At 43.1% G+C, this 144,179-nt stretch overlaps 2 protein-coding genes and 2 long non-coding RNA genes across 7 annotated transcripts; 2 read left to right on the plus strand and 2 right to left on the minus strand.

Annotated features, from left to right (window-relative positions):
* The first annotated feature begins 16,049 nt into the window (after positions 1-16,049).
* LOC121580599 (nuclear receptor-binding protein 2-like) lies at positions 16,050-68,960 on the plus strand. 2 transcript variants are annotated; one of them, XM_041895568.2, is made up of 18 exons: positions 16,050-16,498; positions 44,267-44,389; positions 44,809-44,910; positions 46,909-46,998; positions 47,869-47,909; positions 48,681-48,775; positions 49,199-49,222; positions 49,565-49,648; positions 53,177-53,232; positions 54,943-55,038; positions 56,118-56,250; positions 62,281-62,383; positions 62,496-62,546; positions 64,679-64,808; positions 65,245-65,298; positions 66,453-66,516; positions 67,488-67,543; positions 67,909-68,960. In XM_041895568.2, exons 1-18 carry the CDS (start codon positions 16,382-16,384, stop codon positions 67,996-67,998), a joined length of 1,509 nt encoding a protein of 502 aa, XP_041751502.2. In that variant the 5' UTR covers positions 16,050-16,381; the 3' UTR covers positions 67,999-68,960. The 2 variants fall into 2 exon arrangements, with proteins under 2 accessions (XP_041751502.2, XP_041751504.2); XM_041895570.2 differs by lacking the exon at positions 49,199-49,222.
* LOC121580600 lies at positions 57,841-62,224 on the minus strand. The gene is made up of 3 exons (XR_006003103.2): positions 61,520-62,224; positions 58,313-58,363; positions 57,841-58,194 (listed from the first exon to the last, which is right to left on the minus strand). It is a non-coding gene; the product is annotated as an uncharacterized LOC121580600 (long non-coding RNA).
* A 5,693-nt stretch (positions 68,961-74,653) lies between the features above and the next one.
* On the minus strand, positions 74,654-111,301 carry LOC121580601 (tetratricopeptide repeat protein 19, mitochondrial). Of its 3 annotated transcripts, none has more exons than XM_041895572.2 (10): positions 110,906-111,301; positions 82,927-83,002; positions 82,538-82,648; positions 82,120-82,158; positions 81,329-81,385; positions 80,897-80,958; positions 80,394-80,488; positions 77,500-77,654; positions 76,314-76,476; positions 74,654-75,571 (listed from the first exon to the last, which is right to left on the minus strand). In XM_041895572.2, exons 1-10 carry the CDS (start codon positions 111,043-111,045, stop codon positions 75,405-75,407), a joined length of 1,065 nt encoding a protein of 354 aa, XP_041751506.1. In that variant the 5' UTR covers positions 111,046-111,301; the 3' UTR covers positions 74,654-75,404. The 3 variants fall into 3 exon arrangements, with proteins under 3 accessions (XP_041751506.1, XP_041751505.1, XP_041751507.1); XM_041895571.2 differs by lacking the exon at positions 110,906-111,301 and adding an exon at positions 83,263-83,631 and having other exon boundaries at positions 82,927-83,018; XM_041895573.2 differs by lacking the exon at positions 110,906-111,301 and adding an exon at positions 83,263-83,555.
* Positions 83,959-84,836, plus strand: LOC121580602. Its single transcript, XR_006003104.1, has 2 exons — positions 83,959-84,050; positions 84,410-84,836. It is a non-coding gene; the product is annotated as an uncharacterized LOC121580602 (long non-coding RNA).
* Positions 111,302-144,179: the final 32,878 nt, after the last annotated feature.

Raw genomic sequence — 144,179 nt, forward strand, 5'->3', positions numbered from 1 at the left:
TGCTCCCCGCACCAAGCCTATGGTGCGCGTCGCCAGCCCGGCCCGGCCCGCTCCTGCTCCCCGCACCAAGCCTATGGTGCACGTCGCCAGCCCGGCCCAGCCTGTTCCTGCTCCCCGCACCAAGCCAGTGGTGTGCGTCGCCAGCCCGGTCCAGCCCGTTCCTGCTCCCCGCACCAAGCCAATGGTGCGCGTCGCCAGCCCGGCCCGGCCTGTTCCTGCTCCCCGCACCAAGCCAGTGGTGTGCGTCGTCAGTCCGGCACAGCCCGTGCCTGTTCCACCGGTGCCTGGTCCGGCACCGGTCAGCTGCTCCACGCCGGAGATAGAGCAATCCGCTCCACCAGTGTTCAGTCCAGCTCCGGCCAGCAGGGCCAGACCGGACCAGGGGTACTGTGGGGGGTTAGAGAGGGAGTGGGGATCATGCCCGGAGCCGGATCCGCCGCCAAGGCAGAGTGCCCACCCGGTCCCTCCCCTGTGGTGTTCTGTTGGCGCGGTCGGAGTCCACGCCTTTGGGGGGGGGGTACTGTCACGCCCTGGCCAGGGTGTGAGTGTTCTTTGTGTTGTTCTAGTTTTGTGTTTCTAGGGTGTAGTTCTAGTTATTGTGTTTCTATGTTGGCCAGAGTGGTTCTCAATCAGAGGCAACGAGTGTCAGCTGTTGCTGGTTGTCTCTGATTGGGAACCATATTTAAACAGTCTGTTTTTCCACAGTGTTTGTGGGATCTTGTTCCTGTGTAGGTTTGTGTTTTGCACTAAGGACGTCACGTATCGATTTGTTATTTTGTTCGTGTGATTACTCTAATAAATATAAGTATGTTCACTTTCCACGCTGCGCCTTGGTCCTCTGTATCCGACGAGCGTGACAAAGGGCAAGCCGTGCTGCCCTGTTCTGTGCCAATTGCAATTTTCCTAAGTCCTTTTATTGTGGCACCTGACCACACGACTGAACAGTAGTCCAGGTGCGACAAAACTAGAGCCTGTAGGACATGCCTTGTTGATAGTGCTGTTAAGAAGGTAGAGCAGCGATTCATGAGTGCTGAGATCAGAAGAAAACAACGGGTCCACCTATCTGCTCAATACTGTCCAGGACTCCCAGTGTGTCCTTTCTTTAATACTTCTCATTCAGACCAGACAATTGTACTCCAAATTTCTAAACAAAAAAAATGCTCATTAAGTCTGTCTCTGTGCTAGTTACCACCCTAGGTTAGATTCCAACACTGCTGTGCTACTGTATGAGTTCTAAAGTGTGGTTGTGCTAGACTCTTTCCGTATAGGATAGTGATATAGGCATTCAATACAATACACAATGTTGGTGGTCTTCAGTTGAAAACCCTGCCATACTGAAGCCCTGAATCTGACAATTTGTTCTGAATATACTTAACCTGTCTAAAATGTGAGCCACTCTGTACTGGCTTATCCTTGAATCCAGAGTACCAGTATATTTTTTTAAGTTCCGCCGATATGCTGATATTACTCATCATTGTTGTAGAACCTCATTATCCTTTACTATAGTTAAACTTTATAGAAGACAGTAAGTGGTGACAAATGGGATGATATTTACATCATTAGTGGTCCCCTCATGCACAGGTTCTGTTCCAAACATACTGTCCACCTCTGTTCTTATGGTACGGAGAAAAACTGTTTGGAATAGCCTCTGGACCTAACAGCCTAAAGAAATTATTCCTGTAACTTCCCTCACATGTTTTTCCTGTGTACAAATCCTGTGAAATCTATCCTCTGTATGTGTGTTTTGGATGAAAGCTAGATTTGTTTAACCCTCCCGTTGTCCTAGGGTCAAAATGACCCGCCACTGTGTTGAACCAACTTTATTTAATTTTTATATTTTTTGGATCATTTGTGAGAGGGAGGCAGTGATACTTTCTTTAAAGTCTCACTGCCTCCTTCTCACAAATGATCCCCAAAATTTAAAAATTAAATAAAGTTGGTTCAACACAGTGGCGGGTCATTTTGACCCTAGGACAACGTTAAGAGGGCATAAGTCTCCGTAGGTTTGAAATGAATCTTTGTTGCCAGTTGCTTCATGCACTTCTACAAAAAAATACCTAGTGTCCCAAAATTATATTTGTTCCGTCTGAACATTGTTTAATCGTGATTGACGGACGGCGTGTGTATTCAGAATCTGCCCAAATTCCATAAATTCTGAGAGGGGATGTAGATAAAGATGTGTGTCAAAAACAGATTTCTTTATTCCAGACCACCACACAGGCAAGGCTAATAAGGTTTCAAGGGTTTTTAATAAAACAATCTCGGGTTCACACCACTCAGACACATAACAAACCACCCTATGCTCAGTCCCAGAGATGGTCCATGCTGCTGGAGGGTCGTTAAGATGGCCACCGCCACTACCCGTCGGTCGTTCATCTGCCGTTTGGTTTGTTCCTTTAGTTCATCGGTAGTCATTTGTCAGTCGTACCTCGTCGTCCTTTGTCATCAAGCGTCTGTGGCACCCAGCCCATGGTCCGGTCCGGTGACAGAGGGGGGAGGAAAAAGTTAAGCAGGGAGCCTGAACAGATTCGACCCGTTTGGTCCCCCTAGAATTTAGCATAACAAGGAATGACTTTGAATTAAACTCTTAAGCATTTTCTCCAAATTCATGGCACAGCTATGGGTAAGACATTTCCCCCGGTATATGCCAACATTTATGTGGTCCAATGGGAACAATCAGTCTTCCCCAAATGTATATGTCACGTGTTGCCCTCCTTTATATTTTCCCCAAATTGGATACCAGCCCTTTTTGTATTTTGAGTTTGTGTGTGCGAGTAAATGGTGTAACTAACATTTATTTTAATGAAGTCAACTAAACTTGACCTTAAAATGTGTTTTTATTGCAGACTCCTCCCACTTGGCTCGTCTTCAGGTCTGACACACCTAGGCCTGATCAACTAATGAGCTACCTCTGTAGCTCAACTGGTAGAGCACGGCGCTTGTAACGCCAAGGTAGTGGGTTCGATCCCCGGGACCACCCATACACAAAAATGTATGCACGCATGACTGTAAGTCGCTTTGGATAAAAGCGTCTGCTAAATGGCATATTATATTATTATATTATACCTACAGTGAGGGAAAAAAGTATTTGATCCCCTGCTGATTTTGTACGTTTGCCCACTGACAAAGAAATGATCAGTCTATAATTTTAATGGTAGGTTTATTTAACAGTGAGAGACATAATAACAACAACAAAAAACTGAAAAACGCATGTCAAAAATGTTATAAATTGATTTGCATTTCAATGAGGGAAATAAGTATTTGACCTGCTCTCAATCAGAAAGATTTCTGGCTTCCAGGTGTCTTTTATACAGGTAACGAGCTGAGATTAGGAGCACGCTCTTAAAGGGAGTGCTCCTAATCTCAGCTTGTTACCTGTATAAAAGACACCTGTCCACAGAAGCAATCAATCAATCAGATTCCAAACTCTCCACCATGGCCAAGACCAAAGAGCTCTCCAAGGATGTCAGGGACAAGATTGTAGACCTACACAAGGCTGGAATGCTGGAATGGGCTACAAGACCATCGCCAAGCAGCTTGGTGAGAAGGTGACAACAGTTGGTATGATTATTCACAAATGGAAGAAACACAAAAGAACTGTCAATCTCCCTTGGCCTGGGGCTCCATGCAAGATCTCACCTCGTGGAGTTGCAATGATCATGAGAACGGTGAGGAATCAGCCCAGAACTACACGGGAGGATCTTGCCAATGATCTCAAGGCAGCTGGGACCATAGTCACCAAGAAAACAATTGGTAACACACTACACCGTGAAGGACTGAAATCCTGCAGCGCCCGCAAGGTCCCCCTGCTCAAGAAAGCACATATACAGGGCCGTCTGAAGTTTGCCATTGAACATCTGAATGATTCAGAGGAGAACTAGGTGAAGGTGTTGTGGTCAGATTAAACCAAAATGGAGCTCTTTGGCATCAACTCAACTCGCCGTGTTTGGAGGAGGAGGAATGCTGCCTCTGACCCCAAGAACACCATCCCCACCGTCAAACATGGAGGTGGAAACATTATGCTTTGGGGGTGTTTTTCTGCTAAGGGGACAGGACAACTTCACTGCAGCAAAGGGACGATGGACGGGGCCATGTACCGTCAAATCTTAACAATGACCCAAAACACATGGCCAAGGCAACAAAGGAGTGGCTCAAGAAGAAGCACATTAAGGTCCTGGAGTGGCCTAGCCAGTCTCCAGACCTTAATCCCGTAGAAAATCTGTGGAGGGAGCTGAAGGTTCGAGTTGCCAAACGTCAGCCTCGAAACCTTAATGACTTGGAGAAGATCTGCAAAGAGGAGTGGGACAAAATCCCTCCTGAGATGTGTGCAAACCTGGTGGCCAACTACAAGAAACGTCTGACCTCTGTGATTGCCAACAAGGGTTTTGCCACCAAGTACTAAGTAATGTTTTGCAGAGGGGTCAAATACTTATTTCCCTCATTAAAATGCAAATCAATTTATAACATTTTTGACATGCGTTTTTCTGGATTTTTTTGTTGTTATTCTGTCTCTCACTGTTCAAATAAACCTACCATTTAAAATTATAGACTGATCATTTCTTTGTCAGTGGGCAAACGTACAAAATAAGCAGGGGATCAAATACATTTTTCCCTCACTGTAAGCTCCTTAAAATTGCAGTACGTCACCAAAATATGAGGAGATAGGTGCGTAGGTAGGGGAAAAGAAAATGTAATTTGTCACATGCGCTGAACACAACATGTGGTTTCCACTAGATAGCACTAAAAATCACGGGAAGGGTTAGGCATAAGGTTAGGCAGAGTGGTTAAGGTTAGGTTTTAAATCACATTTACCATCACACTACCACTTGGTATGAGGTTCTTACTGTGGAATGCATTGTTCGGTTTTCGCCAGACATGTCGGGACCCATGTCGTCCACAAAGTAGACTCAAGTTTGCTATATCCAGCAACTTCGCACAGCCATTGAAGAGGAGTGGGACAACATTCCACAGGCCACAATCAACAGCCTGATCTGCATGAGGCAACTGGTGATCACACTAGATACTGACTGGTTTTCTGATCCATGCCCCTACCTTTTAAAAAAAAAAGTATCTGTGTGACCAACATATGCTTATCTGTATTCCCAGTCATGTGAAATCCATAGATTAGGGCCTAATTTATTTATTTCAATTGACTGATTTCCGTATATGAACTATAACTCAGTAACATCTTTGACGTTTTTGCATGTTGCGTTTATTTTTGTTCAGTGTATGTGTGTATATACAGCACCAGTCAAAAGTTTGGACACACCTACTCATTCAAGGGTTTTTCTTTATTTTTACATTGTAGAATAATAGTGAAGAGATCAAAACTATGAAATAACACATATGGAATCATGTAGTAACCAAAAAAGTGTTAAACAAATCAAAATATATTTTATATTTGAGATTCTTCAAATAGCCACCCTTTGCCTTGATGACAGCTTTGCACACTCTTGGCATTCTCTCAACCAGCTTCATGAGGTTGTCACCTGGAAGCATTTCAATTAACAGGTGTGCCTTCTTAAAAGTTAATTTGTGGAATTTCTTTCCTTCTGTAATTTAAAGGTTAACAATGTGTTCGTAAATGTGTATTTAGATTTTGATAAGGTCCTTACATTAATTACTGAATATTGAAAAATACAAACATTCTCATTTAAACACTCCTTCGGGTTTAATAGTTAATGTAGTCCTATTGTTTGACAATATGAGCCTACTCCAGTTCCAGAGATGGATATCTGATTGTTTTTTAAGTTTGGGACCCATTTTATACTGAGAAATTGGCATTTTAGGCAATGAGTACATTTACATGCACACCAATATCCAGTAATTATTCGGGATACTCAAGTATTGTGTTTTTGAGTTGATGCATATAAACATCATATCCTGTTTTACAACAACCCCAAAAAGCTTGTATCCCAGTTATGGGAAACCCAGATAAGATGCCTAGGATATACTAATCTAAGATGGAGTACTATGGCATGGAAACATCTTATCCCGTTTACTGTTGTGTTTTAGGTTTGCGCAGGCTGTATCACATATCATGGATGATGTTTTTCATCCGATTTGGCTCAGGTATTTGAACCAGCGACCTTTCGGTTACTGGCCCACAATCTAACCGCTAGGCTACCTGCCGACCAATTACACCAATTCCTGATTTGTAGCATCTACAGAATAAGACCACAATATCGCATGTCTCACAGCTAGAGTTGAGCGGGGATGAACGGATTCAGCTGAGTCAGTCGTCCTCCGGTCATGGCTAGAAGGGATCCAGCTTTTGTCATGGCTAGAAGGATCCAGCTTTTGTCAAATTAACATCAAAAGCTTTAGATTGCATTTTAGCTAACCCTTTTCCTAACTTGAACCTAATTCTCCTTACCTGCTGCGTAAGTAAAATCTGACGTTATTTGACAAAAGCCTTTAGGCATGACCTCGTCCTCCCCAGCTAGCTAGTTAATGTGCTTGTGGTTAGAAACTTCAGCGAGAATGTGAAACTTGTCTGCTATTCTACTCTAAATATAATCAAGGTGGATAGAGCAAATAGGCTACGTTAGCTCCCACCAGCAACATGTAATACAGCTGCCTGGTGGGAAACAACAGTGGGAAGCACTGGTCATTCACACCTGCTTGTCGTTGTTAGCTAATTGGCATGTCATGGTGACATCCAGATTCCAGATGGTGACCAATACTACAAGTTATTTCTCCCTCGCCCATCAAAATAAACATCACTTTAAGTTTTAACTAACGTCTTGCTGCTGTTGTTGCTGGGTAGGACTTATTAGGACAACTGACTGAACCGAATCCATTCGTCTCCACTCGGGGTTGCCATGTCTGCGATTTTCTCACCAAATTGGGCTACGACTGACTGAACCGAAAATACACACCTACCCACCATTCTTATGTTATGGCCAACAGAATTTGTGTAGCGTTATTTAAAAATAGGGGTAGGGTTGTAGAGAATCGAAGGACCATGAATATAATAAGAAACCTTAGGTGCTGGCTTAAGGCCGGTAACAACCACTACTGAATGTCCGGTCAGAACAAGGATGAAGTGGATGTCCAGGTTAAGGGGAGTTTCATGGAAGATGTCCACACTCACACACACACATCAAACACACATCTAAGGGTTAACACACTTGAAAGTCCTACTCTCGTCGGCTACAGAGATCGGGAGCCCGCAGGCCTCGTGAGCAGCAGGGCTCACGACGGCGGCTCTGTGTTGTTTTCCTCGAAGCGGGCGAAGAAGGTGTTTAGCTTGTCTGGGAGTGAGGCGTCGGTGTCCGCGATGTGGCTGGTTTTCCCTTTATAATTATAAGTCCCTGCCACATGTGTCTCGTGTCTGAGCCATCGACACCATGGTGTCGGCTTGAGGGGGGATATAAACGGCCATGCCAAGAACCGATGAGAATTCTCTTGGGTGGTAATGGTGTCTGCATTTGATGGCGAGGTAGTCCAGATCGAGAGAGCAAAAGGTATTCCGTTTTTGCACGTTACCACGGTCACACCATGAGTTATTAATGAAACACCCCATCCACCTTTACTTTTCTTGGAGAGTTATTTCGTCCTGTCCGCTCAATGAACCCAGCAGACTCTATGGACGGAGACTGTGTAATTTGGTAGAGTCATGTCTCAGTAAGACTTTTTTTTTTATTTTTTTTTTTACAATCTCTCGTGTCCCTTTTGGAAGGAGATCCTCGCCCTGAGCTCGTCATAATGTCCAGAGACTGTACATTAGCAAGTAATGTAGTCAGAAGCGGTGGGTGGTTTGCCCTCCTTCGGAGTCTGACTAGAACGCCAGCTTTCCTATGGCGTCTTTTTGGTAGAGCACACGGGATGAATGGAGCTGCTTTGGGTAGTCCAAACAGAGGTTTTGGGAAGTCATTTGTGGGGCTCTAATTTCCAGAAGTTCTTGTCGGTTATAGGACATTATACCATAAACGTTTTGAGCAAATAAAGTAAGAATTAACACCCCCCCAAATTGCATTTTATATTTTTGTTCAATGTATAAATATAGCGTGTGACCCGAACGGAATGACCCTGCTCGCTGAACGACGACAGTGAACCTCTGCTCTCTAGTCTGCCTAAAAGGGGAGATTGACGTCAATCTGATCTGTTTTGAGTGCATACTTTTCTTTAAAAGTTTTCTTTTACTTTTTAGGGTTTCCTTTGATTTACGTTACTGATGAAACTTTTTCCTCCATTTCCAGTGGTGGAAAAAGTACTCATTTGTCATACTTAAGTAAAAGGAAAGATACCTTAATAGAAAATTACTCAAGTAAAAGTCTAAAAGTATCTGGTTTTAAATGTACTTAAGTACAGTGGTGGAAAAAGTACCCAATTTGTCACACTTGAGTAAAAGTTAAAAATAAATGCTATACATCAAATTGCTTATATTACGCAAACAAGACAACCATTTTTTTATTTTATTTTTACGGACAGACAGGCAATAATTTACAAACGCAGTATTTTGTGTTTAGTGAGTCCACCAGATCAGTGGCAGAAGGGATGACAACGCGTTATATTGATAGTTGCATGAATTGGACCATAATTCCGTCCTGCCTGAGCATTAATGAATAATTTTTGGTGTTAGGGAAAATGCATGGGAGTAAAAAGTACATTATTTTGTATACAGTTGAAGTCGGAAGTTTACATACGCCTTAGCCAAATACATTTAAACTCAGTTTTTCACAATTCCTGACATTTAATCCCAGTAAAAATTCCCTGATTTAGGTCAGTTAGGATAACCACTTTATTTTAAGAATGTGAAATGTCAGAATAATAGTAGAGAGAATGATTTATTTCAGCTTTTATTTCTTTCATCACATTCCCAGTGGGTCAGAAGTTTACATACACTCAATTAGTATTTGGTAGCATTGCCTTGAAATTGTTTAACTTGGGTCAAACATTTAGGGTAGCCTTCCACAAGCTTCCCACAATAAGTTGGGTGAATTTTGGCCCATTTCTCCTGACAGAGCTGGTGTAACTGAGTCAGATTTGTAGGCCTCCTTGCTCGCACATGCTTTTTCACTTCTGCCCACACATTTTCTATAGGATTGAGGTCAGGGCTTTGTGATGGCCACTCCAATACCTTGACTTTGTTGTCTTTAAGCCATTTTGCCACAACTTTGGAAGTATGCTTAGGGTCATTGTCCATTTGGAAGACCCATTTGCGACCAAGCTTTAACTTCCTGACTGATGTCTTGATGTTGCTTCAATATATCCACATAATTTTCCTTCCTCATGATGCCATCTATTTTGTGAAGTGCACCAGTCCCTCCTGCAGAAAAGCACCCCCACAGCATGATGCTGCCACCCCAGTGCTTCACGGTTGGGATGGTGTTCTTCGGCTTGCAAGTAACCCCCTTTTTCCTCCAAACATAACGATGGTCATTATGGCCAAACAATTCTATTTTTGTTTCATCAGACCAGAGGACATTTCTCCAAAAAGTACAATCTTTGTCCCCATGTGCAGTTGCAAACCGTAGTCTTGCTTTTTTATGGCGGTTTTGGAGCAGTGGCTTCTTCCTTGCTGAGCGGCCTTTCAGGTTACGTCGATATAGGACTTGTTTTACTGTGGATATAGATACTTTTGTACTTGTTTCCTCCAGCATCTTTCACAAGTTCCTTTGCTGTTGTTCTGGGATTGATTTGTACTTTTCGCACCAAAGTACGTTCATCTCTAGGAGACAGAATGCGTCTCCTTCCTGAGCGGTATGACGGCTGCGTGGTCCCATGGTGTTTATACTTGCGTACTATTGTTTGTACAGATTGAAATTGCTCCCAAGGATGAACCAAACCTGTGGAGGTCTAACCATTTTTTTCTGAGGTCTTGGCTGATTTCTTTTGATTTTCCCATGATGTCAAGCAAAGAGGCACTGAGTTTGAAGGTAGGCCTTGAAATACATCCACAGGTACACCTCCAATTGACTCAAATGATGTCAATTAGCCTATCAGAAGATTCTAAAGCCATGACATCATTTTCTGGAATTTTCCAAGCTGTTTAAAGGCACAGTCAACTTGGTGTATGTAAGCTTCTGACCCACTGGAATTGTGATACAGTGAATTATAAGTGAAATAATCTGTCTGGAAACAATTGTTGGAAAAATGACTTGTTTCATGCACAAAGTAGATGTCCTAACAGACTTGCCAAAACTATAGTTTGTTAAGAAGACATTTGTGGAGTGGTTGAAAAACGAGTTTTAATGACTCCAACCTAAGTGTATGTAAAATTCCGACTTCAACTGTATATAGTGTATGTGGACACACCTTCAAATTAGTGGATTCGGCTATTTCAGCCACACCCGTTGCTGACAGGTGTATAAAATCGAGCACACTGCCATGCAATCTCCATAGACAAACATTGGCAGTAGAATGGCCTTACTGAAGAGCTCAGTGACTTTCAACGTGGCACCGTCATAGGAGGCCACCTTTCCAACAAGTCAGTTTGTCAAATTTCTGCCCTGCTAGAGCTGCCCCAGTCAACTGTAAGTGCTGTTATTGTGAAGTGGAAACGTCTAGGAGCAACAAGTAGCGCGTAAAAATCGTCTGTACTCGGTTGTAACATTCACTACCAAGTTCCAAACTGACTCTGGAAGCAACGTCAGCACAAGAACTGTTCGTCCGGAGCTTCATGAAATGGGTTTCCATGGCCGAGCAGTCACACACAAGCCTAAGATCACAGTGCGCAATGCCAAGCGTCGGCTGGAGTGGTGTAAAGCTCGCCGCCATTGGACTCTGGAGCAAAGGAAACGCCTTCTCTGGAGTGATGAATCACGCTTCACCATCTGGCAGTCCGTCGGACGAATCTGGTTTGGCGGATGCCAGGAGAACGCTACCTGCCCGAATGCATAGTGCCAACTGTAAAGTTTGGTGGAGGAGGAATAATGGTCTGGGGCTGTTTTTCATGGTTCGGGCTAGGCCCCTTAGTTCAAGTGAAGGGAAATCTTAATGCTACAGCATACAATGACATTCTAGACTATTCTGTGCTTCCAACTTTGTGGCAACAGTTTGGGGAAGGCCCTTTCCTGTTTCATTATGACAATACCCCCGTGCACAAAGCGAGGGCCATACAGAAATGGTTTGTCGAGATTGGTGTGGAAGAACCTGACTGGCCTGCACAGAGCCCTGACCTCAACCCCATCGAACACCTTTAGGATTAATTGGAACGCCGACTGCAAGCCAGGCCTAATCGCCCAACATCAGTGCCCGACCTCACTAATGCTCGTGGTTGAATGGAAGCAAGTCGCCGCAGCAATGTTCCAACATCTAGTGGAAAGCCTTCCCAGAAGAGTGGAGGCTGGTATAGCAGCAAATGGGGGACCAACTCCATATTAACACCCATGATTTTGGAATGAGATGTTCGACGAGCAGGTGTCCACATACCTTTGGTTATGTAGTGTATTTTCTTTAGGAATGTAGTGGATTAAAAGTTGTCAAAAATATAAATAGTAAAGCAAAGTATACAGTGAGGGAAGAAAGTATGTATTTGATCCCCTGCTGATTTTGTACGTTTGCCAACTGACAAAGAAATGATCAGTCTATAATTTTAATGGTAGGTTTATTTGAACAGTGAGAGACAGAATAACAACAAAAAAATCCAGAAAAACGCATGTCAAAAATGTTATAAATTGATTTGCATTTTAATGAGGGAAATATGTATTTGACCCCCTCTCAATCAGAAAGATTTCTGGCTCCCAGGTGTCTTTTATACAGGTAACGAGCTGAGATTAGGAGCACACTCTTAAAGGGAGTGCTACTAATCTCAGCTTGCTTCTGTGGACAGGTGTCTTTTATACAGGTAACAATCAATCGATCAGATTTCAAACTCTCCACCATGGCCAAGACCAAAGAGCTCTCCAAGGATGTCAGGGACAAGATTGTAGACCTACACAAGGCTGGAATGGGCTACAAGACCATCGCCAAGCAGCTTGGTGAGAAGGTGACAACAGTTGGTATGATTATTCACAAATGGAAGAAACACAAAATAACTGTCAATCTCCCTCGGCCTGGGGCTCCATGCAAGATCTCACCTTGTGGAGTTGCAATGATCATGAGAACGGTGAGGAATCAGCCCAGAACTACACGGGAGGATCTTGTCAATGATCTCAAGGCAGCTGGGACCATAGTCACCAAAAAAACAATTGGTAACACACTACGCCGTGAAGGACTGAAATCCTGCAGCGCCCGCAAGGTCCCCCTGCTAAAGAAAGCACATATACAGGCCCCTCTGAAGTTTGCCAATGAACACCTTAATGATTCAGAGGAGAACTGGGTGAAGGTGTTGTGGTCAGATGAGACAAAAATCGAGCTCTTTGGCATCAACTCAACTCGCCGTGTTTGGAGGAGGAGGAATGCTGCCTATGACCCCAAGAACACCATCCCCACCGTCAAACATGGAGGTGGAAACATTATGCTTTGGGGGTGTTTTTCTGCTAAGGGGACAGGACAACTTCACCGCATCAAAGGGACGATGGACGGGGCCATGTACCATCAAATCTTGGGTGAGAACCTCCTTCCCTCAGCCAGGGCATTGAAAATGGGTCGTGGATGGGTATTCCAGCATGACAATGACCCAAAACACACGGCCAAGGCAACAAAGGAGTGGCTCAAGAAGAAGCACATTAAGGTCCTGGAGTAGCCTAGCCAGTCTCCAGACCTTAACCCATAGAAAATCTGTGGAGGGAACTGAATGTTCGAGTTGCCAAACGTCAGCCTCAAAACCTTAATGACTTGGAGAAGATCTGCAAAGAGGAGTGGGACAAAATCCCTCCTGAGATGTGTGTAAACCTGGTGGCCAAGTACAAGAAACGTCTGACCTCTGTGATTGCCAACAAGGGATTTGCCACCAAGTACTAAGTCATGTTTTGCAGAGGGGTCAAATACTTATTTCCCTCATTAAAATGCAAATCAATTTATAACATTTTTGACATGAGTTTTTCTGGATTTTGTTGTTGTTATTCTGTCTCTCATTGTTCAAATAAACCTACCATTAAAATTATAGACTGATCATGTCTTTGTCAGTGGGCAAAATGTACAAAATCAGCAGGGGATCAAATACTTTCCCCCCCCCCCCACTGTAGATACCCTAAAAAAACGACTTAAGTAGTACTTTAAATTATTTTTACCAATGTCCTTTTCCAGACGTGGCCTGCCGAGACGACACCGCCAAGGCCATGACTACCTGGTCGGAACCCCGTGATGCCACCGCAGAATTGACGAACGGTAAATTACTAGAACCATGGGCTGTAGCGTGCATTTGGTGTGGACGGGCCTGTCAATGTCTCTGTGTTGGATCATTCTTGAATTAAGGTGGGATTTGGGCAACATAATTTTCCTATATTTGTTTTTATCTCAATTTATTTGGGTACATCTTCCCATTCTAAATCAACTAATATGGTTGCTTAATAAGTATGTATCATTTTTACCATTTATGATAACATTAGTTATAATTACCACCAGTAGGAGAAGCAGGGCTTGAAACTAACTTTTTCATCCACCACCCACTGTGGCAGCACTAAGATTTTTTTTACCAGCCAATGGTGGAATGGATGAGCATGACTTGAGTCTTTTAACCAAAATATCACAGATTAGACAAAAAATGGGTCATGGCTAAAAGCTTTTGTCAGAATTGACTTTTCGTGGCAGGTTTAGGAAAAATGCATTTATTTTACCTTCATTTTATCAGGGAGTCATACTAAGACCAAGGTCTATTTTACAGATGAACCTTGAATTACATAAATTACAGAAAATACACACATCAAAATATAAATGCAAGCAGAAAGAAAAACACTGTCATAAAAAACAAACACATTCATCAGTAATAAGGTCCACAATCAGCTTTCTGAATTGCCCTAGAGGCAACAGAACATCAAATTTAAGAACATTTTGAAGATTGTTCCACAAATAAGCTGCAAGAAAACTAAAAGCTGATTAGCTAACTCAGTACAGACCAAAGGAATTTCCAGAGTTAGCCATCCCTGAGACCTGGTGTGGTAACTCATATATTTTTCTGTTCCCAAAAATAAAATCTGTTAACGAACCCAGTGCACTAAGTTTTATAGACTTTATGTTTTGCCAAAGTTTTTAAAAAATTGCGTTGTTTAGAAGGAGTGCAAGGTCGAATTGAGTTTGAGCACACATGCACTTCACAGAGTCCCTAACAGAAATATGCAAATACATGCTACAACAGGCCAATAGGATCTCGCTAGCTCGTGCTTGGCTTTGCCCGCCTCCTTGCTTGTTCTGCTCACTATGCTTCATTTGCTCCCACTGTAAACAACACAGATTAATTATCTTGGTTTAGTTATAAATATCTTTGATATCTGACTAGTACCCTCAAACATTGAAAAACCAACCTAGCTTGTGAACAAAACAATGCGAATAATCAAGAAACACAAGGACAAAGTCTCCCTTTAGTAGACGTTCGGCAAATTATACCAACTTTTATGTCTGTGTTACAAAGCCTCTAAAAACGACTCTTCAGCACTTCAGTCACAGTGCGCACAGATCCCCAGCCAGGCAGTGTTACTGCGTGTCATTATAGGATTCGTAGCTACTGCAGGATTTATTTCACTGTAAATGTGCTCATACTTGACTGCTAACTATTTGTATTCTCAAATGCGAGCGAAATGCTTGCACTGTGGAGCCCTGACCACCCGCCATCTGTCCGCAGATGCCAAAATGTGGCTAGGCCCTGAGGAATAGTAACACCAATGATGGTATCACCAATGAGACATTTTTTTGGGTAAATTAGGATTTTCTGAAATGGAGGCCACAAATGCTCAAATCTAAGGTTGTCATTCCTTTAAAAAAAAAAATTGTACTAAAGTGATATGATTAATCATTTTGCTCACAATTGTTATTTCCCTTCATTTAAATGCAGTAACACCAAGTGACACTGGATTTAGACACACCTGTATTAAAGAATATTAGCCAATCACACCCTTTTAGTAAGTCATAAACGTGAGAACCCTATAGCTGTTTGCCACTGGAGAGAATGCTCAAGTTCCTTATATCATTAATGAGTGATTTTCGGGGCGGTAACACCAATGACAAAACTGAGGGACACACATAATATTAGTTTAAAAAAATAGGTCTTGAAATAGCGTTTGTTTTTATTGATTTATACAATATATTAAATACTTGTGTTCACTTTCTAGCATTCAAATACATTTGAGATGTCTAAATCCCAAAAACATGACACTTCAACTCCACACTAAGCAAACCAATTTGCTTACCCTAAGTGCTTTAAACAATGCATAGACAAAGTATTCCAGTATAAAATGACTTGCATTATGTTTTATCATTGATAAACAGTTCAATATAAACAAAAAAACATTTATGATTTGTAACTATTAGTAATTTTATCATGGTTGCAAAAGCAAGGGACGCAAATGCCACCGCAATTCAAGAACGGCCCTGTTGTTTGGATTTGTTGTTATTTGCCTGTAACCAGTTCAAGAGAAAAGAAAAACGGTAATCTCTGACTGTCTGCCCCCGGCCTGTGTTTGTGGTTTTGGGATCCTAAAGAACCATGGGTATTGACAAATACGCATTAGACCTAATGTGAACACATTATGGAATGTAATCTCTCCTGTACAACCCAAAGGAAATTGCGAATCATTGCAATAGCCTATTAAACATAAATAGACTATGAAAGACAATGTAAAATAAAAAAAGAGGGAACTACATGAGAGGTAGCTATGCTAGGAGGTGGGTAAAAAAAAGACTGCACCTCCTTTAAATTGGTGTGCGCTTTCGTTTCAGTCTTTACGGTAGTATTTACATTAGAAGAAACTCAGGAAGAGGCCAAAGATCGCAGAAAATAGTCCGATGGAAAGGAAATAATGGAAAGATCTCAATTGGACCCTCCTTGCGTCCTCTCTCCTCGTATCCTTCTCAAAACCAATTGGATGAAAAAGTCAGAGGTCCCGCCCCTCTGACATTCTCCTCCAATGGATTTTGAGAAGGAGACGAGGAGAGAGGGCACAAGAAGAATACGATTGAGATCTTCTCATTGATCCTTTTTTTTACAAAAGCCGCAGAGGCCGCTACAGAAAGACTATAGTGTGGCATACCACCCGCTCTTACTTCAAGCACAGTTCAGCGGCGGCTGTGCGTGTTTCAGCACGTGCTGGAAGATCCACCCTTGGCTCTTTCTTGGGGAATGCGCTTCTTTTGACAACTTGTTTGATATGGTTTGAGAGGACGACACGGACTGCAGGTTAAACCGTAGCATTCGTAGCAGTTTCTACTATATTCTAAAGAAGGGGACACACATTTTGCAACCTATGCAAATCGGATGAATCTTGGTAGGCTAAACACAGGAATTGAGTTTATGCGCGCGCGTTCCTAAAAAAAAAAAAGGGGGACTGACTGGATTGAAATGACCATGTCCGAGGAGAAGAGTTCGGGGTCCGGGGGGAAAGAGGAAGAGAGCGAGGATGAGAGTGAAATCTTGGAAGAAAGCCCCTGCGGCCGCTGGCAGAAGCGAAAGGAGCAGGTACTGTATTGCTCAGATAATTGTTAAATTCATGGATGACATGCCCAAAGTACAGCTTGTTTTAGTTAGCCATTGAATGCCGAAGTCTTCAGTTGCGCAATAAGGGTCACGTTCAGGTGGGTGCAATGTTGCAGATTGAATCATTATGTCAGCTCTATGCATTTCTCTGTTCCACTAGCCTTACATGACAGAGAAATATGTCCGCTCAACTCAATGTCTTTTTATATTTGAATGTTCTGAATTGTTGTAGTTAGCTTACAACAAAAATGCTAAAAATTCTTAACATTCTTACAAATATGTTTTGTCATATTTTGTTTTGTCATTGCATCATTTATTATGAAAATATGTCTAGAACGCCTTACAAACACTCCAGTCCAACTCATTTCATTAAGATCTCCCTTCTTAAGACATTGTTTGGGATGCACAGAATATAGGATTATTATATCAAATTGATAGGTAAAATGGTTCTTTGGGCATTTGAAGATCTGTTGATCTATGCAGAACAGGTGTACCTCAAACACACAATGCCTTTAAAGGGGAAATCTGCAGTTAAAACAAAGCGACACCCCACCTCTGTTTTGGTAAATAGCTAAAGGATGGGGCTGGAAAATTGTAACCAATCTCAAATTAATTGACAGCGCTATGGATGCAAAGACTGACCATCCATGAGATCATAATTATAGTTTTAACCCTGTTTTGAGGCTATACGGTGTTTGTTTATAATTAAATTGTTTACAAACGTTGGCGCAAAACATGCTTATATTTTGGGTTCTGATGGGGTAGGACAGTTTTACTAAACTCATTAGGCATTTATAAGTTTTATTCTTCAATAATCAATGCAATAATCAGCAATCTTAGGTTGCCCTTTATCCACTTTAATTTTGTTCTGATGCTTGGAAACATCCAAGTAGGATCCCATGGGCAAATAGCAGAACACACTATGTCTACAAAGTATATACATAGGCAAGATTATGGACAACAACAATTGTGTGAAAACGGTTCCATGTCAAAATGGTAGTAGCGCATTCTCGACAGTTGAAATTAGGCGTTGAAGTGACAATTGAACAGCAGTAAATATTACAGATTGCACCTTTTTAGGCTTCAGAGATGTGAGCCTCATGAGCTACTGTCCTTTTCTCTTGTGCAGCTGATGTAGCAGTGCTGTTCTGCAGTGACGGGGAATCATTTAGGCCTGGCTGTGTACATTTACATTTTACATTTACGTCATTTAGCAGACGCTCTTATCCAGAGCGACTTACATTATTATTATTTTTTTATACCCCCGTGGGAAACGAACCCACAACCCTGGCGTTGCAAACGCCATGCTCTACCAACTGAGCTACATCCCTGCCGGCCATTCCCTCCCCTACCCTAGACAACGCTGGGCCAATTGTGCGCCGCCCCATTGGTCTCCCGGTCACGGCCGGCTACGACAGAGCCTGGATTCGAACCAGGATCTCTAGTGGCACAGCTAGCACTGCGATGCAGTGCCTTAGACCACTGCGCCACTCGGGAGACTCAAGAGATGGGGCGGCAGGTAGATGGGGTCGGCAGGTAGCCTAGCGTTTAAGAATGTTGGGCCAGTAAGGTTGCTGGTTCGAATCCCTGAGCCGGCAAAGGGGGGATAATCTGCTGTTCTGCCCTTGATCAAGGCAGTTAACCCCCCAACAACACCCGCTCCTCGGTCGCCGATGACATGGACGTCGATTTAAGGCAGCCCCCCGCACCTCTCTGAATGCATTCAGTTGTGCAACTGACTAGAAATCCTGCCCCCTGACAGACTATGACAGCATAGGGATTGGGTGTGTAACTGCGGCTGGGGTAATAATGTACCTGTGAATGGGTGCTGAAGTGTGGTATGTACGTAGACACACTTCCCTGTGAAATCCAATAACTATGATTGAAGTACTATGAGGGGCCCAAGCATACCACGTGTAGGTGGCACGCTGTCATCAACATTTGGGCGAAGGGGGCATAGCCATAGTAGGCCTCTGTTGCAAAAATTGTCCAACTTTAGAGAGATGATGATCTGCAGGTTTTCGTTCCTCCCTTCCATGTTTTCTCACATCTTTTACATTCAGCAGTGGTCCTGCGGGCTTACTCGGTGCTCTGACAACTGGGCAAAGTCATGGTCATACCAATATGGGCCAATGAGCGTCCAGTCAATCAAATCAGCATGTTATGAGTAACTTTTACACAACAATGCCAGCTACACAGGGCTGCTGAGTTTGTGTTCGCCCATTGCATTCTCTAGATAAAAGTGTGTATATATATATAGTGTGTGTGTGTGTGTGTGTGTGTGTGTGTGTGTGTATGTATACAAACGTATCATGTTTAAACAAATGTGGCCGATAATAGGGGTTGTCTGACCCAGTCACCCCCTAACTCGGCACCTATGATACCATACCTCTCTGTCCCCCTCCCATAAAGTCTGTGTGAAGGCAGAGTGATGTCACTGTTTTCCCCTCATACTTGTATGTGTGTTAGTTTGTCAAGGGGCTTGAGGGCAGGGTGTGTCGTGTTAGAACGAGCCACTCATACAAAGGCTGAAAGCCAGGTTTGTTTGCAGTGATTTTTTGCTCAGGATGTTTAGCGCCGTCGCTCTGAGGAATGCCTGTTAGGTTTTACGAGGAGGCTTGAAAGGCAGCACCTCTGTGTTTCTAGGAAACCGCAAGTATGAGTAAAGGGCAATGAATGAGTCCTGGTGAAAACAGATCTCAGAAATTGCCAACATTAGCCTCTTGTCTTTTGCTTTCATGGGCAGTGTGTTTCCTTCTTCGTCCAGGCATGAAACCCCAGTTTGTATATTTCATAAAATGTATTTTCCGGTCTGTTCTCTACGTAGGTATACCTTTACAGTGCTGGTTAGATTATTGTTCTCCTGCTAGGACCCAGTATGATTAAGACTTTACATAGAAAAGGCCTAATAATTGTAAACTTCACATACTAGAGTTTTGAAGTATACCTAGCTAGCCCTTGGCAGTACACCTAGCTAGCCCTTGGCAGTACACCTAGCTAGCCCTTGGCAGTACACCTAGCTAGCCCTTGGCAGTACACCTAGCTAGCCCTTGGCAGTACACCTAGCTAGCCCTTGGCAGTACACCTAGCTAGCCCTTGGCAGTATACCTAGCTAGCCCTTGGCAGTATACCTAGCTAGCCCTTGGCAGTATACCTAGCTAGCCCTTGGCAGTATACCTAGCTAGCCCTTGGCAGTATACCTAGCTATCCCTTGGCAGTACACCTAGCTAGCCCTTGGCAGTACACCTAGCTAGCCCTTGGCAGTACACCTAGCTAGCCCTTGGCAGTACACCTACCTAACCCTAACCCTTGGGGGCATCAGCACTCCTTTTGTCAACCTTGACGAGGGATCAGCATTGTTCAGATTTGAATGACAAATCCAACACAAAAGACTGCAATTATGTTATTTATTATAATAAATGACTGCAGTTATCTGTTAGCCGATTCTCTTTTCCACATATTTGACATACTGTTGCCAGAGACTTTGCGCTACAGAGGGGTCGGCAGATTACCATAGCAATGAGAATTGTTTTATTTTACCTTTTTTAGCTATTTACAAAGCCGACAATTTAGACAACCTGTCAGTGTACCCTGCAATTAAATGAGCGAGTGTTGTAAACTGGGACTACTGGAAGGTACTGACTGACACTACATAACAGGAAACACCACATTCCTCTGCCAATGTGTAGCTGTCTATAAGACCGTCTTCTACAGAACAGGCAGCCTATATACACATTTCTAGGTTTTTAGATCTGAGTCATCCAGAGTTTGCACATTGGATGATTCATATACAAACTGCATACATCATTCATTTAGCACACAGCTGATACATAGAAAATGTTATTTTTGCTGATGTTTCCAAATGCATTCAATAATTCAGGCAGACGCTATCGTCGTTAGCATCTGAGACCACAGAAAGCACCATAGTAGCACAATAGAAATCCTTGTTCGTCGAATGACAGCAAACACGCACCATCACAAGACTACCATTAGCTGGCGGATCTGATCTCGGACCGGATGGAGGGATGCCTGGCTGGGCCAGGGGAATTAAATGAGAGTAGATTCAATCTTTCGAAAATCCAGCTGTCATCATTCTCCAGGACATTAGCTTTGATCGGGCCACCTCTGTTCACATTTGACAAGGCGTTCCAAGTAAACTCATACAACTTTTTCAAATGGTTAGTGTACACAAGCCTTTGCAACTGAGACTTTTTTAAAAACGTAATCCTCTCATGTGGGCACTATTGAAATTAAGCGACATATAGACTGACCCAGACTCTTAAACTTGCACGGACACTCGCTCTCTTAGTCTAACCTTCCCTTTTGGCAGCCGATCAGCAGAGTGAGCCCCATTGCAGAGTCATAGCTGTGAAAATATGACAAAAGCATGAGCTATGGCTGGAGATCACCTCCAACTTTCCATCAGGAAAGCCCTCATGCTTGTGCGCTGATCTTTTGTAGTGGACTCAAGGTTTACTGATTTTGAGGAAGACCGGAATAAACGCAGTACATCATCATTCTATCATCTGCAGGTTCTACCGTATAGGGGGATAAACATTTATGGGGAGCGTTTTAATTTATTTGGGGAAAAACAGGATTTTGTTCAAAAAGCTTTACTTGTCTGCGAAAAGAACATCAATACTTGGGGAATAAAATGGGACCTTTTAGAGATATTAACATGTCGGGAATGGAGGTCATTTTGGAACACTGAAATGTCAGGTAAATTCACTTAAACCGCATCAAACATTTTTATTGAAAATATTAATTGCGTATTTACCAACAAGCTCTGTCTTACTGCAGAATTAGACATTCATCCACGTTCTCCAAATGTCACGTTTCAAAGTGATTGGTTAAGTTTAGGCAGTCATTCCAAATGGTTAAGGTTTGGGATAGGGTTAAAATACAAATAAATGTCCGTGACTGGGATCAAACGCTCAACCTTCTGATCCAGAGTCACGGGATTACGCTCATCCACCACCCCTGGCCACAACACCCTAGCAAAACCCAAGCCTACTTGATGGTTATGACACTCACCGTTTCTCCTAGTGGCCGGTTTTGAAGGCATTTCCCGACGTCCTCAGGACATGGATAGTCGTCCAATTTCGACGTCAATCTTGAACGACCTAGCTGGTATTTACATGGGTATTCTAACCATTTAGCCAATTATTGTATCCGATGTAATTTGAGCAATGTTTACGATTGTCTGTAGCCTCCAGAATATTTTTTTTCTCTCCATTTTTAATGTTCCTGTTTGCATATTACCTGTTGGGTTGACCCAGCAGTACATAACTCTTGAGGTTAGAATCTTTGAGGTTCTACTCTACTGTAATGGCATTGGCTAATGTTGCAATTGGCTTTAAGAAGAGGTATTTACTCAAGGAGGCACTTGTTGACATTCTCCTCCCGGTAATGGATTTTATTTGGGTCCTTTTTTGATGAATGACCAGTCGAACAAACTGCTGTTGTATTGTTGTGCAGCCAGACTATCTTGAAGTCCGACACTTTGCAGCCTCCATGAATTTGGCCCTTTTTTGTATTTACTGTAGTACAGTCAACATCCCAAAATTGGGCAATATTGCCAAAAATCTGGATAGCAGCCTAATGAGGTTTGTGTACGGCTTTATTTTTTTAAACCTTTTATTTAACTAGGCAAGTCAATTTAAGAACAAAATTCTTATTTACAATGACGGCCTTCACCGCCGAACTGTGCGCCACCCTATGGGACTCCCAATCACGTTTCGGTTGTGATACAGCCTGGATTCGAACCAGGGGGTCTGTAGTGATGCCTCAAGCACTGAGATGCAGTGCCTTAGACCGCTGCACCACTCGGGAGCGCAGCCGCACATAAACCACATTAACCAGCCTGTATAACAATACCCAATCCACATTAACCAGCCTGTATAACAATACCCAATCCACATTAACCAGCCTGTATAACAATACCCAATCCACATAAACCAGCCTGTATAACAATACCCAATCCACATTAACCAGCCTGTATAACAATACCCAATCCACATAAACCAGCCTGTATAACAATACCCAATCCACATAAACCAGCCTGTATAACAATACCCAATCCACATTAACCAGCCTGTATAACAATACCCAATCCACATTAACCAGCCTGTATAACAATACCCAATCCACATAAACCAGCCTGTATAACAATACCCAATCCACATAAACCAGCCTGTATAACAATACCCAATCCACATAAACCAGCCTGTATAACAATACCCAATCCACATAAACCAGCCTGTATAACAATACCCAATCCACATAAACCAGCCTGTATAACAATACCCAATCCACATAAACCAGCCTGTATAACAATACCCAATCCACATAAACCAGCCTGTATAACAATACCCAATCCACATTAACCAGCCTGTATAACAATACCCAATCCACAGAAACCAGCCTGTATAACAATACCCAATCCACATTAACCAGCCTGTATAACAATACCCAATCCACATAAACCAGCCTGTATAACAATACCCAATCCACATTAACCAGCCTGTATAACAATACCCAATCCACATAAACCAGCCTGTATAACAATACCCAATCCACATAAACCAGCCTGTATAACAATACCCAATCCACATTAACCAGCCTGTATAACAATACCCAATCCACATTAACCAGCCTGTATAACAATACCCAATCCACATAAACCAGCCTGTATAACAATACCCAATCCACATAAACCAGCCTGTATAACAATACCCAATCCACATAAACCAGCCTGTATAACAATACCCAATCCACATAAACCAGCCTGAAGACAAAGATTAACTTCAAGTGCTCATAGGCAAGGACATGACTGAGGAGCCGAAATCTACATTGATGTCTCCAACCCCACACTCACTCTCTCTCTCACACTCTGCTCTCTGGCCAAATTCAATTATAGAAAAGTTATTTTTCGGGAACCGTAAACTGTTCCATAATGTCTGGCAAAAATGTTTTCCTGGCCTGCTTGTATTAAACAAGCATGAATTATATCCATTATAGTTGTAGTTAGTAAGGTTGGCAATTGAACCCTTGCAACTAAGAACCTAAATCTATGTTTTGGGAAATGTTGGGGATATGACATTTCTAGTTTTATAGATATGAATAACTGGATGATTCATATTGAGTATACAACTAGAAATGTCATATCACTCAAGTTTTCCCGAACAGATGCATGTATGGTTCTTTTTGTTGCAAGGGTTCAATTGATGGCTTAAGTTAGCGTCACAGCAAAAAAATCCCATGGGTTTTCAACCCATATCCCAAGATAACGATAATGTGTCATCACAAAGTAACATCATCAGGTAATTTTATTAGATGTTTAAATGACATGTTTTGACACCCAGAGTGAGTTAATCCAATGTTTGAGCTGTAGCTTGAGTTATCCTATGTAGTCCAGTAGATACAACATCCACGATAATCCATTGTTTTTACTTTTGCTAATATCAGGGAAGTGTTAACTAATCGGTTGTGGACACAGTTTACAGCAGGTGTAAAAGGTGCAGCGAAATGCTTGTGTACTAGTTCCCTCAACATTGCACTACAAAAATCAACAATAGGGAGTATAGTCAAATAACAAAGAACCAGTAATACACGAGGTAATACCCTGATATGTACACAATAGGATATACAGAGTAGATCATGAACGTACTATGTCGAGTAGCAGGTAGCCTAGCGGTTTAGAGCGTTGGGTCAGTAACTGAAAGGTCGCTGGTTCTAATCCCTGAGCCGATTTAGGTGAACAATCTGTCTGTGTCCTTGGGCAAGGCACTGAACTCTAATTGCTCCTGTAAGTCGCTCTGGATAAGAGCGTCTGCTAAATGACTCAAATGTAAGTATGACTGTATTTACAATATAAAATGGGTAAAAGTAAATAAAGGATTATTGTGGATGCTGTCACAACTCAACGTAAAATTTAATTTCACCCAAACATGTAGATTGGATGAACCATCCATTAAGTGGTACAGCAGGATAGGAAGAATTTTAATGTCCCTGAGGGGAAAACTGTCTTAGACGCACAGTACTGCTGTGTATAAAATAGACACTGTACATTACACACTCAACATTTAAAAAAAATCCATGTCACATACAACATTTTACATTTGAGTCATTTAGCAGACGCTCTTTTTTTTATTTATTTTTTCATACTGGTCCCCCGTGGGAAACGAACCCACATCCCTGGCGTTGCAAATGCCATGCTCTACCAACTGAGCTACTCGGGACTACAACCACATGCATATTGCGCGCTTCCCTGGCACAACTGCCCTGACACATTTAGTCAGTGACTCCAGTATCACTGCTCAGCTTAACTTATTGCTGTTTAGGTATTTGATGGACGCGAAGGAGTGCTTATACCTGTTCAGTTTACACGTAGGGACCCTATAGGGTCTGCCTGAGGGGACGAGCTGATACTCAAGAGAGAATTACATGGCAGTATCGAACTGTCTGTTCAACAGTAGTATGCTGGGAAGGCTACTGCCTCACACCATGACCTTCATGGCAGTTTGTGGGCAATTTGAGAGAGGCCTATATAGGGGACCTCTTCACCCGGGCAATTAGGCACATTTTCTGTAAATGTACATCGTTTTCCATGACTGCTTTGCCTCTGGACGATATGACTCTAGCCATGATTAGGGCTGTGGCAGTCACCATTTCGTCAGCTGGTGATTGTAAAGCAAATAACTGTCGGTCTCACGGTAATTGACTGTTCATTTAACAAACACATTTAGCATCTCCTGGCTTCCAAGCCACTGATGCAGATATTTGGAACGCCTACATTTTAAATCCATGTAATGTAAATCCATGTAATAAAGCCTACACCTTCACAATAAATCCATTTTAAAGAAACATGATATGAAGAAAATGTAGTCTATTTCAGAAGGACAGAATAGCGTACTCTGAGTTGTCCTTATGTTAGGCCCTGATCTGGCTATGCCATATGGCTGTGGGCTACACTAGTTCTTTTAGCAGACAAGATTTGCTTAGAATTCCTTGGCATTATTTTATAGGATGAAGAATACAATTGAACATAGCTGAATAAAATAGGATATTTTCTCCAAACGATTTGAGGGGGTGGCGCAGTGGTTTAAGGCACTGCATCTCAGCGCTTGAAGCGTCACTACAGACCCCCTGGTTTGATTCCAGGCTGTATCACAACCGGCCGTGATTGGGAGTCCCATAGGGCGGCGCACAATTGGCCCAGCGTCATCCGGGTTTGGCCGGTGTAGGCCGTCATTGTAAATAAGTATTTGTTCTTAACTGACTTGCCTAGTTAAATAAATAAATACAATTCTGTGTTGAGCGGTTAACAAAGAAATAGTTATTCCTATATGCTTAATTTAGAGTTATTAATGTAACTTTAGTTGTTCTACAAACATTGGGCTATATGTTTTGATTTTTTATACATTGAAAGGCTGCATGATGCGTCTCTAATGATGATTTGAAAAAAGTTGATTGAAAGGCATGAGCTCTGCTTTGTTGTTTGCTGTACACACTTCATCAGTCTGTCATTCACAATTTGAGAAGCACTTGATAATTCCTCGAATTTCCCGGCGGCATCCCCTTTGTGTGGTCATAATGCACCCCCAAAAAATCCATGCCTTTTGCTGCCTGCTCTGAAGCACCTCTCATCTCACTCACACTGCTCTCCATCACGTGAAGACAGACACAACGGGGATGAAACTGCACGGGTTCTTATCCAATGCATAGGTGCATATGGAAGAACTGTCCACATTTACTTTAAGTCAGCCAACAAGAGGAGTAGGTCTAATGAACAGCAAAAGCACTAGCCTATGTCAATCTACTATCCCCCATAGTACAAAAGTTGACCTATTTTGTGCGAGAAATAAATATTCCAAACATAGTCTGGGACAGTTGTGGGATGCGATAGATCCCAAATTAATACAACCACTAGCATCAAAAACATTTTAAAAGCAATGAGTCTGATGCAACAGATCAGAACGTTTAATGTTGATAAACTATTAGGCTATTTCTTCACATTATAAGCGCAGCAATGCGCACATGGTAGTAGGCTATAAGCGCAAATGTTCCATTAGCGGAAAACACCATTATCAAAAGACCGCAAATGTGATTATGCATGTAATGCTTTTATAAAGGTTATAATTATAAAGGTGCATTTTTATGGTGATAATTATCTTCCCCAAGCTTGAAACTCACGTGCTGCTTATATATGCCAGTTAGGCTCTACACCGGTTGTAAAGCGGATTAATGTGCTTCATTTTAAGGAGTTATTAGTCCACTTTAGTTGTGACGCAAACCTTATTAAAACATATAGGCCTGTGGGCTAGGCTACATGAGGTGTGCAACTATGATTCGAAAAAGGCATTGTTTCTTGCCTTAAACTGGCCATAATATATCATTCACAAGTGATAGGCTAATAGTCACCCATCAGACTATTCTTGATTTAATCTTGTCTTTACATATACTAAATAATATACGTGTGAAATTCGTTTTGATTTAGAATGGACCATTATCATGCACCTGTCTCGAAACAGGGGGCAAGGGAAGAAATACATGTAATCTCTGCACTTAAATAGCGAATGGAGGATGCTTTTCCCTGTGGTTCATTTTCATGCCAGCCAGGTAGGCTATACTCCTGTTGTAAAGACGAGCAATGTGCTTAATATTAATAAAGGTAGTAGGCCTAGCCTATAGAAAAGCTGATGGGATCCGCCTCTGACTGCCTTCATGACTCTTGGCTACCGGTGTGGCGGTAATACGGTCACCGCAACAGCCCTAGTCATGAGCGTATCCCGAGGAGGAGTTCCTCAGATTTGTAATCAGATTTTGTCAGGAACCCACATCAACATGATAACATTCCTATTATGTTTTTCTAGAACCCGCAATGTTTTGAGGACAACCAGCTAGTTTGAACCTGAACAGCCCCCCCCCCCTTTTAGGAAAGCAAAGCAAGTCCGACGTGGGTTTTCTCTCCTTCGTCACCCTCTTGGCTCACTGCCAGCGAAAAAAGTACAACCAGAAAGACATCTGTGTTGCATCATGGGGCTCTGTAGATGGCCTTGTTCCTGTTGTGTTTTTCTACTCCCCGGGTTTCTTGGAAAGGCAACGAAATGTGGGCGTTTTTTACTCATGTCTCTAAACCCAGGGCCTTGCTTTGCACCCATCGGAATATACACAGCAAACATGTCACTCACTCATGTTCATGGCTTGGTATGTATGTATGTATGTGCAGTTTCTCCAGACAAAATTATTGGATGGATTTTCTGTGGATTCAAATCCTCTGGTTAGCAGGTCCATAGCCTCTCGCAAAGGCACTTTCTCACAGATCTTGTTTTTCACCAAGGAGAGATGCTGTTAACCCTGTGTTCTCTCTATTTCTAGCAAGATGGATAAAACAAGTTAGTCTTTATTGTGCCAGAGGGAAATTAACCATACAATACACACATCCAGACACGTCAAGTAACATTCACCAATATATACGGCACTGTCATCTGTTTGTGTTGGTTACACTAATCAGCCCCACTTCCCTCTTACATACAGTGTTATCAATGTATAGAGTCTTAGGAAACCAAATGTTAATTTTTTATTTATTTTTTACTTCACTGGACCTCCTTCAACTTTAAAAGAACTGTTTGTCTGCGACTAACAGCAACCTTATGTTATGTGCTACAGTTCGCTGTAATGCTGTCGTCGTCCTTAGCACCATGCAAAGAATCCCAGATGTGCAATATCCATACCAGAGAGTATCCTCAATGTCTTGAGGGAACATTCAGTGTTTTCACCCTCGGTGCTATTAATATAGTACAGCTATTATTCTTGTCTAAGCAAGAGTTAAAGGGACAGTTCACCCAAATAAGTAAAATCAATAGGCCTAATTTGGATGAACTATCCCTTTAATTTATAATGTAGTTTACTTCATAGAACTACAGTTATGAAAGTCGAGAATTATAAGCAATGTGAAAATAAGGAGGAGGAGGAGGAGGAGGAGGAGGAGGAAGTAAAGAGTGATTGTCCTGGGGTGTATTCATTAGTTGGATTCCGTCGCAAAACATATGGTCTGTTGCAAAAACGTTTTGCAACAGAAACCGTTTACGCCAAACGGAAAATGTTTCGCAACGAAAACGAGAGTTTCTATTGGTAAAATTCAGGTAGGTACCTCTCTGTTCCCGTTTGCTCTGTTTGCTGCCGGTTGGTTCCTAGAGTAAACTGTAAACAGTTTCCGTTGCAAAACGTTTCGCAACAGACTAACCGTTTTTCCAACGGAATCTGTCTAATGAATACACCACTGTACTTATTGGTCCACTTGTCTGATTGGCCAGGCCTGCTCTCACTTCAGAGACTTTAGAGGAGCATGTCACCCCTCTCCTGTGCTGCATTCCATTCCCAAAAAAATCCTTCCCCCAAAATGCTCCCTTTCCATCACATTGGGGGGGAAATGCCCAAGCTAAGAAGCGGGGGGATGTAAGCAAATTGAGGGAGAAGTCACATTACCTCAGTCCCTCTTTTCTTTTCTTTTTTTCTTTTTTTTTTTTGCGCCAGTTTGAAAGTAGAATTTTGAAATTGAAGACCTTTTCAACAAAATATTTGTTCAGATCTGTCATTACTGTAGCCGAGAAACTTTTCACCCCCAGGAGTGTATATATATATTTGTTTTTCTGCCTTCAGATGTCACAGCCAGGTTCTGGCCCAGCTAAACACACGTGATGCATGAGTCATCGCTCAAAGTTTGTAGCGGGTTGCTTCCAGATGACTGCCTTGACACCAAGGTCGGCGGGGCAATCAATAATGTGGCCCGTCTTTGAGATTGAACGTCAATATTATCCTTTTTACCGCACCTGAACCTCTCCCCAAATACATTCTTTACAGTCAATAGTGGTAGGTCCTGTGAGATAATGACACGTGACGTATGTCTACAAAACAGTGCACAGTGAGTTGCCAAGAATGACCGTAACGTTTTGAAAATACGGAATGGCGCTTAATAATCCCCACCTTCTCAAGGACATCATCAAAAGATACTATTTGATTGAGACATGATGACAGCAATCCTTTTAAGATGGACAATACCATATTACACAAGAGGCTAGCTACACTACTGGAATATCGCCATGCATGATATTATATGGTTGCTATGGGGAATAACTTGGCAATTCTTTTTCTGTTGTAACCCTCAAGATGTTTTTGAAGTCTGTACACAGTTATTAAATATTTTCTATGATCCATTCTTTGAAAAATATTGGGTACAAGAGAGACCTGTATCAAGAAGGGAGCAAAATGCCTCTCCGAAACACTAGGTTGGGTTTTCGTACAAGCCAACAGGATCTAAACTCAGTAACTCGCCACTCTATGTATGAGCCGGGCGCTTCAGGATCAAGAGGACCGTATGAGCTGGAGTCATATGTTGAGGGAGGGAGTATCTCATCTTTTATCTCAAGGCTTATTGAAGGGAAATTTGATTTTCTACAATGTTGAAGGAACTAGGCCAGGGTCTTCATCTGGGCATGCCGTCCAATGTGCTAAATGTGTCCAAGTCGGAGTGTTACTCTACAGGCTCCGCAGATGCTGCTTCAAGACATGACTCCAAAGACACAATTATATTAATAAATGAATCTAATTAATGCCAACGAAGGGAGTAAATGTCTATCAGGGGATGAAAGAGTGTTTGAAAGGACAATGTTTGAAAATGTATACATATTGATGCAAACAGCACTCAAGATGACCAAGGGGTTCCTGTATTCATTTGAATGACGTTGTGGCTTCCACTGTAATGTTCACATGACTTGTAATTATATTGAACAAAAATATAAACGCGACATGTTTCATGAGCTGAAATAAAAGATCCCAGAAATGTTCCATACGCACAAATTGCTTATTTCTCTCATTTTGTGCACAAATGTGTTTACATCACTGTTAGTGAGCATTTCTCTTTTGCCAAGATAAATCCATCCACCTGACAGGTGTGGCATATCAAGAAGCTGATTAAACAGCATGATCGTTACACAGGTGCTGGGGACAAAAAAAAAGCAACTCTAAAATGTTCCGTTTTGTCATAAAACACAATGCCACAGATGTCTCTAAGTTTTGAGGGAGCGTGCAATCGGCATGCTGACTGCAGGAATGTCCACCAGAGCTGTTGCTATAGAATTGAATGTTAATTTCTCTACCATAAGCAGCCTCCAATGTCGTTTTAGAGAATTTGCCAGTACGTCCAACCGGCCTCAACCGCAGATCACGTGTATCCACGCCAGCCCAGGACCTCCACATCCGGCGTCTTCACCTGCGGGATCGTCTGAGACCAGACACCCGGACAGCTGATGAAACTGTGGGTTTGCACAACCAAATAATTTCTGCACAAACTGTCAGAAACCGTCTCAGGGAAGCTCATCTGCGTGCTCGTCGTCCTCACCAGGGTCTTGACCTGACTGCAGTTCGGTGTCGTAACTGACTTAAGTGGGCAAATACTCACCTTCGATGGTCACTGGCACGCTGGAGAAATGTGCTCTTCACGGATTAATCCCAGTTTCAACTGTACCGGGCAGATGGCAGTCGGCGTGTATGGCGTTGTGTGGGCGAGCGGTTTGCTGATGTCAATTTGAATGCACAGCGATACCGTGATGAGAACCAGGGGTCCATTGTCATGCCATTCATCCGCCACCAACTCATGTTTCAGCATGATAATGCACAGCCCCATGTCGCTTAGATCTGTACACAATTCCTGGTAGCTGAAAATGTCCCAGTTCTTCCATGGCCTGCATACTCACCGGACAGGTCACCACCCATTGAGCATGTTTGGAAAGCTCTGGATCGACATGTACGACAGCGTTTTGCAACTTAGCACAGTCATTGAAGAGGAGTGGGACAACATTCCACTGGCCACAATCAACAGCTTGATCAACTCTATGCAAAGGAGATGTGTCGCGCTGCATGAGGCAAATGGTGGTCACACAAGATACTGACTGATTCTCTGATCCAAGCCCCAACCTTTTTTTTTTTTTTAAGGTACACTATATATTCAAAAGTATATGGACACCCATTCAAATTAATGGATTCAGCTATTTCAGCCAAACGTATTGCTGACAGGTATAAAATCAAGCACACAGCCATGGAATCTCCATAGACATTGGCAGTAGAATGGCCTTACTGAAGAGCTCAGTGACTTTCAATGTGTTACCGTCATAATAATGATAATATGCCATTTAGCAGACGCTTTTATCCAAAGCGACTTACAGTCATGTGTGCATACATTTTTACGTATGGGTGGTCCCGGGGATCGAACCCACTACCCTGGCGTTACAAGTGCCATGCTCTACCAATTGAGCTACAGAGGATGCCACCTTTCCAACAAGTCAGTTCGTCAAAGTGCTGCCCCGGTCAACTGTAAGTGCTGTTATTATGAAGTGGAAACATCTAGGCAGTGTTGCCAACTAATTTTCAGGGGAAGTTGCTAGAGGCAGGTCGATTTTGTTGTTAAAAGTTGCTAAATGAAGTTGTGATGTCATTGCGTGATGACGTCATTACGTAATAACGTAAAACTGCGTCATTACGTAGAATACACAATAACGTTACTCAAATTGACTGGCGTCTCAGTGACAAATATGATTTGACATTTGTTAGTTTAGCTTTGTTTATCACATTATTTTTATTTGTAAAAGTAATATAAACATAACACATTTTATATGATCAGATATTTTTAAATACAACACATTGAATTATTTAACAATTACATGTTATTTATTTTCTTATTAACTAGTAAACCTACACATTCTGAACAATTAGTTTTAAGCAGTGTATTGGTAGTTAGTTTAACATGCTACCTAACTGATCAACAATTATAGGTACAAGCTAATAACAAGGTGTGTGTATATATATATATATATATATATATATACATATTTTAGCGTTTTAGTCACTTTTCAAAAGTTGCTAAAAGTTCAAAAAAAATGTTTTAAAGTAGCTACATTTGTTGCTAGGTGCTGTTTGAAAAAAGAGTTGCCAGGGTAGTCTGAAAAGTTGCTAAATCTAGCAACAAAATTGCTAAGTTGGCATCACTGCGTCTAGGAGCAACAATGGCTCAACCGCGAAGTGGTAGGCCACACAAGCTCACAGAACGGGACCGCAGAATGCTGAAGCGCATAGTGCGTAAAAATCATCTGTCCAACACTCACTACTGAGTTACAAACTGCCTCTGGAAGTAACATCCGCACAAGAACTGTTCGTCAGGTGTTTCATGAAATGAGTTTCCATGGCCGAGCAGCCGCACACAAGCCTAAGATCACCATGCGCAATGCCAAGCGTCGGCTGGAGTGGTGTAAAGCTCACCGCCATTAGACTCTGGAGCAGTGGAAATGCGTTCTCTGGAGTGATGAATCACGCTTCACCATCTGGCAGTCCGACGGACAAATCTGGGTTTGGCGGATGCCAGGAGAACGCTACCTGCCCCAATGCGAAGTGCCAAATGTAAAGTTTGGTGGAGGAGAAATTATATCTGGGGCAGTTTTTCATGGTTCGGGCCCCTAACTTAGTTCCAGGGAAATCTGAACGCTACAGCACAATTACATTCTAGAACATTCTGTGCTTCCAACTTTGTGGCAACAGTTTGGGGAAGGCCCTTTCCTGTTTCAGCATGACAATGCCCCCGTGCACAAAGCGAGGTCCATACAGAAATGGTTTGTCGAGATCGGTTACTCGCCTGCACAGAGCCCTGACCTCAATCCCATCGAACATCTTTGGGATGAATCGGAACACCGACTGCAAGCCAGGCCTAATCGCCTAACATCAGTGCCCGACCTCACTAAAGCTCTTGTGGCTGAATGGAAGCAAGTCCCCGCAGCAATGTTCCAACATCTAGTGGAAAGCCTTCCCAGAAGAGTGGAGGCTGTTATAGCAGCGAAGGGGGGACCAACTCCATATTAATGCCCATGATTTTGGAATAAGATGTTCGACGAGCAGGTGTCCACATACTTTTGGTCATGTAGTGTATCTGTGACAAACAGCTGCATATCTGTATTCCCAGTCATGTGAAATTCATAGATAAGGGCCTAATGAATTTTATTTCAATTTACTGATTTCCTTATATGAACTGTAACTCAGTAAAATCCTTAATTGTTGCATGTTGTGTTTTATATTTTTGTTCAGTGTAGTTATTTTTATACAGTAGTAGGCCTTTATGCTTGCAGACAGTCTGATACTGAGTCAGAAGGGGGGCTGGCCGATGGGCCGCGTGAGAAACTCGCGTTATGACGTATTCCATGGGTTTGTTTACAAATGTTTCATTAACAAATGGCTTTAATATTAACAGACTTGAAATGGAATTGACCCAACCCTGTTAAAGTGAGCTGAAAGTTTTTCATTTACTGCTTGAGTTCTCTGGCACAATGCATTCCTTGGCAAAGGAAAAACTAGGAAGCGTGGTGACTGTGATAGCCTGCCTGAGATAATTAGCCAGTGACTTACTGTGGCAAATTGATATTTGTTGACATGCGGGTCACATCATGCGTACATGAACTCACATGCTTTGTGTGCTTGATATGCTGCATTATTCAACCAGTATGAAGGTTACGGCCAAAAAGTGGGCATGAAATAACAATTTGAAGGGCACTTTAACATTCCATAAGCTTTCAGCCAAAGTGGATCAATGTGACACACCAAAGGAATTACATTTTGTAAATGGGTCATGTAAAATAAGGCAATATTGGGGTTTCTCAGAATCAAAATGGGAAATTAGGGAGAGAGAAGAATGGATGAACTTTTTCATTGCCGGTTAAGGATACTATAGTTATCACATTTCACATTGGATTTATGAACTACAAAAAGGTACTCTTTTTATTTGTTATTCTGGTGCCGCTCTGCAAACACAAGCTTGTTAGCTAGCTCTGGTCCAACGTTAAGCCAACTCTCTGGAGTTCAAAGACATTCAAAGTTCCTTCATAGAAGCTGCTCCTCCGTAGGTATAATTCTGTCATAAGATGCCAAGCCTCCTCCTCCACTCTCTCTTGCTCTCTCCACACCCTCAACATTTCAGTCGCATCCAACGCCCTACACTTGTCTGTCCAGTGCATGTAAACAACTATAGCTTGCCCGCTGCTCTAGCCACACTGATTGGTGAAGTAATTTTAATGTTGCGCTAAATGTAAAAAATTAATACATTGCTCAAAAAAATAAAGGGAACACTTAAACAACACAATGTAACTCCAAGTCAATCACACTTCTGTGAAATCAAACTGTCCACTTAGGAAGCAACACTGATTGACAATAAATTTCACATGCTGTTGTGCAAATGGAATAGACAACAGGTGGAAATTATAGGCAATTAGCAAGACACCCCCCAATAAAGGACTGGTTTTGCAGGTGGCGACCACAGACCACTTCTCAGTTCCTATGCTTCCTGGCTGATGTTTTGGTCACTATTGAATGCTGGCGGTGCTTTCACTCTAGTGGTAGCATGAGACGGAGTCTACAACCTACACAAGTGGCTCAGGTAGTGCAGCTCATCTAGGATGGCACATCAACGCGAGCTGTGGCAAGAAGGTTTGCTGTGTCTGTCAGCGTAGTGTCCAGAGCATGGAGGCGCTACCAGGAAACAGGCCAGTACATCAGGAGACGTGGAGGAGGCCGTAGGAGGGCAACAACCCAGCAGCAGGACCGCTACCTCCGCCTTTGTGCAAGGAGGTCTAGCATTATCTTGCATTAGGTACCGAGATGAGATCCTCAGACCCCTTGTGAGACCATATGCTGGTGCGGTTGGCCCTGGGTTCCTCCTAATGCAAGACAATGCTAGACCTCATGTGGCTGGAGTGTGTCAGCAGTTCCTGCAAGAGGAAGGCATTGATGCTATGGACTGGCCCGCCGTTCCCAGACCTGAATCCAATTGAGCACATCTGGGACATCATGTCTCGCTCCATCCACCAACGCCACGTTGCACCACAGACTGTCCAGGAGTTGGCGGATGCTTTAGTCCAGGTCTGGGAGGAGATCCCTCAGGAGACCATCCGCCACCTCATCAGGAGCATGCCCAGGCGTTGTAGGGAGGTCATACAGGCACGTGGAGGCCACACACACACTACTGAGCCTCATTTTGACTTGTTTTAAGGACATTACATCAAAGTTGGATCAGACTGTAGTGTGGTTTTCCACTTTAATTTTGAGGGTGACTCCAAATTCAGACCTCCATGGGTTGATATTTGATTTCCATTGATCATTTTTGTGTGATTTTGTTGTCAGCACATTCAACTATGTAAAGAAAAAAGTATTTAATAAGATTATTTCTTTCATTCAGATCTAGAATGTGTTATTTTAGTGTTCCCTTAATTTTTTTGAGCAGTGTATATATTGTACAGTACCAGTCAACAGTTTGGACACCTAATCATTCAAGGATTTTTCTTTATTTTTACTATTTTCTACATTGTAGAATAGTAGTGACATCAAAACTATGATATAACACATATGGAATCATGTAGTAACCAATAAAGTGTTAAACAAATCAAAATCTATTTTATATTTGAGATTCTTCAAATAGCCACCCTTTGCCTTGATGACAGCTTTGCACACTCTTGGCATTCTCTCAACCAGCTTCACCTGGAATGCTTTTCCAACAGTCTTGAAGGAGTTCCCACATATGCTGAGCACTTGTTGGCTGCTTTTCCCTTCACTCTGCGGTCTGACTCATCCCAAACCATCTCAATTGGGTTGAGGTCGGGGGATTGTGGAGGCCAGGTCATCTGATGCAGAACTACATCACTTTCCTTCTTGGTAAAATAGCCCTTACACAGCCTGGAGGTGTGTTGGGTCATTGTCCTGTTGAAAAACAAATGATAGTCCCACTAAGCCCAAACCAGATGGGATGGCGTATTGCTGCAGAATGCTGTGGTAGCCATGCTGGTTAAGTGTGCCTTGAATTCTACATTCCATGCTTCACAGTGGGAACCACACATGCGGAGAACATCCGTTCACCCACACGCGTCTCACAAAGCCACAGCGGTTGGATCTCCAATTTGGACTCTAGACCAAAGGACACTTTTCCACCGGTCTAATGTCCATTGCTCGTGTTTCTTGGCCCAAGCAAGTCTCTTCTTATTGGTGTCCTTTTAGTAGTGGGTTCTTTGTAGCAATTTGACCATGAATGCCTGATTCACACAGTCCCCTCTGAACAGTTGATGTTGAGATGTGTCTGTTACTTGAACTCTGTGAAGCATTTATTTGGGCTGCAATTTCTGAGGCTGGTAACTCTAATGAACTTATCCTCTGCAGCTGAGGTAACTCTGGGTCTTCCATTCCTGTGGCGGTCCTCATGAGAGCCAGTTTCATCATAGCGCTTGATGGTTGTTGCGACTGTACTTGAAGAAACTTTCAGATTGACTGACCTTCATGTCTTAAAGTAATGATGGACTGTCGTTTCTCTTTGCTTATTTGAGCTGTTCTTGACATAATATGGACTTGGTCTTTTACCAAATAGGGCTATCTTCTGTATACCACCCCTACCTTGTCACAACACAACTGATTGGCTAAAACGCATTAAGAAGGAAATAAATTCCACAAATTAAAGTTTTAAGAAGGCACACCTGTTAATTGAAATGCATTCCAGGTGACTACCTCATGAAGCTGGTTGAGAGAATGCCAAGAGTGTGCAAAGCTGTCATCAAGGGTGGCTATTTGAAGAATCTCAAATATAAAATATATTTTGATTTGTTTAACACTTTTTTGGTTACTACATGATTCCATATGTGTTATTTCATAGTTTTGATGTCTTCACTATTATTCTACAATGTAAAAATAATTCCAATCCCTGGTTTGTTGTGCCTACCAACCTTGTGTGTGGTAAAGAGAAGCCGCATGAACATTAGAATTGCATGCAATAACCAGAGGCCCCTAATGTATACTTCTGCCTCAAATATATAGCTATAATATTGTCAATTTTAGTTGGTGTACTGTTGATAACCAATATCTACTTCTTTAGGGTTTATTTCTAACTTGTGTTCTGTGCTCTAGGCTTTAACTCAGAGGGCTAACACCATCTGGAGGCCTGCAGACAACACTGGTTCGATATCCAGTCGCTCACAGTTGGGTATGTGGCATGTGTGGAGGTCTGGGAAAAACAATATTTTCCACCATTTGTCCCACTGAGACCCCACTGAGTGTGAGGCAGATTGTGTACAATACACGTCACAAATAATAGATGCCCATACAACTCAAATCTCAACCACAGCCTATTACATTTGATAAAGTGGATGACTCAGACTTTGAATAAGTTAGTTTTTACGGGTTTGCTGGTGAAAACCTCGCAGTAAAAAAGGTTTATAGATTTTTCTTCTCAACAACAGCCCTCCCACTGAGTGATTTATGTATGAATCCAGAATGGAATCCTTTATAGTGCAGTACTTTTGATCAGAGCCCATAGGGCTCTAGTGAAAAGTAGTGTACTATATAGGAAATAGGGTGCCATTTTGGGATGTGTGTGAGTGAGCGATTATCCTGCAACCTTTAGGGGGAGCATAGTAATCAGAACCTGCTGTAATGCGTATTGAAGACCGCAGTGGTCCAACAAACTGTTTACATCGCTGTGCAAGACAGAACTACAAGCCACTCTACTAGTTCATGAATGAGAGAACTTCTAAATAATGTGCTGGATTGGCTACAATTCTGGATACTATTGTTCATTTGACAATGACCATTTTTTACATTTTGCAGCTCGTAACATTTCAAGAATTTCCGGTTTGGCTCCAGATAGTTTCCCGTATCCAATGTTTAGAGTTGTGACATCATGAACTGCAACTTGTAAAAAGTTGTAGCTCAGTTGGTAGAGCACGGCGCTTGTAACGCCAGGGTAGTGGGTTCGATCCCCGGGACCACCCATACGTAAAAATTTTTGCACACATGACTGTAAGTCGCTTTGGATAAAAGCGTCTGCTAAATGGCAAATGTATTATATTATTAAAGCCAATGCCATTCTTCATACACATGCCAGTCAAACTGCCCATGGGAGTACATTCACACGTAGATAATCCACTGTTTTACACACTAGGTTAGCCGGGCGGGTGCTACCCCTGTATTTGTGGTAACAGGTAGGAAAGCGGGTTAAGGCTTAGAGTGTGTTAGGAAGGATTAGGTGTGTAGAAGAGGGACCTTTTTGTTTATTTTCATTACTTGGACCACGGTTCCAGAACATTCCCTTCTCTTACCTTCCCTGGTTTGTTTGATTGGTCGTTGTTTTATTACTGCTTCTTTATGGCTGTTGTATATTATTTTGTTTAGTACTTTACTAAACGTCTCCAGAGGGCTAACATTGAGTTCTTGTTGTTGTTGTCTGCTTATTTTAGTTAGCTACACCCCACATTTCTTCCCCATCGAGCTAGTTTACATTGTGTGCGCAGGCACGGGCATTTACGTCTCCTCCTCAGACGAGCTACACCCGAGGGGAGAACGTAACGTCCCCAATGACACTTTTTGTTGGTGGCCCTCTCTTTGATGGTATGAACCAACCTGCAGTGTGTGACTAGGATACTTAAAAAAAAAAAAAAAAGGTTTCTGTTGACGCTGTCATGCGAACGGGGAGTGAGTTCTGAGTGTAAAAAAAAACAAAACAAAAAATGGATTGTGTGTTCGCGTAAACTGTGAAGAGGACCTGTATTTACAGTCTGAAGACTGTTTACGTTTCCTCAATATGGGATAGGGTTATCTGTGAAGCGGAGGTGTGAATGTCCTTCATCTATGATTGGGTCATCCATTTTTGGACTGATACTAGCCATGATTATTGATGAATATACTATCAATCCAGTATCCCTGCACATTGTAAATATGGTACTGGAACTGACTGAGCCTGTATATAGCTAGCTTACTTAGTTGTGTTTTTATTATTTATTGTGTGTTTTTTTTGTTCTACTTTTGTTATTTTTAGTATTACATCGTTATTGATTACTGCATTGTTTGGTTTAGAGCTTGCAAGAAAGGCATTTCACTGTACTTGTGTAAGACACAAAAACATTTGAAACTATAATTTATAAATGCCTCATTAGTTCAATTGTGGTACCCCATCAGAACTCAAAATAATAAGAATCTCATGGAAGGTCAGTCCTTGCATCAATAACTCTGTCTATGAATTTGAGTGGTTAGTCCAACCCCATCCCTCAGCTGTTTCCCAAAGCAGTGGTGGGGTGGCTACTTTAAGTCGCTTTGGATAAAAGTGTATGCTAAATGGCATATTCTATATTCCGCTTTGTTGACGTTTGAACTGCAGCTTGTCCCTTTTTTAAGCTTTTTATCAGGAATTCTATTAGGATTGTCGGAGTGATTTTCAAAGGTGACCTGGTATTGCCTGAAATGTAATTAGCCAATATAAAACAATGGCCCATTCTCATGTTTTACAATCTCAAATAAATAAAGGATACTGTTACTTTCTTTCTACTTCACGTCCAATCACAGGATTTTGATACGTGCATACAGTGCAATAAAGTGAATGGTTAATAATACCAGAAATAAAGATAGTTCTGATGTGTACAGTCGTGGTCAAACGTTTTGAGAATGACACACATTAATTTTCACAAAGTCTGCTGCCTCAGTTCTTATGATGGCAATTTGCATATACTCTAGAATGTTATGAAGAGTGATCAGATGAATTGCAATTAATTGCAAAGTTCCTCTTTGCCATGAAAATGAACTTAATCCCAAAAGAACATTTCCACTGCATTTCAGCCCTGCCACAAAAGGACCAGCTGACATCATGTCAGTGATTCTCTCGTTAACACAGGTGAGAGTGTTGACGAGGACAAGGCTGGAGATCACTCTGTCATGCTGATTGAGTTAGAATAACAGACTGGAAGCTTTAAAAGGAGGGTGGTGCTTGAAATCGTTGTTCTTCCTCTGTTAACCATGGTTACCTACAAGGAAACACGTGCCGTCATTGCTTTGCACAAAAAGGGCTTCACAGACAAGGATATTGCTGCTAGTAAGATTGCACCTAAATCAACCATTTATCGGATCATCAAGAACTTCAAGGAGAGAGGTTCAATTGTTGTGAAGAAGGCTTCAGGGCGCCCAAGAAAGTCCAGCAAGCGCCAGGACCGTCTCCTAAAGTTGATTCAGCTGCGGGATCGGGGCACCACCAGTGCAGAGCTTGCTCAGGAATGGCAGCAGTGGTCTAAGGCACTGCATCCTGAGTGGCGCAGTGGTCTAAGGCACTGCATCGCAGTGCTAACTGTGCCACTAGAGATCCTGGTTCGAATCCAGGCTCTGTCGCAGCCGGCCGCGACCGGGAGACTCATGGGCGGCGCACAATTGGCCCAGCGTCGTCCAGGGTAGGGGAGGGAATGGCCGGCAGGGATGTAGCTCAGTTGATAGAGCATGGCGTTTGCAACGCCAGGGTTGTGGGTTCGATTCCCACGGGGGGCCAGTATAAAAAAATTAAATAATGTATTCACTAACTGTAAGTCGCTCTGGATAAGAGCGTCTGCTAAATGACTAAAATGTAAATGTAAATGTAAGCAGGCAGGTGTGAGTGCATCTGCACGCACAGTGAGGCGAAGACTTTTGGAGGATGGCCTGGTGTCAAGAAGGGCAGCAAAGAAGACACTTCTCTCCAGGAAAAACATCAGGGACAGACTGATATTCTGCAAAAGGTACAGGGATTGGACTGCTGAGGACTGGGGTAAAGTCATTTTCTCTGAATCCCCTTTCCGATTGTTTGGGGCATCCGGAAAAAAGCTTGTCCGGAGAAGACAAGGTGAGCGCTACCATCAGTCCTGTGTCATGCCAACAGTAAAGCATCCTGAGACCATTCATGTGTGGGGTTGCTTCTCAGCCAAGGGAGTGGGCACACACACAATTTTGCCTATGAACACAACCATGAATAAAGAATGGTACCAACACATCCTCCGAGAGCAACTTCTCCCAACCATCCAAGAACAGTTTGGTGACGAACAATGCCTTTTCCAGCATGATGGAGCACCTTGCCATAAGGCAAAAGTGATAACTAAGTGGCTCGGGGAACAAAACATTGACATTTTGGGTCCATGGCCAGGAAACTCCCAGACCTTAATCCCATTGAAAACTTGTGGTCAATCCTCAAGAGGTGGGTGGACAAACAAATTCTGACAAACTCCAAGCATTGATTATGCAAGAATGGGCTGCCATCAGTCAGGATGTGGCCCAGAAGTTAATTGACAGCATGCCAGGGCGGATTGCAGAGGTCTTGAAAAAGAAGGGTCAACACTGCAAATATTGACTCTTTGCATAAACTTAATGTAATTGTCAATAAAAGCCTTTGACACTTGTGGAATACTTGTAATTATACTTCAGTATACCATAGTAACATCTGACAAAAATATCTAAAAACACTGAAGCAGCAAACTTTGTGAAGACCAATACTTGTGTCATTCTCAACTTTTGACCACACACCCCTTCCTTGCACAGTATTCACATTTTGCTGTCTTACATTTTATATTTTTTTTAGATTAAATTATATATTGTTTTATTTTTCTACAGTACTACACAACCTACTTCACATTTAAGTATATCCCCCCCCCCCTTTTTACCTGGGCTTTGCCTCTTTCATATTTATTTTGATCACGAAAAACTCCCCAGTCCCTGCTGATGGCAAGCATATCCATAACATGATGCCTCACACATGATGCCTCACACATGATGCCTCACACATGATGCCTCAATGGGCCTCACAATGGGCCTCAGGATCTCATCACAGTATCTCTGTGCATTCAAATTGCCATCAATAAAATGCAAATGTATTCGTTGTCTGTAGTTTATGCCTGCCCATACCATAACGCCACCGTGGGGCACTCTGTTCACAGCGTTTGACGTCAGCAAACCACTCGCCCACACAACGCCATACACGTGGTCTTCACTTGTGAGGCTGGTTGGACATACTGCCAAATTCTCTAAAACGACGTTGGGGGAGGCTTATGGTAGAGAAATGAACATGCAACAGTTCTGGTGGACATTCCTGCAGTCAGCATGCCAATTGCACGCTCCCTCAACTTGAGACATCTGTGGCATTGTGTTGTGGGACAAAATTGCACTTTTTAGTTGCCTTTCACTGTCCCCAGCGCAAGGTGCACCTGTGTACCGATCATGCTGTTTAATCAGCTTCTTGATAATCCATCCACCTGACAGGTATTGCATATCTTGGCAAAGGAGAAACGCTCACTAACAGGGATGTAAACAAATGTAACCTCACAATTTGTGAGAAATTAGCTTTTTGTGCATATGGAAAATTTATTTTATTTCAGCTCATGAAACATGGGACCAACACTTTACATGTTGCGTTTATATTTTTGTTCAGTGTAATTTGGAAAATGTTCTTTTAAATTTTTCTTTCACTTTGAAAATGTGGAGTAGGTTGTGTAGATCATTTGAAAAAAATCGAATTTCATCCCTTGTTAAATTAAATTTTATGGCAGAAAATGTGAAGACTGTGCAAGGGGTGTGTAGACTTTCACTAGCGACTATCTTCCTTGTGTGACCCGTTTTGCGCATAAGACAGGATAGCGTGCAGTCAGTTTGGAACGGGAAACAGGATCATTTCCTTTTGATCCTCTACAGGGTGAGTCAGAAGAGCATTGATTTATTAAATGTAGACTCATTTACTCAAATAGAACTAATGTAAATGTAGTATTTTTTTCTAACTTTTATGCTCTTATGTTGCAGTTGCAGATGGTTCAGTTGATCAACCACCAGACATATTTTGGGGATACTTGAGTCATACACTGAGTGTACAAAACATTATGAACACCTGCTCTTTCCATGACAGACTGACCAGGTGAATCCAGATGAAAGCTATGATCCCTTATTGATGTCACCTGTTAAATCCACTTCAATCAGTGTAGATGAAGGGAAGGAGACAGGTTAAAGAAGGATTTTTAAGCCTTGAGACAATTGAGACATGGATTGTGTACGTGTGCCATTCGGAGGGTGAATGGGCAAGACAAAAGGTTGAAGTGCCTTTTGAACAGGGTAGTACTGGACAGGTGCACCGGTTTGAGTGGGTCAAGAACTGCAACGTTGCTGGGTTTTTCATGCTCAACAGTTTCCCGTATCAAGAATAGTCCACCACCCAAATGACATCCAGCCAACTTGACACAACTGTGGGAAGCATTATTATATTATTATTATTGGAGTCAACATGGGCCAGCATCCCTGTGGAACGCATTTGACACATGCCCCAACAAATTGAGTCTGTTCTGAGGGCAAAAGGGGTTGCAACTCAATATTAGGAAGGTGAACCTAATGTTTTGTACACTCAGTGTATATTCTATTCTAGAACGTATTAGAAGTTGTAAACAATGTTTGTTAATTTTAATGGTCAGTCCAAGCTTTGCTTCTGTACTTTTTTTTAATTTTTTTTTAAATGAACCACTAACATGCAACAGGAATCCAGGGCCCATTTTGAATACTTTGAAATTCCTCATTTTCTTTTAAGTAATCACTGATCTGACATTTCTGGATTGGTGAAAACTAAGAGGTTGGGACCCTTGCTTTCACCTATTCAATTGTTTTGTGTCAGTAAGATTGCTTCAAGGAAGGAAGCCCTATATATTATTCTGACTTTATTGAACAGATAGAGGATGACAAGATGGTTTTGTCATATGGCAGTAGGCCAGATTCTAACCAATACCGACACTGTAGACGGGGTGTGCTGGAGACGGGGGCGTTACTGCTAGACCAGCCAGGCCACAGAGGGAAGCAATTTAACCGTTTCAAAGAGGGCTGACTAATACCTTTTTGACCTACGCTTTCCACTCTGTTTTGTAGGTGAGTCAGGGGAATGTCCCGGGCATCGAGACTGCCTCACTGGCCATGGACACAGAGGAGGGGGTGGAGGTGGTGTGGAACGAAGTACAGTTCTCCGATAAGAAGGTCTTCAAATCCCACGAGGTATCTTTTTGATACTCCTTTCCCTATTTAAAGGCACAAAAAAAGTTTGACCCGGCAGGACTAAAAAGGTCGATCTTTGTCATTATACTGTGCACTGATTGGCCTACATGGAACTAAGTTTGTGTATTTGAGCATTGATTGTGCATTTCATCCTATGGCCATGGGGGATGAAAGTTAGATCACAAGTTGCCTGCCCTGCTCACATCGTTGAGGGTTTTGGTGATTTTAAGTGCTTGTCAATGAAGTGTAACTTAACTTTTTCTCATCTGATATTACCTTAACATTTGTACGGCATATTTTATTGAATCCCACCCTTGGTTATGACCGTGTGTGAATGACAGAGGTGATATGGATAACCAGCTTAGAGAGCGTGAGCTAATGTCAGAAGTGTGGGTCTTCATGGTTGTTTTGTCTTGCAGGATCGAATGAGGGAGATGTTTGAGAGCCTGATGCATGTAGATCACCCCAACATTGTCAAGTTCCATAAGTACTGGCTGGACACCAGGGAGAGTCGGGCAAGGGTGAGGGACATGACCATGCATGACCTTGGTCTCATACATACATGCATACATACATACATACATACATACAGTGGGGGAAAAAAGTATTTAGTCAGCCACCAATTGTGCAAGTTCTCCCACTTAAAAAGATGAGAGAGGCCTGTAATTTTCATCATAGGTACACGTCAACTATGACAGACAAAATGAGAAAAAATGTTCCAGAAAATCACATTGTAGGATTTTTTATGAATTTATTTGCAAATTATGGTGGAAAATAAGTATTTGGTCAATAACAAAAGTTTCTCAATACTTTGTTATATACCCTTTGTTGGCAATGACACAGGTCAAACGTTTTCTGTAAGTCTTCACAAGGTTTTCACACACTGTTGCTGGTATTTTGGCCCATTCCTCCATGCAGATCTCTTCTAGAGCAGTGATGTTTTGGGGCTGTCGCTGGGCAACATGGACTTTCAACTCCTTCCAAAGATTTTCTATGGGGTTGAGATCTGGAGACTGGCTAGGCCACTCCAGGACCTTGAAATGCTTCTTACGAAGCCACTCCTTCGTTGCCCAGGCGGTGTGTTTGGGATCATTGTCATGCTGAAAGACCCAGCCACGTTTAATCTTCAATGCCCTTGCTGATGGAAGGAGGTTTTCACTCAAAATCTCACGATACATGGCCCCATTCATTCTTTCCTTTACACGGATCAGTTGTCCTGGTCCCTTTGCAGAAAAACAGCCCCAAAGCATGATGTTTCCACCCCCATGCTTCACAGTAGGTATGGTGTTCTTTGGATGCAACTCAGCATTCTTTGTCCTCCAAACACGGCGAGTTGAGTATTTACCAAAAAGTTATATTTTGGTTTCATCTGACCATATGACATTCTCCCAATCCTCTTCTGGATCATCCAAATGCACTCTAGCAAACTTCAGACGGGCCTGGACATGTACTGGCTTAAGCAGGGGGACACGTCTTGCACTGCAGGATTTGAGTCCCTGGCGGCGTAGTGTGTTACTGATGGTAGGCTTTGTTACTTTGGTCCCAGCTCTCTGCAGGTAATTCACTAGGTCCCCCGTGTGGTTCTGGGATTTTTTGCTCACCGTTCTTATGATCATTTTGACCCCACGGGGTGAGATCTTGCGTGGAGCCCCAGATCGAGGGAGATTATCAGTGGTCTTGTATGTCTTCCATTTCCTAATAATTGCTCCCACAGTTGATTTCTTCAAACCAAGCTGCTTACCTATTGCAGATTCAGTCTTCCCAGCCTGGTGCAGGTCTACAATTTTGTTTCTGGTGTCCTTTGACAGCTCTTTGGTCTTGGCCATAGTGGAGTTTGGAGTGTGACTGTTTGAGGTTGTGGACAGGTGTCTTTTATACTGATAACAAGTTCAAACAGGTGCCATTAATACAGGTAACGAGTGGAGGACAGAGGAGCCTCTTAAAGAAGAAGTTACAGGTCTGTGAGAGCCAGAAATCTTGCTTGTTTGTAGGTGACCAAATACTTATTTTCCACCATAATTTGCAAATAAATTCATAAATCCTACAATGTGATTTTCTGGAAAAAAAATTCTCAATTTGTCTGTCATAGTTGACATGTACCTATGATGAAAATTACAGGCCTCTCTCATCTTTTTAAGTGGGAGAACTTGCACAATTGGTGGCTGACTAAATACTTTTTTTCCCCACTGTACATACATACATACATACATACATACAACCAGCACATACTTACAACCAGCACATACATACATACATACATACATACATACACACATACATACAACCAGCACATACATACAACCAGCACATATTGTAAATACACAGGAACAAACCGTCAGCGTCCTGGGAAAGTAATTCACCTCTTTCAAAGTCGATTCAAAATGGCTTGTGAATTTCCATGACTACAGTACACGGATATATAGTTTTTACTTTTTGGATTAACAAGGTTTTCCCATGACACTGACGTCCCCCCCCCCACACCACCACTCATTAATCTCCATGTCTATCTCCGAACTCAGGTGATCTTCATCACAGAGTACATGTCATCAGGCAGTCTGAAGCAGTTCTTAAAGAAAACCAAGAAAAACCACAAGACCATGAATGTCAAGGTGAGTCCATTCCATAGAGCATGCCAAGGCGAGTTCATTCCATAGAGCATGCCAAGGCGAGTCCATTCCATAGAGCATGCCAAGGCGAGTCCATTCCATAGAGCATGCCAAGGCGAGTCCATTCCATAGAGAATGCCAAGGCGAGTCCATTCCATAGAGAATGCCAAGGCGAGTCCATTCCATAGAGAATGCCAAGGCGAGTCCATTCCATAGAGAATGCCAAGGCGAGTCCATTCCATAGAGAATGCCAAGGCGAGTCCATTCCATAGAGAATGCCAAGGCGAGTCCATTCCATAGAGAATGCCAAGGCGAGTCCATTCCATAGAGAATGATAGAGGCCTCTAGTGGCCAAAAGGTCGTTTTAGCATGGGGCAGCGCCATTGAGGGCTTCCACCATTTTTTTAAGTAGTCAAGTGGGTGGGGATTCCTATTGTTTGTAGCTTCAATGGCGTTACCAATGCTGTCACAGACTATCTATCTCTATGGTCCATTCCCACTAGTCTTCCTCCCCCACCATCAAACCTCAAAACTGGGCACACCCCCATCTAGTGTGTGGTTTTAAAACTACCACAACATATAGTACTTAGGAGGTTGCTAGTAGTCACTTAGCCTGTATTTGTCTCTGGACGCATTCTAGACCATCTGCAAAGCAGTCGCGCTGTACATACTAACCAATTAGAATGATCTGCAGTAGGGCATCAGATTGCACTAATATGTTAAACACTTATCCAGACGGTGTGAGATTGGTTGCATGACTGCAATGTAGACGGCCTGGAACGCGCCCACTGTCTTTGTATCTATGTAACAGTCATTCAGTAAAGCTGTGTTTGCCTATTTTTGTCTCTTGTCTTGCGTGTGGTCGGTTTTTAGGCATGGAAGCGATGGTGCACTCAGATCCTGTCAGCTCTGAGGTAAGAAACCCGGCACCATTCATCCTGTCACTCAACACTCACCCCAATTATGCAATTATTTTCCACTGGGCAAAAGCCTGATGTAACACGAAATCGGCACCTTTTTTGTTTGATTTTTTAAAATTGATTATCAACAAACGTGAATTCTACTTGAAACAAACCAACTCTTGAAATCCTGTAGTCAATTTGTGGTTCAAATCTAGTTAAAATGACGTTGACCTCCTTTTTGCGTTTTCAACCAAATATTCCATTGATGTTCAACTGCAGTTCAGATGACTGTGATAGAACATTGGTTTAGCATATTCTGTGTGAACTCTATTTATACAATTACATATCTGAAGGATCACATGATCACAAAATAAAATAAAAAGAAGATGGTTGCTCCACCAAGCAGTATCCCAGCAGGTTTAGGGGCGGATCTGGCTACCGTGTTGTTTACATGTTTTCTCTTAAATTAAATTAGAATGATAATAAACTACTATAAAATGAGCAAATTCAGCATCAAGCTGAACGATGTGAAACTGTGTTTCTCCTGTAGAAGATTTATGAAGTAATTTACCACAGTATGACATAGCTTAGATTACACACAGCACATGACCACACATAATATACTACTCACATTGATTTTAACACAGGGCAGACATACAGCTTGCTGACATGGCCTTGAAGATTCTACTGCGACACACACACACACACACACACACACACACACACACACACACACACACACACACACACACAAAAAGGCTAGTTTTTTTTTTATGTCCGTAGTTACCTGCATTCCTGCCACCCGCCCATAGTCCATGGCAACTTGACGTGTGACACCATCTTTATCCAGCACAACGGACTCATCAAGATCGGCTCGGGTATGTGGTCTACAGGGCAAGGGAAATAAAGACCCAGTTCTCCACGTTTGCACTAGTTGAATTTAGAAGCATAGGAAAGGTCTAACCAATGCTATGCTTTTAAAAACCATCGGAGGTAGTACACAAGGGGACACTTGCAGGGAAAAGATTGGAGAATTAGAACACAGGTGTTTTATCTAAGCACAGGTGCTGGACCAAAAACAATGAACAACAGTCATAGTTCTAGTAATAAACAGTCAGCTGTTACTAATGTACCTCTCTACAGACCTACTGTACAGTGATATCACATATTCTATCAAGTTGAATGGGGCTTATATAATTGAATAAATATATAAAACTTTTCCTCCATTTTTCTCTTGGGGCATGATAATTTTACACTAATGCTCTGTTTTTAATTTTCCCTATCTTTCTGTTATGTTACAGTGTGGCATAGGCTGTTTGTCAATGGTAAGAATCCTTATTTGTCGCAGTTGTTTTTCCTCTAGTCTACAATCCACTACTTATTTGAAGTGCTTGTGGCTTTTCAGAAGAGCGCTGTGCAGAACAAATCTCGGGCCATCGGAAAACTTTTTTAAAAAACTTTTTAGGAACTAAGTTCTGTCGTGGTTTATGCTCTCAAGACTTTGTGTGTATGTTTACAAGAGAGCCCTTCACTCTGTTTTTTAGATGACCTATTCACAACTGCTCTTCAACAGTTTTTTAATATAATCTGTTTTTTGAGAGAGCGTGAAAGAGATGGAGAGAATGTATATAATTTGTTTTACTCTGGTCTGCTTGTCCCGTTCCCAGTTTTCCCAGAGGCGATCTACGGAAATGTGCAGCATCATCGGGATGATGAAACAAACCAGCACTATTTTGCTCCCGAATACGGCTGTAAGTGTCTGCATCTCCGATCTTCCTTACTCTCCCTTTAACTCCATCTACTCCTCCATGCATTTGATGTAGATCTTATTTTAAGCTTGTGTGTTACAATAACAATACTCACCCTGAAGAAGGCACAGTGATGCCGAAACGTTGGTGGTTTCTCACCCAATAAATTACTGGGAGTTTATACATAGTGTGTGTGTGTATATGAACAATACTCCATCACATATTCTGCCTTCCTCTTGTGATGATTTAGTTAACTTTAATAGCAAATTAAGGGCAACCATTGATGCCATAGCACCAGTAAAGTTGAAAAAGTCCACATCCAAAACAGAGAGCCCCTTGGATGAGTGAGGAAACTAATCAATTAAAGAGAAATTGCAGAAAGGCAGAGCGGAAGTGGAGAAAGTCAAAGTTGCAGGTCCATTATGATATTCTGAGAGAGATACTTGGCATACAGTATATAACAAGGCAATTAGAAATGCCAGACGGGCTCATTTTTCTAACTTGATCACGATTCATCAGAATAATTTGAGAGAGCTCTTCTCGACCATTGATGGCCTGATAAATCCTACCCCCGCAAACCTATGTGAACTTTCCTCCACATCTAAATGTGATGAGTTTGCGGCATATTTCAGAGATAAGATACAAACATTAGGCTGGGTATCAGTCAAGCAAGACCTGATGAGATGTTTGATATGTGCCCTAGTCTACCACGCAAAGGCACTATGGATTTATTTTCCCTGGTTGACACAGAAATGCTCAGGAAAGTGATATCACAACTTAAGCTTTCTACCTGCCTTCTCGATCCTATCCCCACCACCTTCTTTTACCATAACAGTTTTTAATAGCATATCTGAAGAAGTGCAAGCTATTGTTAATCACTCCCTGTTCACAGGCACTTTCCCCGCTGCACTAAAAACTGCTATGGTAAAAACCCTTCTGAAGAAAAGTAATCTATACTGAACAAAAATATTAACGCAGCATTCAACAATTTCAACGATTTTACTGAGTTACAGTTCATGAAAGGAAATCAGTCAATTGAAACAAATTAATTAGGCCCTAATCTATGGACTTCACATGACTGGGCAGGGGAGCAGCCATGGGTGGGCCTCGGAGGGCATAGGTCCACCCACTTGGGAGCCTGAACCATCCACTGGGGAGCCAGGCCCAGCAAATCAGAATGAGTTTTTCCCCACAAGGGCTTTATTACAGACAGATATACTCCTGTTTCATCAGCTGTCTGGGTGGCTGGTCTCAGGCGATCCCGCAGGTTAAGAAGCTGGATGTGGAGGTCCTGGGCTGGCGTGGTTACACGTGATCTGCGGTTGTGAGGCCAGTTGGACGTACTGCCAAATTCTCTAAAACAACAACGGAGGCGGCTTATGGTAGAGAAATTAACATTCAATTCTCTGGCAATAGCTCTGGTGGACATTCCTGCAGTCAACATGCCCATTGCACGCTCCCTCAAAACTTGAGACAACGGTGACATTGTGTTGTGTGACAAAACTGCACATTGAAAGTGGCCTTTTATTGTCCCCAGCACAAGGTGCACCTGTGTACCAATCATGCTGTTTAATCAGCTTCTTGATATGCCACACCTGTCAGGTGGATGGATTATCTTGGCAAAGGAGAAATGCTCACTAACAGGGATGTAAAACAATTTTTGCACAACATTTTAGAGAAATAAGCTTTGTGTGTATGGAACATTTCTGGTATATTTTATTTCAGCTAATGAAACATGGGACCAACACTTTACATGTTGCGTTTATATTTTTGTTCAGTATAGATTCTTCAGCTATTAGCAATTTTCGGCCAATCTCCAAACTTCCATTATTAAGCAAACTTCTGGAGAAATTGGTGTTCAAACAGCTAAATGTTTTTTTTAGGTGTCAACTGTATTTCTTTTAAATTCCAATCTGGTTTTCGTGCCCACCACAGCACAGAGACAGCCTTAGTTAAAGTGGTAAATGATCTTAGAGCCAACACAGATGCCAAACAGCTCTCTGTCCTTGTACTCTTAGATTTAAGTGCTGCATTTGACACTGTTGACCATGATGTCCTTCTGGACAGACTGGAGAGGTGGGTTGGCCTCTCCAGTCCAGTTCTAAATTGGTTTAGGACCTATTTAACCGGTCGAGAGTCACCCTTGGTGAACATAACTCAGAGAAAATACATATCACGTGGCGTTCCACAAAGTTAGATTTTGGGTCCGGTACTGTTCAGTTTATATATGTTAACCCTTGGCAGCGTTATCAGAAAGCACAGCATTGATTTTCACTGCTACGCAGAAGATACACAACTTTACATTTCTGTGTCACCAGAGAATTTTACATCCATGGATAAATTATTAGACTATTAGTGATTTAAATACTTGGATGGCTCACCTATTGTTGGAGCCAAAGAACAGAGAGAGAATCTGGCCACACATTTTAATTCATGGGCAATAAAGATAAAACACCAGGTAAAAAACCTAGGTGTTATTTTAGATTCTGAACTAAATTTCGAATCACAAATTAGGAATGTGACCAAAATCGCTTTTTACCACCTGAGGAACATCGCCAAGGTGCGTCCGTTTCTCTCTCAGGCTGATACAGAGAGACTCATCCATGCTTTTATTACAAGCAGGCTTGACTACTGTAATGCTCTCCTGTCTGGTCTACCCAAGAAAGCCATTGGTCAACTGCAAAACATACAGAATGCTGCAGCACGGGTACTGACCAAGACCAGACGGAGAGCACACATTACACCGGTTTTAAGGTCTCAGCACTGGCTGCCTGTGAGTTTTAGAATACATTTTAAGATTATTTTATTGTGTTTTTAAATCAATCCACGATTGCGCAGCCCAATACAATTTTAAGTTATATACCCAGTAGGTCCCTCAGGTCCGCTGGCACTGGCCTTTTAACTATCCCAAAGCCCAGGACCAAGAGGCATGGAGAGGCAGCCTTTAGTTACTATGCCCCCAGCCTTTGGAATAGCCTGCCAGAGAACCTGAGGGGGGCCGATACTGTGGACATATTTAAAAGAGATATTAAAACGCATCTTTTTAGCTTTACTTTTCCTCAGGGTGCTTTTTAGTTGTTCAGTTTGTCATTCTTTTGTTTTTTGTCTTGTGTTTGTAGTTTTAGTTTTTATTTGTTTTTTCCTGTGAAGGACATTGCGTCATATTTTATGTTTTGTAAATTGTTTTTGTGGAGTGTACATTGAGTGTCTTCAAATTGTGTAAATTGGACAAAGAAGGGTCTCTATACTCTATAAATAACTTTTTTCCTTCTCCCCTGTTTCTCTCTCTCTGTCTCTCTCGCTCTCTGTCTCTCTCTCTGTCTCTCTCTCTCTCTCTCTCTCTCTCTCTCTCTGTCTCTGTCTCTGTCTCTGTCTCTCTCTGTCTCTGTCTCTCTCTGTCTCTGTCTCTCTCTGTCTCTCTCTGTCTCTCTCTCTCTCTCTCTCTCTCTCTCTGTCTCTCTCTCTGTCTCTGTCGCTCTGTCTCTCTGTCTCTCTCTCCTCTCTCTCTCCTCCTACACTATTCTGTTTTAGTGGCTGAGGATGTTTGCTCTATTGACATCTTTGCCTTTGGCATATGTACCCTGGAGGTAAGACACAAACAATCCGGGTGAAGTTTCAACTATGTATACATTTAGGCTCAGTGTCTAGGGGCAACTTCACCCTACGCTGACACAAACACTCTTTCTCTTGCAGTATTCAAATAATAAACACCCAAATACCCTTTAGATACACTAAATGACCAAAGGTATGTGGACACCTGCTCATCGAACATCTCATCCCAAAATCATGGGCATTAATATGGAGTTGGTCCCACCTTTGCTGCTATAACAGCCTCCACTCTTCTGGGAAGGCTTTCCACTAGATGTTGGAACATTGCTGCAGGGACTTGCTTCCATTCAGCCACGAGCATTAGTGAGATCGGGCACTGATGTTGGCGATTAGGCCTGGCTCGCAGTCGGCGTTCCAATTCATCCCAAAGGTGTTCGATGGGATTGAGGTCAGGGCTCTGTGCAGGCCAGTCAAGTTGTTCCACACCGATCTCGACAACCCATTTCTGTATAGACCTCGCTTTGTGCACAGGGGCATTGTCATGCTGAAACAGGAAAGGGCCTTCCCCAAACTGTTACCACAAATTTGGAAGCACAGAATTGTGTAGAATATAATTGTATGCTGTAGCGTTAAGATTTCCCTTCACTGGAACTAAGGGACCTAGCCCGAACCATGAAAAACCGCCCCAGACCATTATTCCTCCTCCCACCAAACTCTACATTTGGCACTATGCATTGGGGCAGGTAGCGTTCTCCTTTCATCCGCCAAACCCAGATTTGTCCGTCGGACTGCCAGATGGTGAAGCGTGATTCATCACTCCAGAGAACTTGTTACCACTGCTCCAGAGTCTAATGGTGGCGAGCTTTACACAACTCCAGCCGACGCTTGGCATTGCGCATGGTGATCTTAGGCTTGTGTGCGGCTGCTCGGCCATGGAAACTAATTTCACGAAACTCCTGACGAACAGTTATTGTGCGGACGTTGCTTCCAGAGGCAGTTTGCAACTCAGTAGTGATGTGTTGGACAGAAGATTTTTACGCGCTATGCGCTTCAGCATTCTGCGGTCCCGTTCTGTGAGCTTGTGTGGCCTACCACTTCGCAGCTGAGCCGTTGTTGCTCCTAGACGTTGCCACTTCATAATAACAGCACTTACAGTTGACCGGGGCAGCTCTAGCAAGGCAGAAATGTGACGAGTTGGAAAGGTGGCATCCTATGACGGTGCCACGTTGAAAGTCACTGAGCTCTTCAGTAAGGCCATTCTACTGCCAATGTTTGTCTATGGAGATTGCATGGCTGTGTGATGGATTTTATACACCGGTCAGCAACGGGTGTGGCTGAAATAGCCGAATCCACTAATTTGAAGGGGTGTTCACATACTTTTGTGTGTATATCACAAATGAGGGTCACAGATGTTTAATTGATACCCATATTTATGTTATGTTCAATAGACTCGAAACAACAGGAAAAAACATTCCCGAAACCAAGGATGTTTTTACCTGAACTCGTCCAATAAGCCATTCTCATTTTCCGATGTTTCTCCTTTTTGTGCCTACTGATGGATAATATTAACAACAAATGCAACACAGAGTCGTGTTCATTAGGCACCAAACGGAAGAAAACGGACTGAAAGAGGGAGGGACCATTATAATAAGACACGCACATTTACACTTTCTGTTTTTAATGTTTTTCCCGTTGCGTGACCTAATAAACACCATCCAGCATATGTTGTTGGTCCTCCCCAACTGTAGATGGCAGTGTTGGAGATCCAGGCCAACGGGGACACTGTGGTATCCAAGGAGGCTATAACCCATGCTGCCCAGTCATTAGAGGACCCGCTCATAAAGGCAAGTCACGCAGGAGTAGTGGGCATTCGCGATGGAGTCTAAAGTCAGAAGTAATTTGCCACAGGGCAAAAAAAACTGGTTGCTTTCATATTAGGTATTTACGACTTAATATTTACGTTTTTAGTCATTTAGCAGACGCTCTTCTCCAGAGCGACTTACAGTTAGTGAGTGCATACATTTTTTTCATACTGGTCCCCCATGGGAATCGAACCCACAACCCTGGCCATATGACATCTTCTCAACCAGAAAACGTCGTTAAGATGCCGTGCCAAATTTTGCCTGCTGGGTTAGTGCTACATTAGCTGGCATCTTCACTTACCATCTTGCAACGCTCACTAATTTCAGCAGTTTAACGCACACAACATAGGTTGTTCTCAATTTCTTCATTTTTGCTTCAGTAAAATAGTTGCTCCTGCCAGGATGCCAGTATTTTCTCTAAAGTAAATGAAGGAGACACTGCCATATGCAGTGGTTTGCAATGACTTTAACCACTGGGTGTTCATTCTGGAAAAATTGTGATTTAATAACCAATAATTATGGAATATTAGAATCCCCAATTATACAACTCCTAAGGATTCATTGTACTGTAGTGGTAAATGTGTTAAGGAAAGTTGCCAGCCGCTATAATACATTGAGTCAAACTGTTGGGTGTGCCATCTTTGTTGGGTGTGCCATCTTTGTCAGTCACTGAAGCCACGGCTCTCGCTAATACCCATGACACATTTCTTCCTTCCTTCCTACCAAGTGTTTGTAGTAACTCTGTGAAAGATGACAGGCAGTTATATAGGCACATTGTTAGATGTGTGTTGTTGTTTTTTGCACGTCAGTCACTAAGGCGATGGCTCTCTCCAATTACCAAATTTACACAGTTCCTCTATCCTACCAAAGGTTCACCGTGCCGTTTTTACATTCAAAATGATTTCTCACTAAATCACCACGTGTTTGCGCCAGAGTCTAGCAGTGGTGTTACCCCCCCCCCCGACCACATATGAAGGCAGCGGTTCCCTGTTTAAAAATCACCACATTCCACCAGTAGTAGTAGTAACTCTATGCACCTCCCTTTCCCTCGTCTATTACAGGAGTTCACCCAGTCGTGTGTACGCATGGATGCCAAAAAGAGACCCACGGCCCACGACCTGCTGTTTCACAGGGTTCTGTTTGAGGTGCACTCTCTCAAGCTGCTGGCTGCCCATTGCTTTATCAACTATCAGTGTGAGTAATGTCGCATCGGAGAGGTACATTTACATTCCTGACACAATTGGTTGAGAAACATCCCACAATCTCTTTTCAGTCTCATGTTCCAAAATTTGAAATTGTGTTTTTTTTTTTTTTACATCGGATAAAAGTACAGACTCAGAGCGTCAAAATGGCATATCATACACTGTAGATGGAGGAAACATGGAAGAAATGCTGCTTTAAAAGTTGATAAATGGTCCTCTGTAGCTCAGCTGGTAGAGCACGGCGCTTGTAACGCCAAGGTAGTGGGTTCGATCCCCGGGACCACCCATACACAAAAAATGTATGCACGCATGACTGTAAGTCGCTTTGGATAAAAGCGTCTGCTAAATGGCATATTATTATTATTATTATTATTATTTATCCCATTTAGGAGAAAAGGGCATTTAAACATTTCACACTTGCTCTACATCAGTGTTCCCCAAACTCAGTCCTGGGGACCCCAAATGGTGCACGTTTTGGTTTTTGCCCTAGCACTAGACAGCTGATTCAAATAATCAAAGCTTGATGATTAGTTGATTATTTAAATGAGCTGTGTAGTGCTTGGGGCTCCCGAGTGGCCCAGCGGTCTAAGGCACTGCATCTCAGTGCTTGAGGCGTCACTACAGACCCCCTGGTTTGATTCCAGGCTGTATCACAACCGGCCGTGATTGGGAGTCCCATAGGGCGGCGCACAATTGGTCCAGCGTCATCCGGGTTTGGCCGGTGTAGGCCGTCATTGTAAATAAGAATTTGTTCTTAACTGACTTGCCTAGTTAAATAAATAAAAAATAGGGCAAAAAGCAAAACGTGCACCCCTTGGGGTCGCCAGGACTGAGTTCTGGAAACGCTGCACTACATCAATCCTTGGGAAACATATAGATTTAGAAAATGAATACTTTCGCCAAAATGGATTCCCTGAACATTATCTCACCAAGTTAACCCATTAGGCAAACCATTTACAGTGTTAATTTGCCTACTGTTGTATAATAAAGATAACTTTTCACATTGAACAGCTCTTTGTTTGCGCCCATTTAGCATCGTTCACACCCTCCTAAACCCTTAAGGCGTCCGCATGCTTCCCAGCCGAAACGGTTAGTTTGTGCATATATATTATGACAACATTTTGTGATGTTTTAGACTTCGATTAGGTTTTTTTTCAGGAGGCAAGGGATTCTTCAATAAAGTCTTTGTTGTCATTCAACGAGAGACGACTTGTTTTCATGCACATTTTGTCATTGAAAAATACTGCACCAAACATCTTTAGTTAGATGTAAAATTGCACGACTAAAATCTCTTAAGGCAAAAAACGTCAAAATTTAATGACAGATTTCTTGAGTTATCTTAGATTGATTCTGACTATTTTGAGGAAGGGTATACTGGCTATGGCGTCTCAAAATGGACAAACAGTACTATTGCCGCTTTCTTTCTTGTTTTTCAAGCGAAGGTCTTTAAGGGAGTATTCGAGCACACTCGTTCGGCATGCTCACACCTTTAGACCCACCCATCTTTTTAAAGAATTCACATTGGAACACGTGACTGTGGACATGTGCTAAAGCAGTGAGGTAGTGCTTAAAAAAACAAAGATTTAAACAAAATACTTTATTAACTTCAAGTGCTAGGTAGTGCAAGATAGTAGCCTACACAAAAGGTAAAAACATAATCTAGGCCTATATCGTAAGATCATTTTGAGTAACTTTGGTTCAGGTTATGTATGATATGAACAAAGGAATCTAGCCTGAGAGCATATTTCTGTCCTGCCCTTTGAATCAGGACATGTAATGTCCATGGCTTTTTCATTGCAAAAGTCCTGATCTTCTCAAAAAGATATGTTTGTCGGGTTGTGTCCAGTCTGGGGTATGCCTTCACATCTCTGGGAGGAAGGAGGTGAATATTGCACAGCAATGAGTGAAAGCAAAACCAGGCTCCAGACAATTAAAGCTGTAAAGGAGGAAAGCAGACAAAAATATACAAGACATTAAAACGTTTTGAATACCAGCAATAACATTCATTGACCCCCAAGTTCAAGCAATAAGCTCAAAGTACAAAGACAAAATACCTGAAGTGTTGCTTGTTCACCCTCGATCATCTCCTTGGTGGCAGAGAGCCGCTGGAAGACAAATTCCAGAAATGGGTTAAAACAATAATTAATTAATGTCCCATAGCTTATTGCCTGTTGAATACTACAGCGGTACTAAAATGCCCCGTACACACTTACGCTTCCAACACACCGGCTGCGTCATTTGCGTTTTGGTACACCAGAAGTACATTCATTTCCAATGGAACGCTGCGATTGCCTTGCAGCATTGCGTTGCAGAAGCAGTTGCAGTGCGCTCTGTGTGGTGCATACGTTGGATTTATCGAACGTATGCATCAAACTGTATGCGTAAACGGCTTGACAGAAATGATAGCAGAAGGTGAATGTTGAACTTTTGTTGCACACATATCTAGATGATGCAGCATACTATTTTGCGTAATGACACAGTCGTGTGTTCAAAGCCTTACACCTCAATCACACTGACAGTGTCTTGCGCAAAAATGGTACATTGCATCATCTGGATATGTGTGCAACAAAAGTTCAACATTCACCTTCTGCTAGCATTTCTGTCAAGCCATGTCCGCATACAGTTTGATGCATACGTTCGATAAATCCAACGTATGCACCACACAGAACGAACTGCCTCTGCAACGCAATACTGCAAGGCAATCGCAGCGTTCCATTGGAAATTAATGTACTTCTGCTGTACCAAAACATAAACACTGTCGGTGTGATTGAGGCGTTAACCTGCTTCCAGCCCAACAATGGCAATGCAGACACTACAAGAGAACTAAACTCAGCAAAAAAAGAAAAGTCCTCTCACTGTCAACTGCGTTTATTTTCAGCAAACTTAACATGTGTAAATATTTGTATGAACATAAGATTCAACAACTGAGACATAAACTGAACAAGTTCCACAGACATGTGACTAACAAAAATTGAATGTGTCCCTGAACATTTTTACATTTTAGTCATTTAGCAGACGCTCTTATCCAGAGCGACTTACAGTTAGTGAGTGCATACATTATTTATTTTTTCATACTGGCCCCCCGTGGGAATCGAACCCACAACCCTGGTGTTGCAAACGCCATGCTCTACCAACTGAGCTCCATCCCTGCCAGCCATTCCCTCCCCTACCCTAGACGACGCTGGGCTAATTGTGTGCCGCCTATTTGTACACTATCTTCTTAAAAGCGTATTTTAAACCTAACCTTAACCACACTGATAACCTTATGCATAACCCTAACCTTAAATTAAGATCAACAAACACATTTTTGTTTTCATTATCTTTTATGATATAGCCTATTTTTACTTTGAGGCTGTCGTAACTAGTGACAACCTATCACGAGCTCCAACCGCAAAAGTAAACATTTCCATAATACTGTGGCTGTTTTATAACTAATTACGGCTTAATTGAATGAAAAAGCTAAGTGCCAAAGTTGATTTATAATAGGTTTATCCAGCTAATGAATCATTTAGTGTACTCGTACCAGCCTACTTTACTGGTAGCTAGGGTGCTAAGGGGGGGTCAAAATCAAAAGTAACAGATAGTATCTGGTGTGGCAACTAGCTGCATTAAGTACTGCAGTGCATCTCCTCCTCATGGACTGCACCAGATTTGCCAGTTATTGCTGTGAGATGTTACCCCACTCTTCCACCAAGGCACCTGCAAGTTCCTGGACATTTCTAGGGGGAATGGCCCTAGCCCTCACCCTCCGATCCAACAGGTCCCAGACGTGCTCAATGGGATTGAGATCCGGGCTTTTCGCTGGCCATGGCAGAACACTGACATTCCTGTCTTGCAGGAAATCACGCACAGAACGAGCAGTATGGCTGGTGGCATTGTCATGCTGGAGGGTCATGTCAGGATGAGCCTGCAGGAAGGGTACCACATGAGGGAGGAGGATGTCTTCCCTGTAACGCACAGCGTTGGGATTTCCTGCAATGACAACAAGCTCAGTCCGCCCCAGACCATGACGGACCCTCCACCTCCTATGGGTTTGTGCCCATAGGTGACGTTGTTGCCGGTGATGTCTTTTGAGGACCTGCCTTTAAAACAGGTCTACACGCCCTCAGTACAGCCTCTCTCAGCCTATTGCGGACAGTCTGAGCACTGATGGAGGGATTGTGTGTTCCTGGTGTAACTCGGGCAGTTGTTGTTGCCAACTTGTACCTGTCCCGCAGGTGTGATGTTCGGATGTACTGATCCTGTGCAGGTGTTGTTACACGTGGTCTGCCACTGCGAGGACGATCAGCTGTCCGTCCGGTCTCCCTGTAGCGCGGCCTTAGGCGTCTCACAGTTTATTTATGAAATGTATTGCCCTGTCCTCATGCCTCCTTGCAGCATGCCTAAGGCACGTTCATGCAGATGAACAGGGATCCTGGGCATCTTTCTTTTGGTGTTTTTCAGAGTCAGTAGAAAGGCCTCTTTAGTGTCCTAAGTTTTCATAACTGTGACCTTAATTGCCTACCGTCTGTAAGCTGTTAGTGTCTTAACGACCGTTCCACGGGTGCATGTTCATTAATTGTTTATGGTTCATTGAACAAGCATGGGAAACAGTGTTTAACCCCTTTAAAATGAAGATCTGTGAAGTTATTTGGATTTTTAGGAATTCTCTTTGAAAGACAGGGTCCTGAAAAAGAGACGTTTCTTTTTTTTGCTGAGTTTAGCTAGATTTAGCAAACATTTAGATTCTTAATTACCAGCTGGCTAGATGTAAATGGAATTCATCTAGCTAGCCAGCTAGTTGAGCATGCCAAAATATTACTTCAATCTATATAATCCAATAGCTAGCTAACGTTAGCTATTTAGCTATCATGTCATTGTGGCTAGCTAGCCAACTTAGCATGTGTCCCTATCACTTAAAATGGGGTTTGATTAGCATTCGCACCACAGTGGCTATTTTCGATAGTTCGCTATTTAAACTGGCAAACATGACAAATATTATCATCATGTCATCTATAGGTTAGCACATCAGCAATCAACATTAACAGCAGAATGCAACTGGCTAGCTGGCTATAACGTTGCTTCGTCCCGCAAGGAGCCATCTGTAAACAATGGCTCGTTGAGGGACGAAGCAATCTATAACGGTACCTGTATGCAGCTGTCTAGCTAGCTAGCTATATAGCTAACAATAGCTAGCAATGAAAACTAATTTTGGATATAGTTGAGACAGCTACATCATGCACATGCGTTATTATCTTGGAATTTTAACTGTAGACTCTTACCGGTGTATGGATTATGATGATTCACGGCAGACTGAAACACTTTCAAAATGATCCTTCCCACTCGGCTTCAACCAGTCCAGACTGCATTAGCCCCAGAAGACAGAGCTGTGTCGATACCAGCAGCAGTATTCAGGACAACACTGGTATTGAAAGCTGTAGCTACACTTTGCATGGAGTCCATGATGGAAAATATGATTACATCCAATGGATCGTTGTAATGTCCGCGGTAGCAGAGAGCAGGATGCGCCATTTGACAGACAAGCCTTGAGTGACAGAATGGACTCCTTTCTTGTGAATGTCCCAGCCCACTCATTATCTCAACCAATCATGGCTAGGCATTTTCTCAGCGTCTAAACAGCTTCGTGATTTCACATTTTGGTATTTATATTTACAGATGACTTTGTTATGGCACATAAAAGTTCACATGCTGAAAAAGGCACTTCTGCAAAAAAAAATGCATTTATATGGAGGGGGGGAAAAAACGTTTTTTTTATGTTCAAATGCCTCTCCTGTGAAGTAGTGACATCTGTCATACACCCAGCTTTCTGAAAGGGGTCACAAATACAATGTTTTAGGATTTTGTTAATTAGTCCACTGTGAATACAATGCCACATTTCTTTTTCAGGTTAGGAGTCAAATATCCCTTTGACTCTTGTCACATTAAAAAAGTTGAAGATTTCTCTTCTAGAGGTCAATAAAATGAAATAAAGTCTCCATATGAATCACATAACGGCAGTCTTAAATGCACTCCCTCTTAACAGATCAGCTTCATGATAACTGCCTAGAAGAGAAGACCAGGACTTTCGACCCCAATGGTGTGATGGCTGAGATCAAGCATGGGGACCGGCCCGGGGTGGAGATCAAGTAAGGATCGAGCAAAACCTGTCCCCAGGCAGAGACCCCAAGGTCTGTATGATTGATTGAGGTGATTTGTTGATAGTACTCATGCTGTCACATTTCTCATTGTTTCCTAAAGGTACTCTAATGTTTCCCCGCTAGAACTGGACAAATTCCTGGAAGACGTCAAGTAAGTGTGGGCGCTGGAGGACATATTGGGTCAAAGGTCATTTGATTTAATTTATTTTATAGTTAAAAGTGGAAGGCTGCTCCAGCCGGAGACGACGTTACATACATTCATAATGATCAAGGATATAAACTGAATAAAGCCCTTAAAGGCTTATTTCCATTGTGGTCCTCTTATTTGATATTGTCCATCAAGACTGGATCCTGTTCAGACAATGAAGGCCTGGTGTGCTAGGCATTTACCCCAGTGCTTTTTTTTTTTTTCTTTCAAGAAGGAATAAATCATAGGAAGGAGGGATGCAATTTAAAGGTGGAATAAACTGTGTACCCAAACCTTTGTTGATTACGGTAATCTAATTTAGTCTAATTGCTTTTGGTCTGCACATCATCAAATGTTATGGGTGTGCATCTGCAGCTCATATATCTGATATAAACAAATCAAATGACCTATGATTGGATCCAGATCGGACCTGGGCAGCTTGCGCCAACAACTGGCATTCAGTCGTGTCCTCTTTCCATCTCTTATCTGCTTTGTAATTGGATGGTTATACACATACATTTTGTGTTTATTAGAGTTGTCCACTATTTTATTTAGATTTTAGTCATTTAGCGGACGCTCTTATCCAGAGCGACTTACAGTTAGTGAGTACATACATTTTTCATACTGGCCCCCCGTGGGAATCGAACCCACAACCCTGGCCATGCTCTACCAACTGCGCTGCACTTGTTCCTCGCCACTTGCCAGCCGTCATTGTAAATAAGGATCTGTTCTTAACTGACTCGCCTGGTTTAAATACGAAATTTGATATGATCTACATAGGAAACCTCTTTAATCCTAGGTTTGTCCTACTTTCCAGTTGGATGTTAGAACCCTCCGCTCTGATGGCTGCCATCTCATATGTGTTAACTATATCACTTGACTTCTTCCCCCTTACTAGCCCTTACTTCCCCCTTACTTCCCCCTTACTTCCCCCTTACTAGCTCTGACTTCCCCCTTACTTCCCCCTTACTAGCTCTGACTTCCCCCTGACTTCCCCCTTACTTCCCCCTTACTAGCCCTTACTTCCCCCTTACTTCCCCCTTACTTCCCCCTTACTAGCTCTGACTTCCCCCTGACTTCCCCCTGACTTCCCCCTTACTTCCCCCTTACTTCCCCCTTACTTCCCCCTTACTAGCTCTGACTTCCCCCTGACTTCCCCCTTACTTCCCCCTTACTAGCTCTGACTTCCCCCTGACTTCCCCCTGACTTCCCCCTTACTAGCTCTGACTTCCCCCTGACTTCCCCCTGACTTCCCCTGACTTCCCCCTGACTTCCCCCTTACTAGCTCCTGACTTCCCCCTGACTTCCCCCTTACTAGCTCTGACTTCCCCCTGACTTCCCCCTTACTAGCTCTGACTTCCCCCTGACTTCCCCCTGACTTCCCCCTGACTTCCCTCTGACTTCCCCCTGACTTCCCCCTGACTTCCCCCTGACTTCCCCTCTGACTTCCCCCTGACTTCCCCCTGACTTCCCCCTGACTAGCTCTGACTTCCCCCTGACTTCCCCCTGACTTCCCCCTGACTTCCCCCTGACTTCCCCCTTACTTCCCCCTGACTTCCCCCTTACTAGCTCTGACTTCCCCCTGACTTCCCCCTGACTTCCCCCTTACTAGCTCTGACTTCCCCCTGACTTCCCCTGACTTCCCCTGACTTCCCCTGACTTCCCCTGACTTCCCCCTGACTTCCCCCTTACTAGCTCTGACTTCCCCCTGACTTCCCCCTGACTTCCCCCTTACTAGCTCTGACTTCCCCCTGACTTCCCTCTGACTTCCCCCTGACTTCCCCCTGACTTCCCCCTGACTTCCCCCTTACTAGCTCTGACTTTGCGGCTAGCTACTTTATTGAGGAAAAAAGTGTACTTACTATGACCGTGATAAGTGGTTGTCTCACTAACTGCAAGTCGCTCTGGATAAGAGTGTCCGTTAAATGACTTAAATGTTTTTAAAAAAAGGGACTGTTTTCCCTTTCCCCTTTTCATACTGACTGTGGCATTTAGTTAGTATTTAAAGTAAAGACTGTACATCACATGACTTAACTCATTTAGTCTGTTTTTCAATTGATTGGATTGGATTGGCTCTTTCTGTGCGTATACACTAGGAATGGGATCTATCCCTTGATGAACTTCCAGCGGGGCCTCACCATGCCCCGGACCCTGTCCATCTTCCAGGAGCGCATGGAGACGGTGAAGACTCCTAGCCCAGAGCCCCAGGAGATGGAGACCAGAAAGGTAACCACAATACGAGGGGCTGCATGTAGAGAGGCAGACCAGTAGTCAGAAGGTTGCTTGTTAAAATCCCGGGCCAGTCAATAAAAGCATTTTATAGTATATGTGCTGTATATGAACCATACAGGCAACACCCAATCAAAACGTTGCGGAAAAACAATTAACATCTATACAGTCTCTTTAACTGGCAACCGGAAGGCTGCTGGTTTTAGATACCAGATGGTACCATCTTCTGCCGTTGTGCCCTTAAGCAAGACACTTAGGCACTAAAATAGTGTGTTTGTGAGTCGTCTGTGAGGCAGAGCGGAATAACAATTTCTACTCTATGCTTTAGTCTAATTAACCTTCTTGTCTGCTTTCAATTACAGGTGGTCCCCTATTGTAATGAAATCAGTTTAGCTAATTTTTTTCTCTCTGTGTCCTGCTTTAAACTGTACAGGTTGTCCAAATGCATTGTAACTTAGAGTTCGCTGATGAAGGTACCAGAAGTCATGTGAGTTTGGCCCATGTTTATTTTCATCTACAGAACTTACACTTTAAAAGGAAAAAGATTTGTTGCTGAATGTGAAAAGAGTCTGAGCTTTTATAACTATACAAAAATAATTGCACGATAAAACATTTCCTTGCCCATGGTTTGTGTGGTCTAGTGGTTAGTGGCCATGGTTTGTGTGGTCTAGTGGTTAGTGGCCATGGTTTGTGTGGTCTAGTGGTTAGTGGCCATGGTTTGTGTGGTCTAGTGGTTAGTGGCCATGGTTTGTGTGGTCTAGTGGTTAGTGGCCATGGTTTGTGTGGTCTAGTGGTTAGTGGCCATGGTTTGTGTGGTCTAGTGGTTAGTGGCCATGGTTTGTGTGGTCTAGTGGTTAGTGGCCATGGTTTGTGTGGTCTAGTGGTTAGTGGCCATGGTTTGTGTGGTCTAGTGGTTAGTGGCCATGGTTTGTGTGGTCTAGTGGTTAGTGGCCATGGTTTGTGTGGTCTAGTGGTTAGTGGCCATGGTTTGTGTGGTCTAGTGGTTAGTGGCCATGGTTTGTGTGGTCTAGTGGTTAGTGGCCATGGTTTGTGTGGTCTAGTGGTTAGTGGCCATGGTTTGTGTGGTCAAGTGGTTAGTGGCCATGGTTTGTGTGGTCTAGTGGTTAGTGGCCATGGTTTGTGTGGTCTAGTGGTTAGTGGCCATGGTTTGTGTGGTCTAGTGGTTAGTGGCCATGGTTTGTGTGGTCTAGTGGTTAGGGGCCATGGTTTGTGTGGTCTAGTGGTTAGGGGCCATGGTTTGTGTGGTCTAGTGGTTAGTGGCCATGGTTTGTGTGGTCTAGTGGTTAGTGGCCATGGTTTGTGTGGTCTAGTGGTTAGGGGCCATGGTTTGTGTGGTCTAGTGGTTAGGGGCCATGGTTTGTGTGGTCTAGTGGTTAGGGGCCATGGTTTGTGTGGTCTAGTGGTTAGTGGCCATGGTTTGTGTGGTCTAGTGGTTAGTGCTGCAGACCCAGGCACTCACATACAGTATGCACGAGAGTTGGCATTGGTTCAAATCTGACCCAGTGCGCACTCGCACCTCTCTTTTTATAACAGCTAATAAAACCAATTAAATAAATAAAAATATGCAAGGAATGATAAAATACATTTCCTCAACTTTCAATTCTCTCTTTCTGGCTGCAGCTCTCTCTCCTCCTGAAGATGGACGACAAGCTCCAACGCCAGCTAAACTGTGATGTGCTGCCCAGTGAGTCAATCCAACGTTCCACAAAGTTATTGTAATGTTATTGTGTACCTTTTTTTTGACGTCATATTTACCAAACAGGAGGATATAAGTGCAACTTCTGGTCCTATGGGCTGGGTAAACTGGTTTCGGAGACCTTTCAAAAACAGCTTGTGGTGTAACGTGGCACGGTTGGAGTTCATGTTCAGGCAATGTGTCGTACAGTAAAAAGAAACAGTCACTAACTTATGGAATTAGGTTAAGACTCCACTGTGGATCAACAGATAACTCTAAATTACAATGCATTTGGACAACCTGTACAGTTTAAAGCAGGACATAGAGAGAATAATAATAATAATAATATGCCATTTATTAGACGCTTTTATCCAAAGCGACTTACAGTCATGTGTGCATACATTTTTACATATGGGTGGTCCCGGGGATCGAACCCACTACCTTGGCGTTACAAGCGCCATGCTCTACCAATTGAGCTACAGAGGACCACCAGTGAAAACATTAGCTAAACTGATTTCATTACAATAGGGGACCACCTGTAATTGAAAGCAGACAAGAAGGTTAATTAGACTAAAGCACAGAGTAGAAATTGTTCTTCTGCTCTGCTTGGTATCAGTTACTAGGTAATTAACAACCACATGCCAATATACAGAAGGGCTGTTACAAGTGCAGATATACAGCGCCATCTTTTGGATTATTCAGAACTTATTATTAAGTGACTCTCAGTAGATCTCTTGCAGTTTTAAAGGGGAAGTTCCGGATTTTATTTGATGTTAGATGTTTCCTCACCCTGAAAGTAGTCTATGGGCCAGGAAAAACTGGAATCTTGTGTTTTGGTTTTCTTTAAACAGCCACTACAAACATCAGCAACTGCTAGCAAAAAAATCTATGGGAGTGAAAGGGGACCCTTTAACTGTAGGACTGGTTGAGGAGCTTTATATATTAAGGTTTGTGGTGGCTGTTTGTGTTTTCCAATTTAGCTGACAGCGCCAAAGACCTGGCTAGTGAGCTGGTTTACTTCGCCTTCATCAGTGAGGTAAGTGGAGTGGATATGAAGACAGGGATGGAATAAACTCAACCCAGGCCAGCCTTGAATCTGTCATATTTATACATAAGATATCAATACAAAAACAACAATAATTAAGTATTTTTCATTTTTCTGGTTATTATTTTGAAGAATTTGACACCATTTGATAATTACCTGGTACCAAATGGTGCCTAGTGGGACTTATTTGAATGAATCCCAAAGAATCAAACGTGTTATAGATAGCTTATTACTATGTAACTACCATTTTACCAGGTCCCATTTTAGTAAATACCTGGTCATTGTACCTTAAAATAAAGTGCAACCAAATATTGTCCCTAATGTAACCCCTTTGTTCCTGTCTCTCGTTTCTTCAGGAGGACTGTGAGAAGCTGGCAGGCTTTCTGGAAGACGCCCTGTGTAAGCATTGGTCCAGGCCGCCACTGGAGGAGTCTTCCCCGGCATAGTGACGACGTACCGAGACACCTGCTGCTGCCCCGAAGGGGGATCTGGAGCCTGGACCCTGGGAAATTAGTGGGGGAACTTTAAGAGGGTCAAAATGAAATATGAAATGCCAGACTTAAGTCTGGGCATAATTTCTTTTTTTTTTTTTTTTTTTTTTGGTGCTGCTTGTAAGGGAAGACAACCAAGTCAGAGCTTCAGTCTGTGTGGCAGATGTAAAGCATCAAGAAAGGCTGTCTCAAAACAGAAGTGATCTCTCTTTCTACTAAACAGAAGTGCCAACCAACTCAAGCCAGATAACACTACGCTAGGAGAGCTACTATGTTTGGTCACTTCAATGCCTCAGTCTCTCAGCACAGATGATGTCAATGGCCTTGTTTAGAATATCTATTGAAAGAGTATAGCAAGAGAGAATAAGCAATACGAGGAACATGAAGGTCTTCAACATTACTGCTGCATTAAGGAGGCCTTTTACTGTCTCAAAATGCCAATAATTTTTTTTTACAATTTTGTCCATATTTGTTAACGTGTCCTTTAATAATAACCCAATGGGCTCCATTTTACATACGCAGCGCAGCATTGGCAGTGACCCCATAAAAAAATATATATATATAAAACTCGCAATACCATGCAGGGTGAGGGTAGGGCAGACACGTTGAGATTTTGTGTCGGAAGATTCCGGATTGAGCCAATGGTTTTTCAGTGGTAGGCTTCCTCTGCAGGATGAATGAGAACTTAGATGATTGTCCGGCAAAAAAAAAAAACGCACAATATGTTCGCCTTGTACATATGCATCTCGTCCCAAAAAGTAGGGATTAGTTATATTTATGATAGACAAAAACGGACAAGGATGTACGGCCTATACATTTTATCCGTGTTCATGCGTCTCTGTTAGGGTTGAATATTTTCCCGGTATTTTACAAATGTTCCAATCCTGAGAATAAATCACTTTTCTCCCGGGTAACCCGGTATTTCCCGCCAAAACCGTAAATGTCATTCAAAAGCATTAGAAAGCGTATAAATATGCCTATGTCTGGATTTGATTAGCGCTTCGATCGAAAGTTCAAGTCTGATGCTACCTGAGCCTGATGAGCCATACATTAAAGACATTTAATGAGCCCAAGCACAAAAAAGCCCAAATGCTTGTGCCGTTATCCAATACATATATGATGTAGGCTACTGCACATTAAGCACGACAGAAAAACATAAAAGCCCATAGATGTAGCTAGCTATATGCTGTTTTGGGTAAATAAATTAAACTAGCTCCAGTAAGCTAATATTTGTGAGTGAACTGTTTTACTGTATTGTATTATACTGTATTATATGGACTGGAATTACGCACGTCGTTCAAACCATGATAAAGCAGAAGAGAACATGTGACTCTGGTGCACCACATGCTGCCTACAAAGTTACCAGTATAGGCTAGCAAATTTGATTTTAATTTGGAAATATAATAGGGCCTATTTGTATAATTAGTAGACTGACGCATATATTTTTCATAATATTTCCCCTAATGTTATTAGCCAACCTCTTTCTCTCTCTATTGTTGCTTCATTCCTTCCTCGCGTTCAACAGTTAAATGAAATAAGTTTTGTTGTCCTTATCTTCATCATTCTAATGACATCCTTGAATATAACAGGACTAGAATTAGATGCAGAAGGCTTTCACTTCTCGTCATGAAGACTGAATGGTTATGGGTCTGAATAAATAACTGCTATAGCCTACCGACATCGCGCTTTCGCTCTTCTTTCAAACTACCTACGAGTTCTACTGGCTGCTGTATCTACCATTCAGCAAACAAGAGCTTGTGTCCCTCTTTGAATAGTCTATTGGTATAAGAAATGCAAAAAAACAAAAAAAAACAAATGTCCAGCAAGGTATTCTGGTGTAGCTTTTTCCTGCATTGGACTCCAAGAGCTAAGGAGCGTTTTTTTAAGGAGAGAGGCCAGTGGAGCACAGGTGCGTGCGTGTTGCGCAAGAGACAGAGGCTATAAGTTAGAAGCTTATTATGCATAACCCATCATTAATTAGCTAAATATAAGGCCAATACTACAGTGAATGTGTTACCTGAAAGAGGTAGGCTAGGACAACTATATATAGGGCTATATATCAATCTAGAACAGGATCTATTTTGGATGCAATTTGAATGGAGTTGATAGAGAGAGAGAGACTGTGAGAGTGCTCGCGCGTGCACTGATTTTAAAGCAACGATATTCGAGTGATAGGCTCTTTTAAAACTGAAGCTGCAAATATATATATATATATATATTCTTTACAATTAAAAAATAAGATTACCCCTAAAGGCAGATGGAGGAGAGGGGTCGATTAGATGCGCATTCGGTCTTTATAATACTGTAGCATAGACTATGCTGCAGCAAATGCACGCCTAACCGTCACAATAAAACAAATTACCGTGACGTGATAGGTCTACATACATTGAACTGCGCTCCGTACTGATGGGTTGTCTGTCCCCACGCTGAGCGTTGATTCATCATGCAGAGGCCGAAGAGAAGACAGATTTAGACATTGCGTTTAACGGTTCCATTCACGCCATGCTGTTCATATAAATAATTTATTATAATTTACCGGTTTCTCAGTTATTTATCCCGGGAAAAGGGAGTGGTTTTGGGCGGTAACCGGGTTCTCGCCATTCAACCCTAGTCTCGGTGTGGCCGTTCGCTTATGCATGTTGTAATTTTTCTTTTGCGACGTCTGAGAAAGCACAGATTATTGAACCAGCATTGAAGCACATAACACTAAAATGTGCGTAATTCAATCGCAATGATTATTTTTCAAATGTTACTGTTTGTTAGTGCGAGGCTACGCTGCGTATGTATATCACCCAGTATGTTTTAATCTTATAAGGCTACAAACAAGATGCACAAAATTAGCATGCATGTTGTATTGCTTTGTTACTTTCCAATCATGACCACCTCACCGCAAGTGTTAGTCTTTCATAGGTCACACTCTATGACCATCACCGTTTCTGAGGAGACTGTGTTCCCGGCAGGCAAAACTGACATCATGGAACAAGGATGTTTTGTTAACGTCTTTTTAGCAAACTAAATAATGTGTTCATCTGGTTGCAATATAGCTTCTGACCAAACCGCAACCAAAATATACCGTCTTTCCCATTAAGTCTTTACCTTGTCATGAAAACATTTTCTCGGTTTCTTACTTTACCTGGTTGTAACAGAGACCAGTTGGTTGTAATCTGGTTATATGACATCTTCTCAACCAGAAAACTAGTTAACAACCAGAAAGTCATAAAGACACCATGAGCCAAATATTGTCCACTGGGTTGATACCGTAAAACCAAACACTACTTCTGCCTTTGTGTGTTTGGGGCCGACCTAACACCTTTGCTCAATTGCAGGGAAAGTCTGGGTTAACTGCAGATCTTCCTTATTATATATCAGACATTGAACCTGTGAAAGTAGCTCTGTTTATAAAACTGGAGACAATAGAATAATTTGCCAGCAATCCCTAACACGCTATGCTGTGTTTCTCTTTCAAATAATGAAAACCTTATCCCCTATCATGCTGCGAGGAAGACTTGCCTCACAATTTGAATTCATACAGTTTTCTGCCTCATTGATCTGATCATCATTCGACCGATCTTAAGATTTTGTCTCTGTCCTTAATGTCTTTCAGTGGAAAGTCATAGGCATACAAGAGCTTCTGAATTCAATTCGCTGATGAGAAATGTACCTTTTGAACTATGAATTGTCATTTTCTTAAGTCATAACTTGCAACATGCCCCTCCCATGTTGCTGCATGTTCTGGTCTGGATGGACAGCTGTTATATGGATCCACATGGGAATATTAATTTAGGTGTTTTGCATTTGCTGAAAGGTCAATATTGTTTTTAACTTTGTTTTCAATCAGATAAGCTACACTATGGAAATGTAGTTGCTAATTATTTACCTCAGATTTTAGCTTGTTGACTGTATGGTTCATTATACATGCATGACATACTATTAATCCATATTTTAGCTGCAATCAAGCCCAAGTGCCTCCCTATACACTAGCAGTAGCGTTTTCCCAAACTCTGTCCTCGGGGACCCCCCCCCTGGGTGCACGTTTTGGTCTAGCACTACACAGCTGATTCAAATAATCAAAGCTTGATGATTAGTTGATTATTTGCGTTTCGCTGTGTAATGCTAGGGCAAAAAAACAAAGCATGCACCCCTTGGGGTTCAGAGGACAGAGTTTGGGGAAACCCTGAACTAGTGTTACACAAACCAACTTCAATGCAATTTTAGTTGCCATTGAGCTCCCGTGTTGGGCTGCATGCATGAGCCTCTATTTCCATTTGTAAGCCAGCATTCATTTAGGAGACTTCATGCCATGGATTTTTTTAAACCATTGTGGGTTCTGTTCCGCTTTAACTATTATCAGATACTGCTTACGTTGTAATATCTACTTGATTCTGATGTATAACCGTCCAGTTTTATCAAAATCAATGTGCTGGCATGTTGTTGTATGATGAATGTTAAACTAATTTGATCAAATGTAATCTTTGTTACTCAGTTGCCATAACTGGTCGGTACCTCCGTTGACCTTTTTTGGGGTCAAACATGTCCTGTCCACACTGTATACAGGAGTGGATGTCTGAGTTGCATTGTGGGCTTGCCAGAAATGCAACTTTCTGTAGTCTGACTGGAGCACAACCAAGTCACTCTAGCCCTGTTTATACCTGGTGTCTGTTATACATTTTTAAGTCTACATTCCATATTGTAGACAATGATCATCTTCTTGGTCAAATTTGGAGGGGTGTTCAATACATTTTGGATGAGGCTGTACCATCGATACCAGAAGAATGTACACATCCTCATCCTTTCAGTCCGTTTAGTGAAATTACAGCTCTCCTTGTATCGAGTTGCTTCTGCCTTGTTCTGTTTGTACGACTCATGTAAAATATTGTACAATAAAAGTATTAATGAATATAGCAGAGGCGATAACAACACTGCTTCTTGAAAATCTGGAGCTGAGCTGTGGCCTGTTTTTGACACTTTTACACTCACGGATCTGCCATTCTTCACATCAAACACAACATGAAGCCTAATCCCGTTCAAAAGACACTTCCACCAAATGCTTCGGAAGGTCTGGTGCGTCAACTGTGGCCTTCGTTAATCGAAAATAGAAAAAAAATCCCGACCCACAGCCATTGGCTTTATCTTTAGGGTTCTGGAGCACCCTGCCTCGGATTCATTGAAAATTAGTTTATAGTCCTGGAGGAGTTGAAATCATATCAACTCTAATATTACAAAATAACTTTAATACAATACATTTAAGACTAGCATACTCACTACACTGTATGTGCGCTTATTTACTGACTAGCAGTCAGATTAACTTCATACAAGTCATCTCACAGACTAAGCCATTTACTCATTCATTAATCTACACTGAACAAAAATAAACGCAACATGCAACAATTTCAAAGATCTTACTGAGTTACAATTCATATAAGGAAATCAGTCAATTTAAATAAATAAATTAGGCCCTAAACTATGGATTTAACATGACTGGGAATACAGATATGCATCTGTTGGTCACAGATACCTTAAAAAAAAAAAAGTAGGGGTGTGGATCAGAAAACCAGTCAGTATCTGGTAAAAAATAAAGAAGAACCCTTGAATGAGTAGGTGTGTCCAAACTTTGGACTGGTACTGTATATAAATACACTACCAGTCAAAAGTTTTAGAACACCTAATCATTCAAGGGTTTTTCTTTATTTTTACTATTTTCTACATGAATAAAAGTGAAGACATCAAAACTATAGGCAGAGTTGCAAAGAAAAAGTCCAGTGTCTGTGTTCTTTTGCCCATCTTAATCTTTTCTTTTTATTGGCCAGTCTGAGAAATGGCTTTTTCTTTGCAACTCTGCCTAGAAGGTCAGCATCCCGGAGTCGCCTCTTCACTGTTGATGTTGAGACTGGTGTTTTGCGGGAACTATTTAATGAAGCTGCCAGTTGAGGACCTGTGAGGCGTCAGTTTCTCAAACTAGACACTAATGTATTTGTCCTCTTGCCCAGTTGTGCACCGGGGCCTCCCACTCCTCTTTCTATTCTGGTTAGAGCCAGTTTGCGCTGTTCTGTGAAGGGAGTAGTACACAGCATTGTACGAGATCTTCCGTTTCTTGGCAATTTCTCACATGGAATAGCCTTCATTTCTCAGAACAAGAACAGACGAGTTTAAGAAGAAAGTTATTTGTTTATGGCCATTTTGAGCCTGTAATCGAACCCACAGTTGCTGATGCTCCAGATACTCAACTAGTCTCAAGAAGGCCAGTTTTATTGCTTCTTTAATTAGCACAACAGTTTTCAGCTGTGCTAACATAATTGCAAAAGGGTTTTCTAATGATCAGTTAGCCTTTTAAAATGATAAACTTGGATTAGCAAACAACATACCATTGGAACACAGGACTGATGGTTGCTGATAATGGGCCTCTGTACGTCTATGTAGATATTCCATAAAAAAATCAGCCGTTTCCAGCTACAATAGCCATTTACAACATTAACAATGTCTACACTGTATTTCTGATCAATTTGATGTTATTTTAATGGACAAAAAAAATGATTTTCTTTCGAAAACAAGGACATTTCTAAGCGACCCCAAACTTTTGAACGGTAGTGTATCTCTGTTTGTCACACAAAGGGAAAACAAGAACATTCTTTATTTGGAATTTCACTCAAAGCTGCCAGTTAAGTCCTATGTCATATTCCAGCCCATATACAATTGTTTTGTATACACACACATAACATTTACATATCTTACACGGTTTCATTTATAGTAATTCAGACAGTCTGATGACTTGCCATTGCTAAGGCGCCATCATTCAGGATGGAATTCAAACAAAGACACATTGCCATCAATCGCACTGCACTGTCGACAATGTGCCTTTTTAAAGGCATTTCCCCCGACGTTCGTGGAGAGATCGCATTCATGACGAACGCTGCAGATGCCAGCTCAAACGTAAATATAAAGTCATAATTTAAAAGTCAAGTGCAATACGCTTGTCGACAAGATACCTTTGCTTGAATTCTGGCCATGGACTTTCTTAATTTAGCCCTGAGGCGTTCCCCTTACATCTTCAGCCAATCTGACAGCAAAACGGACTCCACATTGAAGGAGTGAGATTTCACACAATACAGACAAAAAAAACATCACCGGGGTTTCACAGATTAAATTGTTACATGCCCATTGTCAGAAACTGTTTTCAAGACATCCGTTGTGATGTGACAGTGTTATTGCATTTTCTCCTCTTCCTGAGCTAAACGCCCTGTACTACATAATTTGCGCTTTACACCGACCAATCGGATGTAGGTCCCTTCAGCTCTGCAAGCACAGACTAGTTAAGAGAGATTTCTTGGGGTTGTGTTAATATTAGTTTAGTTGATCCAACTGGGTCAGTCGGTCTTATTCTTGGCTGCTTCGGCTTCCGCCTTCTGTGCTTTCCTCCTGTTGCCCACCTCTTTCAGCCCCTCCTGGATCTGCTCCACTGCTTCTTCATCTCCTGCAGACTGGGCCAGGGCCAGAGCCTCCTTGTACAGCTTCACAGACTCCTCAAACAGATCTGGACAAGGAGGAAAACCCACAAGAGACAACGATTGTGTTCATTTGGCACGAAACGGAAGAAAAACAGGTGGGACTACCTGAAATGCAAAACGCTTTGAAGCGTTTTCTGTTGCACGCCCTAGTGAACACTACAGACATGTTCTCTGATATCAACCGTCGTAAAAAGTATTCACTGTACCCCCTTGAACTAAATGTTATTCATTCATGTTAATATCTGTACAGTTACTTATGCAGCTGCATCGACTCGTCAAAATGACCTGTGTCAGAGGGATAACATGCATAGAGATATAATATATGCCATTTAGCAGACACATTCATCCAAAGAGACTTAGTCATGCATGCAGTGGTGTAACGGAGGGCAAACGCAAGTAAACACAGTTTACCCACTTCTTTTTTTTTTTCAACAGTTTACCCACCTTTTATGGAAAAATACATTGAAAGTATGCCTATAGGGAGCGTTACTTTTTTTCACCATGACCGGCGATCATCGTAACCCAACAACGTTTTTTTGTTGCACTGTATGCGTGCAACCATTTTTTTTTTTTTGTACTCATGGGTGCTTCCAGGAATCAAACCCACTATCCTGATGTTGCAAGAGCCATGCTCTACCAACTGAGCTACATTACATTTAGAGAATTCACAATAAAAGCTCATGTTGTGATACTGAAAACTGGCTTGTGTTGAGGAAAGAGGAAACCAAGGCCCTCCTAGAGGTTGTCCTCATCTTCACCCCTCCTTACCATTGTGCAGTAGGACGCCTGCCATGTTTCCCAGCAGCACGTGCTGGTCATGGTGGCCGGCTTCTCTGCTCAGCTCCACAGCCTGCTTCACCAAGGGCAGAGCCTCGTCGTGGCGACCCTGCAGGTCCAGGATGGTGGCCAGGTCACTCAGCAGCACCAAGGACTGTAGACAGGACAGCAGAAAACAATTTCCAGTTAATATATAAAAAAATATATACATTAAAGTAGGAGCAGATGAAGTTAGTTTCCAAAACATCAGGACGCATAACTGCCCCCTACAGGTTACAAAACATCAGGACGCATAACTGCCCCCTACAGGTTACAAAACATCAGGATGCATAACTGCAAATCATTTCGACTACATCAGTCTTCTTCAGGCAGCGTTGACTAGAATGACTAAACATTTGACAACTGGTACCTGGGGGTGGGTCTCTCCCTGTACCTGGGGGTGGGTCTCTCCCTGTACCTGGGGGTGGGTCTCTCCCTGTACCTGGGGGTGGGTCTCTCCCTGTACCTGGGGGTGGGTCTCTCCCTGTACCTGGGGGTGGGTCTCTCCCTGTACCTGGGGGTGGGTCTCTCCCTGTACCTGGGGGTGGGTCTCTCCCTGTACCTGGGGGTGGGTCTCTCCCTGTACCTGGGGGTGGGTCTCTCCCTGTACCTGGGGGTGGGTCTCTCCCTGTACCTGGGGGTGGGTCTCTCCCTGTACCTGGGGGTGGGTCTCTCCCTGTACCTGGGGGTGGGTCTCTCCCTGTACCTGGGGGTGGGTCTCTCCCTGTACCTGGGGGTGGGTCTCTCCCTGTACCTGGGGGTGGGTCTCTCCCTGTACCTGGGGGTGGGTCTCTCCCTGTACCTGGGGGTGGGTCTCTCCCTGTACCTGGGGGTGGGTCTCTCCCTGTACCTGGGGGTGGGTCTCTCCCTGTACCTGGGGGTGGGTCTCTCCCTGTACCTGGGGGTGGGTCTCTCCCTGTACCTGGGGGTGGGTCTCTCCCTGTACCTGGGGGTGGGTCTCTCCCTGTACCTGGGGGTGGGTCTCTCCCTGTACCTGGGGGTGGGTCTCTCCCTGTACCTGGGGGTGGGTCTCTCCCTGTACCTGGGGGTGGGTCTCTCCCTGTACCTGGGGGTGGGTCTCTCCCTGTACCTGGGGGTGGGTCTCTCCCTGTACCTGGGGGTGGGTCTCTCCCTGTACCTGGGGGTGGGTCTCTCCTTGCTCTTCCTGGCAGATCAGCAGGGCTCGCTTGTAGTCCAGCACCGCCTGGCTCAGGCAGTGTGTGGCGGCCATGTAGCGGGCGTGGGAGTCCAGGGTCAGGCCCAGCAGGAGCCGGGTCTCCTTCCGTAACTCCTCTGAAGAGAGAGAGAGAGAAACATGAGCATGGATGCTGTCAGCGAGCAAGCTCAATATCAAAAAGGTCATACAAGTTGAATGCACACAATACTAAAGCAAGGTTACACAATTTTTCAGAAGATAACGTCGCCCTCTTTATTTACATTTTCATATTTGATTGACCAGAGTGTGCGAGAGGAAAGATATCCCCTTTCTATGTCACAGGGTAGTAGGCCGGATTCCAGCCTGTACCGACGCGGTACATAATGTGTGCCCGGGACAGGACCACTAGACCAGCCAGGCCACACCCTCAATCATTTCAAGCATGGTTGTGGCTGCATTGTGCAAATGGTAATGCCCGTCATTGGTGGGGACTCGTTTAGGAAGGATTAAGAATGAAAAGTAAAAAAAAAGGGACTGAGCAAAGCGCATGGAAAGTCCTAGAGGAAAAACTACTTCAGTCTGCTTGAGACTTGGGTTGAGAAATTCAGTTGACAGGAAGCAGTGATGTGCTTATTGTGCGGTCACGGATTACCGATGGACAATATTTTGGGGGTTTAAATACTGTGATTGGACAACATTTACAAAAAAAAAAAGGAGCAGAAGGACAGCGCAGACACAGTCTAGACTAGAGAGAAGACACCATAGGGCCCAACACAGCTAGAGAAGATGGAGGTCTACACTTTACAATGAACTGACAGTCTGTTGTTTACTGAACAGTACAATGGACTGGCTTTTACAACAAGAAGGCGCCGACGATGGTCGCCCTGTTGCTAGCTCCCTGACAACTTTGCAGTCTTTTGATTACTTTAGTGATTTTTTTTTTAAACTTTATTTGATCAGAAAGTTTATAGTATTATTTCCTATCACCGACGAGCACTTCTGGACATCAGATCGAGATTACTCACCACAAATTAGTCTTACCGGCGGGGGGATACTCTTGTCTAGACTACCCAAAGCAGTTCCATTGATTACAGGAGCCCTTTTCCAAAAAGATGCCGCCAGAGGGGAAGGCGAGCTGGAGTTCTAGTCTGATTAAACCACCCTCCCCTTTCTACTATATTACCTGGACAATAAACTTTGTGAGCTCAGAGCGCTGATTTCCTACCAGATTTACAAGACACTAAATGTAATCTGTCTCAGAGACTTGGTTATCGGGGGAGGAGCTTGATCCGGCTATACAGCCTACGGGGTTCTCCGTACATCACGCGGACAGGGTAAAAGAGCTTTGCGGGGAAAAACAATGGCGGAAGAGGATGTTTTATGATCAACAACTCATGGTGTGATTTTAGGAATGTACAAAGCCTTAAGAGTTTGTTCTCCTGACCGAGAATAGCTCACGATCAAATGCAGACCCCATTATCTCCCGAGAGAATTTACAGCTGTTTGTATCACGACTGTGTACATCCCCCCCACAAGCAGGCACCGCGCTGGCACTTGAAGAATTACACAGGACTTTGAACAAATTGGAAACAGCATATCTCAAGGCCGCATCCATTGTGGACTTTAACAAAGGAAATATAAGGAAAATTCCACCAACACATCTCTTGCCTCACTCGCGGGAATAATACATTGGGATCAGTGTTATTCTTTATACTGAGATGGATGGAAAGCCCTCCTTCGTCACCCCTTTGGCAAATCAGCCTCCATTCGGCTCTTCCCTGCCTATAGGCATAAATTAAAACAGGAAGCACCCATGTTAAGGTCTGTTCAACGCTGGTCTGACCAATCGTAATCCATATTACAGGACTGTTTTGATCACGCGGACTGAGATATGTTCCGCGCCGCCTCTAGGAATGACATTGAGGAATATACTGACTGTCTCTGGGTTGGTTCACCAGGAAGTGCATAGAAGATGTTGTTCCTACAGTGACGATTAGAACGTACCAGAGTTGTGGACTCAAGTCACATGACTTGGGACTCGAGTGACTTGAGACTTGATAGAAAATAAAATAAAACTTGAGAATTGACTTGGAGCCTCAAGACTCGACTTTGATTCAAGACTGATGACTTGAAATTTGTGGCACAGAGTCTCCGTGGATTACTCTCCACACAGCAAGAAACAGTAGCTGCAGCATCTGCCTTGCAAAAGAAAACATGCAACCAACTGGCTTGTGAAAGGCACACTCTGCCCTCTGATTGGAACAGCAATATGTCAATCAACAATTACTAGCTTAGGCCTTTTTTGGCATGTCAAAATTGCTTGAAATTGATAATTTACTTATGAAGCTTGCATTTCAAATTTGTTACAATTAATTACTGTGGCGAATAAATAATAAAGGTATAGATTGTACCTTCATTTCTTTCTGCATCTTATAAATAAAAATACATTTTTCTTAGCATTAAAGATGTGAGTTGCTTTGCGGGTCAGACCAAGATCATGCCGTTTTGAGTCAAATGTCATCCTAGATTTGTGATAATGATGTGAGCTACAGGCAAATTTGAGTCAAGTGATATGCATTTTTAGTAGACAGCGTTGTGCCCTACACACACACACACACACAAGCAGTGTTGGATAGGATATAGAGGAGGATCCTGATTAGGGCTGTGATATTTTTTCAATGGCAAAAATGTAAAACACTAAGCAGACCAAACTCTTTGGTCCTTTAAAAACCTACTGTATGTAATATATTGTGATATAGCTTGGAAAATAAATACATGTGACTGGATGACAACATAATGATTTTGTCACCCAGAATCACACACACAATCTTATGCTATTACAGCTAAAACTATTTGAAGGTTTGGTCGTTAGATACCTGATTGCTCCTCAGCAGGAAGTTCCTTGAATTTCTCCAACTTGGCTTCAAGGGATTCAATGCAAAACTTGAAACCAGTCTCTGCCAAGTCATTCCTGAGAAGAAAGAAAAAAAGGGTTAGAGTTTGTAAATGGTATGTAGAACCTGAGGGTGGTTTGGGAAATGTAGTCCTATAATACAGGACTACAACCAAATGCAGGAAAAAAAACATTCTCAACTGAAAACCTTGGGTTTGGCTAGAGATCCTCTTTAAATGGTGTATGCTGAATACTCTTCATCAACTAAGCTGGCTGGCTCCTATCAGAAACGTATCTGCATTTTATTAAATGATGCATCAAAGGGAATTTGATGCAACGGTGTCTCCTACTTTAAATGATGTCCATTATTTAAGAGGTAAAGACCACTAGAACTAATTTGGTTGCTTTAAACCGTGAAGCTGATTCAATTGCGCCAACGTCCATTGAAACCCACATGAAGACATCCACTTTTTGAAGTCCACTTACTTATTCTGGCCGGCATATATGGTAGCGAGCTTCAAGGACATCTCAATAACCCCATTGTCATCCTTTGAACCGGAGAGAGAGAAAAAGACTGAAGTAGCAATATAGCATTGAGTGTCTGGACAACGACGCACCACAACAATTCACTGCCAATGGTTTTGGAATAGACGGAGCTGAGCCCAAGACTATTTATTCCAGACAGTCCTTCTTTCGTCAGATGGATGGTCAAATTACAGATTGTCCTGTTCATTTCAAAATCAGAAAGCTGCTACAATAGGCACGTCACAACAATTATATTCCTCTACTATTAATAAAATAATCTATGCTATGTAACAGACGCTTTTATCCAAAGCGACTTACAGTAATGCGTGCGTACATTTTAATATATTTACCCACGCTATTAACTCCTTACTTAGACACACGACCAACCCTCACCTGTGGTGTTCCTCCGGACAACATGAAACTCATGGATGCTTTGAACAGTTTCTCTGCCTGGGGGAGAAGAGCACAGGGGTCACTGGATGTCGGCAAAACAGCTCAAAACATTAAAAAAGGTACAATCTATCAAATTAACCTCTGCTCAATGGTCATTTCAATGAATGATGTACCACTGATTCTTGAAGAATATACTTATGAATGCCTCATGAGCTTAGTACAACTGAATGGTTTCAAAAGGTAGACTCCGCAATATGACATCATCTTCACCTCCAGTTTACAGACATCAACAAAAATGGGATTTAGAAATAATAATAATAATAATAATAATAATAAGCCATTTAGCAGACGCTTTTATCCAAAGCGACTTACAGTCATGCGTGCATACATTTTTGTGTATGGGTGGTCCCGGGGTTCGAACCCACTACCTTGGCGTTACAAGCGCCGTGCTCTACCAGCTGAGCTACAGAGGACCACACTTGACAAAATGACCATACTTCCCCTATTGGTTCTTCTCCTTTGAAGAATACACACATTAGGAAGCGCCAATAGTGGCAGTCCTCCCTGCAGATTTGAACTTTGTTCATGTTCTGGATTTCGATAAGCAGGAAGCCACCCCGCAGTGAGTGACATTGTCATATTGCTGAGTGTACCATTAAAAATAAATCCCAAAAGTGGGCCAGCAGGTGGGGTGGGGGGGGTTCACTGAAGAGTGGAGAAAGAGTGGAGAAAGAGTGGAGAAAGAGTGGAGAAAGAGTGGAGAAAGAGTGGAGACCTCTGCTATTACTCACATTATCCAGCTGACCTTGGACATAGGCAAGGTTCGCCATCTGTAGAGACCGGGGAAAATAAAACAACAATAATGATGTACGTATGAGTTTCTATGCCAACTGTGGCATTACATTCAAAATGCTTACAACAATTCCTGAGTAAGCACATTACACCTTACTCCATCAAAGTGTATTGAATGATATCTCAAAACTATCGTTATCGCAACATGGATCGATGTGTGTTCAATATCACTATTGCAAGAGGCTGCGATACTTAAATTCTCTCTGTAATGCACAGCAAAAGCCATGACCAATCACATGTCAAATAAGTCCAGTCAATCACTTGTTCGCACAAGTTCACTGTGTTGGCTAATAACACTGGGTTTGAAGCACATTTCAACAAGTTAAAAACCTCCTGTTAAAAAGTCAAGGCTTTTACCAAACTGTAGGTGTAGATGATAGCTTGTGTATTGTGAGTCTGGTGGGCCAGTGCGATGGCCTGGTGGAGGAATCCATTGGCTCCATGCAACTGCCCCCGCATCATACTGAGCTTTAACAACACACACCAATGTTACTCAGACATAAAATGTAAAGACATAGGACACTTAGTCAAAACATAATGTCTAGGACAGATATGTCAAACAGTTGGGTCTGAATTGATACAATTAAAATGCTGTTAAATTGATATGACATGACACTTAGATTCACAACATTGCATATCATCTCATGGCAAATACAGTTGCATGGTACTGTCCTTCTCTTGTTTAGATTAAGATTCTAGGTAGAAACTGTACTGAGGAGTTGCCAGCATCAATGACAATTAGCTACCTTGGCTCTCTTCAAAAGTAAAATAATCTCATCTTCTTTCTTCTGGGCCTCAGTTCTGGTGTCCTCCTCAGCTTTGCTGAAGAGAGAGAACGCTACGAATGAGAGGGGGGAATGTATATCACAGAACATTTAGGTCACTCAATGACTCAAATGACCTGTTATGAACGTTAACCACGTTCTTGTAATGACATGTTGAAGTACTCATAATTATGCAAATCATATGCACATCAATGTAAAACATTATCGATGATAGTCTCTTGGTAGCAATTTCATGTACTGACAATGACACCCACTAGGGAAGATTATTTTAACATATCTAACATGACAATTACTTACCAATTACACTCCACATTGCATAAGTCCAGTTACTAGTAGCACGGCTGTTTTCATCCCCATTGCTTTCACAGCTGCGGAATAGCTGTGACCTTCGGTGCACAGTAGCATGTACAGCATTCGATTGAGAACTCGCCATTTTCAGACATTGCAATGATTGTGTCCTCGCATGAACTCGAACACCTAAAGACAGGTTGCGGGAGCCCTCTGACATACATTGTGTTATTTGATTCCTATTAGCAAAGAACGCACGAGTGACAGCGGGTAGCGCCATTTTTAAATACATTACAATTCAGTCGGAAGTCTTGGTGGAAAACCAAAATGCGTCACTTCCTGTATTCAAAGTAAAAAGCGTTCAACATAAAAGTGAATTTGTACATAACAATAATTTTATTAATATTTTCGAATAAATCAATGTTTTTGATTATTTTATATTTTGAAGGCCAATACAAAAAACTTGTTCCGGAAGTGATTCTCTGCGCCCGCGGTCAACACGACTACCTTCAATGGATTTGTTTATGAGCGTCTGAAGTGTACCTAACATTTTCTCAAAATGTCTAAAGTACAGCAGTTGAATGTGTTTATCACCGAGCGATTAACAGCAGCAGCTGTTGAATTATTTGGGACAGTGGGAAAGAAGGTAGCAGAGGAGCACTAGAAACGATTAACAACAGTGGCTGGTGAGATTTTCAGGGCAGTGGAAAAGACGATAGCAGAGTACCAGGATGAAATCTCCAGTTCAAAGATGGAGAACGAACGTCTAGGGGGAATTCTTCTGAAGTTGGGAGCAGGTTTGTACCGAAGAAAAAATGCATTATAAGTTAAACAACCTAGTTGTTCTTCTAAGCTAGCTGGTAGCTACCCTCGGAAGCCCAGCTACCCACAAGGCTTTTGCCGCGTTCAAAATAACTGGGAACTCGGATCTGGGAAATCTCCAAATCGATTTGAACGGTCATCCAACTTGGAATTCCAACTCGGGCCTCTTTCTAGAGCGCCGAGCTGAAAATCAATGACGTCATGATTTCACCTCGTATTTTTTCGACTTCCCAGTTGTTTTGAACGGGCCATTTGTCTCTCGCGGGGGACTTTCTGGGAATGGCTGTGTCCGGTTTTTCGCTGCAGCAGTAATGACTGCTGTTGTACACTACAGGTGCATCAAATCTCTTACTATGACAATGGTGTCATAGTAATATAGCCCGCGTTCACGGTGCTGTTTTCCTCACGCAGCCCACCCGCCCTTCTCCCGAACGTCGACGCAACAGCTGCTAGTCGGAGGCAAGACGCTGTTTCAGCATCAAGCCAGCTGCATGCCTACTCCCTATCGCTACTTATTTATATATATATATTGTGTATATATATTGCATTGGATGCCATGTTCATTTGGAAAAGTACTGTAAAATATTGTGTGTGCAAAATATATCAGATAACGAGGGCAGTCCTGGGGGGGGAGCATGTGGGTCTGGGCAGATGAGATCATTGTTTGGGTGTGTCTGTAAGTTTGTTTTCAGAGTGTAATTTTATTTTACATTTTTAAAAATGAATATTATATTAAAAAATAAAGTTCAACATTCACCTTTTGCTACCATTTCTGTCAAGTCTTCGCATGCAATTTGATACATACATTGGATAAATCCAACATATGCACCATATAGAACACAGAACACACTGCTTCTGCAACGCAATGCTGAAAGGCAAGTGCAGCGTTCCTTTGGAATTGAATGTACTTCTGGTGTACCAAAACGCAACGACACTGTCGGTGTGATCGAGGCTTAAGAGTAACTCTGGAAGTGTAGTTTCGTCGGATGGAGGCACCGATAGCTGTGTGGATCTGTAACTGCTACAGTAAGTGTATCTTTGTTATTTGAAGGATTCTTTCTCGCTGATGAAAGATAAGGGAGATATGTTTCGAAAGCCATATCGCAAGCAATGATTGCTGACGTTTCTAAACTTTAAAACACATCGTCGGGATTGTAGTTCATATGAGCCAGTCGTGGGCGAAGCTAATCCCTGAAAACTGTAGGGAGAAGGCAGAATGCCGCCTAGAGACATGACACTTAATTACCAACATAGCTGGATCTTTAATTTATTTTTGCACTACACAAACATTTATGAGAACAGTCAGCCCTCAAATACTAGCTAGCTAACGTGAGCTAGCAGAGATTTTAGCCAGCCAGGTTGTATTGAAAGCAATTGAAATATTGCAGATAGATTGTAACTTCCATCAATGTAATTGTCTGCATCACTTCCAATCCTCCATATGTTTTTTTTTCTCGCAAATATATATATATATATATGTATATACAGTGAGGGAAAAAGTATTTGATCCCCTGCTGATTTTGTACGTTTGCCCACTGACAAAGAAATGATCATTCTATAATTTTAATGGTAGGTTTATTTTAACAGTGAGAGACAGAATAACAACAACAAAATTCAGAAAAATGCATGTCAAAAATGTTATAAATTGATTTGCATTTTAATGAGGGAAATAAGTATTTGACCCCCTCTCAATCAGAAAGATTTCTGGCTCCCAGGTGTCTTTTATACAGGTAAAGAGCTGAGATTAGGAGCACACTCTTAAAGGGAGTGCTCCTAATCTCAGCTTGTTACCTGTATAAAAGACACCTGTCCACAGAAGCAATCAATCAATCAGATTCCAAACTCTCCACCATGGCCAAGACCAAAGAGCTCTCCAAGGATGTCAAGGACAAGATTATAGACCTACACAAGGCTGGAATGGGCTACAAGACCATCGCCAAGCAGCTTGGTGAGAAGGTGACAACAGTTGGTGCGATTATTCGCAAATGGAAGAAACACAAAATAACTGTCAATCTCCCTCTGTCTGGGGCTCCATGCAAGATCTCACCTCGTGGAGTTGCAGTGATCATGAGAACGGTGAGGAATCAGCCCAGAACTACACGTGAGGATCTAGTCAATGATCTCAAGGCAGCTGGGACCATAGTCACCAAGAAAACAATTGGTAACACACTATGCCATGAAGGACTGAAATCCTGCAGCGCACGCAAGGTCCCCCTGCTCAAGAAAGCACATATACAGGGCCGTCTGAAGTTTGCCAATGAACATCTGAATAATTCAGAGGAGAACTGGGTGAAAGTGTTGTGGTCAGATGAGACCAAAATGGAGCTCTTTGGCATAATAATAATAATAATAATATGCCATTTAGCAGACGCTTTTATCCAAAGCGACTTACAGTCATGCGTGCATACATTTTTTTTTGTGTATGGGTGGTCCCGGGGATCGAACCCACTACCTTGGCGTTACAAGCGCCGTGCTCTACCAGCTGAGCTACAGAGGACCGCTTCAACTCAACTCGCCGTGTTTGGAGGAGGAGGAATGCTGCCTATGACCCCAAGAACACCATCCCCACCGTCAAACATGGAGGTGGAAACATTATGCTTTGGGGGTGTTTTTCTGCTAAGGGGACAGGACAACTTCACCGCATCAAATGGACGATGGACGGGGCCATGTACCGTCAAATCTTGGGTGAGAACCTCCTTCCCTCAGCCAGGGCATTGAAAATGGGTAGTGGATGGGTATTCCAGCATGACAATGACCCAAAACACACGGCCAAGGCAACAAAGGAGTGGCTCAAGAAGAAGCACAATAAGGTCCTGGAGTGGCCTAGCCAGTCTCCAGACCTTAATCCCATAGAAAATCTGTGGAGGGAGCTGAAGGTTCGAGTTGCCAAACATCAGCCTTGAAACCTTAATGACTTGGAGAAGATCTGCAAAGAGGAGTGGAACATAATCCCTCCTGAGATGTGTGCAAACCTGGTGGCCAACTACAAGAAACGTCTGACCTCTGTGATTGCCAACAAGGGTTTTACCACCAAGTACTAAGTCATGTTTTGCAGCGGGGTCAAATACTTATTTCCCTCATTAAAATGCAAATCAATTCATAACATTTTTGACATGCGTTTTTCTGGATTTTTTTGTTGTTATTCTGTCTCTCACTGTTCAAATAAACCTACCATTTAAAATTATAGACTGATCATGTCTTTGTCAGTGGGCAAACGTACAAAAATCAGCAGGGGATCAAATACTTTTTTCCCCTCACTGTAGCAGGTTTAGAAGAACTTACGCAGCAGGTTAGGATAATTAATGTAGCAGGTTAGGATAATTAGGTTACGGTTAGAAAAAGGGATAGGGTTAGCTAAAATGCAACAACAACAACAACAAATCTGTAAAAAAAAAAAAAACATCAGAATTGGTCTGCCTGTATGAACGCAGCCCTAGTAGTCTAGGATTAGTCGTACTAGTAATAGTAGTAGACAGAGTCTGTGTTTAGACGTTAAAGGCCCAGTTCGGTCACAAACGTGATTTTTCTGTGTTTAATATATATTTCCACACAATGAGGTTGGAATAAATATTGTGAAAATGATTATAATGCCCATTTAGTGTAAGAGCTATTTGGAAAGCTATTTGCTCTTTGCTAAGAAGCACATTTTGTTTGTTTTCAATTAAAAATGGTAAATAATAATCACAGTAAGGTATTTAATTGCTACCCAGAAATGATTTGATATTGAAATATAAACAGCTGCATTGGACCTTTTTAAAGTAAATTTAACTTTCTCCCTCGTTTGACTGCATGGCATTCTTGGTGGTTTGCACGGGCCTTTAATCTCAGCAGGGCATAGAGTCATGTGAATGTGTTTGTTTCAATCTCTTCAGACCCCCTGCAGCCAACTCTCCCTGAAGAGGAGGTTCCCCCTGAGCGGCAGCACTGTGAGCAGGAGGGGAGCCCCAGTCTGGGGCAGGAGGACCCAGAGCCCACAGCAGCACTGTGAGCAGGAGGGGAGCCCCAGTCTGGGGCAGGAGGACCCAGAGCCCACAGCAGCACTGTGAGCAGGAGGGGAGCCCCAGTCTGGGGCAGGAGGACCCAGAGCCCACAGCAGCACTGTGAGCAGGAGGGGAGCCCCAGTCTGGGGCAGGAGGACCCAGAGCCCACAGCAGCACTGTGAGCAGGAGGGGGAGCCCCAGCCTGGGGCAGGAGGGACCCAGAGCCCACAGCAGCACTGTGAGCAGGAGGGGAGCCCCAGTCTGGGGCAGGAGGACCCAGAGCCCACAGCAGCACTGTGAGCAGGAGGGGAGCCCCAGTCTGGGGCAGGAGGACCCAGAGCCCACAGCAGCACTGTGAGCAGGAGGGGAGCCCCAGTCTGGGGCAGGAGGACCCAAAGCCCACACCGATTACAGAGGAACAGGAGCTCAGGACCATTCAGGAGGAAGAGCAGCACTGTGAGCAGGAGGGGAGCCCCAGTCTGGTGCAGGAGGACCCAGAGCCCACACCGATTACAGAGGAACAGGAGCTCAGGACCATTCAGGAGGAAGAGCAGTTCCAAAGATGCGAATCTGGTACCACAGAGGTTGTAGAGTTCATCTTTACCTCTCCCTGTGTGGAAAGTGAATGTGATCAGGACAGCAACATGGACTCTCTACCCACCAACCCAACTGAAGTGATCAAAACAGAACCTGATGGAGAGGACTACAGAGTATCAGAACTGACCCGTGACTCTCCGCTTCTCTCTGCAGTAAATCCAGACTGTTCTGCAGTAAAGAGTGAAATCATTGTAACTCTTGATGTGGAGGAGAGTGAAGAACTACTATTAAGATTAAAGACACTGGCAAAGAAAGGACAAAGTTCTTATATCTGCACAAAGGCTAAGACAACCAGTGAGCTGAAAGCACCATTGAGGACTCACACAGGGAAGAAGCTTCACATGTGTTGTGTGTGCAGTATGGGCTTTATCAGAGCAATACATTTAAAAAAACACCAGAAATTTCACAGAGAGGAGAAATCATTCAGGTGTTCCGTGTGCAGTAAATGTTTTAAACTATCAAGCCTTCTAATAAGACATCAGAGAATTCACCCAAGGGAGAAGGCGCACACACAAGGGAGAAAGCTTATCATTGCCAAATATGTTGCAAAGCCTTTGACTGTAATTACAAACTAGACAGGCATATGAGGAGTCACACAGGGGAGAAACCGTTCAGTTGTCCCGTGTGCAATAAATCTTTCTCAGTTCCAATAAAAATTCATATAAAAAGATATCACACTGAGGAGAAACCATTCCAGTGCAAAGAATGTGGCAAATCCTTTATTGCCGAGAGACACCTGGCCGTTCATCCGAAGATTCACACAAGGGAAAAACCACACAAGTGTCCTGTGTGCAGTGAATCCTTTATTAGCATTAGCAGTTTGGATAAGCATCAGAGAATGCACACAGAGAAACCATATCAGTGTAAAGAATGTGGCAAATCTTTCAGATGTATGAGATTGCTGGTCGTTCATATGAAGTATCACACGGAGAAATCACACAAATGTCCTGTGTGCAGTAAATGCTTTTTCAGGGTAAGCGATTTCAAAAGTCATCTGAGAATTCACACAGGGGAGAAACCATCCATGTAAAGAATGTGGCAAATCCTTCAGAGTGCGTAACCTATTGGTCAGTCATATGAAGAATCACACAGGGGAAAAACCATATTGCTGCAATGAATGTGGCAAACGCTTCAGAGAAAAACCCAGTCTAACAGGGCATATAAGGATTCACACAGGGTAGAAATCATTTAAATGCCCTATATGTGAGAAATCCTTTATGTATTCTAATGTTCTAAAACGCCACCAGTTAACTCACTCTAAAGAGAATACCTATTGCTGCCATGAATGTGGCAAATGCTTCAAAACCAAGAAGTACCTGGACAGTCATATGATGACTCACACAGGAAAGAAACCAACAGGAAAGAAACCATATTGCTGCAATGAATGTGGCAAGTGCTACAAAGTAAAGCAACGTCTAACCACGCATATGATGACTCACACAGGGGAGAAACCTTTTTGCTGCCATGAACGTGGCAAATGCTTCAACAGCAAGGGATACCTGGATGCCCATATGAGGACTCACAAAGGAAAGAAATCACATTGCTGTAGTGATTGTGGCAAATGCTACCATGAAAAGTCAGGACTCAGATGTGTGACCTGCGTGTGGAAAACGCTTTGTAGCAGCTTCTGATCTAAATCACCACATTTTTGCAACATCTGTGGCAAATGCTTTACTCAGATGGGATCCCTCAGAAAGCACATGGACACCACGAGAGCAGCACCATGAGCTTTCTGAGGGATCCCATCTAATGTAGTGGCCAAAAAGAAGAATGAACACCTATCGAGTTGATGGGCAGCAAGTAGCATAAAACACTTATGTAAACAACGCTTGGTGTAAAAGCTATTCCCAAAATAGAAAAAGGTGTGTAAACAGTGCTCTGGAGAGCACTTACCAATCCACTACAATTTGTCAGTTAGAATTATATCTTCAAGGTTTCTCCCCTGTGTGACTCTTCACATGCCTGTCTAGTTTGTAATTACAGTCGAAGGCTTTGCAACATATGTGGCAATGATAAGCTTTCTCCCTTGTGTGTGCGCCTTCTCCCTTGTGTGAACAACCTCAGGATTTGGGATTGTGGGAGGAGGTAGGGAAGTGGGTTCATATGGTCCACAAAAACATGGATTTCACTTATTTATATTGTCTATGCATTGCCCATTTGTAACTTTTCTCAAAATGCGCCCGTTTACATTTCAGTCATTTCAGCTTTATGTTGGTATCAATAAAAACATGTAAAACCCACATTGCTGTTGTTTCTATCGCAAAGCAAGTCATTGTCCCTATGATGGAATGTCACTCAGGACATCTGAAGCACTGAGCTCTCTCTCTCCATATTTTTGTCATCCTATTTTCTATCTGCACTTAAAGGATATTTGTTGCGGGATTTTTCTGTAAATATGTGAATGTAAATGTGTTTAAATGGGAGTCCGTTTGAAATTCTCCCAGTGACTAGGGCCTTTTTCCGCAATTAAATTTGCTCAACTCGTGCGTTCTCTCTCTGTCCTCTCGCCTCCTTTAACAAAAGGTTAAAGGTAATCAAGGAGAGTGAATGTGGATGAAAATGCGCTTGTATGAAATGGGGTGGATCCCAAAAATAAATCTGTAAAGTGATTCGAACAAATTTAGTTAGTTGTGCACGACATTTTATAGATAAAAGGATAAGTAGCATGCTGATCTCCTCTGACAATACAACAGCTAATTCAAAGATATCAAAACTCCAAAAGGAGGACCGTCTTCCGTATGCCTACTAACGAATTGACACACTCATCGATCGGTTTCCAGGACGGACTTTTGCCCAAACGAGAAAAGGCCCAGGATCTGGTCTCAATGATGGACTCTCTTTTGGTATAGAGCAGGGGTACTCAACTACTATTTGAGAAGGTCCAGTGACACAAATGTCCTAGGTGGCAAAGGTCCGGATGGATATCGTCCTTTATCGGCGCTGTGGTACAGCGTAGTAACAAACACAGTCATCTATGACTTAGGAAACATGTTGTTATATAAAATATACATTAAATGAGACTAAGAATTTGAATGAATTACAACTTTCGAATGTAAACAGGTGCAACATTGCATCAACGTAGCTGAAGAACAAAAGTGGTTGCATAATTGTCTATGCAAAATGTGCACTGTGAACCATTGTACATGGGCCTTGAATATATATATATATATATCTTTTTTTTAATAGGAGAGTTGAACAAAAATAATAATCTTGAATGCACAGAACGTCACTGTGGGCCATGCAATAGTCACGTATATGTCCCTCTGGGCCTTGCCCTGTATTAATGAGAGAAATTACACTTTCTGTCTCCTGCCAATGCTTTGAACTTTGGCAAAAATGGTGTGAGAGCATCTCTGAGACACTGGTGCAGGTGTTCATTGGTGAAGCTGGTGCGGTATTTGTTTTTTAATAAAGTTCATTGTAGAGAAGGCTGATTCACAGCTGTATGTGGATCCAAACATGGTCAGGATGTCTAGCGCCAATTTCTTGAGAACAGGGACATCAGCTGCAGGCACCATCTTTCCCCAGAAAGTGACAGCGTTACAATCACCAGCCTGCTCCTTCAAAGACACATTTTCTTGCAGCTCGATCAACTCCATTAGCAGTGATGCAACATCTACCCATCTGAAGATCTGTTTTGCTTCTTCTGACAACTTTGTCACATTTGTGACCAAGAAGGGGTTCTGGATGAGCAGCAGCAGTTCTCTTCCAACAGTGAAGTCATCAAAGCGAGCCTTGAAGTTCTCCATCAGCTTCTGGATGAAATCAACCTGGTTGGGAACATCTTTACCTCCCTGCGTTTGCACCAGGAGATTGGGGAAGTTCTCCCTGGAGATCATTTCAGACAAGCCCGGACTGCTGTTATCATAACACACACTGTGTTGTCCCGTCCCTGCAGCTTAACATTCAGTTGATTAAGGTGTGATGTCATGTCTGTCGAAAATGCAACTGTTTCCATCTTCTCCTCATCTTCCAAAAACAGAAAACTGAGTTGCCTTGTCACTCTTTTGCTCTGATAAGAAAGCTTTGATTTCCTCCTGAATGGTCCAAAAGTGTTCCAAAACCCCTGCCTTTGCTGAGCCATCTGACATTGTTGTGCAGTAGTAAGTCATCAAAACATGGCACTGGCCTCTGTCAGAATGTCTCGTAGCAGACGGTGTTGAAGGGATGATGTTGCTCTCAAAAAGTTGATCAGTTTCATCATTGTTGTAATGACGCCAGAATACTCTTTTCCCAGACTGATGGATGATGCAGCGGTAAGATGTCAGGTCAAGGTGGTCCTCTTTCAAACGTGCAGCCAGTCCCCTCCCTCTTCCTATCATGGGCTGGAGCTCCATCTGTCCTATCATGGGCTGGAGCTCCATCTGTCCTATCATGGGCTGGAGCTCCATCTGTCCTATCATGGCTGGAGCTCCATCTGTCCTATCATGGCTGGAGCTCCATCTGTCCTATCATGGGCTGGAGCTCCATCTGTCCTATCATGGGCTGGAGCTCCATCTGTGGTGATGGAGACCACTGACTTCAGATCTATCCCCCTTTTTGTCAGCATCCCTTTGATGGCCTCATGGATATCCTCTCCCTGTGTTTATGCTTCTAGATTTGTTAAGCCCAACAGCTCCTCACAGAATTCCTTCTTTGTTTCATTATAAAATCTGACAAACACCAGAAGCTGGGCATTATCAGTGTTATCTGTTGATTCATCCACAGCTAATGAAATGCATGGTGCATTCTGAATGGCCTCATCAAGTTGTTCTCGCTTTGGATAAAAGCGTCTGCTAAATGGCATATTATTATTATTATATTATTAAGTTAAATCTTAAGCTAATATTTCAGTTCTCCTCATTGCTGTGGAATCTGACAGTGGGATGGATCTGTTTGATCTTTTCCCTGAGCTCATATTTTTGTTTACCTTCAAGCAAGGTGTCAGCAACTTCACGCATGCATACTTTTGCCATCTCAGCGTCTGAAAATGTTTTTTTGTGTTTTCCCAAAACCCATGCTATCCTCAGTGAACACTCCATTGCACGTTGTTGGGCTGTCAGGGAATTGACAAGGACTTTGGTGGACCTCTCATATCGGGATTTGAGTTGGTTAATCTTGTTTGTTCTCACCTCTGTGTTCAGGGAAATACGTCTGATCTAATTTACTATACCTGGTGTCATAATGGCGCTTAACATTGGCACTTTTCACAAGAGCTACGGACTCACTGCATATCAGGCACATTGGTTTTGTGATAGTTGCAGGGAGAATGAATAAATACTGTTCCGTCCTTTCGTCTTTGAATATACGGTTTCAGAGTCAACTTTTTTTTTAGGAACAAGCCATTTTAACAAAGATACTAGTAACTAAGCTCCTTCTATCTGTGATATTTACAGTTGAACCGCGGTCAAATCTTTCTGTTTCTTTCTGCCTGCTTGTCCCAAGGTTCCGCGGAGGATATTTGGATTAATGTGATTGGGTAAGACGCGGTTTCTTGTATTTGCATATAACCACGCGATTGGATTAGACAGGGCACTAGTAGAGGTGTGCGTTGCTTCGAGAGAGAGAGAGAGAGAGCGTGAGAAATAGAGTTTGCTGAGTTAAAGAGGCCGCTGCGCCCGGTGGATTTTTAAAAAGCTGTCTAAAAATAATGTATTGACTTTTATATAACACAATGCGATGTTGTCTGGTCCGGATTTACCCTTCTCTGGGTACGGACCCGGACCGCGGTCCGCCAGTTGAGTTTGGCTGGTCTAGAGGAACTACCTTATAGGCTTGAATAAAATACAAAATAGTAGTTAACAAGATGGAGATCACATAGGTTATTTTAAATGTGTGCATTTCGGAAGTGGCTAGTTTGCATCAACTACCTTCACTAAAAACACTGCCAAGGTTTTGCCTGCAAACTTTGGGTTCGAATCGCAACATTCTGCCATGTCTGCCTTGTGATTTGTTGGGAGAGTTGTTTGTGTCGCAATGTTCTGAACCTGACCCGTCCTGTCCATGATGCCTATTTTGCCATGTCATTTATTTTTCTGTGTGGACTGGAGTGTGGACAAGAGACAGGGAAGGTCTCTAGACCAGGCGTGTATTCATTAGTCAGATTCCTACTAATGAATACTTAGACCGGGGGTGGGCAAACCTCTTGGCTCAAGGGCCACATTGAGTTTTTGAAACCAAGTGAAGGGCCACATACAATATGCGTGACAAAACATGTGAAGTCTTTATTCATTTTCACATTGACACGTAACTACTAGTGTACTGTAGGTGTACATATGCTTGCAGAACAATTCTACCCTTGTACCATCTCTACCCTTGTTTTTTGTGAACACATTTTTCACAAAATTGATATAATTTATAACATCACAGACACAGTCAAACACACACACACACACATATCCTGCATCTCTACCCTTGTAAAGTACAATCAAACTTACAGTCACAATATGCTAACTTAAAAATAGATATATATATTATAAAACTATTCTAAAGTTTGAGTGAAACATATGGTAAGAGCATCCGTTTCATTTGGAATGGTCTGTTTTTGAAAGCATATTAAGGACAATTAACATCTCCATTGTGAGCCATACATTACAGTCATCCAGTCACCTCAGCCCAAATCTGACTGATTAGTTATTACCTGTATCCAAGTGCATTGCTGGATCATTCTCACTGCATAACCATCACCATGAAAAAGCATAATCCTTGCTTACCCCAGTCACGGTTATTTGAGTCTTAATGTGAACAATGGGTCTAGTCACCTCTCTTGGCAAGGGCATCAAAGTCTAGTGTCATCTTTGATGTAGAAATTCTCAGAACAGCTGACAAGTGGTCATTTGTTAAATTTGACCTGTGACGGGATTTGTTGTAATTCATGACTGAGAGCGTTTGTTCACACACATATGTGGACCCGAATAAAACAAGCATCCTTTGGATGTGGTTTTTAATGTTTGGAAACTTTGTTTCATTCAGTGAGCCATAGAACTGGTCTATTGTTGCTGTTTTGTACTTCTCCTTCAAAGCACTGTCACATTGGATGTCGAGCTCCAATTGCGTGTCTGGTGCTGCTTTCTCACTGTCGAAAGACAGGGGGCATGATACAATCTCCAGCTCAGTCTCAATCTTGGTGAAGTCTGAGAAGCGGTGGGAAAACTCAGCATGCAGGTCGATCAAAGTGCTACTGTATGTCTCAGTGCGCCTCTGCGATGTGGGCGCGTTCAGTGCGGCCAGTGTCGGAAAATGAGCGAGAGACCAACTGCTCATTTGTCTGGAGAACAACATAAGTTTGGCCTTGAATGCTTTCACGTTGGAATACAGTTCATGCACAAAAACACAATTTTCCTGCAGTTTCACATTTAGATCGTTCAGATGCCCCAATATGTCCACACCGAAAGCAAAGTCGCCCAGCCAGTCTGTGTCTTTCAACTCAGAGAAGTCGTCAGCTTTACCGACCGTATCAAGGAACATACCTATCTCCCCTCTCAGTTCCCACACACAGCGAAATACTTTTCCCAGGCTTAGCCAGCGCACATTTGAATGGTACAACAAGTCCTGGTGCTCTGCCTCTGTGTCATTGAGCAGCTGAATGAACTGACAGTGGTTAAGCCCCCTTGCCCGTATAAAGTTGACAAGTTTTACAACCACTTTTACAACATTTTCCAGCTTTAACACACTTTTACACAGGGCTTCCTGATGAATAATACAGTGAAGAAATATCAATTCCTCCTTAGGGCTTTCTTCTTTTACTTTGTCTTGTAATCTTTTTAGTAGGCCAATGTTTTTACCGTTTAGATTAGGTGATCCATCTGTTGTGACGTTTGTCAGTTTGCTCCACGGTAGATTAATTTTTTCCAAGCAGGCAGACACCCTTGTCATATAAGTCAGAGCCCCTGGTTGTTCCCATCGTTGATTCCATCGCAAGAAGTTCCTCTGTTATTTCAAAGTTCTCATTTATTTCTCTGACAAACATGTAAAGTTGAGCGGTGTCTCTGATGTCAGCACTCTCATCCAGTGCTATAGAAAAAAGATCGAAGCCATTTGCTTTTTTCTTCAACTCGGAGATTAGCTCCTCACCTATCACTTCCACACGCCTGGTGATGGTTCTGCGCGATAAGCTAATTTTCTCGAATTGGCTTTTACTCTCAGGACAAAGTATACCAGCAGTCTCCACCATACACTCTTTCACAAACTCCCCTTCAGCAAAAGGCTTGCTATGCTTTGCGATTTTATGTGCTACTACGTAGCTTGCCTTAGTTACGGAGTCTTGAGTAGAGCACCGGTTAGTAAATGTATTTTTGTTGGGCTTTTAAGTTTGTGGCAAGTTTTGAGGCCTTCTTTGCCTAGCGTAGTTAGCATGCTTGCTTGAAAAATGATGATTGAGATTATAGTCCTTAAAAACGGCAACACTTTCTTGGCATATCAGACATACAGCCTTATGTCCAATATTAGTAAAAAAGTATTTTGCTGTCCATTCTTCTTTAAACATACGACGTTCAGAGTCCACTTTTCTCATTTTCTCAGCACTCATTTTTCACGTCAAAAGTCGTCAAGCAATGAAATGGCTATGATGACTGAGCGCATTCTGAATCTGACTGTAGGCCCAAATACAGAGCGAGCTGCTAGGCTACAACGCCATCTATTGGAGGTTGTATATACAGTGGGGAAAAAAGTATTTAGTCAGCCACCAATTGTGCAAGTTCTCCCACTTAAAAATATGAGAGAGGCCTGTAATTTTCGTCATAGGTACACGTCAACTATGACAGACAAAATGAGAAAAAAAATCCAGAAAATCACATTGTAGGATTTTTAATGAATTTATTAGCAAATTATGGTGGAAAATAAGTATTTGGTCACCTACAAACAAGCAAGATTTCTGGCTCTCACAGACCTGTAACTTCTTCTTTAAGAGGCTCTTCTGTCCTCCACTCGTTACCTGTATTAATGGCACCTGTTTGAACTTGTTATCAGTATAAAAGACACCTGTCCACAACCTCAAACAGTCACACTCCAAACTCCACTATGGCCAAGACCAAAGAGCTGGGAAGAGCTGCACCAGGCTGGGAAGACTGAATCTGCAATAGGTAGGCAGCTTGGTTTGAAGAAATCAAATGTGGGAGCAATTATTAGGAAATGGAAGACATACAAGACCACTGATAATCTCCCTCGATCTGGGGCTCCACGCAAGATCTCACCCCGTGGGGTCAAAATGATCAGAAGAACGGTGAGCAAAAATCCCAGAACCACACGGGGGGACCTAGTGAATGACCTGCAGAGAGCTGGGATCAAAGTAACAAAGCCTACCATCAGTAACACACTACGCCGCCAGGGACTCAAATCCTGCAGTGCCAGACGTGTCCCCCTGCTTAAGCTAGTACATGTCCAGGCCCGTCTGAAGATTGCTAGAGTGCATTTGGATGATCATTTTGTCTGTCATAGTTGACGTGTACCTGTGATGAAAATTACAGGCCTCTCTCATCTTTTTAAGTGGGAGAACTTGCACAATTGGTGGCTGACTAAATACTTTTTTTCCCCACTGTATATCATGGAATGAGTAATGTTAGGCCAAAAATCGTAACCCGAATATAATCATATTTAATACATTTTAAAAATGGCTCACGGGCCGGATTGAAGTGCCCGGCGGGCCAGATATGGCCCGTGGGCTGTACTTTGCCCCCCCCCCCCTTGGGTTAGAGCTTTAGGCCAGTAACCGAAAGGTCACTGGTTTGAATACCAAAGCTAACAAGGTGAAAAGTCGGTCAACGTGCCCTTGAGCAAGGCACTTAACCCTAATTTGCTCCAGGGGTGCTGTACTACTATGACCCTGTAACACAACACATTTCACTGCACCTATCCGGTGTGTGACAATAAACATAGAATTTGTAGCAAGCCTCACTCTCCATTGACGTGCATTGGATTTGAACACTGTACTGTATAATATACTCTAGGAGTGTGTGTGTGGATTTCTTCAGATATAGTTTTTATATATATTGGTCCAGAAAATTATTAAGATTTGAACATGTTTAAGATCTGAGAAAGAGAAATGCTGTAAAATTACTCTAGGGTGTGTATGAGAGAGAGGATTTCTTTAGATATTGTTTTTGTTTATATGTATACAGTGCATTCGGAAAGTATTCAGACCCCTTCCCTTTTTCCACATTTTGTTATGTTACAGCGTGGTCACTCTGATAGAGCTCCAGAGTTCCTCTGTGGAGATGGGAGAACCTTCCAGAAGGACAACCATCTCTGCAGCACTCCACCAATCAGGCCTTTATGGTAGAGTGGCCAGACGGAAGCCCCTCCTCAGTAAAAGGCACATGACAGCCCGCCTGGAGTTTGCCAAAAGACACCTAAAGGACTCTCAGACCATGACAACAAGATTCTCTGGTCTGATGAAACCAAGATTGAACTCTTTGGCCTGAATGCCAAGCGTCATATCTGGAGGAAACCTGGCACCATCCCTATGGTGAAGCATGGTGGTGGCAGCATCATGCTGTCATGATTGAGGGAAAGATGAACGGAGCAAAGTACAGAGAGATACTTGATGAAAACCTGCTGCAGAGCGCTCAGGACCTCAGACTGGGGCGAAGGTTCACCTTCCAACAGGACAATGACCTTAAGCACACAGCCAAGACAACACAGGAGTGGCTTCGGGACAAGTCTCTGAATGTCCTTGAGTCGCCCAGCCAGAGCCCGGACTTGAACCCGATCTAACATCTCTGGAGAGACCTGAAAATAGCTGTGCAGCGACGCTCACCATCCAACCTGACAGAGCTTGAGTGGATCTGCAGAGAAGAATGGGAGAAACTGCCCAAATACAGGTGTGCCAAGCTTGTAGCATCATACCCAAGAAGACTCAAGGCTGTAATCGCTGCCAAAGGTGCTTCAACAAAGTACTGAGTAAAGGGTCTGAATACTTATGTAAATGTGATATTTCCGTTTTTTATTTGTAATAAATGTGCATTATGGGGTATTGTGTGTAGATTGATGAGGGGGAAAAACAATTTAATCCATTTTAGAATAAGGCTGTAACGTAACAAAATGTGGAAAAAGGGAAGGGGTCTGAATACTTTCCGAATGCACTGTATACACTATGTATACATAACATTAAGAACACCTGCTCTTTCCATGACATACAGTACCAGTCAAAAGTTTGGACACATCTACTCATTCAAGGATTTTTCTTTATTTTTACTATTTTCTACATTGTAGAATAATAGTGAAGACATCACAACTATGAAATAACACATATGGAATCATGTAGTAACCAAAAAGGTGTTTAAATATATTTTAAATGTGAGATTCTTCAATATAGCCACCCTTTGCCTTGATGACAGCTTTGTACACTCTTGGCATTCTCTCAACCAGCTTCACCTGGAATGCTTTTCCAAAAGTCTTGAAGAAGTTCCCATATATGCTGAGCACTTGTTGGCTGCTTTTCCTTCACTCTGCAGTCCAACTCATCCCAAACCATCTCAATTGGGTTGAGGTCGGGTGATTGTGGAGGCCAGGTCATCTGATGCAGCAATCCATCACTCTCCTTCTTCATCAAATAAGCCTTACACAGCCTGGAGGTGTGGTGGGTCATTGTCCTGTTGAAAAACAAATGATAGTCCCACTAAGCGCAAACCAGATGGGATGGCATATCGCTGCAGAAAGCTGCGGTAGCCATGCTGGTTAAGTGTGCCTTGAATTCTAAACAAATCACAGACAGTGTCACCAGCAAAGCACCCCCACACCATCACGCCTCCTTCTCCATGCTTCACAGTGGGAACCACAAATGTGGAGATCATCCGTTCACCTACTCTGATTCTCACAAAGACACGCCGGTTGTAACCAAAAATCTCAAATTTGGACTCTTCAGACCAAAGTACAGATTTTAACAGGTCTAATGTCCATTGCTCGTGTTTCTTGGCCCAAGCAAGTCGCTTCTTCTTATTGGTGTCCTTTAGTAGTGGTTTCTTTGCAGCAATTCGACCATGGGGCGGCAGGTAGTTTAGTGGTTAAGAGCGTTGTGCCAGTAACCGAAAGGTCGCTGGTTCTAATCCCCAAGCCAACTAGGTGAAAAATCTGTCGATGTGCCCTTGAGCAAGGCACTTAACCCTAATTGCTCCTGTAAGTCGCTCTGGATAAGAGCGTCTGCTAAATAATGTAAAAAAATAAAATAAAATGAAGGCCTGATTCACGTAGTCTCTTCTGAACAGTTGAGATGTGTCTGTTACTTTAACTCTGTGAAGCATTTATTTGGGCTGCAATCTGAGGTGCAGTTAACTCGAATGAACTTATCTTCTGCAGCAGAGGTAACTCTGGGTCTTCCTTTCCTGTGGTGGTCGACATGAGAGCCAGTTTCATCATAGCGCTTGATGGTTTTTGCGACTGCACTTTAAGAAACGTTCAAAGTTCTTGCATTTTCCGGATTGACTGACCTTCATGTCTTAAAGTAATGATGGACTGTCGTTTCTCTTTGCTTATTTGAGCTGTTCTTGCCATAGTATGGACTTGGTCTTTTACCAAATAGGGCTATCTTCTGTATACCACCCCTACCTTGTCACAACACAACTGATTGGCTCAAACGCATTAAGAAGGAAAGAAATTCCACAAATTAACTTTTAGCAAGGCACACCTGTTAATTGAAATGCATTCCAGGTGACTACCTCATGAAGCTGGTTGAGAGAATGCCAAGAGTGTGCAAAGCTGTCATCAAGGCAAAGGGTGGCTACTTTGAAGAATCTCAAATTTAAAATATATTTTGATTTGTTTAACCACTTTTTTAGTTACTACATGATTCCATATGTGTTATTTCATAGTTTTGATGTCTTCACAATGTAGAAAATGTTAAAAATAAAGAAAAACCCTTGAATGAGTAGGTGTGTCCAAACTTTTGACTGGTACTGTAGATGAAAGCTATGATCCCTTATTGATGTCACTTGTTAAATCCACTATAATCAGTGTAGATGATGGTGAGGAGAAAGGTTAAAGAAGGATCTTTAAGCCTTGAGACAATTGAGACATGGATTGTGTATGTGTGCCATTCAGAGGGTGAATGGGAAAGACAAAGATTTAAGTGCCTTTGAACAGGGTATGGTAGTAGGTGGCAGGCGCACCGGTTTGTGTCAAGAACTGCAATGTTGCTGGGGTTTTCACGCTCAACAGTTTTCCGTGTGTATCAGGAATGGTCCACATCCAGCCAACTTGACACAACTGTGGGAAGCATTGGAGTCAACATGGGCCCAGCATCCCTGTGGAACGCTTTCGAAACCTTGTAGAGTCCATGCAACAAAGAATTGAGGCTGTTCTGAGGGCAAAAGTGGGGTGGGGGGGGATCTGTACTTTACTATTTATATCGTTTACAACTTTTACTTCACAACATTCCTAAAGAAAATAATGTGCTTTTTACTCCGTACATTTTCCCTGACACCCAAAAGTACTTGTTACATTTTGAAGGCTTAGCAGGACAGGAAAATGGTCCAATTCACGCACTTATCAAGAGAACATCCCTGGTCATCCCTACTGCCTCTGATCTGGCGGACTCACTAAACACACATGCTTCGTTTGTAAATGATGTCTGAGTGTTTTAATCCGTAAATTTAAAAAAAGAAAAGAAAATGGTGCCGTCTGGTTTGCTTAATATAAGGAATGTCGGAGCTAGAAACACAAGCATTTCGCTACAACGGCAGTAACATCTGCTAAACACGTGTATGTGACCAATAAAATTTGATTTGAATTTCAAATGATTTATACTTTAACTTTTGATATTTAAGTATATTTTCGCAATTACATTTACTTTTGATACTGAAGTATTTAAAACCAAATACTTATAGACTTTTACTCAAGTAGTATTTTACTGGTGACTTTTACTTGAGTCATATTCTGTTAAGGTATCTTAACTTTTACTCAAGTATGACAATTGAGTATTTTTTCCACCACTGGAAAATGTTGTTGTTTTTTCTAGTTTTTTGAGGGGTTTCTTGTCAGCATTGTACAGCAACCCATCGTCAATATCCTTTACAATCTGCATAAGTAGCCAATACGCATTTTGAATGTAAACAAATATACGTTTTGTCACCCCTCCATTTTGTTATAAGAGAAGCATAGAGCTGGGTTCACTTCTAGATGTGACATAATTAAGAATGTTATGATAGAAAGCTTATGCCTGTTGGTGTTGCTGTTTAGATAAGACATGTAAAGGATGTAGGAAGCTTTATGGTTTATGTTGCCAGCAGCATACCACCCTGCATCCCACTGCTGGCTTGTCTTTCATACCACCCTGCATCCCACCGCCGGCTTGTCTTTCATCCCACCCTGCATCCCACCGCTGGCTTGTCTTTCATACCACCCTGCATCCCACCGCTGGCTTGTCTTTCATACCACCCTGCATCCCACCGCAGGCTTGTCTTTCATACCACCCTGCATCCCACTGCTGGCTTGTCTTTGAAGCTAAGCAGGGTTGGTCCTGGATGGGAGACCAGATGTGTCTGGAAGTGGTGGTGGTGTTGGAGGGCCAGTAGGAGGCACTCTTTCCTTTGGTCTAAAAATTATATCCCAATGCCCCAGGGCAGTGATTAGGGACATTGCCATGTGTAGGGTGCCGTCTTTTGGATGGGACGTTAAACGGGTGTCCTGACTCTCTGTGGTCACTAAAGATCCCATGGCACTTATCGTAAGAGTAGGGGTGTTAACCCTGGTGTCCTGGCTAAATTCCCAATCTGACCATCATGGCCATCTAATCATCCCCAGGTTTCAATTATCTCATTCCTCTCCCCTGTAACTATTCCCCAGGTCGATGCTGTAAATGAGAATGTGTTCTCAGCCAACTTTTAAAATAAGGGTTAAAAATAAAATATTGTGTTTCATAATGCTCATGTGTTACTATCTAGTAATGAATGTCCACAGATCGACTTTGCCCCATAAACATTACACACAACATAGTAGAATGAATTGTTGTGAAAGACACAATCTGTCAGCCTTTTTTCCCAAACATCCGTTCTACCTAATTTCTACCAAAATGTTAAATGTGCAACCAGAGGAAAAAAAAACTCTAGACCACCTTTACTCCACACACAGAGACGCATACAAAGCTCTCCCTCGCCCTCCATTTGGCAAATCTGACCATAACTCTATCCTCCTGATTCCTGCTTATAAGCAAAAACTAAAGCAGGAAGCACCAGTGACTCGGTTAATAAAAAAGTGGTCAGATGACGCAGATGCTAAGCTACAGGACTGTTTTGCTAGCACAGACTGGAACATGTTCCGGGATTCTTCAGATAGCATTGAGGAGTACACCACATCAGTCACTGGCTTCATCAATAAGTGCATCAATGATGTTGTCCCCACAGTGACCGTACGTACCCCAACCAGAAGCCATGGATTTCAGGAAACATCCGCACTGAGCTAAAGGGTAGAGCTGCCGCTTTCAAGGAGCGGGACTCTAACCCGGACGCTTATAAGAAATCCCGCTATGCCCTCCGACGAACCATCAAACAGGCAAAGAGTCAATACAGGACTAATACAGGCGCACCGGTTTGTGTCAAGAACTGCAACGTTGCTGGGTTTTTCACGCTCAACAGTTTTCTGTGTGTATCAGGAATGGAACATGAACCATCAAACAGGCAAAGAGTCAATACAGGACTAAGATTGATCGTACTACACCGGCTCTGACGCTCATCGGATGTGGCAGGGCTTGAAAACTATTACAGACTACAAAGGGAAGCACAGCCGCGAGCTGCCCAGTGACACAAGACTTCCAGACGAGCTAAACCACTTCAATGCTCGCTTCGAGGCAAGCAACACTGAAGCATGCATGAGAGCACCAGCTGTTCCGGATGACTATGTGATCACGCTCTCCGTAGCCGATGTGAGTAAGACTTTTAAGCAGGTCAACATTCACAAGGCCGCAGGGCCAGACGGATTACCAGGACGTGTAATCCGAGCATGTGCTGACCAACTGGCAAGTGTCTTCACTGACATTTTCAACATGTCCCTGACTGAGTCTGTAATACCAACATGTTCCAAGCAGACCACCATAGTCCCCGTGCCCAAGGACTCTAAGATAACCTGCCTAAATGACTACCGACCCGTAGCACTGACGTCTGTAGCCATGAAGTGTTTTGAAAGGCTGGTCATGGCTCACATCAACACCATTATCCCAGAAACCCTAGACCCACTCCAATTTGCATATCGCCCCAACAGAACCACAGATGATGCAATCTCTATTGCACTCCACACTGCCCTTTCCCACCTGGACAAGAGGAACACCTACGTGAGAATGCTATTCATTGACTACAGCTCAGCATTCAACACCATAGTGCCCTCAAAGCTCATCACTAAGCTAAGGATCCTGGGACTAAACACCTCCCTCTGCAACTGGATCCTGGACTTCCTGACGGGCCGCCCCCAGGTGGTAACAACACATCTGCCACACTGATCCTCAACACGGGGGCCCCTCAGGGGTGCGTGCTCAGTCCCCTCCTGTACTCCCTGTTCACCCATGACTGCATGGCCAGGCACGACTCCAACACCATCATTAAGTTTGCTGACGACACAACAGTGGTAGGCCTGATCACCGACAACGATGAGACAGCCTATAGGGAGGAGGTCAGAGACCTGGCCGTGTGGTGCCAGGATAACAACCTCTCCCTCAACGTGACCAAGACAAAGGAGATGATTGTGGACTACAGGAAAAAAAAGAGGTCTGAGCACGCCCCCATTCTCATCGACAGGGCTGTAGTGGAACAGGTTGAGAGCTTCAAGTTCCTTGGTGTCCACATCACCAACGAACTATCATGGTCTAAACACACCAAGACAGTCGTGAATTGGGCACGACAAAGCCTATTCCCCCTCAGGAGACTGAAAAGATTTGGCATGGGTCCTCAGATCCTCAAAAAATTATACAGCTGCACCATCGAGAGCATCCTGACTGGTTGCATCACCGCCTGGTATGGTAACTGCTTGGCCTCCGACCGCAAGGCACTACAGAGGGTAGTGCGTATGGCCCAGTACATCACTGGGGCCAAGCTTCCTGCCATCCAGGACCTCTATACCAGGCGGTGTCAGAGGAAGGCCCTCAAAATTGTCAAAGACTCCAGCCACCCTAGTCATAGACTGTTCTCTCTGCTACCGCACGGCAAGCGGTACCAGAGTGCCAAGTCTAGGTCCAAAAGACTTCTCAACAGCTTCTACCCCCAAGCCATAAGACTCCTGAACAGCTAATCATGGCTACCCGGACTATTTGCACTGCCCCCCCACCCCATCTTTTTACGCTGCTGCTACTCTGTTAATTATTTATGCATAGTCACTTTAACTCTACCCACATGTACATATTACTTCAACTACCTCATCTAGCCGGTGCCCCCGCACATTGACTCTGCACCGGTACCCCCCTGTATATATAGCCTCCCTACTGTTATTTTATTTTACTTCTGCTCTTTTTTTCTCAACACTTTTTTGTTGTTGTTTTATTTTACTTTTTTATTTAAAATAAATGCACTGTTGGTTAAGGGCTTGTAAGTAAGCATTTCACTGTAATGTCTGCACCTGTTGTATTCGGCGCATGTGGCCAATAAAATTGGATTTGATTTGTTCAGTAAATATGTGTGACAAAAATAAATCATTTTGAAAAAAAAATCCTATTAAAACTGCCCAGGAGGGCACAATGTTCTGAACATTTCTGATGGAAATGTGACCCGTTCATTATCCATCCGCATATCCCGTCTGCCCTGTCCTTTCCTTGTGCTCAGTACTGTTCCAGTGCAATGTGGTTACGACGTTTCAGCCAATGAATGAACAGAGACCAGTGTTTACGACCTTTTTACGACAAAGGTTCTTTATTTGCGGTGTTTACACCCACGTCCTGCTCAATGCCAGAGATGCACAACGCTATATAGGGGCAAACGAAATACAGAGTTGCAAATGGAAGCTTTGACGAGAGACGGTTAGTAATGTTACTCTCATAGAAACTAATTCCTTGTCGAGACTTGGCATACATTTGCTGTATAATTTTGTCTGTGAAAAGGTGATGCACAAGCTCCATTGTTTACATTTTGGTGGCACGTTCTTTGAGGGTTTGAAGTGTAAAGCAAATAATCTCACGAGTCTGTAATATTTAGGGGCATATAAATCACATTTCCACCAATCTGAATTAGTTATCTGAATTAGTTTAGGGCTATAGGAGCAAACGGAACCAAAAGGGGAGGGACCTATACATTTTGTCCAATAGAAACTCTCGTTTCGTTGCAAAACGTTTTCCGTTTGGAGTAAATGGCTTCTGCTACAAAACGTTTTGCTACGGTTTTCGACTAAAGAATACATCCCTGACCTCTATGGCTGCGTTTATGATGTAAACGGAGCCGTAGCGACATATATCCGCTGTGTAGGCTACTTAAAGCACCTCCCTTTCAAACACATTGGCTGGGACCAGGGCTGCGTTCAGCAGGACATACTGTTGGCCAACGTTCAGATAGAAATGTATGATGTAGAACAAACATACAGTACCAGTCAAAAGTTTGGACACACCTACTCATTCAAGGGTTTTCATTTATTTTGACTATTTTCTACATTGTAGAATAATAGTGAAGACATCAAAACTATGAAATAACACATATGGAATCACATAGTAACCAAAAAAGTGTTAAACAAATCAAAATATATTTTATATTTGAGATTCTTCAAAGTAGCCACCCTTTGCCTTGATGACAGCTTTGTACACTCTTGGCATTCTCTCAACCAGCTTCACGAGGAAAGCTTTTCCAGCAATCTTGACGGAGTTCCCACATATGCTGAGCACTTGTTGGCTGCTTTTCCTTCACTCTGCGGTCCAACTCATCCCAAACCATCTCAATTTGGTTGAGATCGGGGGATTGTGGAGGCCAGGTCATCTGATGCAGCACTCCATCACTCTCCTTGGTCTTGGTATATTTAAAAAAAGGATATGTATATATTTGTATGTATATGTATTTATATGTGTGTATATATATGTGTGTATATATATATATATATATGTATATATATATATATATATACACACACATATATATACACACATATAAATACATATACATACAAATATATACATATCCTTTTTTTAAATATACCAAGACCAAGGAGAGTGATGGAGTGCTGCATCAGATGACCTGGCCTCCACAATCCCCCGATCTCAACCAAATTGAGATGGTTTGGGATGAGTTGGACCGCAGAGTGTATATATATATATATGTGTATGCGAGAGAAAAAACATATGGGGGATTGGAAGTGATGCAGACAATTACATTGACGGAAGTAACAAACTATCTGCAATATTAAAGCTGATCTACCCCCCTAAATTAAAAAAAAATTAAAATAAGAAATAGCCCTTACACAGCCTGGAGGTGTGGTGGGTCATTGTCCTGTTGAAAAACAAATGATAGTCCCACTAAGGCCAAACCAGATGGGATGGTGTATCTCTGCAGAATGCTGTGGTAGCCATGCTGGTTAAGTGTGCCTTGAATTCTAAATAAATCACTGACAGTGTCACTAGCAAAGCACCATTACACCTCCTCCTCCATGCTTCACTGTGGGAACCACACATGCGAAGATCATCTGTTTACCTACTCTGCTTCTCACAAAGGCACGGCAGTTGCAACCAAAAATCTCAAATTTGGACTCCACTGATCTAATGTCCATTGCTCGTGTTTCTTGGCCCAAGCAAGTCTCTTCTTCTTATTGGTGTCCTTTAGTAATGGTTTCTTTGCAGCAATTCGACCATGAAGGCCTGATTCACGCAGTCTCCTCTGAACAGTTGATGTTGAGATGTGTCTGTTACTTGAACTCTGTGAAGCATTTATTTGGGCTGCAATCTGAGGTGCAGTTAACTCTAATGAACTTATCCTCTACAGCAGAGGTAACTCTGGGTCTTCCTTTCCTGTGGCGGTCCTCATGAGAGCCATTTTCATCATAGCGCATGATGGTTTTTGCGACTGCACTTGAAGAAACGTTAAAAGTTCTTGAAATTTTCCGGATTGACTGATCTTCATGTCTTAAAGTAATGATGGACTGTCGTTTCTCTTTGCTTATTTGAGCTGTCCTTGCCATAATATGGACTTGGTCTTTTACCAAATAGGGCTATCTTCTGTTAACCACCCCTACCTTGTCTCAACACAACTGATTGACTCAAACGCATTAAGAAGGAAAGGCATTCCACAAATTTACATTTAACAAGGCACACCTGTTAATTGAAATGCATTCCAGGTGACTACCTCATGAAGCTGGTTGAGAGAATGCCAAGAGTTTGAAGAATCTCAAATATATTTAGATTTGTTCAACACTTTTTTGGTTACTACATAATTCCATATGTGTTATTTCATAGTTTTGATGTCTTCACTATTATTCTACAATGTAGAAAATAGTAAAAATAAAGAAAAACCCTTGAATGAGTAGGTGTGTCCAAACTTTTGACTGGTACTGTACCTCTCTGGTAAATAGAATAAGGAATCACGTCAGCTCTAGTCATGGCATTTCTATCTGCAACGTTTTCGTACTGAACATGGCCCAGGGTTCTCAGTTGTCCCCACAGAGGTAGATCGAATCTGTGCCACAATGGCTTCTGTGACAGCTTTGGCAGCGCCATTGAGGGCTTTCTCCCCCTGTCATCTCTGTTATCCAGCTAACTGAATTTGTACCTACAGTAGGTCCCCCTATCATCTCTGTTATCCAGCTAACTTAATTTGTGCCTACTGTAGGTCCCCCTATCATCTCTGTTATCCAGCTAACTTAATTTATGCCTACTGTAGGTCCCCCTCTCCCCCTGTCATCTCTGTTATCCAGCTAACTGAATTTGTGCCTACAGTAGGTCCCCCTATCATCTCTGTTATCCAGCTAACTTAATGTATGCCTACTGTAGGTCCCCCTCTTCCTCTATCATCTCTGCGTCTCCTGATCCCTCCACTGCGGCTGGTGTCTGCAGCTCTATGGCAAGTTGTTCAGCAGAGAGACATCATGGACTACGGGTTGGTGGAGGAGTTTGTCACCACTGTGTTGGAGATGGTCCCTGATATGATGAGTTACAGGGAGAGAGTCCAACTCATCATGGGGCTTCGAGCACAGGTGAGAGATGGTGCTGATGAGTGGAGATGAAGGAGTCTCCAGAGTTACTCAACTCTCATCTCCTGATGTCAGTACACTGTTTCAGTTTTTCGTTGGCCCACCCACCAGTCTAACTTTTACTCATTCAGCTGGTTCTGCAGTTGTGTCGCTCTGATCACCTAGCCAACCCTGAGACCATCCAGCCACACCTGAACAGGATGAAGACCTGTATCATCACTCATGGGGACAAGGAGGTTAGTGCTTCTCAGTGACAGATCAAGACTTGTAACTCTGCTGGTTAGTTTCATTTATTGACTGAGCTATCCATACTTGCTGTAGATTTCTGATCCAGAGGTGGAAGCGTCAGAGTCGAACTTCCTGAAGCTGATTCAAACTCTGCTGGAAGACCCAGTTGAGAAGGAACACTTCTTTCAGGTCAGTGTTGTAACTAAGGATCTGCTGATTATGATGATTTAGATTTTATTTTATTAGGATCTCTTTTAGTCCTCATTCGGACTAATCTTCCAAGAGTCCTTGATGATGATGTTAACTCCAAGAGTGAATGGTTTTTACAAGGAAGTGAAACTCGTTGTTAGATCAAAAAGTACTGAAACCCTCTATCTGCTTGTCTCCTAGAGCGTTTTTCCAGAGGAATTTGGCCCCAAGTATGACTCAGCATTGCAGACTCTGGTGTGGGAGTTCCTCTCCAGGCTGGAGAAGCTGCTTCCAACACCAACCCTTCAACAGGTACCAAGCTAACATCTTATTACCTTTATCAGGTACCAAGCTAACATCTTATTACCTTCAGCAGGTACCAAGCTAACATCTTATTACCTTTATCAGGTACCAAGCTAACATCTTATTACCTTTATCAGGTACCAAGCTAACATCTTATTACCTTCAACAGTATACTGTCATACAAGTTGTTTTTAAAATTCACTGTACAAAGATATTTGTCCTTTTTTAAAAATGCGCAAGTAATGGTAGACCAAGGGAAACCTTGGTATGTTTTAGGTTGGCTAAACCAAATGTTGTAATCTGTGAAAAATGACACATTCTCATTAAGTGGATAACTAGATGGTTACAACAGAGTGAAACGTGCCTAAAGACACATTTCTTAAAGTCTACTACATGTGTTTTGTGCATATGTTATAATAGAAATGGATACGTTGCCTATTTTTTAAAGCCATTCTCTTTCCATTAGACGGCATCATGGTTCCTACCTGACCCCTCTGTCCTGGAGGAGTGTGTGCAGTGTGTGTCCCACCCTCAGCCTTTGAAGACCCTTCTCCAGCACCACAACAACACATGTGGACACGTAGACACCAATGGTAGGAGAAATAGACTTTGGACAGGAAATCATTATCAGATAGCCTGTAACATTTCCATGTTAGACACCAATGGTAGGAGAAATAGACTTTGGACAGCAAATAATGTTCTCAGATAGCCTGTAACATTTCCATGTTAGATACCAATGGTAGGAGAAATAGACTTTGGACAGGAAATAATGATCCGATTATGAGACTTTTCTGGACCCCTTCTTCCCGACAGCTAAAGGTCCCAAAGCTTCTGTGCATGTGCAGGATTCTTTACTTTACGTACAGTCTCTGCTCTACTAGTACATTTACATTTACATTTTAGTCATTTAGCAGACGCTCTTATCCAGAGCGACTTACAGGAGCAATTAGGGTTAAGTGCCTTGCTCAAGGGCACATTAACGTCATTTAGCAGACGCTCTTAGCCAGAGCGACTCACAAATTGGTGCGTTCACCCTATAGCCAGTGGGATAACCACTTTACAATTGGGGGGGTAGAAGGATTCCTTTATCCTATCCCAGGTATTCCTTAAAGAGGTGGGGTTTCAAATGTCTCCGGAAGGTGGTGAGTGACTCCGCTGTCCTGGCGTCGTGAGGGAGCTTGTTCCACCATTGGGGTGCCAGGGCAGCGAACAGTTTTGACTGGGCTGAGCGGGAACTATGCTTCCGCAGAGGAAGGGAGCCAGCAGGCCAGAGGTGGATGAGCGCAATGCCCTCGTTTGGGTGTAGGGACTGATCAGAGCCTGAAGGTACAGAGGTGCCGTTCCCCTCACTGCTCCATAGGCAAGCACCATGGTCTTGTAGCGGATGCGAGCTTCAACTGGAAGCCAGTGGAGTGTGCGGAGGAGGGGGGTGACGTGAGAGAACTTGGGAAGGTTGAACACCAGACGGGCTGCGGCATTCTGGATGAGTTGTAGGGGTTTAATGGCACAGGCAGGGAGGCCAGCCAACAGCGAGTTGCAGTAGTCCAGACGGGAGATGACAAGTGCCTGGATTAGGACCTGTGCCGCTTCCTGTGTAAGGCAGGGTCGTACTCTCCGAATGTTGTAGAGCATGAACCTGCAGGAGGCGGGTCACCGCCTTGATGTTGGCGGAGAACGACAGGGTGTTGTCCAGGGTCACGCCTAGGCTCTTCGCACTCTGGGAGGAGGACACAGGGGAGTTGTCAACCGTGATGGCGAGATCATGGAACGGGCAGTCCTTCCCCGGGAGGAAGAGCAGCTCCGTCTTGCCAGGGTTCAGCTTGAGGTGGTGATCCGTCATCCATACTGATATGTCTGCCAGACATGCAGAGATGCGATTCGCCACCTGGTTATCAGAAGGGGGAAAGGAGAAGATTAGTTGTGTATCGTCAGCGTAGCAATGATAGGAGAGACCATGTGAGGATATGACAGAGCCAAGTGACTTGGTGTATAGGGAGAAAAGGAGAGGGCCTAGAACTGAGCCTTGGGGGACACCAGTGGTGAGAGCACGTGGTGCGGAGACAGCTTCTCGCCACGCCACTTGGTAGGAGCGACCGGTCAGGTAGGACGCAATCCAGGAGTGAGCCGCGCCGGAGATGCCCAGCTCGGAGAGGGTGGAGAGGAGGATCTGATGGTTCACAGTGTCAAAGGCAGCAGACAGGTCTAGAAGGACAAGAGCAGAGGAGAGAGAGTTAGCTTTAGCAGTGCGGAGAGTCTCCGTGACACAGAGAAGAGCAGTCTCAGTTGAATGACCAGTCCTGAAACCTGATTGGTTTGGATCAAGAAGGTCATTCTGAGAGAGATAGCAAGAGAGTTGGCTAAAGACGGCACGCTCAATAGTTTTGGAAAGAAAAGAAAGAAGGGATACTGGTCTGTAGTTGTTGACATCAGTGGGGTCGAGTGTTGGTTTTTTGAGAAGGGGAGCAACTCTCGCTCTCTTGAAGACGGAAGGGACATGGCCAGCGGTCAAGGATGAGTTGATCAGCGAGGTGAGGTAGGGGAGAAGGTCACCGGAGATGGTCTGGAGAAGGGAGGAGGGGATGGGGTCAAGCGGGCAGGTTGTTGGGCGGCCTGCAGTCACAAGTCGCAGGATTTTATCTGGAGAGAGAGGGGAGAAAGAAGTCAAAGCATAGGGTAGGGCAGTGTGAGCAGGACCAGCAGTGTCATTAGACTTAACAAACGAGGATCGGATGTCGTCAACCTTCTTTTCAAAGTGGTTGACGAAGTCATCCACAGAGAGAGAGAGGGGGGAGGATTCAGGAGGGAGGAAAATGTGGCAAAGAGCTTCCCTAGGGTTAGAGGCAGATGCTTGGAATTTAGAGTGGTAGAAGGTGGCCTTAGCAGCAGAAACAGATGAAGAAAATGTAGAGAGGAGGGAGTGAAAAGATGCCAGGTCGGCAGGGAGTTTAGTTTTCTTCCATTTCCGCTCCGCTGCCCGGAGCTCTGTTCTGTGAGCTCGCAGTGAGTCATCAAGCCACGGAGCTGGAGGGGAGGACCGAGCCGGCCGGGAGGATAGGGGACACAGAGAGTCAAAGGATGCAGAAAGGGAGGAGAGGAGGGTTGAGGAGGCAGAATCAGGAGATTGGAGGGAGAAGGATTGAGCAGAGGGAAGAGTAGATAACCTCCCTTCACTTTGGACAGGAAAGAATGTTCTCAGATAGCCTGTAACATTTCCATGTTAGACACCAATGGTAGGAGAAATAGACTTTGGACAGGTAAGAATGAAATAAATAATGTGGAGATTGAGCAAGTTGAGGTGACTAAACTGCTTGGAGTAACCCTGGATTGTAAACTGTCATGGTCAAAACATATTGATACAACAGTAGCTAAGATGGGAAGAAGTCTGTCTATAATAAAGCGCTGCTCTACCTTCTTAACAACACTATCAACAAGGCAGGTCCTACAGGCTCTAGTTTTATCGCACCTGGACTACTGTTCAGTCATGTGGTCAGGTGCCACAAAGAGGGACTTGCAATTGGCTCAAAACAGGGCAGCATGGCTGGCCCTTTGATGTACACAGAGAGCAAACATTAATAATATGCATGTCAATCTCTCCTGGCTCAAAGTGGAGGAGAGATTGACTTCAACACTGCTTGTGTTTGTGAGAGGTATTGACATGTTGAAAGCACCGAGCTGTCTGTTTGAACGACTGGCACACAGCTCAGACACCCATGCATACCCCACAAGACATGCCACCAGAGGTCTCTTCACAGTCCCCAAGTCCAGAACAGACTATGGGAGGCACACAGTACTACATAGAGCCATGACTACATGGAACTCTATACCACATCAGGTAACTGATGAAAGCAGTAGAATCAGATTTAAAAAACAGATAAAAATACACCTTATGGAACAGCGGGGACTGTGAAGCAACACAAACATAGGCACAGACACATGCACACACACACACACGATAACATACACACTATACACACACCTACACATGGATTTTGTGCTGTAGATATGTGGTAGTGGAGTAGGGGCCTGAGGGCACACACTTAGTGTGCTGTGAAATCTGTTATGAATGTATTGTAACTGCCTTAATTTTGCTGGACCCCAGGAAGAGTAGCTGCTGCCTTGGCAGGAACTAATGTGGATCCATAATAAATACAAATGAGATTGAGACTTTTCTGGACCCCTCTTCCCGACATCTAAAGGTCCCAAAGCTTCTGCGCATGTGCAGGATTCTTTACGTCACGCACAGTCTCTGCTGTACTAGTAGAGAATCTCCATTCACATTTCTGACTGTCAGACGTGAATGACAATTCTTAAAGTTTTACCAGTGAAACGTCCATGCAGCATCTGCACACCAACTATTTCATCTCAATCCGTTTCATGGGGATATGCATTTAGAACCTATTGAGTTGTACAGTGTTGTTTCGAATGATGTAGCCTACAGTGAGCATTATACTATGCTTAGTAACGTTATACTATGCTATCATATTGGGTTCTGTTATGTAGAATACTATAATTACGTGAACTTGCAGACATTGATTCAGCTTTGATCTATCTTTATTAAGCAAGCACCATTCGCCAGAGTAGCCTCTCTACGAGTAGAGGGAAGAGACTGTGCATAGAGTAGAGAATCACATGCACAGAAGCCTTGGACCTTTAGCTGTTGGAAGAGGGGTCCAAGTCTGATCCGCAGCCACTCCATATGAGATATAACATTTCCATGTTTGCCTTTTTTAATGTTTTTTTTATATTCACTTTTCTTGTCATCATGTCCTCAGGTCTGTTTTCTGGCGACAATCAAATCCTAATCAAAGCTGACCCGGAGGTCCAATCAGAACCTGTGCAGCAATGTATGAGCCCGGTTTCATCTGACAATGAGTCAGAGATGGCCCCTTTGTTGGTACTGGGGATGAATTCAGACCGAACTGTAAATATCGACATGAATAAAGAGGTGGAGCCTGTTTCTTTAGAGGTAGCGCATATATACAATAAAACAACAGAGAAAAACATTGAACACAACGCACCAGGTAAAGAGACAGTAAAAGAGATGAAAAATAATACATATTTTCACCACCTTCAAACTGACAGGCTGGAAATCCAAGGAAAAGCCCACAACAGCCAACAGGAAGTGCAGGACATTTCTAGTTTGTCTACTTCCTGTCGGCTCCGTCAGCCCGCAGTGATGCTGCACAGACTTGACATTACTGATATGCTGTTAACTGTGTCAGAGGTCTCTCTAACACCGAGGAGAGAGAGGCTTCAGATTGACAAAGTGGGATCCCAAGGACCGAGAAGAGGACAGGTCATATCACAAAAGAGTGAGAGGAATGTCAATGAAGAGCCCTCTGATGGTCAACATCAGTATTCTTTGGCCGCTGACCCATCCCCCACCACAGGGCAGCCTAAAAGAAGCAAGCGTGTCAAAATATGCTCCTTGTGTGGAAAGACTTTCAGCGAAGCAAAGGATTTGACGGCACACATGAGATCTCACAACGAGCAGAGCCCTTACAAGTGCACCCAGTGTGGACAAGACTATGAGCACCATGAGGACTTACTGACACATCAGCAGAATGTGTGTGAGGAGGCAGGTCAACCAGAAGAGGACAGCATGTCTACAGCATCTTTAAAGGAGGATAACATGTCTACGACATCTATGGAGGATCAGACGGAGCTAGCATGCACAGAGCTATCAGAGTCTTCCAAAGCCAGGACATGCCGCGTGTGTCACAAAACTGTCTATAGTATAAATTATTTGAGAAAGCACCTGAAATCCCAACATGGTCAACTCCTGAAGATGCATAAGAAACTCGAAACGTTTTTCTGTTGCTCTCTGTGTAATAAGACCTTTGGATGCAGAAATGATTTGAGAAAGCACCTGAAATCCCAACATGGTCAACTCCTGAAGATGCATAAGAAACACAAAAATATGATCTGTTGCACTCTGTGTAATAAGTCCTTTGATCTTTCTGAGCCAAACGAGTGTGAGGTGAACCAACAGCAACTTCCCAGGAAGGCTCACCCAGAGGCCAACACACTTATAGCTGCAGTAGAAAATGGGTTAGTGATACCACAGCCCTCAAGCACCACATGCCAGAACCCAACAACCTCCAATGCTCTGCCCATTCAGGCACAGTCCTACAATGACTACAGAACATGTATTTTGTGCGATGAAACTTTCGATACTGCAGACACCATGAGAAAGCACCTTAGATTTCAACACAATATACTGTCTTACTTGTGCCACGATTGTGGGGAAAGTTTCTCAAGCAAATTAGATCTGCAGAAACACTCAAAGAATTGTTTGAGTATTCCAGATTCAAGAAAATGTCCTGAGTGCAGGAAAATGACTTCTCAAACAACACAGCCGCAGGAAAACATTTGTCAGGAGATGAACCAAAGACAACAGCAACTACCTGCAGGGGAAAATGAGATAGAGATCCTTCATTCCTGCAGCACAGACGTTACCTTCTCAAATGACTCGCAACAACACCAGCCAATAGAGTGTGAGGAGATTAACTTTCAGAGAAGACAGCAAGACTGGAGTGAGGAAGTTGATCCAAACCAGCATCCAGAGGAGGTTGAACCAGCAGACAGAAGCAGTTCTCTGCTTTCAAGGGAGAATGGGACAGAGATTCCCCAGAGCCATAGCACTTCACCCCAGAACCCAACAACCTCTGACGCTCCCCCTGCTGAGCCACGGCCACCTGGCATCTCCCCCCTAGCCTCTCTCAAGTCTAGAACTTGCCCTTTGTGCTCTAAATGTTTTGCTTATAAAAAGACCATGATGCAGCATTTGAGACGTCACTCACAGGGTCAGGGACCCTTCATGTGCACCATGTGTTCAAAGAGCTTTGGTACCGCCGGTGATTTGAAGAGACATCAGGGAATTAAGAGCGGCTGTGGGCCAAATCATCGTAATCTTGTCGTACCTGAGAATGTTCCCACAGAAGAAAAAACGGTCTTCTCCTGCCCCCATTGTCAGGGACAGTACACAAGCGAAAAAAAAATGAAAGCACACATGGTATGTCACACAGGAGATGGGTTCACCTGTAGGTTTTGTGGCAAGATATTTGCTGAAGATAAGAAATTACGCAATCATGTTCGTTCTCATATTCACAGACGACATCTATGTGATACGTGTGGTAAAGATTTTACATCTCTGTCTAACTTGAAAAAACACACACTTGTACACACAGGAGAACGGCCATACATTTGCACAGATTGTGGCAAAAGTTTTACTCTGAAGGGTAACCTGAAAGTCCATCAACAGAGTCATACAGGCGAGAGGCCATTTGCGTGCACAATGTGTAAAGTGCGCTGTCTCACTCAGACAAGTCTAAAACGACATATGTTGAAGCACACAGGAGAGAAGCCTCATAAGTGTTTGGCTTGTGGGAAGACATTTCAACGGAAAAACACATTGAGGAAACATCAGCAAGCCTCGTGTTCTTAAGTTGTTGGCTTTTACACTGCCTTCGGAGATGCAGACTCAGTCATACGTTTTTCGCTCAACATTGATAACATTAGTTGATAACATTAGTTGATAACCTTAGTTGATAACATTAGTTGATAACATTAGTGGCTCGCAATTGGTTGTAGGTTCTAGTCTAGGCCTCCATCTTTTTGCTAATGCCTCTTTTTGCACATTTGTAACGTCTAGCAGTTTTGTGCATTTTCTTTGTTGCTGTTTTGTCAGAAAACGTTTTTTGTTGTTTCTTGTCAGCATTGGACAGCAACCCATTGACAATATCCTTTTACAAACTGCAAATGTAAGACTACAAGATAGATTGAAATAAGCACAACATAGGTAGACCGTATGCATTTTGAATGTAAACAAATATAAATTGTCACCCCTCCATTTTGTTATTGTGTTTAACAATGCTCATGTGTTGTGATCTTATTTACTATTATGTATTGATTTCTTCTTCAGTCTTTATAAGGTGCGCACTGCACAGAACACCGGAAGAATAATCACTGAATTATCACAGTGAATTATTGTAATGTTTGTTTATGTGTCAATTAATCCCGTAAGGGATGGGTTGCCAACTGGCGATTTGACACAAAAAATAAAATGTAATTCATTCGTCATACGCCACAATCTGTCAGCCTATAACCAAACATTCATTACTGGATATTTGTTGCAGGGCTCATAGTTCAGTAAATATGTCTGATTTAAAAATGAGTCATGTCGGATGTTTGATTAAAATGAGTCATGTTGAAAGCCTTTTCCCCACACATCTCTGCGCAGGAGGGCACAATGTTCTGAACGTGTCAGATGGAAATGTAACCCGTCCATGATCCGTCCATTCCCCGTCTGCCCCGTCCTTTTCCTGTCCCAGTACAGAAGGTGGTAGTGCAACTTCGGTTACGACGTTTCAGCCAATGAATGAACACAGACCAGTGTTTACGACCTTCTTACGACTAAGGTTCTTTATTTCCTGTGTTTACCCCCCCATTGAAGTAGACATTTTAAATTGGTTAGGGACGTCCTAAGGATCCCGGATAGCACTGACCCACCCAAGTCCTGCTCAATACCAAATCAAATGTTATTGGTCACATACACGTGTTTAGCAGATGTTATTGCAGGTGTTGCGAAATGCTTGTGCTTCCAGCTCTGACAGTGCGGTAATATCTAACAAGTAATATCTAACAATTTCCCAACATATACCCAATACACACAAAGGAATGAATTAAGAATATATAAACTCAGCAAAAAAAGAAGCGTCCCTTTTTCAGGACCATGTTTTTCAAAGATAATTTGTAAAACTCCAAATAACTTCAGAGATCATTGTAAAGGGTTTAAACACTGTTTCCCATGCTTGTTCAATGAACCATAAACAATTAATGAACATGCACCTGTGGAACGGTCATTAAGACACTAACAGCTTACAGATGGTAGGCAATTAAGGTCACAGTTATGAAAACTTAGGACACTAAAGAGGCCTTTCTACTGTCCCTGAAAAATACCAAAACTTAAGATGCCCAGGATCCCTGCTCATCTGCGTGAACGTGCCTTAGGCATGCTGCAAGGAGGCATGAGGACTGCAGATGTGACCAGGGCAATAAATTGCAATGTCCGTACTGTGAGACGCCTAAGACAGCGCTACAGGGAGACAGGACGGACAGCTGATCGTCCTCGCAGTGGCAGACCACGTGTAACAACACCTGCACAGGATCGGTACATCCAAACATCACACCTGCGGGACAGGCACAGGATGGCAACAACAACTGCCCGAGTTACACCAGGAATGCACAATCCCTCCATCAGTCAGACTGAGAGCTTGTAGGCCTGTTGTAAGGCAGGTCATCACCAGACATCACCGGCAACAACGTTGCATATGGGCACAAACCCACCGTCGCTGGACCAGACAGGACTGGCAAAAAGTGCTTTTCACTGACGAGTCGCGGTTTTGTCCCCCCCTTTGTTCAGGGACACATTATTCAATTCACATGTCTGTAGAACTTGTTCAGTTTATGTCTCAGTTGTTGAATCTTGTTATGTTCATACAAATATTTACACATGTTAAGTTTGCTGAAAATAAACGCAGTTGACAGTGAGAGGACGTTTCTTTTTTTGCAGAGTTTACAAATATGGACGAGCGATGTCAGAGTGGCATGGACTAAGATACAGTAGAATAGTATAGAGTATATACATATGAGATAAGTAATGCAAGATATGTAAACATTATTAAAGTGACTAAGATACCGTAGAATACTATAGAATACAGTATATACATATGAGATGAGTAATGCAAGATATGTAAACATTATTAAAGTGGCTAGTGTTCCATTTCTTAAAGTGGCCAGTGATTTCTAGTCTATGTCTATAGGCAGCAGCCTCTAATGTCCTAGTGATGGCTGTTTAACAGTCTGAAAACGTCTAAAAACTGGGAGTTGAGTTTGAGTCCATCTTCAACCCGAAAAGGTCCAACTAGCTCAACTTTAATAATACCAGCCCATACCAGTACCCCACCTACAACTTGCTGGCGTCTGAGTCGAAGTGGAGCTCCGTGCCCGTTACTGATCCAGCCACGAGCCCATCCATCTGGTCCGTCAAGAGTCCCTCTCATCTCATCAGTCCATAAAACCTTTGAAAAATCTGTCTTCAGATATTTCTTGGCCCAGTCTTGACGTTTCAACTTATGTGTCTTGTTCAGTGGTGGTCGGGTTTCAGCCTTCCTTACCATGGCCATGTCTCTGAGCACTGAACACCTTGTACTTCTGGGCACTCCAGGTAGGTTGCAGTTCTGGAATATGACAGCACTGGAGGATAATGGGTTCCTGGTAGCTTCACGTTTGATTCTTCTCAAATCTTTGGCAGTTCATTTGCATATTTTTTTTCTCAACACGGTTCTTGCGACCCTGTTGACTATTTGCAACAAAACGTTTGATGGTTCTGTGCTCACAATTTTTGACTTTTCAGAGTCAGTTAAATCTATTTTTTTGGCCCATTTTGCCTTAGGAAAAGAAGCTGCCTAATAATTATGCACACCTTGATATAGGGTGTTGATCTCCTTAGGCCACACCCTCCCTCCTTACACAAATACACATCACCTGATATGCTTAAATCCAATAAGCATTCTAGTTTTATACAGCTTGAAGTTGGGAAATATGCATAATAATGATGATATGGTCAAAATATTGACTAGCCTAATAATTGTGCATACAGTGTATAATGGAGGAAAATTATCTTGGGAGATAATACGGTCGGCATTTGATTATGAGGTATTTTAGGTTGGGTGAACAGAAGGACTCGAGTTCCTGTATGTTACTACAATTACACCATAAGTCGTTAATCATGAAACACACACCTCCGCCCTTCTGCTTCCCGGAGAGATATTTATTCCTATCTGCGCGATGAACTGTGAATCCCTCTGGCTGGACCGATTCCGACAGAGTATCCAGAGAGAGAGCCATGTCACCAGAGATGCCAAACAGGTGCAAGCAGTGTGCAGGAGGGAGATGTAAGAAGTGTGCAGGAGGACATGAGACAAAGAACGTGTAGTATTGGTGGACAAAGTTGTGTGTGTAAACTGTAGGGGTGAGAGAACGACAGGTTGAGGATCAGAGTAGTGCAGAAGGCATGAAGAGAGTATTAGAGGAAGATGGATCCTAAGAGGAGCCCTGTGAGTAGGCCGAGGCCAACAGAGTGATAGGAACAACGTGCCTCAGTAAGGTTGGTTGTTTGGCGTTCGTGGCCATGGTTGTCAATTGTACCGCAGGAATGGAATGTAAATCACAGAGGATAGATGTTGTGGTGGCAGCTGCAAAGAAGTACTTGGGTGTATGAGATTTTACAAGATGTTTTGATCGATAGTGTCCCGTCCTCCAAGGCTGCTAGCCTGGAGTAGGATCAGACAGGAACGGTCTGAAAGTAGTGGAATAGTGGTGAGGTTTTAATGGGTGCATGGATAGTTGGTAGGGCAATATTTTTCACAAAGTGTAATGCATTCATACTACAGAATAGTAGGCTGATACACAGCCAGCACAGTAGGTGGTGGTATGCACCTAGAACATTTGTTTGCAGACCGCCATAATACCAAAGAAGAAGAAGAAGCAGCTATAGGGGCAAACGAAATACAGTTGCAAATGCAACAGCATTGGATGGAAGCTTTGACGCGAGACTGTTAGTAACGTCGCTCTCATAGAAACTTGTTCCTTTTCGAGACTTAGCATAAAGTTGCTCTAATTTAATATAATTTTGTCTGTCCCGTTCTTTGAAGTTTTGCAAGTAGTGTGAAGCATTAAAATTGATGTGTTTTGTCTGTGAAAATGTGATGCTCCAGTGTTTACATTTTGGGGCACGTTCTTTGAGGGTTTGTAGTGTAAAGCAATTTTGAAGTTCGGTTTCCATAATCACACAAGTCTGTCATATTTAGAGGCATAAGCCTGTAAGTCACATCTGTCATATTTAGAGGCTTAGGCCTGTAAATCACATTTTCACCAACCAGCTCGCTAGCTGAATGGAGAATTATTGACCACCTGGGATGTATCCAATGATTTATATGTACATCACTGGGTGTATCACTAGGAACCCAGGGAGAATCTCAATTGCTTACTCCTCACAAAGGAACTCAAGTCCTTTGTCCAATAGAAACTCTAGTTTTCGTTGCAAAAAAACGTTTCCATTTGGAGAAATGGTTTCCGTTGCTAAACGTTAATAAACACACCCTGACATCTATGTGACATAAAAATATGTTCTAATTGAGCGCACCGGCAAAGCCGACAGAGCATTAGCTGCCCACCCGCCGGCTCCGGTTGGGTCATTATCATTCAAAACAATGCATTCTAAAATTAATTGCACACGCGCCTTCAGTGAGTTTAGGCCTTTAGGAGTATCTGTCCATAGGACCACTTTAAGCCATACACTCCACAGAGCTGGGCTTTATGGAAGAGTGGCCAGAAAAAAGCCATTGCTTATGTCACGGCCGTCTACGGAAGGAGTGGACCAAAGCGCAGCGTTTGTAGCGAACATGACTTTATTAAAGTTAAAGTGCACGAACGAGAAAACAATAAACAATGACGGATAGTGAAGTCCTCAGTACACAGACTGAAACATGGAACAAAAACCCACAACCCTAAGGTGAACATTGACAGTTTAAATATGGCTCCCAATCAGAGATAACGAGCCGACAGCTGACACTCGTTACCTCCGATTGGGAGTCACATGACGAGACAAGACACTACAACCAAAACCAAACACAACCAAATGAACACACCCTATACCCAACACAACCAAATGAATACACCCTGGCTCAAACTACACAGTCCCGGAGCCAGAGCGTGACAGTACCCCCCCCTAAAGGCGCGGACTGCGACCGCGCCTCAATACGGGGCTAAACAAGGGAGGGCTGGGCGGGCATACCTCCTCGGCGGTGGCTCTGGCTCCGGCCTTGATCCCCACCTCCTCTCCAACCCCCAAAGTACCCCTGGTCCTGTCTAGCCCCGCTGGCCGGAGCCGGACTGACGACACGCGCCCCTGGCTTGGTGCGTGGAGGACGAACGGGCCTTACCAGGCTGACGACGCGCACCACTGCCTTGGCGCGGGGGAGCAGGAATGGGCCGGACCGGGCTGACGGAGCGCACCCTTGACTTGGTGCGGAGAGCGGGACCGGGCCGGACAGGGCTGACGAAACGCACCACAGACTTGGTGCGGGGAGCAGGAACGGGCCGGACAGGGCTGACGACACGCACCACAGACCTGGTGCGGGGAGCAGGAACGGGCCGGACAGGGCCGACGAAACGCACCCTAGGCTTGATGCGTGGAGCCGGAACGGGCCTCCCCAGGCTGACGACTCGCATCCCTGGCTTGGTGCGAGTAGCAGGAGTGGGCTGGACCAGGCTGACGACTCGCACCCTTGGCTTGGTGCGAGTGGCAGGAACAGGCCGGACCGGGCTGGCGACGCGCACCGTAGGTTTGGTGCGAGTGGCAGGAACAGGCCGGGTCGGGCTGGCGACGCGCACCGTAGACTTGGTGCGGGTGGCAGGAACAGGCCGGACCGGGCTGGCGACGCGCACCGTAGGTTTGGTGCGAGTGGCAGGAACAGGCCGGGTCGGGCTGGCGACGCGCACCGTAGACTTGGTGCGGGTGGCAGGAACAGGCCGGGTCGGGCTGGCGACGCACACCGTACACTTGGTGCGGGTGGCAGGAACAGGCCGGACCGGGCTGGCGACGCGCACCGTAGGTTTGGTGCGAGTGGCAGGAACAGGCCGGGTCGGGCTGGCGACGCGCACCGTAGACTTGGTGCGGGTGGCAGGAACAGGCCGGGCTGGGCTGGCGACGCACACCGTAGGTTTAGTGCGTGGAGCAGGAACAGGCCGGGCTGGGCTGGCGACGCACACCGTAGGTTTAGTGCGTGGAGCAGGAACAGGCCGGGCTGGGCTGGCGACGCACACCGTAGGCTTTGTGCGTGGCGCAGGAACAGGCCGGGCTGGGCTGGCGACGCACACCGTGGACTTGGTGCGTGGAGTAGGAACAGGCCGGTCCATACTGGGAACACACACCACTGGCCTCAACCGGGGATCAGGAACGGGCCGGACCGGACTGGTAACACACCTCAGTCTCTCACGCCGTGCCTCCACTACTTCCCTCCCTCTACTCGCCAATGGCTCCCGTAATCCGGTAGCCTTCTCTCCACGTCTCCCTGTGGCAGCCTCCTGCTGCCCAGCCGCCCAAGCCATGTGCCCCCCCCAAAAAACTTTTTGGGGTTGCCTCTCGTCCTTCCGACGATGGCCCTGCTGACGCCGTTGCTCCTCTCTCGCCAGGGCCTTGATCCTCCCCCAAGGTCCCTTGCCCCCGAGCATGTCCTCCCAGGACCACGATTTGCCCACCTGGGCCATCGCCAGCCTCTCGATCTCCTTACCCGGCGCTTCCTCCCATGTCCAGTCTCCTTGCTCCTGGACACGCTGCTTGGTCCTTTTGTGGTGGGTTTTTCTGTCACGATCGTCTAATGAGGGAGACCAAAGCGCAGCGCGTTGAGCGAACATGACTTTATTAAATTAAAGTATTCACTACAACAAACAATGACGAATCGTGAAGTCCTCAGTTACAATGACTGACAAGGAACAAAAACCCACAACACTAAGGTGAACACTGACAGTTTAAATATGGCTCCCAATCAGAGATAACGAGCCGACAGCTGACACTCGTTACCACTGATTGGGAGTCACACGACCAAACAAGGAAACACAACCAAATGAACACACCCTGGCTCAAAATACACAGTCCCGGAGCCAGAGCGTGACAGCTTAAAGAATAAAATAAGCAAACACGTTTGGTGTTCGACCAAAAGCCATGTGGGAGACTCCCCAAACATATGGAAGATGGTACTCTGGTCAGATGAGACTAAAATTGAGCTTTTTGGCCATCAAGGAAAACGCTATGTCTGTCGCAAACCCAACACCTCTCATCAACCCGAGAACATCATCCCCACAGTGAAGCATGGTGGTTGCAGCATCATGCTATGGGGATGTTTTTCATCGGCAGGGACTGGGAAACTGGTCAGAATTGAAGGAATGATGGATGGCGCTAAATACAGGGAAATTCTTGAGGGAAACCTGTTTCAGTCTTCCAGAGATTTGAGACTGAGACGGAGGTTCACCTTCCAGCAGGACAATGACCCTAAGCATATTGCTAAAGCAACACTTGAGTGGTTTAAGGGGAAACATTTAAATGTCTAGGAATGGCCTAGTCAAAGACCAGACCTCAATCCAATTGAGAATCTGTGGTATGACTTAAAGATTGCTGTACAACAGTGGAACCCATCCAACTTGAAGGAGCTGGAGCAGTTTTGCCTTGGGCAAAATGGGCAAAAATCCCAGTGGCTAGATGTGCCAAGCTTATGGAGACATACCCTAATTGCTGCAAAAGGTGGCTCTACAAAGTATTGACTTTGGGGGGTTGAATAGTTATGCACGCTCAAGTTTTCAGTTTTTTTTGTCTTATTTCTTGTTTGTTTCACAAAAATAAATATTTTGCATCTTCAAAGTGGTAGGTATGTTGTGTAAATCAAATGATACAACCCCCCCCCAAAAAATCAATTTTAATTATAGGCTGTAAGACAACAAAATAGGAAAAATGCCAAGGGGGGTGAATGCTTTCGCAAGCCACTGTATCTCACTGCTCAACTGCTAGACAGTGCATGTAGCAGCCCCCAGCATTTGGGCCAGCAGAATGGTGGTAGATATGAGTCACGCTCAGCTAAAATGACTGTAGCAGAGCGAGCTGGTTCAGGGCATACGATGCCTTGCATATGCACTATGATCAAGCATGCATGATAATGCACCTAAACTTGTTCCTACTATCCTAACCATTCTCCTAAAATATGTCTAATCTGCTGCTTCATGATCACTACGGCAAGAATGAAAGATGACAAAGTACTCGTACAACTGTAAGAATGCATGTTTTATCCTGTAAGGGGCAATCTGGGATGAATCAAGATGATTATCACACCACTATTAGATACTAGTGTAAAAGACAGCTACGGATTACAGTAACCCCATAATGCATTGTAATAAGATAGTACCATAAATCCCCCGGGGGAAATTGATTGCGCCAGCCAATAATACATCACAATAAATACTCCATAAAACACCAAGACACAGACACTAAAGCAGCACATTGTCATGAATGTAAACGAGGTGTTCATGTAAAGCCTCGCTACATGTGGGTAAGAAACTGCGAAACGTCTTGTTGCACTTTGGGGTAAAATTAATCTGTCTGCCATCGTACTGCGATGCTCCAGCAGATGCTGTGGAAGAGGTGGCTAGTATTGGCCTCTATGTCACCACGACCTCACCGTGCTCTTGGCAATAGCAATAATAACTCAATACTGTGTGGAGGCCATAACTCAATATTGTGTGGAGGCCATAACTCAATACTGTGTGGAGGCCATAACTCAATACTGTGTGGAGGCCATAACTCAATACTGTGTGGAGGCCATAACTCAATACTGTGTGGAGGCCATAACTCAATACTGTGTGGAGGCCATAACTCAATACTGTGTGGAGGCCATAACTCAATACTGTGTGGAGGCCATAACTCAATACTGTGTGGAGGCCATAACTCAATACTGTGTGGAGGCCATAACTCAATACTGTGTGGAGGCCATAACTCAATACTGTGTGGAGGCCACAACTCAATACTGTGTGGAGGCCACAACTCAATACTGTGTGGAGGCCATAACTCAATACTGTGTGGAGGCCATAACTCAATACTGTGTGGAGGCCATAACTCAATACTGTGTGGAGGCCATAACTCAATACTGTGTGGAGGCCATAACTCAATACAGATAATGTACCGAATGTGCGAGCATTCACCACAGCATGAAACACATGATAGAACTAGTAGTACGTAAGACATGAAGATAACAAAATGCAAGCAGAAGATGAATTAATAACAGCTCTAAACATGACTAGAATGAAGTGATCGCTACAATAGCATACAAATACAAAGCATAGGATATATAGATGAGTCACTATGCTGGTACTAGAATGCAAGATAGGCCGACAGGGAGGGACTACCTATGTAAAATGCATGAAGCATAGATAGAAACATGGCTAATAAATCAGCCTAACCTACTGCTGCAGATAAGGATAAAGTAAATATAACTGCGTGACTGAAATTATAAATCAATAGGGTGACTCATTGCAACAGTATGCACTAATGAGCTTGTAAGCAGCAAGGTTTAGCTATACTAAGTACACTAATCCAGACCAGTCTGCGTGTAAAGTGAATGCGTTTCTAACTTAAACTGTGTAAGGAAGGGTCCCAAGACAATGATCATCAGATAATTTGTACAACATAAAAATAAAAAAAACGTATGACTGCCGGCACAAGTCACATTAACTAATGTGACTGAGGTGACACCATAAAATGTATTGCTGATAGTGTGCCTTGCAGCAGTCTAGTGAGCTGCGCATAGATTGCTGCACTAACAATTTAACAGCCACATAGAGACCGAAATAGTATAGAATCAGCATGATATGCACCATCTCCTTTCTCATGTCATCAAGAAAAACATTGCTACTCACTCACTGTATATCGATGCATAGGCCTGTATCGCTATCCTAGCATAGGCTACTTCTGCTCGGAGTCTCGTCCAGGTAATCCGTCTGGCCCTGCGGCTACGGAGAGCGTGATCACACAGTCATCCGGAACAGCTGATGTTCTCATGCATGTTTCAGTGTTACTTGCCTCGAAGCGAGCATAGAAGTAATTTAGCTCGTCTGGTAGGCTTGTGTCACTGGGCTGTGCTTCCCTTTGTAGTCTGTATTAGTTTGCAAGCCCTGCCACATCCGACGAGCGTCGGAGCCGGTGTAGTACGATTCGATCTAAGTCCTGTATTAACGCTTTGCCTGTTTGATGGTTCGTCGGATGGCATAGCGGGATTTCTTATAAGCTTCCGGGTTAGAGTCCCGCTCCTTGAAAACGGCAGCTCTACCCTTTAGCTCAGTGCGGATGTTGCCTGGCTTCTGGTTTGGGTATGTACGTACAGTCACTGTGTGCACGACGTCATCGATGCACTTATTTATGAAGCCAGTGACTGAAGTGGTCCTCTGTAGCTCAATTGGTAGAGCATGGCGCTTGTAACGCCAGCGTAGTGGGTTCGATCCCCGGGACCACCCATACGTAAAAATGTATGCGCACATGACTGTAAGTCGCTTTGGATAAAAGCGTCCGCTAAATGGCATATTATTTATTTATTATTTATGTGGTGTACTCCTCAATGCCATCGGAAGAATCCCGGAACTTATTCCAGTCTGTGCTAGCAAAACAGTCCTGTAGCTTAGCATCTGTTTCATCTGACCACTTTTTTATTGACCGAGTCACTGGTGCTTCCTGCTTTAGTTTTTGCTTGTAAGCAGGAATCAGGAGGATATAATTATGGTCAGATTTTCCAAATGGAGGGTGAGGCAGAGCTTTGTACGCGTCTCTGTGTGTGGAGTAAAGGTGGTCTAGAGTTTTTTTCCCCCTCTGGTTGCACATTTCACATGCTGGTAGAAATGAGGTAAAACTGATTTAAGTTTCCCTGCATTAAAGTCCCCGGCCACTAGGAGCGCCGCCTCTGGATGAGCGTTTTCCTGTTTGCTTATGGCTGTATACAGTTCATTGAGTGCAGTCTTAGTGCCAGCATCGGTTTGTGGTGGTAAATAGACAGTTACGAAGAATATAGATGAAAACTCTCTTGGTAGATAGCGTGGTATCTTATCATATCTACCTCAGGCGAGCAAAACCTTGAGACTTCCTTAGATATCGTGCACCAGCTGTTGTTTACAAATATACATAGACCGCCACACCTTGTCTTACCAGAGGCTGCTTTTCTATCCTGCCAAGACAGTGTATAACCCACCAGCTGTATGTTATTCATGTCATCGTTCAGCCACGACTCGGTGAAACATAAGATATTACAGTTTTTCTCACGTCCAACTCATAAAATAAAAAATATTAGTCCAGTTCAAGGTGAGTAATCGCTGTTCTGCTGTCCAGAAGCTCTTTTCGGTCATAAGAGACTTGTCATAATTGTAGTTGTTGGCTTTTACACTGCCTTTTGAATTCTGAGATGAATACTTTTTTTATAAGTCATACTTTTTTCGCTTAAAGGTCCAGTGCAGTCAAAAACTAGATTTTCCTGTGTTTATAAAAAATATAAACGCCACATATAAAAGATCCCAGAAATGTTCCATAAAGCAGAAAAAGCGTATTTCTCTCAAATTTTGTGCACAAATTTGTTTACATCCCTGTTAGTGAGCATTTCTCCTTTCACAAGATAATCCATCCACCTGACAGGTGTGGCATATCAACAAGCTGATTAAACAGCATCATCATTACACAGGTGCACCTTGTGCTGGGGACAATAAAGGGCCACTCTAAAATGTGCAGTTTTGTCACACAACACAATGTCACAAGTTTTGTGGGAGCGTGCAATTGGAATGCTGACTGCAGGAATGTCCACCAGAGCTGTTGCCAGATAATTGAATATTCATTCTACCATAAGCCGCCTCCAACGTCATTTTAGAGAAGTACAGTATCTGTGACCAACAGATGCATATCTGTATTCCCAGTCATTTGAAATCCATAGATTCATTTATTTCAATTGACTGATTTCCTTATATGAACTGTAACTCAGTAAAATCTTTGGAATTGTTGCATGTTGCGTTTATATACAGTGCATTTGGAAAGTATTCAGACCCCTTGACGTTTTCCACATTTTGTTACGTTACAGCCTTATTCAATCGGCCTCCCGAGTGGCGCAGTGGTCTAAGGCACTAAGCCACTAGAGATCCTGGTTCGAATCCAGGCTCTGTCGTAGCCGGCCGCGACCCATGGGGCGGCGCATAATTGGCCCTGCGTCGTCCAGGGTAGGGGAGGGAATGGCCGGCAGGGATGCTCAGTTGGTAGAGGATGGCGTTTGCAACGTCAGGGTTGTGGGTTCATTTCCCACGGGGGGCCAGTATGAAAAATAAAATTATGTACGCACTCACTCACTCTGGATAAGAGCGTCTGCTAAATGACTAAAATGTAAATGTAAAAATTCAAACATGTATTACATAGTTTTTTCCCCTAATCAATCTACACACAATACCCCATAATGACAATGCAAAAACAGGTTTTAAGAAAATTTTGTATTCAGACCCTTTACTCAGTACTTTGCTGAAGCACCTTTGGCAGCGATTACAGCCTCGAGTCTTCTTGGGTATGACGCTACAAACATGGCACAACTGTATTTGGGGAGTTTTTCAGATTCTTCTCTGCAGATCCTCTCAAGCTCTGTCAGGTTGGATGGGGAGCGTCGCTACCACAGCTATTTTCAGGTCTCTCCAGAGATGTTCGATCGGGTTCAAGTCCGGGCTCTGGCTGGGCCAATCAAGAACATTCCTTCGTGGTCTTGGCTGTGTGCTTAAGGTCGTTGTCCTGTTGGAAGGTGAACATTCAGTCTGAGGTCCTGAGCGCTCTGCAGCAGGTTTTCATCAAGGATCTCTCTGTACTTTGCTCCGTTCATCTTTCACTCGATCCTGACATCCCCACAGCATGATGCTGCCACCACCATGCTTCACCGTAGGGATGGTGCCAGGTTTCCTCCAGACGTGACGCTTGGCATTCAGGCCAAAGAGTTCAATCTTGGTTTCATCAGACCAGAGAATCTTGTTTCTCATGGTCTGAGAGTCCTTTAGGTGCCTTTTGGCAAACTCCAAGCTGGCTGTCATGTGCCTTTTACTGAGGAGGGGTTTCCGTCTGGCCACTCTGGCCTGATTGGTGGAGTGCTGCAGAGATGGTTGTCCTTCTGGAAGGTTCTCCCATCTCCACAGAGGAACTCTGGAGCTCTGTCAGAGCGACCATCGGGTTCTTGGTCACCTCCATGACCAAGGCCCTTCTCCCCTGATTGCTCAGTTTGGCCGGGTGGCCAGCTCTAGGAAGAGTCTTGGTGGTTCCAAACTTCTTCCATTTAAGAATGACGGAGGCCACTGTGTTATGGGGCCTTCAATGCAATTCCTTTGACCTCATGGCTTGGTTTTTGCTCTGACATGCAATGTCAACTGTGGGACCTTATATAGACAGGTGTCCAATCAATTGAATTTACCACAGGTGGACTCCAATCAAGTTGTAGAAACATCTCAAGGATGATCAATGGAAACAGGATCAATTTTGAGTCTCATCTCAAAGGGTCTGAATACTTATGTAAATAAGGTTTTTCAGTTTTTTATTTTGAATACATTTGCAAAAATGTCTAAACACCTGTTTTCGCGTTGTCTATGGGGTATTGCGTGTAGATTGATGAGGAAAACAATTCATTTAATCCATTGTAGAATAAGGCTGTAACGTAACAAAATATGGAAACAGGGAAGGGGTCTGAATACTTTCCGAATGCACTGTATTTGTTCAGTATATATATTTCCACACTATGAGGTTGGAATAATACTGTGAAATTGTGAAAATTTGGACAATGCCATTTTAGTGTAAGAGCTGTTTGAAAAGACCGCCTGAAATCTGAGTTTTGGCCTTCCATGGTGACATCACCAGGTGGTAATGTAATGAATAGACCAATAAGAAAGAGCGTTTCAAACCTTTCTGCCAATAACAGTTTCCCCCTCCCTACTCAAACCACTCACAGACAGTCCTAACAAAATTCTAAAGAAGCTATTATTGTTTATTTTTGAAAAATGTCATGTAAAACAATCACAGTAAGGTACTTAATTCTTTACGAGAAGGGATTTGCCATTGAGATAAAAAAAAACACTGCATTGGACCTTAACATTGATAACATTAGATTATAACATTAATGGCATTCTTTTGCTGCAGGTTTTAGTCAACAGACTTGGTTTCGCACCACCATCTCTGAAAAAATGTCATGTAAAACACCATCTTGGACTACTCCTATGTGTAATATTTCTGCTGTCACAATGCTCATGTGTTACTATCCAGTAATGAATGTCTGCAGATCTACTTTAAATATTACACACAACATAGTGGACTGAACTGTTGTGAAAAGTCACAATCAGTCAACCTTTGTGCAAAAATGATTTAATGTCAAATCGCAAAACAAGGACTTGCATGATAGCTACTCTAGCTGCAGTGTAGCGTAGGTTAAATGGAAACGTTGAGTTGGATGTTGACCACTAGCTGTCACTGCAGTCCTGCCTTTGCAAAAAATGGTCTTTGAAAATGCAGCCATGACTGTGATTAGTGATGGGGGGAGTCATAATTTGACTACAAGTATCGATTTGTAAAAATAAATAAATCGTGTTAGCTAGTCAGCTTTACCTGGGCCAAAACTCTGATATTTTTCCTCCTATAGCTTGTTCTCCATCTCCTTTTTAAATAGTGAGCCAACATGTTTTCAGCACTTTTAATTCCCTGACTGATCAAAGCTTGTTTTCTCATGCCCTGTCTTGTCTCTCTGCAGCAGACATGTATTGAGCAATATGTTCGGAACATCAAATCGCAATAAAATCTCAGTATGGAATCACAATACATATAGAATCGTGAGAATCGCAATACATATAGTATCGTGATAACACCGTATCGTGAGGTCCCTGGCAATTCCCAGCCCTACCTGTGATGCTGGACTGTCTACAACATTTATTTTATTTTATTTTTATCAGACGCTCTTATCCAGAGCGACTTACATGAGCAATTAGGGTTAAGTGCCTTGCTCAAGGGCACATCGACAGATTTTTCACCTAGTTGGCTCGGGGATTAGAACCAGCGACCTTTCGGTTACTGGCACAACGCTCTTAACCACTAACCTACCTGCCGCCCTACAACATGTGTCTAGGTCTGTCAATACAACCATACTCAGTTGCTTGGAATGTTTTCTTAGACTTTACAAAGAAATATATTGAATATATATTAATTTCAAATACAATTGAAGTACAATATATATATAGGGTTCTTATTCAGGGGAGAGTGATTTTAGTAACGCAGATAGTTGCTGTTGTGGCAGTGTCCTGCAATGTGGATGAGTTCCTGGGGTCACTCTTTATTTTGATAGTCCATCTGTAGACGCTCTATGTAGATGCAACTATTTGTTGATAAGCAACTGCTTGCTAAGGTTATCTCGTGGAAGGATGAAATAGTATGAATACATAAAAAAAAAAAAAAAAAATGCCTTTCGTGAAATAACAGTTTACAGTTTAGTCATTTAGCAGACGCTCTTATCCAGAGCGACTTCCAATTAGTGAGTGCATACATTTTTCATACTGGCCCCCGTGGGAATCGAACCCACAACCCTTGCGTTGCAAGCGCCATGCTCTACCAACTGAGCTACAGGAGGGCCAATAAGCAACTCGCTCTTGACTTTTCCCCCTTACTAGCTCTGACTTTGCTGATAGATACTTTATTGAGGAATAATGTATGTACTGTGACTGTGGTATGTGGTGGTCCCACCTAGCTGTCTTAAGATGAATGCACTAACTGTAAGTCACTCTGGATAAGAGTGTCTGCTAAATGACTAAAATTTAAATAACGTTTTTATGAAAATATGTCAATCATTATTTTCATTTGTTGGTAACCCGTTATATATAACGGTGATAATGCCTTTAAAGCCAGTGTTTGGAAGATGTATTAGCACGGGTTTGCCAATATATCCTCCAAACACTGGCTTCTCTGGCATTATCACTTATATAAGCAACTGCTTGCTAAGGTTAGGGTTAAACGTAAGGTTTAGAATAAGGGTTATGGTAAGGATTAAGGTTAGAGTTAGGGTTAGTACTGAACAAAAATATAAACGCAACATGCAACAATTTCAAAGATTTTACTGAGTTACAGATCATATAAGGAAATCAGTCAATTGAAATAAATTCATTAGGCCCTAATCTATGGATTTCACATTTCATATGCATCTGTTGGTCACAGGATACCTTCAAAAAAGGTAGGGGCGTGGATCAGAATACCAGTCAGTATCTGGTGTGACCACCATTTGCCTCATGCAGCGCAACATCTCCTTCGCATAGATTTGATCAGACTGTTGATTGTGGCCTGTGGAACGTTGTCCCACTCCTCTTCAGTGGCTGTGCGAAGTTGCTGGATATTGGCAGGAACTGGAACACGCTGTCTTACACATCAATCCAGAGCATCCCAAACATGCTCAATGGGTGACATGTCTGATGAGTATGCAGGCCATGGAAGAACTGGGACATTTTCAGCTTCCAGGAATTGTGTACAGATCCTTGCGACATGGGGCAGTGCATTATCATACTGAAACATGAGGTGATGGCGGCGGATGAATGGCACGACAGTGGGCCTCAGGATCTCATCACGGTATCTCTGTGCGTTCAAATTGCCATCGATAAAATGCAATTGTGTTCTTTGTCTATAGCTTCTGCCTGCCCATTCCATAACCCCACCACCACCATGGGGCACTCTGTTCACAACGTTGACATCAGCAAACCGCTCACCCACACGACACCATACACGTGGTCTGCGGTTGTGAGGCCGGTTGGACGTACTGCCAAATTCTCTAAAACGACGTTGGAGACGGCTTATGGTAGAGAAATGAACATTCAATTCTCTGGCAGTCAGCCTGCCAATTGCATGCTCCCTCAGAACTTCAGACATCTGTGGCATTGTGTTGTGTGACAAAACTGCACATTTTAGAGTTGCCTTTTATTGTCCCCAGCACAAGGTGCACCTGTGTAATGATGATGCTGTTTAATCAGCTTGTTGATATGCCACATCTGTCAGGTGGATGGATTAACTTGTCAAAGGAGAAATGATCACTAACAGGGATGTAAACAAATTTGTGCACAACATTTGAGAGAAATAAGCTTTTGTGCGTATGGAAAATGTATTTCAGCTCATGAAATATGGGACCAACTCTTTACATGTTGCGTTTATATTTTTGTTCAGTATATGAACCCATTTGACCAATGTTCCTAGGATTCAGCAGTCTGTTGCAATAATGAATATTATTGATGGTTTCTTGTTTAATGTCCTCCGGACATAACAACCCCACGACAGGTATCTATAACGTTTGAGAAAAAACACAAATTTATGAAAGACAGCTTTCACACTAACGGAGCTCATGTAACTTACGAACATAAACCTTGAAAAAGTATCTGTTCTGCTGCTGATAGTATATCAGTGCTTAACCCACCCTCAACATGACTTCACAATCCTGGCCCTGGATTGCATCATCTTTAAACTTCCTCTACACAACATTTTGTGTGTGTCTTTTAAAACGAGACAGTCAGTCTAGTATGTGTATCACCTTTAGTGTTCTTTCCTTCTTCCTCTTTTTCCCCTCACCTGCTGAGTTTATGGACTTCATTTACATAAAACAATATATATTTATGGTAATTAAATAAATAAACATTTTTATTGCGATTTTTTTCTCAGTTCAGTGCTGTTTTAAATCGAGCTCATTGTGCACAACATCCCAAGTGGTGACCAGCGAACGCTACTGCAGCAGGCAGACTGTATGTAGGAGTTCTCCTCAGGCGTATGGGTGGGACTGCGATAAGGACTTCTGTTCTGGGAAAGTGACAGTTTACTGTTGGGTGACTAAAGCTGATACTGTTTGCAGTAAAAAAAAAAAAGGCGGGAAGAAAGCAGAAAGTGAGGCAGTCTTATGAGAGACGAAAGAGAAGAATGTCAAGACGTGGGTCTTATACAGCAGGCAGCGTTAGAGGGCTATGTGGGGGGTCCTTTTGTAGCTACAGGGGTCCTATCTAAAGCAATTATTGAATGTACATGCATGCCAACAAAGCTACACAGTGCAGTGCAGTGTCGCACAAACTCCAACTCAGTGCTGTGTTGGACCCCTGCATGGGCTGCTGAACTGCCTGCTCAAGAACATAACGTCTTCCCCCCCAAAAAAAGTCCAGAAAACCTCTTTTTAAAAAAACGTTACGTTCAGAATGTCCTGCAAAATTGTTTGTACAAAGCATGACAAGGGGGGGAGACCTCATGTTTTGCTATGCCTGTGCACCTATGTGAACTTGCATGTACAACGATGACATTTTTTTAGTAAAACATCGAAAGCCCATGTCCAGTTATAACAGTTGTGGAAAAAAGATCAGACAGAGGCCTAGTGAGAGGTTGTGTGGTGAGGTTGTGGTTTCTCCCCAACCTGGCAACCTGTTCTATTGGAAAACAAACCACAGAATCTCTTTCCACTTGTTTCTGACCAGCTGTGGGGCACTGTGCTGTGGGGCACTGTCTGGGGTACCGACCCTCCTTCTAGACTGTCTGGCTAGGCCCTCCTTCCAGGTGGATTGTGGTATACTTTGTCTGTGTCAGCACCAGCAGGGCTTTGGACCTGTGCTTCCTGCGGGGGAAACCTGTGCCAAAGACCACATCCCGAGCAGCAGGAGAGACCTATGGCAGACCAACCAAGGTTAACCAACTGGAGAGAATGTCAGCGGCCATTATGAATCATACTGGGAACACCTGGGGTGAGTTTCCCGAATACAAAAGATCCTCTTTAGCTCGAAGATAATTTTAAGTCCATTGGTCGGCAGTGGACAATGATCTTAATCCTAAAGCTGATCTTTATGTTTTTGGGAAACTCACCCCTGGAAGATTGAGGTGTTTCATTTTGCTAAAAGTAGAGCTGGTAAACTGTGTTGGAGATTTCAAGTGTTTCACAGCTCTAGTTGAGATTTGTTGATATAGTTACATGTCTTAAATGTTTTTTTTTTTTTGGGGGGGGGGGTGCATTTTCTGATGAAGAGTGCAAAGAGCTTTGAATAACTGCTTCTTTACCGTGTAAAACCAAGAAGAGGTTTCATAACCTCAGGTTTCAAAATGAGTGAAATGTACCACCAATGACTACTAGTGTATTCATTGGCTACAGTGCATGGAAATTATATTGTGTATGTCATTAAGGCTGCAGGTGTTTGCTGCTGTACTCCTTTCACTTCCTCAATGGCAAACTAAACATTTACTGTATTGCTTACAGAGGATTTAACAAAGGCCCAGCCTGAAAACTAACCATACGCATCATCTGACAGGTTGGAAGCTCTGGCAATTCCATTTTATTTGCAGAAGAATGCACCATCAAACGGGGAAAACAAATCTGTGTAGTTCCTGGATTAGAGCCTGGACTTTAATTACAATTTTATTAAATTGATAACCACATTCCATCACTAGTAGCCTGGCCTTGATGAATTTACACCCACTAAACAGACACAGATAGTATTGGTTTTCCCATAAAGAGGATCAGGGCTTCTGAGACCTCATTTGAGCAGATGAGTCCCTGCCAATTAAAGATTAGTTGGGTATCCCTCAGAAACAAAGGGAATTGATGTTTACGTTCATGTAATGGGGAGTCAAGAGACTATATTTACTCTGTGATTACCGGTAGTCGGGTATGGAGTCATGAGAATCCTCTGTGCCCATCTGGTGAGAAACATTAAATGTCTCTCTCTCACACACAGTTCCCAGCCTGGCATTAACTGATGTGTTTATGGGATCTGGATCTGTGGGTGGTGTCTTTGCAGGTGGGAACCAGGTGGGGTGTACGGACTACATATTAGTCAAGCACCACCCTTCCTCCTCAAGTTCCTAATATGTATTCCGTAGGGTGGCCTTATGCTACACTTCACTGAAATCCTATGAGGAAAATAAATAAAGGAACTTTATTATCCCTCCTGTTCTTGAGCGTTTTCGCTACCATTGCAGTCACTGTAGTGTACGAGCAGCCTTCCAGTCTGCTAGACTGACCGTGTGCGTGTTTGTGCCCAGATAAATGCCAAATCAGTTAGCTTCCACAAGTCAATTTCTTAGGAAAATATATTTATTTTGGAATATTCTGTTTAACCAAGGCAACCATCCCACACAGCATTATGAGTAGGTGTTTGGTGAATTGTTCTCTTTCAACACCTTTGCCCCTGAGTTAACAATTCAACAAGGGCATTACATGTCACTCGACAGGTTTGAAATTATCCGGTGACACAACAACTAATGATTACACATATAAAAAAGAAAGAAAGAATTAAGCTTGGCTTGCTAACAGTCGCTGTGGGAGCTTTACATTCTTGGCCTGAGATACCCAGCAACTACAACAGCGATTTACCCAGAACTAATTCCATCGCACTTTCAAAACTCTAAATCCATGTTTATGAGGCCCTGTAGAGGAGGAATGTAAACAACAGTCCCATTGTGTGAACTGGTTTGTTACAGCAAGATACACTGTAGCTTCCTATTAGAGGACATGAAATGCACCTACAGTCTTAGCACCTTTTTTTCTATCTAGAACCTAAAAGGGTTCTTTGGCTGTCCCCATAGGAGAACCCTTTGAAGAACCCTTTTTGGTTCCAGGTAGAACCCTTTTGGTTCCAGGTAGAACCCTTTTGAGTTCCATGTAGAACCATTTCCACAGAGGGTTCTACATGGAATCCAAAAAAGTTATACCTGGAACCAAAAAGGTTCTACCTGAAACCAAAAAAGGGTTCTCCTATGGGGACAGCCGAAGAACCCTTTTGGAACCCCTTTATTCTAAGAGTGTACAGTACGAGTTTCCAAGACAAGTCCTGAGACGTGCTTTTTTCCCTGCAACCTGTCCTGTCTGGACCTGCGAGGAGTAACTGTGTAACCTGCGTTGCTACCATGACAAAGACCAAAGGTGGCGGGAGTACCGTTGAGGACAGTGGTGAAGGATCTTTTAAACGAACAAAAAAAGTTCTTACAAGCAGTTGACCCTGGGAGAACTGCAAACTGTTCTTCAGGTCCTGGACCTCTCTGGTCAGGTCGTCCATTCTTTTATTAGTTGAAACCACCAGTATTTGGACAAAACACTTGAAGCAATTTTCTTGTTGTTGTAACAACTGCTTGTAGAACTCTTTTTGTTCGTTTAAAAGATCCTTCACCACTGTCTTCAACAGTACTCCCGCCAGTATCACGGCCCGGTACGGCAACTGCACCGCCCACAACCGCAGGGCTCTCCATCACCGGGGCAAACTACCTGCCCTCCAGGACACCTACAGCACCCGATGTCACAGGAAGGCCAAAAAGACAATCAAGGACAACTACCACCTGAGCCACTGCCTGTTCACCCTGCTATCATCCAGAAGGCGAGGACAGTACAGGTGCATCAAAGCTGGGACCGAGAGACTGTTAAACAGCCAACAGCCAAACAGCCAATGCACAGAGAGGCTGCTGCCTACATACAGACTTGAAAATCACTGGCCACTTTAATAAATGGAACACTAGTCACTTTAATAATGCCACTTTAATGTTGACATATATTGCATTACCCATCTCATATGTATATACTGTATTCTATACTATCTATTGCATCTTAGCCTATGCCACTCTGATAATGACATTGCTCATCCATATATTTATATATTCTTATTCCATTCTTTTACTTAGATTTGTGTGTATTAGGTTTTTGTTGTAGAATTGTTAGATATTACTTGCTAGATATTGCTGCACTGTCGGAACTAGAAGCACAAGCATTTCGCTACACTCGCAATAACATCTGCTAACCATGTGTATGTAACCAATACATTTGATTTGATTTGATTTTGATTTGAAGTGAGGGAAATGATCTCGGAGAAACTGAAGATGGACCACAGGAAGATTAGCTGTTCTGGAAAGAGCCAAGAACTTGAGAGGAACGTATATCTTCCTCAACGAGGACTATCCTGAAGCTGTGTGCCAGAAGAGGAAAAAACCTATCCCAGCCATGAAAGATGCCAGAGTGCGTGGGGACATTGCTTACATCCGCTATGACAGGCTCATTGTCCACCCTCCCTCCCAAAAGCCTGGAAGGGATGAGAGAGCCAAGCCTATGGGTTTGTAGCTTCAACCCCGCATCCCACACACACTTACACACACCAACTGATTTAATGGACTGCTGAATGTACAGTGAGGGGAAAAAGTATTTGATCCCCTGCTGATTTTGTACGTTTGCCCACTGACAAAGAAATGATCAGTCTATAATTTTAATGGTAGGTTTATTTGAACAGTGAGAGACAGAATAACAACAAAAACATCCAGAAAAACGCATGTCAAAAATGTTATAAATTGATTTGCATTTTAATGAGGGAAATAAGTATTTGACCCCCTCTCAATCAGAAAGATTTCTGGCTCCCAGGTGTCTTTTATACAGGTAACGAGCTGAGATTAGGAGCACACTCTTACAGGGAGTGCTCCTAATCTCAGCTTGTTACCTGTATAAAAGACACCTGTCCACAGAAGCAATCAATCAGATTCCAAACTCTCCACCATGGCCAAGACCAAAGAGCTCTCCAAGGATGTCAGGGACAAGATTGTAGACCTACACAAGGCTGGAATGGGCTACAAGACCATCGCCAAGCAGCTTGGTGAGAAGGTGACAACAGTTGGTGCGATTATTCGCAAATGGAAGAAACACAAAATAACTGTCAATCTCCCTCGGCCTGGGGCTCCATGCAAGATCTCACCTTGCGGAGTTGCAATGATCATGAGAACGGTGAGGAATCAGCCCAGAACTACACGGGAGGATCTTGTCAATGATCTCAAGGCAGCTGGGACCATAGTCACCAAGAAAACAATTAGTAACACACTATGCCGTGAAGGACTGAAATCCTGCAGCGCCCGCAAGGTCCCCCTGCTCAAGAAAGCACATATACAGGCCTGTCTGAAGTTTGCCAATGAACATCTGAATGATTCAAAGGAGAACTGGGTGAAAGTGTTGAGGTCAGATGAGACCAAAATCGAGCTCTTTGGCATCAACTCAACTCGCCGTGTTTGGAGGAGGAGGAATGCTGCCTATGACCCCAAGAACACCATCCCCACCGTCAAACATGGAGGTGGAAACATTATGCTTTGGGGGTGTTTTTCTGCTAAGGGGACAGGACAACTTCACCGCATCAAAGGGACGATGGACGGAGCCATGTACCGTCAAATCTTTGGTGAGAACCTCCTTCCCTCAGCCAGGGCATTGAAAATGGGTCGTGGATGGGTATTCCAGCATGACAATGACCCAAAACACACGGCCAAGGCAACAAAGGAGTGGCTCAAGAAGAGGCACATTAAGGTCCTGGAGTGGCCTAGCCAATCTCCAGACCTTAATCCCATAGAAAATCTGTGGAGGGAGCTGAAGGTTTGTGTTGCCAAACGTCAGGCTCGAAACCTTAATGACTTGGAGAAGATCAGCAAAGAGGAGTGGGACAAAATCCCTCCTGAGATGTGTGCAAACCTGGTGGCCAACTACAAGAAACGTCTGACCTCTGTGATTGCCAACAAGGGTTTTGCCACCAAGTACTAAGTCATGTTTTGCAGAGGGGTCAAATACTTATTTCCCTCATTAAAATGCAAATCAATTTATAACATTTTTGACATGCGCTTTTCTGGATTTTTTTGTTGTTATTCTGTCTCTCACTGTTCAAATAAACGTACCATTAAAATTATAGACTGATCACGTCTTTGTCATTGGGCAAACGTACAAAATCAGCAGGGGATCAAATACTTTTTTCCCTCACTGTATATCTTTTTTATCTTGCTTTGTTTGCTCTTTTCCATATCATGTCTATCTCTGATAAGCTACACAGGAAAGGGCTGAAAATAGCCCATATTAATATACATTTATGTAGCCTTAGAAATAAGGTTCATGAAATCAATAACTTGCTAACATCAGATAACATTCATATATTAGCAATTTCTGAGACTCACTTAGATAATTCATTTGATGATACAGCTTAGCAATACAAGGATATAACATCTACAGAAGAGACAGGAATGCTTATGGGGGATGTGTTGCTGTATATGTTCAGAGCCATGTCCCTGTAATGCGTAGAGAAGATCTCATGTCCAGTGTTATTAAAGTGTTGTGATTGCAGATTCACTTGGCACATCTAAAGCCTTTTCTTTTGGAGTGTTGCTATAGGCCAACAAGTGCTAACAGTCAGTATCTAAATAATATGTGTGAAATGCTTGATAGTGTAGTGATGTAAACAGAGAGGTCTACTTTCTTGGGGACCAGAATATTGACTGGTTTTCATCAAGCTGTCCGCTCAAGAGGAAGCTTCTTACTGTAACCAGTGCCTGTAATCTGGTTCAGGTTATTAATCAACCTACCAGGGTATTTACAAACACTACAGGATTATCCACATGTATTGATCACATTTTTACTAATATTGTAGAACTTTGTTCTAAAGCTGTATCCGTACTCATCGGATGCAGTGATCACAATATAGTGGCTATATCCAGGAAAGCCAAAGTTCCAAAAGCTGGGCCTAAAATTGTGTATAAGAGATCATACAAAAGATTTTGCTGTGACTCTTATGTGGATGATGTTAACAATATTTGTTGGTCTGATGTGATTAATAAGGAGCATACAGATACTGAATTTATGAAATTGCTTCTTCCAATTATTGATAAACGTGCACCTGTTAAGAAACTGACTGTTAGAACTGTTAAGGCTCCATGGACTGATGAGGAATTGAAAAACTGTATGGTTGAAAGAGATGGGGCAAAAGGAGTGGCTAATAAGTCTGGCTGGACATCTGACTGGTTGACTTACTGCAAATTGAGAAATTACATGACTAAACTCAACAAAAAGAAGAATAAACTGTATTATGAAGTCAAGATCAATGATATAGAGAATGATTGAAAAAAAGAAAAAAAACTTTGGGAGTACTTTAAATGAAATTATGGGCAGAAAGACGAATTCAACTCCATTTTCCATTGAATCAGATGGCTTATTCGTCACAAAACCATTTGATGTTGGCAATTATTTTAATGGTTTCTTCATTGGCAAAGTGGGAAAACTTAGGCAGGAAATGCCAACAATGAACAGTGAGACTTCATACTCATGCAGAAAAATCAAATAATGAAAGAAAAGCATTGCAAGTTTGAATTTTGTAAAATGAGTGTGGGAGAGGCTAACGTCCTGGCATTGACAACTTAGATGGAAAGCTACTGAGGATGGTAGCTGACTCTATAGCCACTCCTATCTGTCATATCTTTATTCTGAGCCTAGAGGAAAGTCTTTGTACTCAGGCCTGGAGGGAAGCCAAAGTCATTCCGCTACCTAAGAGTGGTAAAGCAGCCTTTACTGGTTCTAACAGCAGACCTATCAGCTTGCTGACAGCTCTTGGCAAACTGTTGGAAAAAATTGTGTTTGACCAAATACAATGCTGTTTCTCTGTAAACAAATTAACAACAGACTTTCAGCATGCTTATAGAGAAGGGCACTCAACATGCACTGCACTGACACAAATTACTGATGATTGGTTGAAAGAAATTGATAATAAGAAGATTGTGGGAGCTGTACTGTTAGATTTCAGTAAAGCCTTTGATATTATTGACCATAACCGGTTGTTGAGAAAATGTATGTGTTATGGCTTTTTAACCTCTGCCATATCGTGGATTCAGAGCTATCTACAGTGGGGGAAAAAAGTATTTAGTCAGCCACCAATTGTGCAAGTTCTCCCACTTAACAAGTTCAAACAGGTGCCATTAATACAGGTAACGAGTGGAGGACAGAGGAGCCTCTTAAAGAAGAAGTTACAGGTCTGTGAGAGCCAGAAATCTTGCTTGTTTGTAGGTGACCAAATACTTATTTTCCACCATAATTTGCAAATAAATTCATAAAAAATCCTACAATGTGATTTTCTGGATTTTTTTTCCTCATTTTGTCTGTCATAGTTGACGTGTACCTATGATGAAAATTACAGGCCTCTCTCATCTTTTTAAGTGGGAGAACTTACACAATTGGTGGCTGACTAAATAATTTTTTTCCCCACTGTATCTAATAGAACTCAGAGGGTTTTCTTTAATGGAAACTTCTCTAATGTCAAACATGTAAAGTGTGGTGTACCACAGGATAGTTCTAG

This window comes from Coregonus clupeaformis, chromosome 14 (assembly GCF_020615455.1).
Source record: "Coregonus clupeaformis isolate EN_2021a chromosome 14, ASM2061545v1, whole genome shotgun sequence".
NCBI classification, from domain to species: Eukaryota; Metazoa; Chordata; class Actinopteri; order Salmoniformes; family Salmonidae; genus Coregonus; species Coregonus clupeaformis.

Excerpts from the sequence above, each read along its gene's own strand:
- LOC121580599 (XM_041895568.2), top strand. The coding sequence starts at position 16,382 with ATGACCATGTCCGAGGAGAAGAGTTCGGGGTCCGGGGGGAAAGAGGAA. Across the intron at positions 48,776-49,198 it reads ACTCATCAAGATCGGCTCGG|TGTGGCATAGGCTGTTTGTC; the intron begins GTATGTGGTCTA and ends GTTATGTTACAG. Across the intron at positions 56,251-62,280 it reads TTGCTTTATCAACTATCAGT|ATCAGCTTCATGATAACTGC; the intron begins GTGAGTAATGTC and ends CCCTCTTAACAG.
- LOC121580601 (XM_041895571.2), bottom strand. The coding sequence starts at position 83,545 with ATGTATTTAAAAATGGCGCTACCCGCTGTCACTCGTGCGTTCTTTGCT. Across the intron at positions 80,959-81,328 it reads TGTCCGGAGGAACACCACAG|GATGACAATGGGGTTATTGA; the intron begins GTGAGGGTTGGT and ends TCCGGTTCAAAG. Across the intron at positions 80,489-80,896 it reads ATATATGCCGGCCAGAATAA|GAATGACTTGGCAGAGACTG; the intron begins GTAAGTGGACTT and ends CTTTCTTCTCAG.